General features: G+C 42.8%; 1 protein-coding gene and 2 long non-coding RNA genes across 4 annotated transcripts; 2 read left to right on the forward strand and 1 right to left on the reverse strand.

Annotated features, from left to right (window-relative positions):
- The first annotated feature begins 18,751 nt into the window (after positions 1 to 18,751).
- LOC309700526 lies at positions 18,752 to 35,385 on the forward strand. The gene is made up of 4 exons (XR_014274689.1): positions 18,752 to 18,893; positions 19,009 to 19,211; positions 21,407 to 21,482; positions 32,977 to 35,385. It is a non-coding gene; the product is annotated as an uncharacterized lncRNA (long non-coding RNA).
- Positions 35,386 to 44,578: 9,193 nt separating this feature from the next.
- Positions 44,579 to 74,504, forward strand: LOC309700524. 2 transcript variants are annotated; one of them, XR_014274686.1, is made up of 4 exons: positions 44,579 to 44,710; positions 71,512 to 72,461; positions 73,374 to 73,466; positions 73,597 to 74,504. It is a non-coding gene; the product is annotated as an uncharacterized lncRNA (long non-coding RNA). The 2 variants fall into 2 exon arrangements; XR_014274687.1 differs by lacking the exon at positions 44,579 to 44,710 and having other exon boundaries at positions 71,425 to 72,461; positions 73,597 to 74,500.
- A 4,311-nt stretch (positions 74,505 to 78,815) lies between these two features.
- LOC309701253 (uncharacterized protein) lies at positions 78,816 to 86,833 on the reverse strand (the record flags this gene model as incomplete). Its single annotated transcript, XM_082525347.1, has 3 exons — positions 84,437 to 86,833; positions 84,148 to 84,226; positions 78,816 to 78,828 (listed from the first exon to the last, which is right to left on the reverse strand). The coding sequence occupies exons 1-3, from the start codon at positions 86,130 to 86,132 to the stop codon at positions 78,816 to 78,818; spliced, it is 1,788 nt and encodes a 595-aa protein (XP_082381473.1). The 5' UTR covers positions 86,133 to 86,833.
- Between the last annotated feature and the right edge of the window lie 27,839 nt (positions 86,834 to 114,672).

The raw sequence follows: 114,672 nt of genomic DNA on the forward strand, positions 1-114,672 counted from the left end.
AGCTGTACCGGTTGGTCTTGGTGAAGAGAGATGTGAGCATGACAGTCAAGCTCTTGATTTACCGCTTTATCTATGTTCCTGACCGCACCTACAGTCAAGAAATTTTGGTAATGACTGAATGAATGAGGATATGGATATGAGTGGCGGAAATAAGCTTTCTCCGAAGGACGGCTGGACTCTCCCTTAGAGATAGGGTGAGTTCAGCCATTCAAGAGGAGCTCAGAGTAGAGCTCCTACTCTTCCACATCAAAAGGAAACAGTTCAGGTGGTTTGGGCATATGACAAGGATGAGGCACCCCCCTCATCCTTAGGGTTAAGATTACATCTCTCAGCTGGCCTGGGAATGGCTTAATGTCCCCCTGGATAAACTGAAGGAGGTTGGTAAGGGGAGCTAGGTCTGGATGGGCTGCTACCACCATCACAGTGGATGGATTGATGACAAAATCAGTACCAGCAAAATATTGTTTATTTGGTGGCTTTAAATAAAGAAAAAGTACAGGTGTATTCCCCCAAACCCAACATACCAGTAATGATTTGTGTTTAATCTAAGTGTAAAGAGCTCTGGAAGAAGTATAGGCATGCGGGGCAGGAATGAATTGTAATTTGCTGCTAATCAAACAGCAGCTGTGCCTACAGAGAAGAGTGATCTGTTTTGTTTGCGCCGTGCTGCTGAAGTTGTGGCATTTAGTTTTCTTTCCCCCACCCACAACAAGCCACTGATTCAGGTCAGGACTCAAAACAAATTTAAAACATTTTCTTTCTAAATCTGTTTGTTTTGTTGTAATCCCTGTGGAGGTTCCATTCTGAGAGGCAACACAAGGTCCAACACACAGGCTGTAAAAAAAGCGGAACATAACCACAATTCCATTACCCACTGTCCCGTTTAAAAAACCTGAGTTAAGCATTTTGCATTTTCTGTCTGATATTCATCATCATCAGAAACTTTATTGTCATTGTCATGAGAACAACGAAATTAAGAATGGTCCCCGATCATTGCATCATCCCTAGCAATATCAAAATATAAATAAAACAATAAAATTCAATAAATAAAATAGATAGAATACTTAAAATACTAATAAGATATAACAGTAAAACATTCACATACATTCCCACACACATGCTTCAGACCGTGCATAGATTAACACAAGAGTGGCGTGATGGACATTTTTTTGTAGTATTCAGATGTGTTATTGCAGTTGGATAACAGCTGTGTTTGAGTCTATTAGTCCTTGCTCTGATTGCCCTGATATTCATACACCAGGGGCAAATCTGACCCTTTAACGTCAGTTCTCCTGTCATGTATAATATGCATGGCATGCATTACTGAGTAAGACTTGAAAATAGTGACAGAGACCATAAACTTATGAGGAAGTTTATGATGTCCTTCCTAATGTAACCCCGAGAGATTTGTGCAATCAAACTTCAAGGAGACACAAATGTGTAAACCACATGACTAAATTCTAAAAACAACCAAAAATGAAGTCAGAACTAATAAAACAAACTCCCGTGATTTAAGTCTCATGTTGTTCTTCTTTCATCCGCCTTCATTTTATTCACCAAACATGAGCATTATACAAGTGCCAGTCCATTTACCATAGAGAAAGGAAAAAGTTCACCATAGTCTGTTTATCAGAGTTGGATATTTTCAGATTTCAAACTGGGACACAGCTAAACAAGCAGATGGCTGTTCTATGAAATCATTGTAATGACCCTCTGCTAGCCATCATGGTGCATTCACACCAAACCCAAACAAAGCCCAGCTTTACTCAGTTGCACTTGAAGCCCACGGATATCCGACAACAAGAGCACTCTTCCTTTTCTTTCACCTGTCTCTATCTAAAGAGAAAGTTTAACCAAGCATTTCCCCTTCAACGCTGTTGGTGTCAGGAGAATCCCAGCTGATGGTTTCCATTCACGGATTCACGTCATTTTGCTTTACATTTGGGTTTCAAAGAGTTCAGGTTTAAGCCACTTCTGCTCTGCCTTCTCTCTTTCCAACCACAGTTAACTTCTTTCTTTGTTCTATAGACAGTCTAAAGTCTCTGTTTTTAGGGTTTTGCATTAGGTGGTAGCAACTGATGCTTTTTTTTTAGTACCAAACTAACTGAGTTGAGCTGATAATGTGATGTCAACAGACTGCATTGATGTCACTGGACAAGGAGAGGGACTTCATCATAACAAGCAAACGCACCTTTGTTGAAGGGAAGTGGCTGCACACAAACCAACACCATGGTGATGAGGTGAGGACTTTTGCCATCGCTTTGATGTCCTCCACCGTTGTGTTGTGTTTGTGTCATGTACAAATGATGTTACAGCACTTTCGGGCCACCTTGCTATAACAACCCCAATCGCATTGAGGTGGTACTCAGTTGTAATGGAAAATGACTCATGGCAGATCTTACAGCTAGTTCTGTCATTACTTCATCTCACTAAAACTCCAGTATTGTTTCTCCTGGATAGCGCCCTGTGACCCGGTTGCTGCTTAATCATGATAAATTCTCTGATAAATCTCATTCTTACAGGGTGTCAATCAAGGCCTGTGTCTACACCCCCACACCGCCCAGAGAAAGGACTGTCCAGACTTTGCCTGAAAACACTTGTGGAAGCGATCCACAGCTGGGTCTGCTCTCAAACATCTCTCTGCATTATGAATCGCCATCATTAATAAGCCGATCCATTCCAATGTACATTAGATTATTCCCGAGGAGAAAGCGATGAGGCTTTGTGCCAACCCATGGGAGTGCTGAGTTTTATGTCTACATAACTGGCTCCTTCATGCTTCACCTGCTCTGCTAAGTATCTTTAAAAATCAATTGTCCAAAAATGAAAAGCATGGGCAATTACTTTATTGTCACAGTCATCATCGTCATCATGTCTGCTTTCCAAAAAAGCAGGCAGTGTGGAAGGTTTTAATGCCACGTAATGACAGATATTAGTGCAGCTCTGAAAATGGGCACCAACTTTCAAAGAGTTCAGAGAAGTTTCACTGCAAAAAACCCGCATGGCATCGAATGGTACAGTCATCACTGAAGTTTGTGTGAACTGCCGAAAGTACATTCATGCTTGTAGAAAGTTATCTTGTTACAAATGTCACTTTCTTGGTTGCACTCTTGATGCTACCCACAATGCTAATCTAGTCACTGTAGGGACAAGCAGACCAGTGATAGCAGAGTCGTCATTTGGTATTGCAACATGTCTAAAAGTTGCAACAGGCAGACAAAATCTGATTTTCCCAGTTTTGTTTTGGGGGGCTTTTTTTCTTTTTGAAATTCTCACCGAGATTTTTCTTCCTTTCTTTTTCCTTTTTTAAAAAAAAATGAAAAAAATTCTCAGTGAAATGCGTCACCCTCTGGGACTCGACATGGCGGGTCTGCTGTTGTTTCAGGGGGTCAGGGGCCAATCTGGGCATCAGAATGTCCTGGAAGCCAAACGTGGCAGCGCACCTGCCTTGCATTTCAATCCTCGCACCCCAAACCTCGCACCAGACCTCGCCATCAAAGAGCTCGGCCCGCGCTGACTCACACGCGGCAACAGCCAGGACATCTGTGGAGTTTTGGCAGCCCGAACGTGTGTGTGTGTGTGTGTGTGAGTGTGTGTGTGAGTGAGTGTGTGCGCCTTCGCGTCCAGACAGTGTGTGAGACCTCACGTTCCAGCCAACACCGACTCTTACTCAGGCTGTGTTTGGCCGTTGAACCACTGGGAGCTGCGCCGCGTGTTACAAGCGGTGGCCATGTCAGCAGCAGAGGCCTGTGGCTGCATCCTGGGAGTCTGCCGGGGAATCACTTTTGTGAGGAAGTGAAACCAAAAAAACACCTCACAAATATACAGTGCTCTCTCTCTCTGTCACACACACACGTTCTCACTCTTCTTTTTCTGCACTAAAACCAGGCGCACACGTAAATACTTTACACACAGACGCCCTCTACTGCATGAATATTCATCTGCAACTGTGATGAGCTGTGACATGCTTTTCTGGCAAGGCCTCGGGACCACATGGTCGGGGTGTTAGAGGAAGAGAAAGGCCGTGTCGGAGCGTGTTACTCAGGCCTGCCTCATTCAATTGGATCCAACCAACGATGGTTGGATTTCTCAATCTCAGATGGATTCCAGACTTTTTCCTTAAAGCTGCTCCTCCCCCGTTCCTTCGCTCTTTGATTTCAAAAGTGGGGCTGCGGGGATATCCGTGGTTGTGAGCACATGTGGATGCGAAAATGGAAACCATGTCGATGAAGAGCCTTGCTCTGCGTCTAATGCAGACCGGTATGCGTTGGACTCTTTTTACCCCTCCTGGGGTAAAAATTTAATCTGAGGTAGCCCAATTTAACGAGTTGTTGCTTTTGTGTCGCAGTCGGCACGGGGGAAGCTGGCATGGCTGATGATGGTGGAACAATGCCGCCGTTCCGCGGCCGCCCATTGTGCACAGATCTTTGCATTGTTCGCTCCCTCCTCGCCCCCTTTCGCCGCTTACACCCGGCCAGCTGGCACGGAGATGGCAGAGCCGTTGACAAGGTTCACAATACCCCCTCTAGTCCACACCACAATAGAGGGACATGGACACAGGCACCTCTATGGCACACAAGAGGCTGAGGAGGGGATACTGGGGCCTCACAGGCAGGTGGTGCTGCCAACGTCTCGGCGACGTGTTGGTAGCTTTCATTGCTGACAAGGGGCTGGCAGAGAGGTTTCTTCTTTTAAAATCCACATTGTTCAAGGGGGACTCTAGAGGATGAGTGTTTGTGTGCTGTTTTTCTCTCTGAGAGATGGGGAGCTTAGTCTCCTCTCATTCTCACACACACACAAATTCAGGAAAGAGAGGTAAGAGCAAGAGAGTGAGGGAGAGAGGTGCACGCACACACATCCTCGAAATCCAGCACTTCCCCCTCTCTGTCTTCCTGCTCTCTGTTTGCCTCAGCTTATTGCATTATTGCACTGACTTTAGACTTTTGTCAAAGCTTATCAATAAGAAAGAAGTGGCAGATTCACATGTTTTGGCAAACTGCAGGGGAAGAAATAGGGGGCTTTAGTTTCTGAATGCTGAGGAATTTCAAGTCTGACTGACAGCTGGATGCCAGCGTGCCATTTCTCAAGTCATGATACGGTGTTTGCAGAGGGATGTCGTATTTGACTGGGTGCTCTTGCCGCTGCCTGAGCTGCCGGTTTGTCATTTTGCAAGGAGCTTTAGTGTCTCCTGGAAGCTCTGACTTGGTTACACAAAGATGAAGCGTGTGTGACAGCACCATCAAGGTCGCTGAAGGTCATGTTAGAAACAGTTTCTGAAAATAGACTGTAGAGCTGCAACATTAGGGTTAAGAAAAGGCAGAAAAGGCCGCTGCTATTTACCTTTTTTCCTCCCCAAGTTTCACTTTTTTTCCATTTATTGCAGAAGTTCCTTTAAGTCTGCATTCTCACTTATGACAAGCAGGGGGAAACAAAAAGAAGTCCTATCATATAGAAGTCTATTAGGAAAGGAACACACTCCTCACTTTGTTTGTCACCTCAATAAACCTTTTCTCAATGTGTTTATTGTCCTGAGCACTAGTTTGCAGTTTTATTCAGTGCTACACAATGATTGTTTTTATAAATGACGGTCTAATTAAGAGTAAAATAGACAATAAAAAAGGTGGATGCCTTGTAACTCACAAGTCTGCTTCTTGGTCAAATCCACAAGTAGATTATCAGATCACTCAAATATGGTGATGTACAAAATGTTCCAGTAAAAGCTACCAAACCAGGGCTTGACATCATGGTGGCTGTATACATTGTTTATATGATGAGATGAGATGACATGAAAAATACTTTATTTATTCCACATTTGGGAAAATTATGTGGTAGATCCCTCTCTGCCTGACAGATATATTGAATTGATAGCATGCTGTACGAAAGGTTTCTCATATGTGTCCTTGTGGTAGCTTAGCTGAATCAGTCTGTTAGAGAAGGTGCACCATGCACTAAGCAACATACATGTCTGAAAAGTATCTCAACAGACTGGCTGACCTCTTTTTTTTTGCTTTGCATTGCTTTGCTTTTCAGTTTACTGAAACACAATAGGGAGCGTGCACCACCCTCCTGCTGTTCAGCTTATAATTGTGCTTATATAATATAAGTTACATTCTCAAGAAGGCAAACCACTAAATAGGAAAAATAAAAGTTAAAAATTCAAGCTTCCCTCAGAGATGAAGCTATTAGTATCTAAAAGTGCTCAATACTCATCAAATCGCCCAGTCCTGGTCTCAGTGCACAGAATCTTTAGAAACATTTTAGCCATAGCAGCCTGTGATGGTACATTTTGTTGGTTCATCACTATTAGATTCTGCACAGAGGTCAGTGGAAGTCTGATTATGACTCCCCCTGACTTTGATGATCCACTGACTTTTTTGCTCTAGCGCTATTATCAGGTCAACTTTTCTGGTTTGAGTGAAATGTCTCAAATTATTGCATGAATTATTCACTTTCCTGTGCTATAAGGTTGTCAAATTCTCCAAAACAGTCTTTGTTTATAGCACAAAGCGTGCAGAGGGAAACGAGAGGATCGCTAACGTGTTAGCTCTTCCAACCATACCTCCTAAACAATGGTTGCCTTGGTCTGGTCCACTTTCAAGTTCTGCTTCAGGTTCAATTTATTTTCTAATCAGTCCATCCCTGTGGACCTTCCACCCAGCCCACATCTCGCCCTCCTCCTTCCTCCCCTGTTCCCCTTCAACCGTTCCTGCCCCACCCAAAAGGTTCTCCCCTCCTTTCCGCTGTCAGTACAGCACTTTTAAGGGAATTGGTGCTCTTTGAAATGCATATTCTGCAAGGCCCAACACTGGCATGTGTACACTGCTGAGTAATTGTGTAGGCCAAATGTTTAATTACACATGGCAGGCCAAGCAGCGGGAGGCCACACCGCAGCGGGGCTCAAAAACAACGGACTAGCTTCTCTTCTCTCGGTCAGACGCGCCAATAACAACCAGCCCCTCCACACCCCTCTCAAAAAAACATACTGAGAGTACAGACGGCGGGCCTAGGGGAGGTGAAGGGAAGGGAGGGAGGGAAATTTGTTTTCATGTTTATGTGCAACAGCAGATTTAACTATTAAAGTCCTGCACAGTTGATGTTTGATCAGTTGCAAAGTGCAGATATCCTTGCAGGCAGACGCTTTATGCAACAGCACAGCTCAGTGAGCTGTGCATACCTACAGCCACAAGGTGTGCAAACGCTTAGCCTAAATGTGCTCTTCTGCTGAATGTGCTTAAGCTTTGCATTAGCCCCGCGGTGGTCTTTGGTCTTCTCAGCAGGCCTGGGCTTTGTCCTGGTTCTGCTAATGGATCCAGACTGGTCCTGGGGTGCAGCACGGGGGAGACGGGGAGACTGGGGCCCAATGTCTGTGACCTCTGGATGGCGGGGTCAGTGGTAGGAAGTGCAGAGCAGCGGGGGAAGTGGGAGCACCTGTGCAGGTCAGTGGCAGCCCGTCAAGCTTAACTAATTTTGAAATTGACCTTCAACCTCCATTCCCACGGTGCACCGGGGCGAAGGCTGAGAACGGTCTGCTCGGTCTCCTCCTCCAGCTTGACTCCTGTTTCTAATTACCGGCTAGAACAAAGTTGTTATCTGATTAAGCCTCCTTATAAAACCATATCATTGATTGTATCCTTTGCTCAGTGTCGGTACAAATTAGCCCATTAACACACAACAGGGACGTGGTGAGTGATTTAATAAAATGAAGCTAAAGCCGATAATGGCTGCAGTTCTTTGAGTGGTTGACCTACTGTGAGGGATTAAGGAGGCCCGCTTTCAGCCTTACACCAATACTGGCGTTGTCTACACACACGCGTACAGGCCAGACTAACTTTACACTGAAGATATATGTTTGAAAAACTTGGTTCACACAAACCAATAAAAGGTCTGCGTGTATTTTTGTATCTCTACCACATGGCTACTGTTGATGGTTTTACAGCTTGCTGATCGGTTAATCCTGCATGTCAAAATCAATGACGCGGTGAATCACTCTAATTGGCCTGCAAGGCCTGTTAAAACTTTCTCCCCCCGTGCAGCCACACTCGCGTACAGTATGTCGCACCTGTGAGCATGCATGCATGCGTGTTTGCATGTGTACATTAGACCCGTTTCGGTCCGCCGGTGTGGTCTGCAACCATGTGCCTACAAGCTGGAACATGCTCAAACAATCACATAACAGTTAAACTGCTATGGCCCCTCAATTTTCAGCCACACTCGGTGTCACGGGGAAAGCCGTCTGGCAGAAGGAGCGCTGCCAGATGTCTGGATGCTGGAGTCTGTACATAAGAAAGGGATGTTGGGGGAAAAAGCATTTATTCATGTAGTTATCTGATTGTATGATCCTATCATGTAATGTAACTTAAGTGCAAAAAAAATTATTTCTATACAACAATAATTATGTGCTTTTGAAATTTGAGAAATTTGAGAACAGAATTTTTTTAGTGTATCTCAGAAAGGAAATCTACTGAGCAGATGGCACATTTCACTCATTCATATGGGTGCTTTCAGGCTCCTGTTAGATTTCATACTGATACATTTTTAGTTTTTAGATGGGCTTATTCATTTTATTTAGTTTTATGTGGATGTATTGCTACAGTGTTAGAGTTGGGGACCATTTATGCCACTAAATTAACCCTTTATGTTCAAACAGCTCGGCTGCGGCTCTTTACATAACCACAACTCTGTTACCGTTTGTGCTAGATACAAAATTTCAATGGTTTCAGAAAGAAGAGAAGATGAGCTTTATGGGGATATTTGGTGGATGACAATAGCACAAAGCATTTACCAGGTACTGCTGTTTGAACACAGACAGAAAAATCAGCTCAACCTAGATTTAACCATGTGCGCTTCACATTACAGAGCTAAAGAGAAAGTTCCTAAAATTTTACACCCAAAATGAGAACAAATAGGTCCAGACAGCCTGTCTGAGAGTCATTGCATTGAAGGTTTTTGTGTTTGGTGATCAACTGGTTCCTCAGTGGTTTAGATCAGCGCCTTCAACCTCTGGACAACCACTATCAACATGCCAGGCATTTGCACAGGATTCCTGGTAGGATGTAACCTGTCTCCGAACAATCACGGTGCAACTTGGACTGCCTGCAACTCTCTCACTCTCTCAGACAGACCGGTGAGGATTTGTAAGTCATCTAATTTATCAAAGCAGACAGAATCCCAACATGGTGCAATTAACTGAGTGTTGTCTGCCTTGTGTTTCTGTGCAATATGGGACTTGACCCAACTGGTTGCCAATTGGTTGTATTCTGGGTGTATTTGTATATACATGAGAGGATATATATATGCTATAATTTGAGTCTCAGTGGCTACACTGACACCCAACAAGTGAAAGATCCAAGATTGGATGCTGGGAGAAGACACAAATAAGATCAGTCTGAATCTCGTTGGCCAATAGTTTTTTTCAATGACCTTGTTTTGGACAAAAATAAGACAATAACCAAATAAAAACTATTGCACAAGGACAAAAACTGTTATGAAATGCATTGGCGCTTTTGTCAATGATTAAAAATGAGAAACGAGATCCAATCAGAACTAATTAAGTTGCGTAGAAAGGTTGTACTAGTTTTGAAATTATGCTATCAGGAGTAATCTCCTCCCGTAGTAAGGCTAGACGTGCACATTTGATCACCCCCGTACAACAAGCTCCCATGCTCCCTGTTTCTCATGAAAACACGGCACAATGTCCACACTTAGGAGGAAGAGAAGAGCAGACATGTGCGCACATTGAGACGACAAACTTTTACGTTTTAGCCACTGAACCAATGTTAGTCTACTTTTATCTCATCATATGTAGTTGACTAAAACTAAAATTTGATGTCAAAGGAAGCACTCAAGAGCAGCTAGTCTCTAAGTTGAATCTCAAGCCAATGATAAAGAATTGCAAAAAACCACATTTCTGTGTAAATCTGCCAAAATCTTAACTACGAAGGTTAATCAACCAGCCAATGACGCTCACTCCTCTGCTGTGGAAAAGACAAGGATTCAATTCAAGATGTGTTTTAAGGTGCGCTGAGAGGAGAGTTCTGGTGGAGGGTATGTGAAGGATGACAACCAACAGACAACAACATCCGACAGCGGGCTTATTTTTCACCCTAATTGCCAGCGCCCTTTGTCAGGTTGGGTGGGGGGCAGCCAGAACGCTTGGCATTCTTGACTTCCTGCCAACTCTCTCTCTTTCTCTCTCTCAGTATCTATCTTCCTCACTCGTTTTGTGCCGCGCTAATGGATTTTTTCCTTGTTTGTCGTTGCCATGGTGAAGGGATCATTGCCAAATGTGTTGTGTGTGTTTACACATCTTCTGCTATGCGATTTAAACGTCATGAAGAAGGTGGTGGTGGTCGAGGAGGGGTTGGCTCTGGCAGATGGGTAGTGACAACCTCTTTAAGGAGGATGGGGAACGCCATGTGCTGATGACTTCTGAACTCTTAAGTGCACGTGCAGAAACAAAACACTGCCATAGAGCAAGTTTTAGGACACCTGAAGTTAGATAATTGAAAATATAATAAATTAAAAAGGATAAAAGTCAAACTTGTTTCTTTTTTATCAGTAGACATTATGGAGATTTGAGCTTTTCCTCAAAAAAACAAACAAAAACGAAACAAAAACCAGACCCTCATCTCCTCTGTTTCCCACAAGCATAGACCCTGAATCCCAGCATTCTCCTGGCATTGTTCCTGCACTGCTAGTCATTACCATCATAAAAGCTGTGAGGATATGCATGGCTTCATTCACAAAATCATCTCCCAGCGTATTGGTGATGAAATCTCTGGGAGGAGTAGGAAGAGAGACAAAACTGCCCCGGGAGCAACAACTAAATGAAAACAGCAGTCTCAGCCCAAAGCGTGTTCACTCAAGCAGGAACCCCCCAGAACAAAGGGGCTGTTGTGTGTTTTCAGCAACCCTGGTGTTGTACGGGGGCCTTGACCTTAGCCGGTCTTGACCTCAACCTGCAAGAGAAGTGGCTGTTTGTTTGGAAATGACACATTACACCTCATGTGTTGGACAACAAAGCTGCTGTCAGTCACAGCGGTGTGACTCCAGGCGTGATCGATTATCGTAAGCTGGTAAATTCAACCTAGACACTACGTTAGGATGTTTTACTTTCAGGCAGAATTTAATAAAGACCTCATTCATTCGTGTAGATGATTTTATTCTTTTTTTGTTATGTAGTCGCCTCACAACCTATTTTTTTCCTGTTTATATAGAGCTGGAAAACTATTCTCTTATTACAAAGCCACTGACATCTATCAGTCTGGAAAGGGTTACACAGCCATCTCTGAGTCTGTGGGACTTCAGTGAACCACAGTGGGAAACATTATCCACACTTAAGAAACCTGGAACAGTGGTGAAGATTCCCAGGAGTGACCAGCCTGAAAACATTTCTCCAAGAGCTTCGATGGCTCATCCAGGAGGTCACACAAGAACCCAGAGCAACATCTAAAGAACTGCAGGCCTCACTTGCCACATGATTCAACAGTAAAACAGAGACTGGGCAAAAATGGCATCCACGTGAGAGATCAAGGAGAAAACCACTGCTGACCAACAAGATCACAAAGGCTCGTCTCACATTTACCAAAAACATTTCGATGAACACCAAGAAAATATTCTCTGCACTGAAGAGACAAAAATGGAACTTTGTGGAAGGTTTGAGTCTCGTTACATCTGACATAAAACTAACAGCATTTCATAAAAACGACATAACAGCAACAGTGTGATGGTCTGGGGCTGCTTTGTTGCTTCAGGATGACTTGCTGTAATTGATGGAGCCATGAATTCTGCTCTCTACCAGAAAATCCTGAAGGAGAATGCTTTGCATGGGCCATTCATGCTGGAAGATATGGCTGAATTAAGACGATTCTGCAAAGAAACGTGGACTCCAGCACAATTCCTCCACAGCAATGTGAAAGACTCTGACCTAACTTTGCTTTCTTAATTAAACAGTACTGGCAACTTTTTACAGACTGGATAAGACCATTCTCTGTAAACCATAGAGATAGTTGTGTGGGAAAATCCCAGCAGATCAGCAGTTTCTGACCAGGCATCAGATATATGGCACAAAATATCTCCCACACCGTTACATCAGCAGCCTAAATTCTTCATACAGGGAGTGCAGAATTATTAGGCAAGTTGTATTTTTGAGGAATAATGTTATTATTGAACAACAACCATGTTCTCAATGAACCCAAAAAACTCATTAATATCAAAGCTGAATGTTTTTGGAAGTAGTTTTTAGTTTGTTTTTAGTTTTAGCTATTTTAGGGGGGTATCTGTGTGTGCAGGTGACTATTACTGTGCATAATTATTAGGCAACTTAACAAAAAACAAATATATACCCATTTCAATTATTTATTTTTACCAGTGACACCAATATAACATCTCCACATTCACAAATATACATTTCTGACATTCAAAAACAAAACAAAAACAAATCAGCGACCAATATAGCCACCTTTCTTTGCAATGACACTCAAAAGCCTGCCATCCATGGATTCTGTCAGTGTTTTGATCTGTTCACCATCAACATTGCGTGCAGCAGCAACCACAGCCTCCCAGACACTGTTCAGAGAGGTGTACTGTTTTCCCTCCTTGTAAATCTCACATTGGATGATGGACCACAGGTTCTCAATGGGGTTCAGATCAGGTGAACAAGGAGGCCATGTCATTAGTTTTTCTTCTTTTATACCCTTTCTTGCCAGCCACGCTGTGGAGTACTTGGACGCGTGTGATGGAGCATTGTCCTGCATGAAAATCATGTTTTTCTTGAAGGATGCAGACTTCTTCCTGTACCACTGCTTGAAGAAGGTGTCTTCCAGAAACTGGCAGTAGGACTGGGAGTTGAGCTTGACTCCATCCTCAACCCGAAAAGGCCCCACAAGCTCATCTTTGATGATACCAGCCCAAACCAGTACTCCACCTCCACCTTGCTGGCGTCTGAGTCGGACTGGAGCTCTCTGCCCTTTACCAATCCAGCCACGGGCCCATCCATCTGGCCCATCAAGACTCACTCTCATTACATCAGTCCATAAAACCTTAGAAAAACCAGTCTTGAGATATTTCTTGGCCCAGTCTTGACGTTTCAGCTTGTGTGTCTTGTTCAGTGGTGGTCGTCTTTCAGCCTTTCTTACCTTGGCCATGTCTCTGAGTATTGCACACCTTGTGCTTTTGGGCACTCCAGTGATGTTGCAGCTCTGAAATATGGCCAAACTGGTGGCAAGTGGCATCTTGGCAGCTGCACGCTTGACTTTTCTCAGTTCATGGGCAGTTATTTTGCGCCTTGGTTTTTCCACACGCTTCTTGTGACCCTGTTGACTATTTTGAATGAAACGCTTGATTGTTCGATGATCACGCTTCAGAAGCTTTGCAGTTTTGAGACTGCTGCATCCCTCTGCAAGATATCTCACTATTTTTGACTTTTCTGAACCTGTCAAGTCCTTCTTTTGACCCATTTTGCCAAAGGAAAGGATGTTGCCTAATAATTATGCACACCTGATATAGGGTGTTGATGTCATTAGACCACACCCCTTCTCATTACAGAGATGCACATCACCTAATATGCTTAATTGGTAGTAGGCTTTCGAGCCTATACAGCTTGGAGTAAGACAACATGCATGAAGAGGATGATGTGGACAAAATACTCATTTGCCTAATAATTCTGCACTCCCTGTATAATACAGAATGGATGGATGTTTTTAAATGTTGTTTACACCAAATCCAGAATTACCAAACCAGGCAACATTTTTACAGCCTGCTATTGTAACATGTCTCAGAGTCTTTGTGACCTGTGCCCTCAGCTTTCTGCTCTATCAGCTAGCTGATAAGAGTGGCATCTGGTGTGGTCTTCTGCTGCTGTTAAGATGCTCTTCTGCATACTTTGGTTGTAACGAGAGATTATTTGATTTGCAGTTTCCCTTTATTAGCTCAAAGAAGCATTCTCCTCTGACACCAATGGGGCATTTTAACCCAGAGAACTGCTGCTCACTTGTCATTTTCTGTCTTGAGACCATTTTATGTACCTCAGAGATGGTTGTGTAAGAAAATCTAAGAAGATCAGCAGTTTCTGAAATGGCAACAACCATGCCATATTCAAAGTCACTCAAATCACCTTTCTTTCCCATTCTGATGATCAGTTCGATCTTCAGCCGACTGTCTTGACCATGTCTACATGTGTAAATACAATGCTTTGTCCTGATTGGCTGGTTAGATAATTGTGTTAATGAAAAGTTTAGCAGGTGCACCTAACAAGGTGGCTGGTGAGTGTTAACTGATGTTGTATATGCCAGTTGCTAGACTGAAATGGCATCTAGCATCTGGCAATTCAAAAGCAGCCATTACTTCACTGTAATTTAGCAGGAAAAGTTTTTACAGTGTCGTTTTTATTAAATGCTGCTCATACCTGAGGAAATATACGCATTACATCCCAGTGGTGTTCTAGCAGGTATTTACGCCGTGTGTTTGTGTGTGTGTGTGTGTGTGTGTGTGTGTGTGTGTGTGTGTGTGTGTGTCATTGAAATAAACCACAATGTGTGTTTTTGGTAATTAATGAACACTGATATCTGTCAGGTTTATCTATCATCTCTCAAAAGCAGTCCAATTTTGTGAGTAGACTCAATAGATTGCCATTTTTAGTCTTTATTACCACCTTTACCTTGCAAAAACTCTAACCTCACCTCTGTGACTGACATCCCGGCTGAACTGTAAATACATTGTGAGTGTTCTTTAGCCATTGCCCTGCTCTATGCCGGTAAGCAAAGCTCCCCCACTGTCCTGAAAGACCTGAACATGAGGCGGCACTCAATGCATGCTGGGTCTTCCGATCTGCTGGGAAACATGGTAAATTCTTCACCCCAGAGAGGAGGCAGGCACACAAAAGGCCTGACCTTCTCACTTTAGCAGGGGAATAAAAGTGCAAACAGCTAAAGGTGGAGAAACAAAAAATATAACCAACAAAAAAAAAAGGTGGTAAATCCAGTCCATAATGAGAGAACAGCTGTGAAAAAGTCTGTACTTACAAAAACGATACCCCCTGATTGTTCAACTTCCACCTTAAGACATTTCCACTTCTAGTCGTCACATGGACCGGCTCCTGCAAGCACTTAGACAAATGCAATTTCACTTTATCAGCTAGAACATACTTTAGCAATCATCTCATTTTCCACTCGGTCTCCCTCTCACGTTACTAATCTATATTATTTTCACATGCCGATATGGTGATCATACAGCTCATCCACAGGCAGGGGGAGGGATTTGCATCCAGGATGTCGTGGTGAATGATGAGACTGTACTGTAATCAGTGCAGGGGTTGAAAACACAATGCAGGGACATAATGTGTATTCAGTGTTTGTTTTTTCAACTGTTTTATGATGATACATACAGTTTGCTTGCACAGGCTTATAAACAAAACATACTGCTTATGCAGATGCAAGAAATAAGTAACACAGTATACTGAAATGTAGAAATCTAGCTCTCATCCGACTTTCGTTTTAAAGTAAAGGTACATTCCAACGATTTTACATTTAAATGTCATAGAGATGTCATCAGGTTTATCTAGGATAGGGTCCTAGATATTCCTAATGTTAAGTCATAATAGCAGGCAGTGCAGGTCATTTACACAAGTGGGACACTGAAAACCAATATATCAGATTATTGACATGTTATAATATAAAAAAAGCACACCAACCCTCTTCATGTCCTTCTTCCATTCATCCATGAATATATCTACCTTCCTTTTCGTCCTCAAATCAGGGATTTCCCTCCCTTTAACACTCATACTACCTCAATTTAAAGTTCCTGCTCTCACATCTACACTCCTACCTTTCCTTTTCTCTTGTTTGCTTCTGAATAGCAACAGCTTCCACCAGCACATGGAGACGGTCATTGTTAACCTCAAATTAACCTTAATTGTTGCATTGCAGCTTCCTTCAATATGGAAGTCAGATTTTTGATGATCCACATGACTGATTTGCCAAGATTTTATGCCACAACCCTCCCCATTTATCCAGGCTGTTGACCGGCACTAGGAGTATGCTGGCTTATAAGGTCACTTGCAGCACCAAAAATCCAACATGGCAGCAAACAAATTGTTAATATGCGAAACTTCAAAATGCCTCATAAATCAATGCGAGGTTTCACGTCTTTCTTTTACAGTGTGAATGGTAACATGAATTAGAATGTATACAGCTTTATTATGAACTCATGCAGAATATAGATGTCACTTACTAACTAAGACCTCACAGAGGCCAATTGGTGGCTTTTGGCTACCAACGGTTGTTATTCCCTAAACAGTGGCTAGCAGTTGCTGTGAAATCTGTTTGTAAGCCCCATTTACACAGACCATAAGACTGTGAGCACCGATTACAAGGAAAAAAAATTGTATTCCCCAAACAAGTGGTCAGTGGTTGCTAGAGGCTGCTGGCATTGGATTTTTTGCGAAGACGTATATGATGCTGCATTGTGATGGTGACTTTGTGACTCTGGTCAGAAACAAGTTGCCACTGTCAGTTTGCATAGTGGATGCTGACTTGTTTGCAAACACTCGCCAACTACTTGCTAAGTGGTCGTGAAGCTATAACACAAACTGGAATCAGACACTCATTAGCTTCAAAGTAAAAGCTGGACCTTTTGAAACCTGTCTTACCAAACATGCAACATTTTACCTTTTTATTTCCAGATCAGTCACACTTCTTTAAGTTTCACTATCTGTTAGCGAGTCGTTGACAAGTGTTTGTAAACAAGTCGGCATCCTTGAATCTTGTTGGTAACTGTAGCAATCTGTTTTCCAACCAGAGCAATAATAAGGAGAATTTTTACGATGGAATGTTAGGGGCACGTTAAGAAAAAACTACATAGTTGATCATTTTGAGAAAAAAGCTGAAATGTTGAGATTACCGTTGTTGTTTCAAGACAAACGGTCACAGTTACTGTACCCTCGACAATATATCTTGTTTAGATTTAATGAGGTAGTGAAACAGATTGGTCAGCTGTCTTATGAGACAACATAATCCTCTTTATTGTGCGAGGGTGTAACCATTGATAACCTCACATCTGTCCATTACCAGCCAGTTCCTTTTGTACAAATCCACGGTCTGTGTCTTTGTCGATGTTTATGTTTATGTGCTAAAATAGAAATTATTTCCTTTGCAGATTTTAGTCCAGTAGACTCTTCATGATGGATTTCACCTGCAACCAGCCAGAAACCTCAGCATCTGCTTGGCCAGTCAGAGATATTTTCCCCTATCCAAGAGATCAAGGGGGTTGCCAATGGGTCTCTAGCCTTAGCTAACATACATATACATATGCATTGATCCTTACTCCCCAAAAAATCAAGGTGGCTGCGACTAAAATGTTAAACATGCACTGCATCCACTTTTTATATGGCCTTTAGGGGAAGACAGGGAAGCTAGGGGAGGGTGGGGGCTGGAGGGCTCGGTACTTTATGACACAGGTGAAGGAGTGAAGCATAAAATCGAGCTCAAAAAGTGAAAGCCTTACGTTGCACATACTGACACAACAACATTTGCCTGTTCCCAATTAAATATCCATATATGTTAACACCAGCTATAATACAAATGATAACTCATGCTACATGAGCTCACTTGTATATTTTACATTGACAGAACATTAAAAGTCTCATCTCATATTTAATGGAAAAATGCAGATAATTGCCCTCTTCTTCTTCTTCTTCTTCTTCTTCTTCTTCTCTCCCAGCAGAGCTACTCTCCACTATCAAAGCAGGCTGTTCATTTCAATATATATGCATGTTTAAATTTTTCACTTGCGATATGTAATATGTGGGGGAGGGGGGTGTAGAGCAGTGAAACAGCCCTCAGATAGTGAGCTTGATAATCAGAGGCTGTAGTTTCCTTTCCCCTCTCCTCTCTTGGTTTTGCACACCTTGCAGACCTGCGTTTACTGCCTTTGTTAAACAGCCATTTGCACCCGTGTCCCGTGAATACATTTCCTCGGGGTGAATTCCATAATTTTTCATGTGTCAACGTGATGGATCGTCCCCGATTTTAGATCCCAACTTTGACAAGCATCCGAGGAGGGACCACACCGCCGCTGTGGAGTGGCCTTTGTTTTGCATTGCAGCCCATTTAGTGATAGACAATAAATCTTCCCCATGCAAATTTTTATCTCCCCTTAAGTGCATGATGCTTCCTGAAGGTTAACATGGATTGCGATGGGATTCAACATTTTTGTGGCCGCAAAACGGCGTCCGCGCTCGTCCTCGTGAGGAAATAAGCCGTGCAGATAAACCGGCAATCCAGGCGGGGATTAGTGACGATGAGTGATTTTATGTTGGTTGTTACAATTTGATGGCTCTTCTGCTGTAAACGCTTGAAATAAAACCCATTAAAGTTTTTTCTTTTTTGTGTGTGTAGCCTGTCCCCCTATTCTCCCGCACTTTTACCAAACCATCTAAAATTGCCCCCTTCAGGATTTCTGTCAGCCAATACTCGAGGTGTGCGCTACGTTCGTGCTCGCGTGATTAAAATGAACCCGCCGGCTTGAGTACCTGCAACTGGCGAATCTGTGCGCCGAAGGAGGCACAACAAAAGCGGGCGGGCCATTCTCCCTCTGATAAACAGACATAATTCAAATGTCAGCATTTGAATGTCATCCTCAAAGAGCCCTCTCCATCAACGCGCGAGTCATTACAGACGATAGGGAGAGGGAAGAAAGGAGGGGGACATTGTTTCATCTGTTTGAGCTTTCTACCCCTCTAATTATTAAAGCAGCTTTCTTCCCCCCCTCCTTCTCCCCTCCATCTTTTGAAAATGCACAGAGGGAGAAAGAGATTAGAAGTATTGTTGCCTTTTGACAATTCTATCCCATCACCAGCACCACCTCTCCTCCTCCTCTGCCTCATCCTCTTCATACAGGTTTGAGTTTTAATTTGTGGCCGTTGAAGAAACAGAGCCCAGATGGCGAGGCACACAACACGTCATCTCTCTGTCTGTCTTCTTCCTCTCTCTCTCTACCTTTTCTCTCCCTCAGAACCAGCACCGGATAACAAAGATATGCAGATGAGGCCGAGGCGGCGAGCTCTGGATCGGCGCCAGGAAGATCGTCTCTCACAATAGCGGGGGACAAATTGATGTGTCCTGCAAACTGTGCCACAGTAGCAGTGGGGTTACTCCGCCGGCCCTGCCAAAACCGTCACTCCACTGGTGCCAGGCAGGCGTGCCCCCGGTGGCAAAGTGAGGACATCAGCTGCTGAGCGATTGCCAGAGGCCCGTGACACAATATGTAGCATCAGTGTCAATGATGTCATTAGACAGAGAGCGACGCTGCCAGCAAACTCATTAGCCCGAGTGGAAGTGCCCCAACTCTTCATATAGCCACAATACGAGCAACAAATGCACTTCTAGAGGATGCGTTGATAGTTTTCGAGTGCTGTGATTCCTCTCAGGTTGGGGGTTATTGGGTCAGATTGATAAGATGAAGCATGCATTACAGGACTACAGTGAGCTGCATATTATGCCAAGTGGTAGCCTGCCATTCGGCGTGGAAAGGTTCAGAAAAAGCCCGACAATACAGATGGTGCGCTGCGCAGAAGATCCAGTGAAGTGGGGCTTTTTATAGGGATAATCATCAGTAGTTTCTGGCTTTTGTCAAACTGAAACATCAAGATGTTGGAAACTTTGTGCATTTGCAAGCCTGCCAACACAACACTCCCATTGTTCCATCTACCCATGTTCTCCTGTTTTGATGTTTCCTCCATCCTTTGCACAAATTTACATTTGCATAAATTCTTCAGCCGCTCCTCACACCTTTAAATTTTGCTTCCAAGGAGCCTGCCTTTGTTGTCATTTTTAAAGTGCTCATGAACAATAGTTCCCCAGACTGTCTGAGGGTCTTTCAAATGGTTTCTTTGGACACTGGCTGCTTTTTCACTCGTTTTCCTGTCCTTGTACCTGACCATTGTCAGAGGAATGTTGTTGTTTGTCAACCAACTTAACTCTGACCTATGAATGAACCCACTGAAACATAAAAAAAGTCTCTTAACTCAAAGGATGAACCGGTGTTGTGTCTACATATAACAGATAACTTAGCAAAGAACCTATTTTAAATTGTTACTTTAGGCTCTTTGTTACTAGCAGTCTGTCACAAAAACACATAATTTGTTTCCATTTCTTTAGTTGAATCTATGAAAAATGCCGAAGATAACACAGTTTGACAGACAAACAATAGTATTTTTGCACCAACAGGGGGATTCCCAAAAAGCTATTAACTGTAAAGTTGGTATATCTCAATATGATGTACAGTGTGTTGTTAAAACCTAAAAAACGATCTACATTAGATTAACAGTATCTGAAACTTGTGCACAGTACTGTGCATGCCTCTGTGTGTTTAACATCAGCCAAGTTTCAAGATCTTCTATGAAATACCATCTTCAGACAGCCCACTACATATATTTTAGCCCCACATGTGACCACAACCTGGCAGCCTACAGTGTAATTCATGTATAACCAACAAATCCCTGCACAGGCACACATATTATCCACCCATCCATTCTCTTCCATCATGGAGCCTATCTCATTTACCACAGGGCAATAGGCAGGATACATGGACTGTCCGGCAGCCTGTTAGTAGGTTACACTCACATTCACATGTATGGACAACAACCCAGTACAACCAATCAACTAAATACATGTCTGTGGAAGGAAGCCTAAGTACCCGGAGAACCAAAGCAGACACAGTTAGAACACGAAAACATACTCCCTTAGCCTCGTTGTTGCTTCACCACTTTGTTCCCATTTATTTCTATGGTCTAAAGTCAAGAGTTAAAAAATATGAAACTAATGTGCAACTAATCCAGACTAAAGTTGGAAAGATATTTATTGATCAACCTTCTTTAATCAATAACTCATAAGTGAGCCATTGTAAAAAAAAAAAAAAAAAACACACAAACAGCACTTCTTTTCAACCATATCAAAGTAGATAATAAAATGAAACTTTAAAATTCCATCAAAAAAGAGCAAACCTCAGGTTTTTCAAAGCAACAGGGACCGTCTACAAAGTGCAACCCTGAAACAAAAACAAAGATACTTCAGTACTACTACTTATTCAGTCTACACAATGGGGTGTCACCAAAATCACTTCACATGTGTTTTTTAACACAGTTAAAAACAATTCACTAACTTCACAGATCTCCCGACATCTTTTGGTTAGGCAGCGACAGTCAGTTTGGAAAACCTCCCATACTCTCAAACCTAAATGTTGGCAGGTGTGTACATGTGTTCCTGTTATCCTAACTACACCTACGCAAGTCAGTTTGGCTGTGTAGGCTGGCTTCTCACAAGCACTACAACCATGAAGTGCAATGCTAATGTAAGATGCTAAATTCTCTTTTTCTTTTCTAATGTTTGTTTTTTTTTGCTACCAACTATAGATTTTCTTTGGATTAGCAGAAAGAGGTCACAACTTGCTGAGTGGGATCTTCCTGCTGAGCGAACAGCATCAGTTTGGTAAGACTCTCCCATTCTTGACTTTTTTGGACCTGTGCTCTTTATATTACTATGTTTTTACCCTCATTGAGATGTGCATACCACTGTCAGCAAACAGCGTATAACCTGAAAATACAGCCTGCTTTCATTCTCAGCAGTAATCTAATGTAACCCTGCTTGGCTTTAATTTTCACAATGACAAATAATTCAGAGCTCCTGATTTTTCTGTTTCTGCTCTTCTTGATTAATACAAATAACATAAAAAAAAAATTCACAATGGTTTTCCTGCATTTCACCAGTGCTTGCTCCAACAAAGTACACATAATAGCACCTAGACCACAAATTGAAAAACCAAAACTCTTCTTATAATCTTGACATATGACCCGGTAGTAAATACTTTAGAAGGTTAGCGAGGCAACTGGAGCCTAGCATGGTTCCAAGAGCCTGGGAATGAGGTTTTAATGAGGCGATCAAGCTGGTTTGGGCTCAGTCAAAGAAGCCTAAAGACTGGTTGGTGACCATTTGGCAACCAACCAACCAACCTCAAAAGCACAGTCACCATTTGTCTTTAAACTGGATCAAGATACAGCCAACCTGCTTTGTTCAGTGGAGGTCAGAGATCTAGACGTTATATGTAGCTACAGTAGTTCATCTATATATGGAGGCATCTGAGCATGGAGAGAGATAAAAATCAATAATAGCCCAAATGCTCCAAAAGACCAACAACAGTTCAGCGACTCTAGGCAATGAAAGTAAAGCATATCAGAAGTGACAACATTTGCTTGTGTCAGGACACCTGTTAACAAAACATGCTGGAATTATGTTCATTTAACCTGTAAAGTTGGACATTTTAACATGGCAGGGTATGAGCACTGGCCTGGTTCTGGAGCCAGTGTCAATCTTTCACTTCCTTTAACAGAAATTTTCAACCCCGATTCTTGTTTGAAAGTGACATGAGCCTGATAGCTTCTAAAATAAAGACGTTATGAAGAACTACAGCTTTCTGAAGAACAATGGTTTTGAAAAGTTTTTGAGCTTTGGGGTAAAGTCAGTTTTGGAGCATAGCGACACTGAAACAAATGGTGAAACTTGCTTCTCCACTTTGCACCAGCTCCTTAAATGTGAAAGCTGAAAATTGCAGCAACCTTGGAGAGAAAAAAACAACCACTTTATAGGATATTATTCCAAATCTTCTGAGAGCTGATCCTTCATGTTAGAGGAAGTCCCACTGAATCAGCTAAGCTGGAGAGCATGCAGGCCTGCAGAGACACCACCGGGCCCCCAGTAGGCTCTCTCTGCCTGTGCCTCCATCTTTGATGAGTCTCCCTGCTTCTTTTTTTTTACAATCAGCACAAATCAATATACATGCAACAAACATGCCTTATCCGCCTCTGATGAATGGCCGGGGACTGGAGAGAGTAAGAGAATGTGGAAGAGGGAGGCAAAGGCATAGAGGAGAGATAATCATATCTCCACCCTCAGTCAATAAGCCTACGCCTCATTACCGATGCATGAGGGAGGGCTGTGGGGGGAGAAAGTGATGGAGACAGTATGCACTCACATACTCATACTGTCATTACCTTAAATTAGCGGCAGAACATGATTATCCCTAACTTAATGCCACTCTATTCATATATGAAAACTGTCTGGTGTCATCCACACTTTGCCTGAGGAGAGGAGAACATATTTGAACAAATCTGCAGCAACATTAGAGTGCATATTGAAAAAAATTAAATCACAGATTATTTATCTTGGGGCAGAAATATTCCTGAATATTGTTTGAAATGAAACATCATCATCTATATCTTAACAGACACAGGCAGAGTGTGCGGTGGAAATGAAAGCAATCACTGCTCACAAAGGGGAAAATACTCTAAAAATGGTTAAACCACGGAGATCATATCTATTAAACTGTGTGGGTGGGACAGAAATAATGCTTCTTTTTATTTTACTTGCAATTGAAAAACTGACATACTGGAAAAAAAAAAAGTGTGTGGTACAGCTCTCTCCATGCGCTTTCATATGATATGTTACTCAATATGGTTTCTTGAAAAAATAATTTCAAGGTCAGCTTTGACCTTGGGCGCCAACAATGAAGGTCAAGGTCACCCAGTGAAGGTACCCGTGTCCTCCAAGACCTTGCATATTGTTGTGAAGTTAGTAGAACATCCATAAAAAAAACTGTGGGCAATATAACGTTTTACTGATTTCCACATTTGGTGTGACAATGACCAATTTTTCACCAAAATGAAATCAGCTCCAGCTGTTATTGGTTTCTACCATCACACAAAATTTAAAAGTGATATCTTGAAAACTGAATGCTAGACTGCTGACAAACAGACAGACAAACCAACAGAGATGAGAACATTCTCTCTCCCTTTGGGGAAAAATGAAACAGCTTCTCACCGATGGACATGAGGACCCACTGCATTTGAATGTACTGTAATGTGTAGCTGTAACCACAAATTTTTCAGTTTGCAGGTTTAACTTTTAGTCGGGGGTGTTTTAACCTAACCAAACTGAGAGTCATTAGTGACAAAAACCAAGTGAAGCAAAGTGCAAAACATCAACATCCCAAATAAAACACATTCTCCTGGCTGATAAACTTAGAACATCTGCTACCATGACCCTTTAAACTTTCTACAAAACACCAATGTAGAGACACCACCTCTATTTCACTAAACAGCAGTATTTAACACCCAGATGTGAGAACTCATTGGTTAATGCTGTGATTTGACCCAAGCTGTGATCTTTTACTAAACATAGCCAAGTAATTTTTGGGGCCTGAACCAACAAGTGAGTACAAATCAGTGAGTAAAGCCTACAAACCATGGTCTAGTGCAGGGGTGATCAATTAGGGCCACAGTTAGGGCTAACTGTAGCATCTACTTTTAGCAGTAACAGTTTATAAAGAGATTAAATTAACTGTGAGCAGAGTTACACTTATTGGTGCCCCCCCCCCCCCCCCCCCCCCCCCCTTAGAACAGTCACAGGTTCTCATGTGGCCCCTTGGGGCAATTATTGCCCACCCCTGGTCTAATGACAGACTCAGGGATTAATTCACCCAGGGCCATTATCTCCTGGCAACCAATATCATTTAAAGGTGACAATGCTAAACAGCAACCAAAGACATTTAAAAGATGGATGTAGCTACCACTGTGTCAGTTACTGGTTTCTGAAGCTTAGAGAGAAACATTTTCCCTCAATGAGGATCAGTGGGTCTGACTGTGAAACCACACTCTCATTAGCTAATGACTTGTGATTGGCAGCTTGTTAGCTAATAAATGTGTGACTGAGAACCTTCACAGACATAATAAATGTGTGGTTTTATAGTACAGATAATGGTCAGTTTTACGTTTGATTTACAAAAGTTGTTTTCCAGACAGAGGCAGAGTCATTTCATTTCAATAGCCGTGCAATTTGGCCCAAGTTCGCAAACTAAGGTGGTGTTCAGCTACAAGTAGTTTAATACCAGCGAAAACACGTGTACGTTAAATGTAGGCCTAGCTTTGCAGTCTGGCAGACACAGTTGGTATGATGGAAACAGGCTTTAGTAACTGACACCAGTGCAGGAATGTATGCGATGATATTTCGACACTAGCTGTAGCGTTTTTTATCCCTAGGGACGTTTCCCTAGAGGGACTAACCTGGGGGATGTGGCCATGACCTGGTTAGGAGCTCTGGGGCTCTTGGATGGTGTTTTCCTTGTGGCTGCATACAGCGGAGATGGGGGAGGGTCTGTGCTGGCGGACGTTGGTTACTGGCCTGGTAGCCTGGATGCCCCTGGGAGGGTCCGGGACGGGCGTGGAGGCTTGGGGGTCTGGGGGTGCTCCGCCCCCCGGTCTGGGGTGCTGGCCGGGCCTTGGGGGCTTGGGTCCTGGCTGTTGTGTCGCCGGAGCAGTGGGCGGGTGGGTGCAGGGGGGCTCAGCCCCAGTGCAGGGGACCTCTGATGCATCGGCCCTACTAGGGGGCTCTCTAACTGGTGGGGAGGTTGTTATATCTTTGCAGGTGGTCTCCTCACTACAGGAGCTCACTCTGCAGGTGGGGGGAGAGATATAGGAGAGGTGGAGAATGAACTCAACCTGGGCGTCTATTGTCTTGTGTAGTTTGGGAGTTGATTGGATGATGGGGTGGGTGCAGTTTTCTCTGGGGTGGAGTCGGGTGGGTGCAGTTTTCTCTGGGGTGGAGTCGGGTGGGCTGCCCCGGACTCTGTGGGGCTGGGCGGTGCTGCAGCTGCGGGCCCCGGTCCGGATGGGCCTGGGCCCCCTTGCCCTGGTGAGTTCCAGAGTGTGGGGGTGCCTACTGGGGTCAGCGGGGGAGCTGGCCCCAGGGAGGGGCCGCTTGCCCCTCCCTTTCTTCCGTCCCCATCCTCAGCTGCCTCCCTATTCCCGCTCTACCACACCCACCCACACACGCAGGGCTTGGGGTGCAGGTATGTCACCAGGGTGCAGGGGAGGCACTCCCCCTCTGTCCCCTTCTGGCCGCCTGTGCCTGAATTTTATTCTGCAACCTAGACATCCACATTACTCACACTCTCACATAACACATACATATAGGGCCTTGGGGGTGGGCACGTTTTACAGCATCCAGAGGATGGTCGGTGTACTCCAACCCACCTCTGGCGCTGGTACCCTACCCTCAATTTTAAATGCATTTAGACACTAAGGGTTTTCGGGAAGAGCCGTGCTGCTCTCTCAGAGGAAGCTAGTACCATGCTCTCCTGAGTTTTAAATGCACTTTAGAACAGCACACAGCAACACTACATATGAGCGGGCGTAGGGAGGTTTGAGGTCTTCACTCACCCCGGTTCTGTTAGCCGTCAGGGCTGGGGGGTTGGGAGAAGGTGCTGGCCGTCAGACTGGGGTCTGGGATGCGGGGCCTCCCTGCTACTGCAGATAAGGAGGTGGTCCGCTTGCCTCCACCCCAGAGAGAAGGGTTACATCTCCTGGGTCTAGGTGCGGCTTGCCCCTCTGAGGGCGGGGGTACCTGGACCTGGGATATAGAGTATGTTTGGGGAGTGCGACTGTCTGTGCAGTGTCTATTTGTGTCTGTCTACACGTTGGGTGAGTGCCGAGTATTTGGTTGTGCATATGGGGTGGGAATGCACGTCTGTGTCCACGTGTGCCTGTTCGTCTGTGTCTATATGTCAGGTTGGGTCTTAGACTCAACCTCTCAGGGTACATCTCAGGCCCTCTAAAGTATGGAGGCCTATCTCCCCTCACCACACTCCCTGCCGGTGGCTGATGCCCTCAAACGTTGGTGTGTTGGTGGTCCTTGTCGTCTGGGGCTGGGCGCTCATGTATGTACCGGCTCGGCTCACTCCTGGTGGCCGATTGGCGGGGCCGGGCGCCTGTGGCCCGGCTGGGCTCCTTCCGGGGGGTGGGATGCCCTCAGGCCTCTGGCCTCTGGGCCTCAAGCTCGGTCCTCTCTGGCACAGCTGGCTGCCGGCAGAGCCCGCGGGCACGCCACTGCAACCCCCTCTGGCCTCTACTCCGTAGCTGCGGGGTGACCTCTCCTTTGAGGCTCTACTCAGCTCTTCCCAGGAGGCTGGCACGGTTCCCCCCCCTTTGGTGGTCCTCCTCGGGTCCTTGTACTCTGGGGCCTCTGGATATCTGGGACCTGGATTTCCTCCATACCTGCTTCATACCCTGGTGGACGGGGCAATGGCTCCCCACACTCCCTAGCAGATCGTTACATGGAGAAACCTTTGGAATACAAGCATGCTGATCCACACAGGTATGCACACAGGTGTGCACACAGGTGTACACACGGGTATTCACAGACGCGGACTACACCTTTCTTGGCTGCTGCCTCAAAGCACATTGTGCGCTGTCTATCTTGCGTGCTGCACAATATCGTTTATTATCTAGTATTTACTGCTAGCTAGTTTATTGTGATGGTGCTGTTTTTTTATTATGTTGCTCTTTGTTGTTTGCTTTCTCTTCTGTTTTTTTTCTCCATACAGGTGATCCAGGTGTTTTGTTTTTTTTCTGTTTTTTTTTTTCCTCTCTTTTCCCCCCCTTCTCACCGTCTCTTCTCCCCTTTGGTTTTCTTTCTCTCCCTCTCTTTCTTTAATTCTTTCTCCCTGTCCTATCCCCCAGTCATGTCTGTCCCGTTTGTAGCAACTGAAAATAAAATAAATACATAATTATAATAAAGGTCAATCAAATGGACCAATATGGCAAGGCCATGATGATCCACTTGGTAAAATAAATCCGCTTGGCATCTTTCTTGGCCTTAAGACAACAATTCTGATGGCTAAAGATCCAAACGGGACACAAAAAAAAAAAGAAAAAAGAAAGAAAGAAATGAATTATTAAAATACCCGACTGAAAAAACTTTTTATCTGTAACAGCAACTGGTGGTTTTAAGAGTAACACTACAATTTTTCTTTGCCGGATTTGTTTAGTCTTAAAAAAAATGCAGTTTCATTTCAACTCTTCATAGTTTTCCTGTTTTTTCTTTCAATAAAAAGATGATAAGTAATTAAAAACTAATGCGCAAGGACACAAACTATGATTAAATTTAGTGATGACTTCGTTAAGGAAGAAAAAAAGAGATTAAAATATTCCTGGGAGATGAGATCCAATCAGAATTAATTAAGTTGTGTAGAAAGACAACAAAAGTTTGGAAGTGCAAATTGTGCAGCAAGGTGAGACACGTACACGAAATAGCACAACTAACTCTCTGTTTCTTCTGAAAACTTTAGATGTAGTCCACTATAAAATATTTAGTTAACTAAAAGAATTTAGTTGCCTTAATTATCTGTGTGCTTTTATCTGTGATCTATTGAAATACCTGAATTTGTGTAGATCCGCCATTAAAAACAGTTTAAAACCTTGCACGCTGTCCATGGTCCTGAAATTATAACAGTTTAATTAATTTAACATTTCACTGTTTATTTGAGTCAGACTTCTATAAGACTGGAAGTCTTTTTCCAACCACAGTAATCGCCACCAGCACAATCAGGAAGAACAGCTGTATTCAGCTCCTTGGTGAAAATGTTAAGGTTAAGTTTTTGAAGGAGTGAATTTAACCTAAAATATGATCTTGTCCTGACCCGATTCGAGTAGCTTTTAGTGCCTAAACCTGTGACCAGCACCTCTTCAGCCTCCCAATTTAGACTTTCTTGCTTTTTAAAAGAGCGACATTATGATCCCAGATCATGTCACTGTACCAGCGCCAAAGGACACTTTGTGCATATCCCCGTGACTCCAGCAGTGTCTGACAGAGCAGCAGTATTTGACGCCCTGGTAAGAAAATGGGTTTCATAAAAAGTATGGTTTTCATTTCCCTTGAGACTTCTCAGAAATCACACGTGCAAAGATCAGTTTCACCTGTAATTTTACATGTGCATAAATTCCAAAATTCAAATGGGATTTTTTCACATGAAGTAGAATTCCAGATGTCTCGGATGGGCTTTTATTCTTTGATCTGGAGTTTTGTCCACCATCAGTCCAAATTCAGCTAAGAAGCTTTTTATGGGGAAATTTTAACATCAGTATTTAATTTATCTGTAAACCTGACTTCACCTATATTATGTGTATTACCCACACACTGGATTCAAGTTCCCAAATTTTGAAACATTTGAATCCTTTGAATTAGAAAAGATGCACAGGCTTTTTCTTTTCAGTGTGTTTGTTGTTGAAAGGAATCAGCAGAGGTTCATTAGGAGCATTCTTGTCAGTATCCTCGCCAGCCTCCATCCTTTCTTGCCTTGCTTCTTCTCTTCTCTACGTCTTGAACCCCAGATCCTCCAAGATTAGAGTTTTAGGTTTTACAGCTTCTAGGGGCCATCCCTCCTGTGGCTTAAGAAGGGATGCCAAGTCCCCCCAAGAGGGCCACTGATCCAGAAGGTCCCCAGAGTTCGGCTCTTTCAGCCAGATTGACAGATACTAATAGCGTGGATGCCTCTCATCCCATAGAGACGGCCTATTAGGGCACAGAGCCGAGGGGAGACCAGGAAAGTGGCCAACTAGTGGCTGACTTATTAGTGAGATTGGCGAGTTGGCGCCACTGCGGGGTGCTGTGCTGATATTCATATGTCACGCCTTCCTCTTCTCCCTTCACCCATTCCAGTCCTGCAACCCTCATCTTCTCCGTTCTCTTCTCCCTCCCTTTGCCCCTCCTCTTCCCTCCCTTTGTGACCTCTCCTGCTCCTCTGCCTCACTCGTACTCTCGTCATTTACTCCTTCTCCCTGCCCCTCCCTCGCTCTGAAGGGCAGGTCCCTTTTCCTAATTGATCTGTGGAGATTTCGGCTAACCTTCTTCCTCTTGCAAAGAGAGATGAGAGAGCACAGATTAGAGGTGAGAAAAGAGGAGGAGACGTGAAAGATGGATGGGTACTCTTTATGCCACTGCTGATATAGTAAGCACCTAACGCAACAGATCCAGTATGTAAACACGGGAAAAATGTTTTTTAATAAGTGTCCACTGTGCTCTTGGGTTTTATTAATTTGTTTATAATATGAATTGGACTCTGTAGCACTAATGATGACGACATTGATGACAATAATCCTGAATGCACTAATCTTAATAAGCAAAACAGGAAGAGAAAAAAAAATAGAAAAATAGCGAGGATGTCCCTGAATAGTTCTGGCTTTTGCCCCTTTAGAAACCAGTGAGGTGATAAGCGGAACCATTATCAAGGCAATCGATAAAGTGGGGACCGTGATTAATGTCACCCCAAGCTTGAGCATCCCAGGGCCAGGCCACAGGGACTACCTACCATCCCCTTTCAATACACTGCCCACAGCGGCTCATAACAAGCTTTGTGGACAAGCCAATTACGGTTGTTCTATGGTAGCGATTTACATCGAGACTCTTTTTGGATCTCTTCATAATGGCTGTGTAATATTTCTTTGAGTATTCATTTATGCTCTTATTGTAACTGCAGTTCTTTTGGGAACTATTGCACTTTAAATTAATTTGAGAAATGAGTTTAATTATGTGTGCTTGACCTATGCTGTGGAAATGGGCTAAATTGGTGTACACTGCAATAAAGTCAAGAAAAATTGGTCTTAGCAGCAGTAACAGACCTCAGGAATCGGATAAAAAAAATATAAACAACAAAAGGCACACTTTGCTTTGTCAAGAAAAATGTAAATTGCTTTTATGTCACAAAAAATAAGAGACAATAATGTTCAAGGATGTTGAGGTCCAGGCTCTGTGGAGGCCAATCCATGACTGATAGTGTTCCACTTTATGTTTTTCTATCCAGGTATGATTTTACTGCATTGGGCAGTGTGTGTGGGATCATTGTCATGCTGGAAAATGAATCACATGCTTTCCAGATGGTATTGTGTGTTGGATCAAAATCTAACGATACTTTGATAATTTCATCACTTTTCATCAGTTTTTACTAAAAAAATAAAGTATATATCACACATTACTCATTAATTTTCCTAAAAGCAATTAATAACATCACTAGCCACTAAAATAAGGAATTTGTGACACGACTCGTTACATTGCTTTTAACCTGAAATGCATTGTGACTTAATTACAAGTCCATATTGTAAACAGTCCCACACATGAACAAAAATCGCTGTCCTAGTGAGGACACACATACGATCTTTCATGTTTAAATATTAATAAAAATCCAACAGCACAAAGTAGTTGAAAACCAGCCCAAAAAGACTTCAAAGTGGTTTCCACACTTCACTGCTACAAGCCTGACTGCTCATCACTGGGGTTGTTACCTGTTGAAGCTCAGCAGCCATAGCTGCTGAGATGGGGTCGGCATTCGCTCAGCTTTAACGTCTGTCTGGGCTCTTCATTAGAGCCGTGTTAGCACGCTGTCTGTGCAGATGCTTGCAAAAGAGCCAAAGTTGTGTTAGCAGCATAATACAGTTGTTTCTTTGCAGGACACAGTCTTGCTCCTTTCATGAAAATAAAAATAAAAGTCATGTGTCTGGCTCCTTGAAAACAAAATACAAACAGATGATTGATGGCTCAAGATTTTTGCACAGTACTGTAATTCCTGTACTAAACAGAGTTAAAAATATCTGGTAATATTCTAAATTTCTTTACAACACTAAACATAAAGAGTTAGCTGTTGTTTGAGAACTGCTGAAACTAAATCTTCATCTTTTAATCCTCACCATCAAAGCAGGCAGATCTGTTCTTGGTGCCACAGAGCAGCAGGGCATCAAAAACTTGGATACAGTTTCGCAAAATATTTTGTATAATTGAATTCACTTTGTACAAACTGTGGCTATTAGACAACATGCCCGGCTCAGTGCCAGAGCAGCGCAGTGGGCATTGTGTAAACAAGGCAGAGTAAAGAAGTCAGGCTTGTGGAGGTGCACGAACGGATTGACTTTGTGTCCAGAAATGTTTTGGTAATTAGTAAATGCATAACTCAACAGATCCATAACTTCCACCATGGTTTCAAAGGGGTGTCAAACATAAGGCCTGGGGACCAGTATCGGCCGGCAAAGACTCCAGTCTGGGCCACTGGACAGTTTTGTAAAATGTGAAGGATGGGCAATGACCAACCACATTTATTCCTTCCAATTTAAGCCCAAAGAGTCGTGCTCACAGATTTCTTTCATTTACTACGGCAGGATTTCTTTATCACGTAGAAAAACTGAGACAAACTGTTAAAATGACTTTTTTTTTCTACATTAAGATATCTCAGGGATTAAATATGTGGTTAAACTTCTTTACAGTGACTGAAAGGAAAGTCTCACTGGTCCCAATGAATTTGACATCCCTCCTCTAGAATGAAAGAGTGCAAACAGATAGTTAGCAAGTAAAAGTGATTCCGGGTTTTACAGAGTGGTCTAATATGACTATTTTCTCTATATTGAAAGGATGTTTTCTGGGATTCTTATCAGAACACGTGCTGAATCAAATGTGGGAATCACGTCCAACATGCTCAGCTTCTTCAGTCAATGAAAACAGTGAAGAACTTTGCATTCGGTGCTTGAAGGCAACGAAGTTTCTGCAGAATGCGAATGCCGAAACACGAGCTTTCTTATTCCAAGCAATTAGCCCATGTTGTCACAGTTATTTTATCATTGTGCTCATGTCTGGAGATACTACTTTTAACTGTGCACATTTGCCACGAACCCATCCTTCTAACCTTCCACTCAGCTATCTTCAGTGTCACTCAGCGATCAGAGACCTGCTCTCCCCTCTCGCTTCCATGCAGCTATTATTTACAGGATTAGAGTGGTAGAGATCTTAGCATGAACACTCCTCTGCTGAGAGTGGAGAAAAAAGACAGGCAAATTACCAGCTAATGGACCACCGGGCACTAATATCTAAATCCCCAATCTGTCTGTAATTGCTGCAAAATGCTCCGGCTTGTGCTTTATGGGCGACTTCTAAGTGACTCTCCCCCCCTTCTCACTCTCTCATTCCTTTCCTTGCTTTATTAAAGCAACAAGGAACGGGGAAAGAAAAAAAAAAAGAAACGAGTAGTGCTCTCATTTTCCCTCAGAGTCCTTTCACTTTCCCTGGTGGAATCCCCAAGACATTAATGTCTCTCCTCTCTTTCATATCTCGACAGAAAGGGAGTGAAGTGACCGTCCCGCAGCTGGCTGCCTTGCTTCATCGTCTTCGCCTCCGTCGAGGAGCAAGTGATTAATTTCCTTGTAAGGAGAGATACAGCGGGGGGAGAGCGAGAGGGAGAACTCCGTTTGAAAGGTGCTTTATTTGCATTAGCATTCATAATTACTTAATGACGAATCAGATATGGTTCATTGCGAGTAAGTGCAGAAACAAGCTGTCTGAATCATGTATTTCAATTAGAATACCACTAAAACATGGTCCTCCATGACCGTCCAGTATAAGGAGGACTTTATTTATTTAGCTGGGGAATTATTATTGGGGGACGACGAGGCCTCGTTTCATCCTTTGTCATCACACTAGAAGGCAATGTTCTAATTAAAGAAAGCCTGTAAAACACTGAAGGCCTATTAGAAACGTCGAGATAATTATAGATGAAGAGCATACATTCCACACGCATTAGGCCTTTGGCAGCTTAGGATATAGGGCAACACCTTCTGTAAGGGTATATTTATATTTTAAAATGCCCAGTTTGAATACATTTATAGATATTGTCAATCAACTCTTGATATGGAATGAAAAAATCCCTCCGTTCTTTATGTAAAGCTAATAGCTGTCTAATATGAGTGAAGAGTTGGACCTTTTCAACTTGTTTGTGGTATTAGCGCCTTTGGGATGTGCTCTAGTTCTGGTAAAGGAAATTATAGTGCTTTCTTTTTAGCAACTATCCGTGCCCATACAGTTTATAGATGCACTTTGTAAACCAAGGTAGCTAACATTAGCCAACAGCATAGCGCCATCTTGTCTAAACATGATCACTTCTGGCTGCAGAAAAACAAGCTAGCACTGAGTATTAAGGCCCAGAAATAGGCCCAAAACAATGGATCAATTCACATTAAGTGTGTTCTTCCTTTATATTCAGGTTAGAGGTCACTCTTAAGAAGCCAATACCTAGTTATGTTCTTTGGGCTAACATCAGTTTTCTATTTAGGGTGTTTTTTGGCTAACTGGCGCAAGCAAACCAAATACATGTTTATTTCATGTCATGTCATTTTAACCTGAAATAGGGGAATCTTGCCTTACCTCAGGTATGATTTCTATCTTGAAGATTGATTCTTTCTGAAATAGAGAGCTATAGAGATCTCTATTAAGACCTGGAAGTGCTCATTTCTAATACAAGAGTCCATTTCAGATCCTCTTTAGTCTAATCTGAGGAGCCCACAAAACCTGCAGTACTTAAAAAAAAAAGAACAAAAAGAACAAAGAAAAGTCCTTCATAACAAAGTAACTTCTCTTTCTCCTATCAGAGTGTGCAAAAAGTGCCTCCTTAGCAATATCCCTTTTAATCAAGCCAAGCCACAATAGGAGACAGCGGGAAGCATGTGTAAATAATGCATTAATAACCATCCCAACCACACTCCCGGAGGCAGCGCCGGCACGTAGGGAGTTTAAATATCTCTAAGGGATACCTTCATCTGAAATGTGCTCAGCTCGCTGCTCAGAGCCTCTGCTGGAAAGAAAGAGAAAATATTGAAACTAATTGTGAGGAGTTCAATGGCAGTTCAACGTGGAGTGCACTTCCCAAGGCCTCGGCACGGAGCGATGGACAATCATGTCCGCAGAGCAGTCATTGACAGTTGCTTTAGAGGGTTGTGACTTTTGATGATGAGCTATTGACAAAATTTCCATTTCCACTGATATTAACAGAAAACACGTTACAGAGCTTCCTTTTATTACTAAGACATACTTGTTAAAGCTTTATGTGCAGAAGTGCACAAGCATGTAAACCGGCGTATTGGTAAGCCAGACTTTCAATTTGTTTTTTAATTGCTTAGTAATATTTATTTACAGTGTACGTTTAAATTTAGTTTGGATGTTAAGTTTTTAAGTTATGCGTCATTCTGTCCATAAACACGATAGCTCAAAAAGTTTTAAATGAATTCTAATAAAACTTTGTAGGGGTGCAGAGTGGGGTCATGTTAACAATCTGTTAAAATTTGGGTCACATCCACAGAGGTCTTCAAGGTGAACTTAATGATTTATTGGTCAAAAAGTGTCCGATAACTTAAAAACTGTGATTCTTACAAGGGTGATGTCCCATATGAAGGTTTAAAATATTATACTACATTTCACTGATTGATCGATAGCGCCATTTAAATACATGTTTCTCACTGCGACTGTTTCTGCTGGCAGCTTATTTTTAAAAGAATGCTTAAAATTCTACTGCCTTTGGTTATTATTATTTGCAACATTTAGTGAATGACACATTGGTTTATGTGGATTCTAAATGTCACGTCATAGTTTGCATCCATATATCGTGTCATGCTTGACCTCTGACCTCACTTTTAAATTTCACATCTGGATTCTGCATCTGTTTTTTATTTCAAAGAAAGTGCTGTAAAGAGAAAAAGAATGAGTTGCCTATCTACTTAAAAATATACTGTAGTATAATATTATATAATAAACTCAAGTTATTCATGTCCAGTTAGTTACAATTACTTAATACCTACTCCTACGTAAAGTTTTTGTAATCAAAGTAAACATCTGTCATGCTAACCTTATCTGACTCTTACTGCATTTAAAGAAAAATAAATGAATGTAAACATAATACAATATTATTCCCTTAAAAGTAAATAAAAAGACATTGAGCTGCCTGGTGAAGGTTTGTACTCTCGCATTGCTTCTTGTTTCCTCTTTGAACTTTGAATCTTATTAAGCACCATACAGAATACAAACTTCTCGTCTTATCTTTTAAGGTCAACCAGATGTGTCATTATAAACCAACATATATTAATCAACATATAATTTGACAAATTTTAATCGTTGGCTGTAAATTCAGGGGATGCATACTTTTGTGGCTGTCAGTGTTAAAAAAGAACAAGTTCATTATTAAGGTGGATGAGATTCAGCTGTGTAAACTCAACTGATTTCCCTCTGTTATCTGAAGGCCTAAAGTTTCTGAAAGTTTAATGTTCCTTGTTAGCAATGTGGGAAATAAATTGGGCTGCAAGCAGCCATGGCTGCCAGATTTGGCTTGAGATGAAATGCTGCAATATTGTCAATTGGACAAAAGATAGAGAATATGGATGGATATATTTTCAATATGCAGGAACAGCTGTCAGGGCTCTAAATAATATGCAAATCAGCTTTGTGAAAAATATATATGCAGTGCTTTATTGGTTTAACTAATTAATATTTCACTGAATACTGTACATTCGCCATACTATGCATACCAAACATGCTTGTCTGGTGCCAAACCACAGTATGCTGGCCTTGCCTTTGGTCCAGAAGCCTTGATGAAAAGCCAAATCAATGTGTTGAAACTTCAACCAGTGCCTCTAATCCAATGCTGTTTATGTCTGCTGCAGTCGATAGCCTGTAACCTTGGTCATGGATGCTGTGCTTGCCTTCACATCACCACTGTCGTAGTGCAACAACCTCACAGCTGCAATTCTGTCAAGTTTTTATGTTCTCACCTCGGCTGAAAAGCTTTGCTGTGGGTTGAGAAACGTCTCTAACAGTCTCTGGCTTATGAAACGGCTTCAAAGCCAATCAGGGAACGTGGAAAACACACTGTCATCACGCTAAAACTGAGGCTGCTTCTCAGAGTTGCTGAAAAGTTGACATTTTAGAAGTACAAGGCTTTTACCCTAAAGCAATGACATAGTATCCTGCTGTGGAAGCCTGCTCTATGAATGAGAACATCTGGCCTAAGATGCAGAGACTGTGTGTTTGTGAACAGATGCGTGTTCATGTACACAATGACACAAACCCAGTCAGTCCCTGCCAAATCTTTGGTATATGAAACCCCCACCTCCCCCCTTACAAGTCCCCCCCACACCCAGTGGTCCCATTCAGCACGGGGAGCAGCGGGCGCTTCGGCTCGCCACCAACGAGACCCTCTGCCAGTGTTAAGCCCTTTTAATGACTGGATTTCCTCCCGATTGCCAAGTTCCCGTGTAATTGCTTGATGGTCAGCCCGTTGCGGTGCCAAAGCTGGGGGGGGGGGGGGGGGGGGGGGGGGGACGCTTGGCAGTCGCTTTGGTGTTGGCTTGGACAAGGGCGAGCAGAAATAGCTGCAGCGGAAGCTTTCGGAGTCGCCGATCGGACAGTCACAGCCCGGGGTTTTCACACTGAGAGGGATCAGAATGAAAAAGAGCCTTGTTGTCAGAGAAAAGACAGCATAATGGACAGATTGTTTCTGTTTGCTGAACCCGCGAAGGATTGTGTTACCCCAAAAGCATCACTTCACGCTCACACACATCCAAATCTCTCGCTGTGTTCCTCTTGGTTTCTTTCTGTCTTATTTGCTATTACATACCTCCTGTTTTTTTCTCCTCAGAATCATTAGAATCACCAGGCTTTTATCTTGGCTGAGCTAATTTCTGAAAATAGAAAGCATAGGTTAGCAAAAAATCAGATCACTAAATAAAACACAGCAGGAAAGAGATTTTGGAGCGGCGCTCCAATACCTACCATACATAGCTGCAGGTTGTCAGTTGCCTTTGTCAGCTCCAAATGGGAATCACTGCCCTTTACGCACTTATCAGTGACCTTAAACCCATATTTAGCCGCCTTTTGTCTCAGCACACAAAGATATCCAGGAGGCTGTAGTTTTTAAAAGACGGAAGAGGAGGGGGAAAAAAGCCAAGATGTATGGTAATGCCATGTTCGGCTGCACTGGCGCTGCCACTGTGGCAAACAAAACACTCTTTAAAAGACCCATAGAGCGAGAGAGGTAAGGAGATACATCAATCAATTAACAATTACCCCTGCTGCTAATCAGCTGTCCCCGGCCTGTGCCGGCCGGCCCTTTTGTAATCCCGTTGGCAGCATCAATTAAATTCTTAAGGTTAGTCTATTGAATTTTCCAGATAGGGGAAGATGGGGGTGGGGGAGTGTGAGGGAGAAGGACAAACTGTAGCCCAAACCTTCACCAGCTTCTCTTCTCTCATACACTATATCAGGCTTTCATAGCACCTAACTGAAAATTGGCTAGAATTAGTAGAAAACTGACGAAAAGACTATAAGCAGAGACGATAAGACACCCCGGGTTAGGACAGTCCTACAACACAGCGTAATACAGCGAGACAGCTGAGAGCAGCAGAATGGGAGAGGCGAATTGTAACGTGTACGAGGGCTGCAGTTTGAAATAAAAGTGAACAAGGTGATGGTCTTGTACGCTGAAGGGTAAGAGGGTGTGAATTATAAAGTGAAGTGGAGAAATGAGACCAAGAAGTCGCTCAGCGCCGTACGTGTGTGACTGTGTGGGTGTGTTTGTGTCTTTGTGAGAGCCAGTTAGAGTTAGAACCTGAAAAGTGAGGACATTTTTTTTTTCGGAAAGCAAGGCAAGTTTAGGCTGTTCTACTTTCTCATCTTCTGATCTTTACACTCTGAAAAAGTTAGCTAGAAACTTGGAGAAACCTGAATTCATTGGACATGTAGGAACAACGTCACTCATTGCTTTCTTTTCTGTTGGCTATTTACTTTTGTAATTTCATGTGTGGCATACAGAAAATTTTTGGCATGCTTTACATGCAATTATAATTCAGTTACTAACTGGACTGAGTCCCAGTTTTGTCCTACTTATTAGCAGAAAACTCGCTGGGTTAAAGCAGTCAGCTGTATCGCCTCAGTGTCCTTTATAAAATGCACCAAAACTGTCCGTCAAATGCATTTACACCACTTTTAATACACGTAACAGCTTAAGGTTAAAATTAACTTCAGCTTAAGCCATCAGTAAGTAAGTAAGTCTACATCTCAGACACCAGTTTATGTAACTCATCTGTGTACTGAATCTGAAGGCAAGTGATGAGATTTTTGGTACCAAGAGGTTACATGTTTTAAAGATAAGCTTGCTGTATAACCCAAGTGCTCTTGAGCTTCAGGCCATGAACTGATGTTCGGACATCCTCCTTCAGGTTTTTCTGCTAGAGAGCAGAATTCGTGGTTCCATCAGTTACAGCAAGTCGTCCTGAAATAGCAAAGCAGCCCCATCACACTACCACCACCATGTTTGACTGTTGCTGTGATGTTCTTTTTATGAAATGCTGTTAGTTTTATGTCAGATGTAACGGGACTTAAACCTTCCAGAAAGTTCAGCTTTTGTCTCGTCAGTCCACAGAATATTTTCTTGGGGATCATCTAAATCACATGTGTCAAACTCAAGGTGAGTGGTTAATGTGTCTTATAATAGGTCTATATGTCAATATGTCGATTGTGTTACCAGTGCAGTGACAGTATTCCGCCACTATTCCATATCTGTGTTTAATTAATGCGACAAGTGATAAGAGCTATCCACAAATGATCCCAAAATGTCCAGGAAGAGAAAGATTGATGCAGACGGAAGGATGTTTCAAGAAAGATGGGAAGGTGAATACATGTTTATGCTTCAAGGAGAAAAACCAGTATGTCTTTTGTGTCATGAGGCATTGTCGGTAGTCAAAGAGTACAATATACGTTGGCATTTTGACACCAAACACGGAGCCAAGTATGGTAAAATAAGCCAAAAAATCAAAGAATTAAAAGACAAACTGTGATGGCAGCAGAATGTTTTCACAAAAGCCAAAGCCAAAAATGATATGGCAGTGAGAGCTAGCTTTATTGTGGCTGAAGAAATCGCCCGCGCTTCAAAATGTTTTTCGGAGGGAACGTTTTTGAAGCAGTGCATGCTGAAGGTGTGTGTGCAGGTGTGCCCCGACCAGATACAGACTTTTCAAACTGTCAGTTTGTCAAGAAACACCATCGCCGACCGAGTCACAGAGCTAGCAGGGAACCTTTCAACACAGCTAACTGAAGAGTCTCGCAGTTACACAGCTTTCTCATTAGCTGTTGATGAAAGCACAGACAACACGGATACGGCGCAGCTATCCATTTTTATTAGAGGCGTTAAGCCGGACCTCTCTGTCACCGAGGAGCTCTCGGATGTAGCTGCCATGCATGGGACCACAACGGGACGGGACATTTATAATGCGGTGGAGAAATCCATAAGTAAAACTGGATTGCCCTGGGAAAAGTTGGTGTCGTTAACTACAGATGGCGCTCCTGCTATGTGTGGGGGAAAAGCAGGACTGGTTGCTAAAAAGTAACTGTCACACACCACTGATAATGTATCACTGCATTACCCATCAAGAAGCTTTGTGCGGAAAGGTGCTGGAGATGAATCATGTAATGAACACGGTCATGAAAACTGTAAATTTCATTCAGAAGTGAGGTGGCTGAGTAGGAGCAAAGTCCTCGAACAACTTTTTTGAGCTTAAGGAGGACATTGCTCTTTTCAAGCAGAATAAAGGAAAACTCCTGTCTGAACTGTCAGATCCAAACTGGCTGTGTGATTTTGCCATCTTATGTGACATAACTGAGCATCTCACGCAACTGAATCAGAAGCTGCAGGGACGCAAACAAGTCATCACACAGATGTCCGATATGATCACATGTTTCCAGCATAAAGTGGATCTATGGAAGAGCCAAGTGGAACAGGGCAATCTTGTCCACTTTTCTGTTTGTCAGAGGATCTCAGCCTCATTTCCGGGTGTTTTTTCATGTGCTCGTTTGGCTACAAAACTCAGCCGATTAATGAATGAGTTTGATCGGTGCTTCTCGGACTTCAGAGCACAACACTCGGGCTTTGCCATCTTTACCAGTCCTTTCACCACTGATGTCAGCAAAGCCCCCCCATCACCTTCAGCTCGAGTTAATCGAGCTTCAAGGCGACAGCGGCCTGAAAGCAAAGTTCCAGGATGCTGCAGTCGTGGACTTTTACCGTCTACTGTCCCCTGCTGTAATGCCACAGCTTCGACTTCATGCTGCCCGTGTTTTGTCCATGTTTGGGAGCACCTATTTGTGCGAACAGATGATTTCAACAATGAATCTGAACAAAACCAAGCACAGGTCACGCATCACTGGTGACAACCTCCACGCTGTTTTGCGGATTGCAACAGCACAAGAACTAAAACCAGACATTGACACGCTGACCAAAGGAAAACAGTGTCAGACATCAGGCCAGAAAACACATAGGTAAGTAACTTTAAAAACCTATTTAAAATATAATAAAATGTATTGCAACCAAGTGCAATTTAATGACAGCACTTACATGTTGTTTTGTGTTTGTTGTTTTCAGAACATGATCAATGGATAAGGTTGGTGGAGAGCAGATCCACTTGATGTTTTCAAGGACAGGCAGCGTGTCATTTTGAACTCTTAGTTGTGAGCTGAGACAATGTTTATTTGTTATTTTGAGACATATTATACTACTTTATGTGCAATAATGTTTTTGTTGTTTACAGGTTTATGCAGACAAATGTTTACTCCTGAAGGCTATGGGCAGTCTTTGCTTTTGTAAAATTCTACATCTGTCACATTTTCTTGGTAGCTCGCTATTTATGGTCGTATGTTATTCTGACCCTCTCAAACGAGACCAAAGTTATTATCATAACTTGTTTAAATATTTTTCTTTATTTGCTTAAATAGTTTGATTGTTGAGTAGTGGAGTAATGTGGGTTTCTTAACTTGACAAATTAGATTAGATGTATGTTACAGTAACAGAACAACAAGCAAACTCTTTTTAAATGCACAGTAATATTTGTAACTTGAATGAGTAATAAATACATTTGTCAATATGTTATGAAGTAGTTACATTTATTTTATGTTATATTTGGTTACATTGAATTACATTTATACTATTTTACAGTTACATCTGGCCTTTTGAGGTCAACCATTATGCTCATGTGGCCCTCAGTGAAAATGAGTTTGACACCCCTGATCTAGATGTTTTTGGTAAATGTCAGATGAGCCTTTGTGATCCTTTTGGTCAGCAGTGGTTTTCTCCTTGAGCTCTCCAAAGGATGACATTTTTGCCCAGTCTCTGTCTTATTGTTGAATCATGAACTGTGACCTTAACTGAGGCAAGTGAGGCCTGCAGTTCTTTAGATGTTGTGGTTCTTTCGTGACTTCCTGGATGAGTCGTCGATGTCCTCTCGCTTCACCACTGATCCAAGTTTTCTCCATGTGTGGCTAATGTCTCTCACTGTGGTCCACTGTAGTCTCCAAAGACTCTGAAATGGTTTTGTAACCCTTTCCAGACCCCTTTCCACACTGTTTCTCAGCTGTTTCCTTAGATTGTGGCATGACGTGTTGCTTTTTGAGATCTTTAAGCCTGCTTCACAGGTTCTATTTATGTGATTTGTTGATTCAGCAGGTCTGGCAGTTGTCAGGTCTGGATGTGGTTCATGAAACTGAACTCAGCTTTCAAAAAATGTCCTTAATTACAATTAATTTGTGATGTAACACAGGGGTTCAATTACTTTCACCACAGGGCCAGATAGGTTTGGATAACGTTCTTCCCATAATAAATGAAATCTTCATCTATGAAAAACTGAATTTTGTATTAACTTGGATTTTCTATTTTGTACTATTAATATTTTTTTAAAGATCTGAATCATGTAAGTGCAACAAATATGGAAAGTTTTTCCAAAAATAGCTAACCAGTTATCTAATAACTATTCTACTTTTTAGCATATAGAACAACACAAATGCCTTTGAAAACAGACTGAACAACTATTGTATCTCACCTTTAGCAGTATTTTTTAACAACATCTAGCCAGATAGAAGCACCTATCTACACTCAAATAAGAAAACAAACTCCACTGTATTATCTTTTAAATAATACCCTGTGATAGATTATTGACGTGTCCAGTGTGTACCCTGCCTTTAACTCTGTCACCACTGTGATTGGCTTCAGTCTGCATGCTTCTTTTCCTTCCACTGATGCGGTGCTGGTACTTGAGTCAGTTCTGACTTGATGCCTTTTGAGGATCAGCCCACAATTTCAAAGGTTAGAAAACCTGGTTTCACATACAGTAGGCTGGGAAAATTTCATTGGAAAGAAAACTGTGGACAGAATCTGCAGGCTGCACCTACCAATCAATGGTTCCATGATTTATTTTTATGGTGAAAATGAGCCAAACAGTTTTGAGCATTTAAACCCTTGGTTTGGATGCTTCTGCTTAGGGTTTGCAAGAAACCTTTGCATTTGTTTCCCACTGTCCTCACAAGTGTAGAAATTCCATGTGTTGAATTGCATGTGTGTCCCCTTTGGCAAAGTCAGCACAAATATGCACAAACATGATGAGAGGCAGCCATACCGCGCATGACCAAGACAAAAGGTGGAGCCTTTGATCTGTCCATAATGACCTCAGGAAACCAAGAATCACATCATTATGTTAAAACAATCCACCCTCCACACACATTTGCTGACCATACTAATTACACATTGCCTAATCAATACATTATTTAATCAAACCAAACGAGCCCTTTTTGTCCCTCGCTGTTCTTTTATGGCTTGCTGTTTATTGTTCGCTTCCTCCAAAGCCTATTTGTAATTTAAACCAGGAAGCATGTGAACCTGATAGGAGCACCGCTGCAGCCTGCTGGAGGATGAGAGTGGAGAATGCTGACAGCGCTCCTATTTCCTCAAGTGAAACTCTAACTGGCTGACCCTCGGAGGCCTCTGGCGTCTCGCTGAACTCCTGCTGCCTGCGATTGATTCAGATGCCGAACTTATCATCGAGGGAGATGTGGCAGAAGAAATGAAGAATTCTGTCTCAGCATTAGACGGGGGGCACCAACAGGGACCAAATATTCAAATACTGAGAAAAGATTAAGAAAACATAGATGACTTGAGTGCTGACTAAGAGCTAGAAAACACAGAGGAGCTAAAAATTAACTGTCAGTGCTTTGAGCAAACACCCAATACATGAATATACTTTAATATGGATATAGTCAGATAAATATTATCTACTTTTTAGTGTGACATAATGGCCATTTCTAGGTCCAGATGCTCCTTCTGTTCCCCAAACAATGTAACAAGCATATAATCACTATTGGGAACGTGAAAAATTCCAAATTCTTTCAACTGTTAAAAAAATAGTTGAGTGTAGCCGTTTTCCCAGGTGTCATAATTAAGTGTAGACCACACATCAGACTTGTAACATTGATTGGCATTAGAGGTTAGTGGTAAGCTCATCAGTTGACCTTTACAGATGATAATCCGTGTTCTGGTTAAGCATTTCAAAAATAAAAAAAATATACAGGGCTTCTTAAATTACAAATGTAAAAATAAAAAAAGCAGCAAGGTTTTGAAGGTTAGTGAATATCTATAGTGAATTATAAACAGGTCCATAATGTTTGGACAAAAACATATTTGTTGTTTTTAGTTTTCCCTCTCTACACTACCACAGTGTATTTTAAATCAAACAATCAATATGGGACTTAAAATCAGACTTTCATTTTAAGTTGCCAAAGTATTGTGTCAACTGTTTATGAATTGCATAAAATAAAAAATTTATAAATTCTAAATATGCAAAAAAAAAATTGTACAACCTCGTGAAATAAAGCTCAAAGGCTGCACTTCAGTCATACAATGATAGATACACCATAAAAATGTGCCTATGAAACTGTGTACCTGTAACGGTATGGCTAGCTACAGATGTATTGTTATGCTAATATACTCTAAAGACAGTGGTCCAGTTAATGTGTTTAGGTTTTAGGATGAGAGTCAAATTTTTGTAAAGTGTATGTTTTGGCGATTGTCAACATATTTGGATGATGGGGCCATGTAGGGAAGTCATCTGCTAATGCTAGCCCTGGTTAGCTTACATATTGACAATCAGTTGCAGTATCTGCACAATATTATGTCACAAAGAAGACAAGGGGAAATGGAAGAAACTGCAGCCACAGTGAGTTTGAGATTACAGTGTTAGAGGTTAGTAATTGACATGTTGCTGTCAGATAGCCTGAATCAAGTCTTAGTTAGCTAAACAGCAAAAATGCTAGCATAAGCCTGACAAGTGGAGTATACACTTATTTCCTTGTAAATTACTATCTTATTTTGCCTCTTTGGGTTGAAAACCTTTACATGGTTAGCACACTCTGTAATAAATCCAGAACGACTGTTTAGGCTCAACACTGGGTAAAAAAATGCTCTTTGACAAGACAGAAACTACAGGTCAGTTTGGGTGGAAATGCTAACTGTGTTCATACACCTTAACTGTGCTGGAGCTACTGTAAAGAAAGTGTCAACCTAAACAATAGCAGAGGCTATGTGCTCCTTCTGCAACATCTCCCCATCACACGGCCTCCATCAGCACGTCTGGCTGCGCGGCAGAGCGTGAACGGGTAGATTTTCCGGTAGCACAAGCCTGAGATGTGCTCCTGCGTCTCGGTGAGCTCGTTTCGCCGGGCCTCCTGCCGAGTCTTCCTACTGCCACTGCAGGGAGACGAGACTTTGCAGCCCCAGGACACAGTCACTACGGGGGGAAAGAAGGGGGTAGGAATAGAGGGAGGGGAAGGAAGAGCGATGGAGAAAAGAAGAGAGGAAAAAGATGCATGAAGGGTTGGGGGGTGATAATGAGAGGTAGAGAAGATGAAGGGACAGACATGAGACAGAGGGGAGCGAGGGGAGGGGAAGCAGAAAGAGGTAAACAGAAAGCAAGGAGAAGTCGACAAACACAGAGAGACAGGGGGGGGAAGAAAGAGAAGGAGAGAATGATTGCTCGCGGCTCATTTCTCCACACATGAGCCCATCTGTACAGCGCCCAGGGTGGGACGGCACCACTGCTCTGTCTGAAATGACTGAGCGAGCCAAAGACACCCCAGCACCACAGGAAGCCAAATGCAATCCCATGAATCCCGGGCTCGCCTATTATTCTGCAGAAAGCCCTTTTAAAGTGCCATTTTTTCTCGCTGATGGTGCCTTGTTGATTTACTTTCTTTTCCATCATGATTTAAGTTGTTCGTAATGTGTCAGAAAGACACTCACAGTTGAATTTCATGTTTGAATATCTGGCCTTGTACACTCTTATGCCACAGACAAAGATATATATGTATATATATATATATATATATATATATATATATATATATATATATATATATATATATATATATATATATATATATATGAGTGTGTGTATTTGTATATACTGACGCTCACACAGACTGAATTTCTCTCAGACTTGGTTCCATCAGCAGAGCAGCACCACAGGGGTAAAAAGGAGAAATTGACTGGCAGAGAGCAAGAAATGGTGTTTGCAGTGAGCATCTTGTGGTATTGTAATATTTACTGTTAGCACCTCAGGCTACATGATACGCTCCACTGTCACCATCAAACAAGCAGCTCTCTGAAGGAGGGAGCACATCTGTTGTCACCCCTCCAATCCCCTCCCTCCCTCTCCCTTATTTTTGCCATCTCTGGATTGAGAAAAAAATTCCAAGTAAGAAGAGAGAGTAGCTGAGGAAGTGAACCCTGGAGTAACAGAAAAAACGCACAACTTTCTGACCCTCTTTTCTCCTCACCTTTCCTCTCCCTCTGACCGTGGCTTAGGATGCAGCCGATTCAAATTGATCATTCCTCTGACCAATAATTCATTGTGATGGAGCAGACGTGGTCTGTGCGTGGCGAGCGCCCACCGCACAATGGCACCTGCATACTAAATAGCCTCGCCAACCAATCACGCCATTGCATTCCTGGTCAGGTGACCCGCTGTTTATCCTCTGATAAATGGCAGGTCAAGTCGGGTGGCGCTCAGCACCACATCTCTCAGCACCATGTCACCCGTACTCCCGACCGCTCATCAAACCCCCTCGCTCCCTTTACTCAAACCCCTCTCAGCCCCCTCCACCCCTTAAGCCCATTCTGCAATCACAGACCCCCCTCCCACCACCACTAACACCACCACCGCCACAACCCCCCCGGCATTTGCCCCGCATGCATCCATTATTCTCCATGCTGGCTGCACCGTCAGCACAGTCATGATTGCTGACTTCTCCTTCCACTGCCAGCCTCCACTTTGAACACAATTAACTTAGTAATTGCATTTGTTTTAGGAGTATGTGAGTGATTATCAAAGCCACCTATGATCCTCCAAGCATACACACTCGCTGCCTTGCTTCTCTGTTGATGGACGCTTGTGCAGGCAAGACCACCGGGGGGTACAGAGATAGGGCTGGGAGCACTTCAAAGCAAAGCTCGCTTCCTTGCTCAACCTCATATACCTTATTAGAATCCCCTGATTGCCAAACCCCTCTGTTGCTATTGTTTATCTGTTTGTTTCTTGGGCCGCCAACGAGCAGAGGCTTTTCAAATGCAGGGGGTCATTTTCAGCACAGCTGCCACTAACAATGCAAAACACAAGGAGAAACTGAATGGTGGAAATGGCACACACCTACACTGCAGACTCGGGCTTTTGATTTGCAATTGAGGAGGCTGATGTGAAAATGTGTGTTTAGGTTGAAGTGTTTTGCTTTTCAGTGGCTTTTCCACCGCAATCAAAGGAGGGAATGGCCTGTATGCAGCTTTAGATATAACTTTAAGTTGTAGTCAGTGCAATTCAGGGGTTATGAATGAAAAAGACTCTTTCCAAGCTTTTCTTGTGATTTCTGTGTTTTCTTCAGCAATGTCATACAAATGAGTGTTGTTGTATTTCTAAGCATGTTTCATGCTGGTTTGAGTTCTTTCTTCATGAATTTCAGAAGTTTAAAGTTTATTTACTTCCTGTCTTTATTCTTTTCCCCACCATTGTCATTTCCTGATTGAGCTCACTAGTGCCTTATTATCCTTTTCCTTGGTTCATATTCAGCCTTTGTGTCTTCACTCAGTCCTTGTGTGTTACCTTTTCATGCTTTCCACATGAACTATACACGTCCATAGCACTATAAATGTTTGAATGTAGGTGTTTTCAGCCCGGTTCCCACAGGTGTATAAAATCAAGCAGCTAGCCATACAAACTGCCTTTGAAATCACTGATGTTGTAATAGGACTTCTTTTATCTTAGATCATCGACAATCAAGGTTTAAGTGGTTAGTGAGCTGGGAGCTTCGTAGCATGGGTTTCCATGGCTCAGCAGGTGATGTAGGTGTAATCTAAATGGAGCCTAGGACTTTTGCCCATCTTTTGCCAGCCTGGTTTGGATTTCTGATTCAGGTTTTGGCCTTTTCATTTAATTAAACTAAAGCGTTTACTGTGCATAATAAAATCAGACCAATAGATATTATTGAAACTTCCTCACAGGGAGGAACAAACCCCTCTGAATATCAACATGAGTAAGACTGGAAAGCAGTGAAGTAGAGATTTCTGTAAAAATCCCAGTTTAATATAAATAACCATTAATAGGTAAAATTATTAACTGCTGTTGTAGTTAATAATTAGTTGTAGTTAGTGTAGTTATAGTTGTAGCTGTGAAACTTGAAATCTTGTGTTTGAGTATGCATTTATATAAATACATAATATAAATGTCTAAATGTATATTTTCTTTTGTGTCTTTTAATTGTTCGTCTAAAATAAAACGCGACAGGAGAGAAAAATGTATTTCGTAAATCTCAAAATTAACCGTTGCACAAAAAAATTAGTTTTTGCCTGTAAGGCTTCACTATTTGAGACAAACAATAGAGCCAAATTCAGCTGTAATTTCTCCAGAAAATTAGCAAAATTTACCAACACCCCCATGCTTTTACAGAACAATCCCAATGTAACACGGGGCCATGAACTCCTCGTCAAAATCTCAAACTCGGCATCATCAGCCTCTTCCACAATTCCTACGTTCAGTCGCATACATCCCTTTTGCACTTGAATACTGCACCTCTGCTTCTTTGTGATTCCAAACACCAGCTTGTGTGATGTTCCTGCATTATTACACATACATACACAAAATACTCTATTCTGGCCGCATTTTGTGGATCCCTCTTACGACAATGACTTTGAATAAAAGACCAGTATTGCAGCCTTTTTTTAATTGAAATGCAAACTACATCAACGGCTAGGCGGCGGAATTGGCAATACTCTCCTGGCGGCGTGATAAAGGCTTTTTTGCTGTTTCTGTGGCTATCGACTTGGTCATGTGTGTAATTGCCTAAAGCGTTTCTGAAGCCTCCGATGCGCCAATGTAAATATTAAAGAGAGCGCTCGGCTTAATAAAATGCTGTTCAAACAATATGGGGGCCCGAGTTATCTCCTGTCCGTTTTTCAGCGGGGCCCGTGCGTCTAGGGGTTGTGCGAGGGGAGACGGGGGGTCAGTATCAAGATTGGACCTGCTCCTCCATAAGTGACGGCGCAAACGAAGGGGAGCGAGGCGGCAGCTGATTAAATGAATCCGCTGTAAAAGAAAGAAAGAAAGAAAGAAAGAAAGAAAGAAAGAAAGAAAGAAAGAAAGAAAGAAAGAAAGAAAGAAAGAAAGAAAGAAAGAAAGAAAGAAAGAAAGAAAGAAAGAAAAGAGAAAGAAGCAAAGAGGGCAAGAAAAAGGAAGTGAAAACAGGAGATATTTTAGAAAGTGAGAACTGTACGGGGAGAAGTAAAGGAGGAGGAGTGAGACTGAAAACAGCAGGAGGGAGGGGAGTGGTGGATCAGACAGAATCTTTAATGGTATTGATCCTGTCCAAGGCCACGGTGGAGATGAAGGCCTCCCTGCACTCATATCCTGCTGTTGTCACCTTGACCTTGGGCCAATCTCTGACCTCTGATCCTTTTGATCCCTCCAGCCTCGCTCCTGCTGACCCTCTGGTCGCCACCACCCCCTCACCTACTGGTCCCCACAGCTGCTGCACCACCTTCCTAAATGAGAATTGACTTTGCTGCTGTGTGCAGGGTGGAAATGTGAGTTAAAGGGTGTCAATAATGTTTCAGAAGAACAATTTCTGTGGCTGTTTCTCCTTTTTTGTCTGGCACGGCGTAACATTTTGACATTTGCCCGCTGCCTGATGCCGTAGCGCTCCCAGTTGAAGGGAGTGCTGCAAGGCCACTAACTGCCTTTAGCTATTGATCCGCCGGTTAAATTGCATGCACACAGAGTTAGTGGAGAGGGAGCATTGAGAGTCAGCTGCTAGGCCGATGCACACTTGGCTCACGATAGCCGCCATCTAATGGTAATTGCTTTCGATCTCTCCCCGCAGACATGCGATTTACAGCGCCTCTTCCCCTGAATAGGTGACACCAAATATTTTGTGTGCATAGCATGTGTGTATGTGGAAGAGGAGGGACAAGGAAGGAAAAATGTATTAGAGTTTGTTGTCATGCTCAAGCAGCTGAAGAAATAAAAAAAAAAAGCCAGAAGAGCCATCGACATCAATGGGGGGGGGGAGGGGGGGGGGCAGTGGTTGTAAAAACATGATAGTTGATCATCTCTAAAAGGGACACTTGGCTTTCTCCTCACCCTGCACTTCATCACCGTGTCGCTGCTGAATGGTGTTTAGGGAGCGGAGGGAGGGGTGGGTGAGGCTTCTCCAGCAAGCCCCCCAGGTGATTACACTGAATGGATTACAGCGGGAAACGGCTGTCCTTCTTTCAAACTGCCAGGTGGCGTCCATTTTTCTCCAGGCCTCATTGTTCGGCTCTGCGTACAGGACAGATTTAGACGGCCCAATAAAGTCCCGTCTTTAGAAGAGACAGCTTGATGCAGCACCTTCTGATCCGAATGGGGGATACAGTAGATCAGCCTCCTCGACGTTAACTTGGGACGAGCTAAAACAAAGGTAGAGTCTGAGGTAGAGGATGATATGCGGCGCTTGAGCACGCTTGGAAATCCACCATAAGCTATTAAAAACTGACCCGCTGGCCATTTTCCAAACTAATCAATCTTGTGCCCATTCACTCGTCCTCAACTTTTTTTTTTTGCCCCCCCCCCCCCCCCCACCACCGCTCATCTCTTTGCCTTGTTACAAACAGCAGCCGAGTTCATTAGCTGGTATTTGCATCAGTCCATTCCCTACGGAGTGCCAAGCTGTTTGTATCCCTCGTAGCCCGATACCTGCCAATGCTAATCCTGTTTACAGTAGCACTAAAACACAACTTAGTGGGCCATCCATCCCAAACCTTTGTGCCTGTCAATAGGCTTAGCACGTCGACCAAATTTATGTCAGAGTTGTCACACAGGATTATGTAAGCCATTTGTACCACTTGTCTCTGCGTTTGCTGGCTGTTAACCAACAAATCATGGTTGCCGATTTAAAAGTTCGAATGCCTTTTCAGAAAATATCTAAACAGCATCAAAATGTTTCTCTTTGGATTGCTTACAAGTAGTCCAAAATGTGGCTGCGAGGCTACACCTATTTTGTCATCTTCGTATTGGCCCCCCATATGGTTCAGACTTTAAGAACTTTTGGAGATCACTCTCAGAGCTCTGCATGGTCACACATCTGCATAAACAGACTCTTGCATTTGTGTACAACCGGAAGGCTGTTCACCTTGTGATGGTTCCTCGTTCCAGACCGAAAACTAAAGAAGACAGTGAATTTGAGGTTGCCGCTCCTTAACTGTAATACAGTGCCGTTACAACTGAGATCTGTGGACTCTACATTAACTTTTTAAGAGCAGGTCAAGACAATATTTTTACTGTTGTTATGAAGCACTTGGCCAAAGCTTCAATGCGAGCAAAAAGGACCAAAAAGTCATGCTTCACCCTGCTGAAAACTCTGTTTCTGGCTGTTTTTCTACTTGAGTTCACAAAGCAGTTTGTGATAATGTCATGACCTATAATCCATTGATTCGTGTTCCTCAACATGTCTTTCTTGGCATTATTTAGTATTTCTGAATATGATTTTATTCATTAAAAAAAAAAAAAAAACTATGAGAAATGCAAGTTGAGTCCTACCTCTTACAATTTTTCACACACGGTTTTTAAATACGTTGTTAATTACCAATATGCTGTTTGGTTAGCGTTATACACCAATCCAAACCCTACTGTGTTAGGGTTAAGGAATTAAAAAGTACTGATTTAGGGTAAGAACTCAAACACTACTTGATTAGCTTTACAAAAACATCATTGTTTGTTTGAAATAACAGCTAGCTGGCACGAAATCTATGTCCCATTCAGATCCATTACTTGCAAGTTAATGCTTAATAATATGAAAAAAAAACCCGTAATGAACACGAAAACATAGATTACTTTTCCTGTGACTATTTCACAAACGTCCGTGAGTCCAGGCTGAAGAGACGGTCTGACATCTGTTCATTGTATCAAAGTAGTTACGACCAATAAGATGACGCCATTTCAACCATTTGCTGGGAAGTCTTTTTACAACCACGAGAGTCGCCCCCTGCTGGCTCTGAAAAAGTAATGCAGGCTTAAGCTTTTCTGCATTGCTTTCACTTTTCACATCAAGAAGCTTGTCCTTCATACTGTTCGTACTCTACATGATGGCACACCAAGTGTATAATGGTGTTCATTCATTTAAGGACACAAAAGCCCTGTCCACATGTGGTTCAAACTTGTTTACGAGGGGCAGCCAGCCAATCATCTCCAACCTATAGTAGTGCAAAGGGAACTAAAACAACTTGCTTTGGACAGAAATTCACCTGAAGGATTGCATCGAAGCCCGGTATAAGATAATTCTATTATTCTGAAGTGTGCATCATGCAAAGTCTGACAGTGAAGATAAGAGACTAGAAATAAGCACACGAGGTCCCCTTTAAAAGATTTCTTCGTTCTCCTCCATAGAGGTGCTTCTGATGCAATAATGAATGAATATTTGATGCCAGATTCGCAGAAGCGTCAACAAATCAACAGAGCTGGAGTTGTGAGGATTTTACCCAGCAACAACAAAATAATGAGGCTGACAATTAGTCATCTGCTCCAAGGGGGAGCTTGTTATTCATCGTCTCTTAAACTTGGATTTGCGGCTGCTTGGGAACAATATTATTAAAAATAAATAAATAACTAAACAAACCTCGATATGAGATCTTATTTGAATCCATATCGACTCTATGGGCTTTTTGTTGTTGTTGTTGGGGTTTTTTTTGCTTTTCCTTTCAGCGACTGGAAAGGTTGCGTGCTAGTTTCACGAGCACCTGATGTGTCCTACTCTAAAGTGTTTGATTCACCCAGAGCTGATGTTAAAATGGATTCCTGGAAGTTTTCCAGCACTGTTTTGTTCTCGCTTTTGTTACCTTTCGAGTATTGTGTATGATAGAGGGACCGCTGGGACTGTTTGTCACACTGATCCTCTTATACTGCCTCAATCCCTTTGTTTAAAGCAACAATTAAAACTGTTAAGCCAGCCACTGTTGTATTTTTTCCCTCTAAGAGCATTTTTTATCACTTCAAAGAGTTTAAGAGCCTTGATAAAAATACCATATTTCAACAGCACTCGTTTTTATGTGAGCAAATAATGTCACTTTATATTATGAGCAGGGGAAGGGGAGTGCTGTAAGTAGCAAGGTGCAACTGAGCTGTGTGGTTCTGCCTTTATTTTAGCCTCACGCAGACCGCGCACCTCAACGTCTCACTCCGTCTACACCAAAAGAGCCTAATTCATTCATTTACAGCATAAATATAAAGTTTCCTGCAGCGGTTTATAATCACCCCACTCAGCTTGTGAGATAGTTCCAGCTATTCAGTCACTATCCAGTGATAATTCCCTCATAATGAAGTCATTTTCATTTTTTGGAGTATCCTTGGCCTTGCTCCAGGTTCCCTCAGATGGCGACCAGATGTCGAGATGTATCTCTAAAGACTCCCAACACTTAATTTTTAGGGGATTCTTCTCTCAACATGTGAATCTGTCATTCAAACACGAGGGGGAGAAAAGCATGGAATCAGTTTTAAGCTCCATCTTATGTTGTTTTTCTTTTTTTTCCTCCGCCTTCGTCTCTTCAGCGAAGGACCCTTTAGACTCGAAAAATATTGATCGGTATCCATGAATCCTTTTGAGCGAGAGGGTCTGATTGTTGGCAAAACATTTAAACATGCAATATGGTAGTATCTGCCTCTCTCATTAAGCCACTGCACAAGGCTGAATTTAAAGTGATGACAAGTTAGTGGCGAATGTAAACAGGCAGAATTTGCTTGCCAACAGAGGCAAGTGTGTTAGTAAGAGGTCTAGGAAGCAAGAAATAGTCTTGAAATATTTATAGGGTTTGACTTGGATCCCTCCCTGAGGATCAAGCATTGAAAACTTGCAATCCGTGGATTGCCAAAGGCAAACTGACGCGGAGGTCAAGCCTATAGGTTTTTCTTTACATGAAAACAACTCGTAAAAGGGACAGAGACAGAGCAAGGAAGAGGATAATATATTCCGCGCCCAGGAGCGGGGTTTTAGCTTGAGAGGGTTATGGATTTTTTTTACTCCTTCCCACTTTTTGTTGTTACAGACATCTCCCCTCATTTTCCCCGGATCAAAAATCCATTTTGGATCATCCATTCGATATTAAATCTGGCAGGTACTTGTATACACAACAAACTCAATTTGCCGAGGCGATTTTGAGATCTTTCGCGGGATGTGTCGACGACAGACAACAAAAAGATCCTTTTCTTTCATTTGTAATGCCACGGCAACGGTCGAGTCACATCGAGTCGTCCTTCTGAGGCGCCGAGGGGAGAGGACCGCGCTTTCATTTACATCATTGTTTCAGGGTCGCCTGCCTCGTCGCAATTCAAATATTCTAAATGTTTTTTTGTTTCTTTTTTAAAGAAGCTGCTCATGTCATATCATGTATGAAATGGGGTGCAAGATCTTTATTGTGAATTTATCTGAAAGACACTCAAATCCATTTCATACCAAAACAGGCGCCCCTCCTCTGAAATGCCACCCGTGACTCTGCAAACCCAGAGAGGGGCTGGCTTCTCATTTCCTCATGGTTACGCACGCAATGAGGCCAGGAAATTGGACAGTAGGAGGCAGCCCCTCAGTGTACCACATGACATGCCTCAGACCCTTCTCCTTTAGAGAAGCCAGAAATGTCCCTGATTACTTTTCTTTATTTCAGCCTCACCCTTCAATCTGAAACATTACAGTTTTTTGTATGGAAAGCAATTATTTTTCATTGAAGCCACAAGAACTCTGTCAGCAATTGTCTGTCCAGTGTGCGGTGTAATCTCCTGAAATGAGGCGAGACTTGTGTCCCGCGGTCTCGAGTGCTCTCGTGCAATATTCACACGGCTAAATCGCCGTTATGCAGACCCCAACACAACATGTGAAGTAATTGTGAGGCAACAATTACCCAAGCGAGGCCAGACGTAATCAATAGGCCATCAGACAGACGGGTCAAGGGTCAAATGTCAGGGGTCAAGGTTCAGCTTCTCTTGGAGACTGTGTTTATATGCATGTGTGTAGACACTGCTTTCTTGTCCTCTGGAGGGAGAGGATGCTGATTCATAACCAGCAGGGGGATGGACAGTGAGGTGGAGTCCAGCTGTAGCTCCGTGATCTATTCTTCTTCAGGCGCTGAGTATTGATTAGAATCTACCACATTATTGCAGCTCCGAGGAGAGGCAATCCAAACAGCTGGGACAACACTCGAGGTCCCTACTCCAGCACACCTGGGGAATGATACAGTGGAACTGATAATCTCACATGCATAAAATGGGCTGTTTAATGGCTGCGCGGGAGTGCAGAGTGCATCCATTTCCATCAGGTGTCCCGATTTTGTGCTTCAGAAAATCTTCTCCGAGTCAGGTTTAGCTACGAGGATTGGACACGTGTTTTTCTTTTTTTCTTAAAAAAAGGATAAACCCTGAAAACGACATGGGAATGTTTCATGATTTAAGCTTGGAAAAACATCATTGCCTCATAAATGCTCAAAATAAAAGCTAATACAAGCCAGGCTTGCCAGTTCATCACTCAGTAACATCAATTACATTAATAAAGCTAAAAAAACAGGATGATTTAGGAACAATATACAGAGTAGCAACCAAAACATCCCAGTGACCCAGTGTTAAAACAAACATTTGCCTTTTTTTTAACCATAATCTTGATTCTAAAATGTTCACAAGTTTAACTACATTTGCAAATGTTACAATTTGATTAATATGTTGATATTTCTTCCAATCACCTGTGTCTGAGTCTATGGCACCATTATCCTAATTCATGTTACTAAGCAACCAGCTGGCACACCTGGTGAGTATTAGCTGCTGAAACAAAAACAGTGGTGTTGGGAATAGATTTACTCTTACTTGGATATTGGGGGGAAAAAAAGTTTTTGTGTAATCTCCATAAGATCATTTAATTGTTGTTGTTAATCATAAATGAGCTGGACTCGTGCCACTGATGTTTAGTTTTCTCTCATGTTAAGTGTCTTTTGTCACGTGTCATCTGATCTTTTACATCTTTCTTTTCTTATGTATCCATATTTCATGTCCGCTTTTATTTTGAAGGGTATTTTCTAATGTGACTGCTGTTTTCACTTCCTGCCTTTGTTCTTTTCCCACACTTTTTATTGTCCGATTGAGTTAAACTGTGCCTTGTTACCATTCTCTCCCTGGAACATACGTATTTAGCGATTGCCAGTAGTTGTGGCAACACAACAACCTCAACTTCTGCACAACCGTTTTTGGTCACAATGTGATCGCACAGATTGCCTAATAGGAAGCAACCTGTTGCCAACCTATCATGGTCCAAGAAGGTTAGCAAACAGTGTCTCATTTATAAACACAAACAGATTGCCAACACGTTGTGATTCAATCTGTCCAATGAGCATAAACTTGTCTGTGACGTATTGCAATACAACCGGCTGCCAACTGGCTGTTTTCTGGCTATATGCAAATATAGTAGAAGTATATCTGAGTTTCAGTTTTCAAGTATATTCAGCAGCAGATTTGAAATTTTTGACCATTTATCACAAACAGATTACATTAAAAGATCAAATTATCTCTGCAGTCCTGCTTTATTGTTTCAATGAAGTGAAGTGTAGTCGCCCTGTCTTTGAAAGTTTATTTATTTATTCCACACAGTTGCAATAAGTTTGGTCATGCTACAGTCTCCAACCATTATTTCCCTACTGTGACTGTAGCATGAATCTTTGCTGACTTTTTGTTGTTTTTCTCTGGATCTTTGTAGCTGATTTCGCCATTTTTGCTTTGTACACTGCAGTCTCCTTGGTGCCCTGGATTTAGACATTTAGTTAGTACCACAACACACTAAATCCGTGTTAAATATCCGTTCAGTTCTTTTATTTTAAACCTTTTGATCAGAATTATTTGATTTGCATTTCAGAAAGTGCATGTTGAAGTGATTGCTGCAAAAACATCCCTTTTGGGAAGCGTTCGGTTTGTGTTTCTGTTCTTTTTTAAAATATCTATCTGCTCACTGATTAGAGATGTTGTTGGTCAGTGTTGTACTCTATGACATTCAGTACATTTGTAGTGCCTCTCGAACTCATTATTTCACTGTTTGGCTGGACTCACATATTAAAGTTTCAGGCTTCAGCTGCCTCCCTCCTCAGTCATATTGCACAGGGTCACACGTTGCATTGCCTAACTCAGAGATTCTGACACATTTTGAGGCCAAGGACACTTTACATAGGAGGAAAGGTTTTCCCCTGATATTTTGAAATGCTTACCAGTTATCTAAGTGGCTAATAAGCCAAGCTATGCAAAAGCTGGATGGAGTTGTTGCACTGAGAAGTGAATGGTGGCAGCTGATGGCAGACTGCTGTGATTTGTCACAATTATCTGCCAAAAATACGATTGCAGGGACAAACTAATGTGTTATTCAAATAGCCACCATCTGTAAATATACACTTTCTAATGATACAGCCAATTGTTTGAAGGACTATTTCAGACTTCTAGCATCCCCACACCCCCTTTTTGAGAACTAACAACTGAGTAAAATTGTATGTTCTACTTCTGGCGGAGAGGTGAGAAAAGTTTGGCTTTTCAAGCATCAGCACAGACTCAAGCCATTTAAATCACATTGAAAAGGATCTTTAGGGAGCAGGGTGTGTGCAAGGCAAGCCTGTCATGTAACCTTACAATGGAGAAGCGGTTAACATCCAGTTTACAGCTAGGTAAACTTAACTACTAAACGAAGGTCCACTGGTATGCTAATAAGGTGGGTGTTGCTCGAAAATACATCGCCAAAGACGTCATGTGTACATTTGAGTCCTGGAATAACAGATGTGAAAGTTATTATGAACATACTTATGCTTTTAAAAGAAAACCAAAGTAGCTGCATATTTATTTGAACAGAGTTGTGAACCCAGCACCTTACCAGAGCTGCTCACTTTGAAGGATATAAGTTGTGAATTTTACAGGGAGAAATAGTGACTATGTGTCATCCACATTCTGAACAGCCTGAATCCCACACTGAGCTTTCTTACCCTTCATCCAATCAAACAGTCAGGTGATCTCAAACTGTGTGAGCTGTAGAGCAGCCAGCGGCTGGACCAAATGATCCAGAACCTTCTGTTGTAAAGTGGATGGCCTGCAATGCACAGGAGGAAGAGGCACAGTCCATCATCAGCCTCCTCCTGTGCGAGACCAACCCGCTACTCTTATCCATCCCTCCCTCCTCGTCTTCTTCTGTAGCAGGGATGTGTCCATGAAATATGTGCAACTTCCCACTGAAATTAGGGGGCCCTGAACCATGAAAGGCACCACAGGTATTGGGGTGTATGGTGCGCAGCAGCAACGGCGGCAGTCCCCGCTACATGCCTGGCCTCTATGTAGTAAAGCTCTGATGGCAGAAAGACACACGAGCACTCGTCTGTAACATATTAAAACCAAGGGAAATAAATTACCCCAGTGCGCTGATGAATTATGAGTTGTGTCTCAGGAGCTCGCAATGCTTCATAACTTGGAAATCTTCTTTGGAATATGGTGAGCATCACCTGATTTTTCTTCCTCCCTACGGACTCCTCAGATTTGTGGGTAATAATTGCATTTTCTACTAATCTTTGGGTCTAAATCCCCCCAAAAAACCCCAAAAAATAATATATATCTGCATTCAAATCAAACAGAGAGAGCTCCAAACGCACACACAGCTGGAGCTGAAAAGTTCATGGAAAAACCTCGATAGTTACAGGTGCTAGTGCGCAAGAGCTTTTTGTTTCATAAATGGAGTGCCACATTACTATAAAACCTGGCACTACAAAGAGTTTCGAGGAGCTAGAACCACTCCTGAGCTCGCACTGCTCCCAGAAGAGTAAACAGAGGAACTAACTATCGAAGTAGCAGGTTTAAATTAACACAAAATGAGAGTTTCTTCTCACCAAGGCTGTTGATTAAACCCGAGATGAATGCTCAGTCATAGCTAGCGCCACAGATAGATATTTAGATATTTACATCTCAAAGAAGCTTGAAATGTGACTTTGACCCTATTTATAGCGACAGGAATTATATTGACATTTTGGGGGTAATTTGGGCGTGCAGCACAAATACCGTTTGGCAGTAGCTTAGTCACACATCCATGTTTACACATCTGTACCCAGTCTATATGTTTCTGTTGGCAAATCAATAGAAGCATGCGGTGCTTGTGCCATATATGAGGCCTTTTCCTCATGCATCGTTAAGAGGTCTTCCTTTGGCTTGTGGATATGATTCGGAGCGATGCAAGTTACAACAGTAAATGTGTAGGAGGAGAAATCCATAGGAGAGTAATAAGTTTAGGCCGCTGGCAACAAAGTAAATATTTGTGGAGTTAATAAATCCAATCCATTGTCCAATTCAATTAAAGGGAAACCTTATTGCAGGCTTAGCCCTCCAGCTGGTTCGTCCGGCTGCTTATTGACTTGTATAGTGCAGCTCAAGGTGGTTGCTTGAAACGTCTTCATCAAGAAGATTGTGTACGTGAATGCGGGAGATTGGTGCAGGTTTTTGTCAATGATTCATCTTTTTTTTGAGGGCACCCCTGACGAGCCGGGCATCAATCTACGCAGCATTAAAAAGTGAACAACTTTATTTAGAGCATCACCTCTGTGCAATCTCGGAAGATTGACAATGTCAGAAGTGAAACATTGTTGAGCCACATGACTGATGGGCCGTTTGGAGGAAAAGTGGAGCGCTTGATGAGATATTAATCAGGCGGCGGCGGCGGGAGGGGTGGAGCAGCGCTGTTGCGCGTGGATCCTAAATGCGAAATGTGATGGAGATGTTGGAGATCTGAGGTGTCTTCTGCGAGGCGGAGCTTGTTGGAGGGGAATAATGAATCGACCCATTAGCATATTGTCACTGGTTGTCTTGTTTACTCCGAGGTGTTTGCCAAGCAGCTCTCCCCAAGGAGAAACGGGCGCTTCACAGTAACTTCTGGAGTAAACACTGATATGCTAATGTGTGTGCAAATACACACAAATACCCGCACACACATAGTGTATGCTCGCAGACAGCAAACACACAATAAACTTTGCTTTTAACAACCTGTGACGGGGCGATGGCTCACGTTCTTTGTCAATATTTATTGCAAAGAGGGAGGATGGGAGGGCTCAACATGGAAATGCAGGGCCTCATACTTCTCACCTAATACTGCCTGTTGTAGGGAATCAAAGGGTATAAAACAGCCGAGTTTACCCACAGCAAACAACCGAGATGTGCTTTCAGATGCTTATATCAACCAAACAGGCAAAACAATCAGGCACAACAGTGTTCCCGAAGGTATTTTCATTGACGTTCTCATGACCCATATGTGCTTGTATCATCATTTACAGCTGATTGCAGTTGTATCTGCAAAAAAGGGCTGGGACGTTCAGCTCTGTCAGTCCAGTCTGTCACTTTTTTCCCTCCTCTGTCTCTTTTACCACATTTCTATTTATCCCCTCATCCCTTTGTCTGGCTACATCTCCATCCTAAACTCTCCATCGGCACTTGCTCAGGCTCTCATAATTGCTGGTAGTCTGCTTAACAGTCACAATGCCTTACTGTAATCAAAGAACTGACAAAAGACCTCTTTCATTTCACTGTCTGCCTCTGTGTACAGTATAATAAGCTTCCATCTTGCTCACATGTCGAGAAGCCAAGGACCCCACCGCAGTAATTTTGCACTGAATGAGATGCAGGTGATCAAAGTCCGCATAGTCTTTTTGATTATCTAGAATAGCCAGGCCCTCCCTCTGCTATGCCTTTTGAACATCTTAAGATTCCTCAGACAAAAAAGGAGGACAAAAAAATGCTATTCCTGCATTCTTCTTGTAGATATTCCCACTACACGCTTGCCTGGGAAGCTGGTTGTCCAGCATTTTTTGGTGAAACTTTGAAGGAAAGTAAAGGACAAGCAGCTTCTGGAGGAATGAAACCTGTGCTTTGCCTATATATTTGTTCAAGTGCAATATGTACAGCAGTGGTGAGAGGAACAGAATCTAGTCTGAGTATAAAATCATCTCTGATTGCCTACAGTTAAACTCTGAATGCTATTTTAATACTAACAATAATATACTAAATATATTTGCATTGCTTTAAAAAGTTTCATATGGGATGCTCTAGTGAACTCAATAACCCTTTCTTCACACCACAGTTTTATTTATATAGCATCAAATCACAACAGCAGTTGCCTCAAGGCTTTACCTTATATTGTAAGGTAAAGACCCAGACAATCAAACTATCCCCCTCTGAGCAAACTTGGCGACAGTGGGATGAATAAAGTGCCTTTTAGCAGGAAGAAACCTCTGGCAGCGAGACCAGTTGGGTGTAACGCAATGTCATGTTTTGTTGTACTAACTTGGAACTGGACTTTGGGCTATAGAGACCTGATGGCGAAATGTATATCCCCGACCGGTTGAGAGTGGTTGCTGGCAGTCGCTGATTTAAAACTGGTCGCAAAGGGGTACAACTTTACAACTTTTTGATTTGCTTTAGTTGTTAGCATTTTGGACTACTCCCAAGTGTTTGTGTGAAAGACGCTGACTTGTCTACAGCCATTCGCAAACTACTTACCAAGCTGTAGCGAAACTGTGAAAACTAGAAAACAAGAAAGAAGAAAGTTTGCTTTTCAAATTAAGAAATGATAACATGTATCAGTTTTAGATGTTACCCTAATTAATAACTATTTCTTATATTTACTGATTACTTTCAGCTGTTTATTTAGCATTTTTGTTTAACTACTGTATTAGTTAAAGATAAAAGATAAACTGCTGAAAAAGCAAGCTAAAAATAAACATTGAAATTATTAGCTAAAACTGTCGCTAGCATCTAGCTAGCAAGTTAGCACCTTTCTAACTTTTTAGCTTAAATATTTGCTTTTTGTTGAAATTAGTTTCCAATTGAGTTTAAATAATTAAATTATTTTGTTCATCCTTGGCCTTTTTTGTGTTAGCTATCTAGTTTATCCATTCTGTTTATCTAAGCATGCCTTTAGGTATTTATCTATTTTTAAATAATGGTTTAATTGCTTTAGCCATCCTGTTAGCTAGCCATGTCTTTTTAGTTTTAGCTGTCCATTTAGCTGTTTATGCATTTTCTTTAGCTATTTCATCTGCAAGCAATAATTTTAGCTAGTAAATTTCAGTTGATTTTTGATTACCCAATAATGTCCAGTATGATCCAACAGTTTTAATTGTTAGCCAAACATTTACCAAGCAGATTTAATGATTTCTGTTAATGCCTCTGCTTTAATTATTTGTGCACGTGACACAAATAATTAAATAATTATTCTGTACGTGACATCTGTTAACATTTACTGTTTAGTTAACTATTAACCTTTTGGTCAAAGTCAAATTAGTTGAGGTAATTTGTCCATGTATCTACTGGCTGCTGCAGATTTACCCCCTGGGCCACTTGTAACTCTGATTTAGAAGCAGAAAAATAAGAGGTCTGGAATTTCTCTATATTCCCCCTGTCAGTTTCTTGGATTGTTTTCCGGTGTCTTTCTCCTTCTTGTTTCCTTTTTGCCTATGATCAGTTTTCACAGGAAATGTCAGATCCATGCAGCTCATGTGTGTTTTGGCAGTCGCCAGTGTCTGACAAGCAAGGAGGCTGAACCAAGTTTAGGAATACCTGCAGGGCTGTGCGGCACACTCCAACATTCAATTAGGGGATTTCTCAGGTGATAAGAGACAACCAGCGGGGCAGTATCCTGGGGATCCCTGCCGTCCCCTTTCCTCCTGTCCCTCTATCCGTTAGGGGCTCCAAATCCATTGTCAGAATTATGGCAAGCAGTTCAATAATTCAGATTAGAGCTCATGTTTATTAATGTCCTACATCTGTGCAAACAACGTGTCAAGCCGAGAGTTTATTGTAATTGCCTGAGCAAACAAAACCTGAAAGAAGCAATTTCCAGTTACAATGTGCTATGACAAGTAATGAGGCCATTGGCATTCCACTCCCATCGTCACCGCTGCTTCTTTTCATCGCCCCTGTATTGTGTGTGATAGATATTTTTATAAGGAGTGAAGGTGCTGGATAATGCGGTGGTGCCACTAGAGGCAGGTTAGTGATTAAAGATAATCATCATTTTCCCCCCCCTGCAAGATCTTATTAGGTTTCCCTTAGCATTACTTACTTTGACTTCCACGTGGGACCGAATGGCGGCACGGACGTCGCCGCAACAACCACAACTAGATGGCAACTATTAATTTGCATTCTTGGATGGAGGAAAAAATAATAACATTGCCTTGTGCCACCTGAGGGACACACGCTGCCTCGCAGTCACACTGTTTTGAAAATAGGCATTGCGTAATCTGCCAAAGCAGCTTTAAAAGGAGAGCTCCAAATAATTGGAATTGACACAGGATATCAACCTGGAGTTTCCTATCTGTGTCTAACATATTAGCCATCTCTGGAAATTAGCTATTATTGCCTAATTGAATTTTGGCTGCCAAATGTTTAATTAAATGGCAGTTGTAGGTTTATTGAATTTGCCCTGTGTTTGTATAATGGCTGAGACCTGTGAGCAGATTATGGAAAGTGCTGCAGTTTGATACATTTTTCCTCTTCCCTCCATGGTGTTTTAATGTGATCACAGTCTTTGTTTTCAGTCACAGATGGTTGAGAGCAACCAGGGGCTTGTTCTGCAATAGACAGCCATGCTGTTACACTGGAGCTGATAGACCCATGAGGACTTCGGATGCCGATTGATGTCTCTACTTAGCATTGTGCAGTGTACCTAAACTCCTCTCTTTTGGCTCAAATAGACTTATAAAGTGCCAAAATGTCAGCTGGAGATGTTTTTCTAGCCTACGCTTTCTTAAACATTCTCACCATGAAGGACATTGTGGAAATGTTCCATAACATACATCTTTTAAGGGTGAGGTTGCCTTTTTATGGCCAAAACTTGCAATATAAGTGAAATATTTGCAGTTTTTTCCACCATTCTTGAATTTCAGAAATCCCTCATTGAGGGGTTTCTTGCTGAATCATGCTAAATATGAAAATGCTTCCATACATAGCGACCTGGAGGCTGCTGTGTCGCTCAAAGCGCTGTGTTCGCTGTATAAGCGCATGTTTACAGTGAGCGGAGGGCAGCTCGCTCGGTGACAAAGTGTTTAGGCTGCAACTCTGTCTGATGGCTCGGGGATTAGAAAATCCCTCTTATGATTGATAGATTTATTTGTCACTGCTGTCTGGACGCGAGCGGCTTACACCCCGCTGAAGCTGGGACCATTAATCAGTGTAAATAACGCTCTTCTTATACACATATCAGGAGTCTGTACGTGGAGACATTTGACATGGAAGGGGGTGGGAGGATATTTACCGCAAATAGGCGTGTGAGCGGATGATCAGAAAAGTGACGCGGGGACGTACGGTGGCGAGGAGCTCGAGGACTTTTGCTGCTGATGCTAAACAAGAGGAAATTGGTATTTTATTTTGCCGCTCAGATTGTGGAGTTCGGGACAGTGGGGCGTGATTTTGATTAATGGCTCTATCGGATTTCGCCCACGTTAAGGACGGCATCTTACTTTCAAAAATATGGATGGGTTTAATATTTAACTTTTGGTACAGGAGTGTAGCCAAAGTAGTTGCAGAAAGTTCAGTCAGCACTGAAAATGCACTTCCAGCACAGCCCCCCCACCCCCACCCCCACCCCCCACCCGGTAGCATGTTCAATAATAGCCTGGTGATTATTGCTCTATTAATTATAATTCTAAATACATTCAGGGCAAATAGACATTGCGATGATTATCGGACGTGTATAATGCACTGCATAACAATGGTCAAACATGTCTGCTTGATGCATTTAATCTCACCCCATTGTTGTCCAAAGAAATGATCTGATTGGGCAACTTCTCCGGGGTATCACTTCACCCAGGGTTTGCTATTATCTTTGCATAAATGCGCACCTTGTCATTATTTATTGCTTAATTAGCACGCCGCTTAATTAAATCGGCATTAATCAAGGAGACAGAGGTGGCGCTTGGGGAACACTTTACACATGTTAGTGATACTGTACTTTATTATCCAAGGAAGCATAAATCAAGCATCCCTCGCTGGAATTAACTGATAACAGTTGGCTGTTTGTGAAATGGAGGGAAAAAATGGTTCCCGAGTTCTCCCGCGCTCAGGTACCATCCCGGTGTAATAGAGGCTGGACGTGGACGGGTAAAAAGTGGACAACAAAGGTGATTTTATCACCTTCCTCTTGTACGATATAGATTAAGAAGTCTTTTGCTTCTTCTTGGGGCCAAAGGACGGAGATAACATTGCAATCTTTACTTTCTAATCATCCCTGGGACGGCGAGAACCACAGTTGGTGCTACGTTTTTGACATCTGAGCTCCCGATTCAATCTGTCCAACTTTGTTGAAAGCACACCCACTTTCCCACATGCATTTCTTTTTCATACACTATCACACGCACCCCAAGTACGCTCAAACACATGAATCATTTTTAATTTGCTTCATAGATCAAAAAAAAAAATCTATGGAGAAAAATAATAAAATAAATGAATAAACCCAATCTGTGAAAAGACATTTGAAGCTGAAAATGGTATTTGCTCCCCGCTGAATGTGTGGAAGTGGTAGGCTCTGCGGGCTCCTCTCCCCTTCACTCTCTCAATCTTAATGGAGAGGAGACAAGGAGTGCTCCCCTGTGGAGAGGGAGAGATAGGCGTGGGGTGTGGTGGGGAGGGTGGAGGGGTGTTAGTTGGAGGAGCAGAGGAAGTGGAGGAATCATCTCTGTAATTAAAGCTGCTTTAATAGGAGGTACCAGGCAGTGGAAGGGAGGTCAGTCCCGATGGAGATGAAGCCCCCAGAACGGCCAGCCTCGCGCTACACCCACCCCCACAAAAAAAAGCCATCCCAGGAGGCAAGGTGGGTGCAAACTCCTCTTTTAGCCTACTGCCACTAAGAGGATTTCACCGGCGGGCCCTCGTGGGGAAGGGTGCTTCGGTTAGAAGGGAAAGAGTGGTGGTGGTGGGTGATGGCAGCAGTGGTGGTGGGGGTAGAGAGCCCCTGCTATGGCACAGTGGAAAGCCCTGATTAACTCTCACCACCAGTCCAAAACCCCGTCATGCAAATGAAGGCAGCCCGGCTCTTTTATGGAGGGGGGGAAGCGCTTGTCAGTCAGGCTTGGCCGTCCCTTGATGTGCTTCCATTGTAATTCTAGGTGTGCTGGTTGTACCGTCTTAGATAGGAGCGCAAGGTTGATTCATCCCCATAGGATTGTTAAAAGGTGGATCTGCTAAGTTTTCAAAGTGACTCAGATGGAGGGGGTGGCGGGGAGGAGGGGGGCGGCTAGCGCTCTCTTGTCAGCTCTTTCTTAGCCCATCACAGACACTGGTTTTGAAGATTTTGCTGTCTGACTTTGTGATAATGCATAATGGGAATTCTTTGACAGTACAGTCGTCCCCCTGAGGACAGGCGGTACACTTGGGCCCCTGAAGGTATGGTGTTGCCAGGGCGTCATTCGCAGCTGTTTGAGCGCTTCATCGAGCGCTTTTTTCAGTACTTTTTTTTATTGTTTCCACTTCTATTCCTAGGCAGAGGTCACTTCAATCTGCACACCTCTTAGCAGTAAATGGAATTTAAATCAATTATATGAATGTTGCCGAAGAAATATTTGGGGTCACAGGCTCACATTTCAACTGTTTCTCGGTTCTGTGTTATCTTTGGTCCTACTGTAGCTCAGCTCCGATCCTCGTGAAACCTTTAGATGCTGCCTGAGAGCTAATTTGGAGTTAAATGTAACCTTCTGAGTAGCCTGAAAAACCAGTGTGGGAGAGAAAGGCCACGTACAGCTCTCCCTTTTTTTCTTTTTTAAAGACAGCTCACTGTAAATTAAGACCTGGAGGTAAAGTGTGTTGTAGTTTCTTGAGTCACACACACATTCAGGTTTCTCTGCCTGTCACAGATTGTAGCTTAGCAACCTTTATCACGAGCCCTCTTTGACCTTGACAGGGCTTTTCCTCCTGCTTCGGCCTCCTCTTAATCACTGCCAATTCCTCAGGAATTGGACCATCGTTAGGAATCTTGGAGCCAAATTTGAACTCTGTATTTACCCAATCATGCCATTAAACTCATGACCTCTCTGGCCTTGTTGAACTTAACATTTCTGACATCTTTTCTGCCTGAGCTACAAGAAAATGTGAACATTATCACACATTTAGACGAATAATCACCAGAAGTGTTTTATGTTTGCGTTTGGTGCTTGTTTTTCCATTCTGTGCATGAGCTAGCGGGGTCCAAAACGTCCTGTACTGTAACGTTGAACATATGCAAGTACAGCGACTGGGAAACCAGTGCACTGTATATCGCTTTTATACTGTAGGTATACCTGAGTGACAGTATAGGGCTCAGTCATGGAGGCCTACACAGCAAATTCAAAAGTGTTAAATGTTTTGGTGTTAATAGTCTTCTTGCAAAAGTAGAGTTAATTTTACTCTAAGCAGAGTCACATTCTTTTAATGTAACTCTGAGGTGTAAAATGATAGTAGTTAAAATCGAGTGTTAAAAATGAGTGTTTCTCTGTCAAATCTGGAGGTGTTACAATGGAAACATTAACTCTTGACCTCTTAACTCTGAACTCCTAGAGGGGCTATGACACCAACAGAGTAAATTCACAGACTCCGCCCCCAGCACGGCTCCAATTGAAGCTGAAGTGAAGCCGTTTCAGAACATTTTGCTCTACATATTTGAGTTGTTTGCCATGCTTGGTAAGTCATTTTTTCAAAGATTGTTTCAATTATTATTATGAGCTTTTACTTCTGTGGCTCTTTGGAGTTGAGACAAAGCTGTGTGAAAGGCATTAGCCATGTTGCTCGCTGATAGCATAATATTCTGTTTTAGCTAGCTGAAAGGTATTGTTTGCGGGCAAATACCACAGCACTGAAAAAAAGCTTGCATGTGAATTTTCAGTCAAACTTTTGGTCAAATACACCTAAAACAATGTCTAGAATGTGAAATGTTGGTATAATGGTGCTACTTGAAGCCTGAAAACGATCGCCCATAAAAAAAAAACGAGCAAACAGCAGTAGCAGACGTCCTGACTGGATTCTACGTTAGCATTTAGATCCCTCCAGAGTTTTGTGCACACGGTTTAGGTAAAAATGAAAAAGGTTGAGGTTTTACATTTAGTTCAGTATTACCTATTGCCTGTGTCCTTGTCTTTTGGGAAAATACTTTACACAAGTAATGGCTCAAAGAGGATTCCTTTTTTTTTTTTTTTACTGTGCTGCAATTGTTTACTGGATTATTTGTGCCATTAATTAGTGTCAACTAATTTTTATTCAATCTCCGCACAGGATATGCTTGTGAAGATGGAATATGGGGGAGAGCAGAAGTCCGTTGAAGTTCCACAAAGTGATGAATGAAGGACATGCATATTGTATTGAAGAAATAAGTGATGAGAATGCTGTTATTTGCATTTACCATGTCAGACCTTTTGATAAACAAAACTCTAATGAAAGTGAGAACATGTATACTGTTACGTCTTTCAGAAAATGTTTTGAAATTGTGGTGCACAGTTCAGAATAAATGTTTTTCAAAAACCATTGCATCTTTTTAGTAAATGTTTATTTCCAAAAGAAATTTCTGGAAGTTCAGAACAGTAAAATTCCCGCTTTTTAGAATGAATTAGAAGATAACTCTTACGTAGTTAAACTAAAATACTCTTTGAGAGTTAATATATAAACTCTTAACACCAAGTGTTAAATTATCAACTCCAGACAGATTTGGTGTTTAACACTAAATCAGAGTTAACGTACCAACTCTCCAAAAAGAGTTAAATTAACACTCTCTGGTGTGGACCCATATAGACACTTTAATAGTGTTGAAATCAAATCCGACAGTGTTAATTTGGACATGCTGGATTTGCTGTGTAGAGACTGGGTGGTGACCCCCTGGAAACCTTCAGTTGCTTGGTTAAAGTGTGTATCCCCCAAACACCAGTTGGAGGTTGATGGATGTCATCAAAAATCTCCATGCAAAGAAAATAAAATATTGTTATTATTATAATAATATAATATAATAATATTATATTAGGGTCTTTACCTTACAATATAAAGGGGGAGACTGTTGTTGTGTAAAGTAAAATATGCTTGGATTAAATAACTTCATGCCAGATGCATTAATTTCATTTGATCAGTTAAGTTTTACATTATAATCAAAATAACAAAAGAATTTACATGTAAACGAATTAAAGTCAGAATTCTGGGGAAACATTTGTTTTTCAGTGCGACTAATTTGGTTAAATGTAGTGCGCACATACTCTCCTTTTATTCTTTAGCTGTAGTAAATGCTGAAAAAGTGAAATGTTTGCCTTCAAAGTAAACGCTGTGTCTTACCAATTTAACCAGTGTGTTTCAAAGGTGCAACTTTTACTCTGAAAGTGAACATTCTCTGTTTATCTGCACAGCATTAATTTTAAGCACATTGGAAAAATGCTCGACTTTAAAAGGACCATCGCTGTGAAATAATTAGTAAAAACTGCAGTAAAAGATTTCTGGAGGTTCTGTCCATGAACAGCATCAACATGCTGGTCCAGATGTTTCTGCTCCTGGTGGAAACACTCACTTTCCTTCCTGGATTAAAATACTTTAATGTCAGTTTTAATTCAAAATAAGATGGTAAAACAAGGATGACAGATCTGGACATCAGGAGATAGAGATGCGTGAATGACTCAGTTCAAAACACACCGACAGCATTCCAGTAAGGTTGAATAAAATTATTCAGTTTTGAAGCTTAACTTTAATCTCAGCCAAAACCGGTTAGCTATGGACCCAAATTTAACCAGTTCAAAGCAACGTAAGCAAATTGTGTTGAACTTCCATCACTGTGCGAAGGCCAGCAGGGGTTTTTAAAGAGCAACGGGCTGAGAAGCAGGACATCACGGGTTCAAACAGATGATAGCTGACGAGGCGTTCTGGCTGTTACACTAGCAGGAGTGGACACCTTGGAAAACAACCTGACAAATCGGCCACAGATTTGAAGTTTACGCCATTACATTCTCACCTAAAACATCTTAATGCATTAACACCTAAGATGCAAGCACACACACAAGCTAGTACTCGGTTGTAGTCGATCGATCTGAGTAGGTACTAATGAAAAAGGTGCTTTAGAGAAGTAGCCGAGGTTTGGATTTTTGTCCTAATGTGGAGTCGGTGTTGTGGTCCAGAATTTCAGGAGGAGGTCGTCTGTTGCGATCAGCGAGCTACATATCCAGGCTAAAGTTAGCTGTTGCTTGCTGTTAGCATTGTGCGAGAATGTAAGAAGGATACTGAGACTAGATCCTCTGGATCGCGGGGTTCTCATTTTTACAGTTAGGTTACGGTCTAACCAGGCGTTGGCAATAAAGCATCTTTTAAAACATGAAAAATGCTACATATGCTGCAGTTTAAAGAGTCAAACTGTTCAATATGCTTTATACCACAAAAACAACCCAAAGGCATCGACTATCAGGCTTTCTTGTTTCTTCTGCTACTGATTAGACTTTAGTTTCCACAGCTTGATATGTTAGAGTGAATTATTTCTGCAAAGAGAAACCTGCAATCTGCCTCACCCCTGGCAGAGCAGCAGTCTTAATTTTAGGAGAGGAAAAAGAAGTGACTCGAAGCGAACGGATGGCAACTCTCCCATCTCTCGCATTTGTCATTTGTTAACGCACTTGACCTCATAATCAGACTGCCAGCGCAACAAGGCAGCAAACAAGTTATGTCATGTTATCAATTTATCCAACATGACAAAGTAATAACAGCAATAAATGAACATGTACTTTGGAGAGGCGGCGTTGCAAATTGAAATGCCGGAGTGTGAGATGTGCTTCTCGGCAAAAGACGGAGCAATGAAGATGATGGAAAATCTAATATGAAGGAAGACAAGTGTTTACATTGCGGCTTTGTGCGTTTTACATCCTAAGTACTCTCCGTCTCTTTGTTAGCATCCCCAGGGCTGCTCTCACTGGTGGCAGAGCAGCAGAGTGGAGGCACAGTCGCAGTTCCAGCATGGCAAATAAAACAGCCTGATCTGATGGAGAAAAAACTGCAACTTTATAAGCCTCACTGTTCTCGTTTTGACTGTGTCTGGTTGATTTTGCACAGGGATGGCCTGCTGGGTGTGGCTTTCCTCCCGGGGCAGTACAGTTGGTTCCAGTTTGAGAGTCTAAATCAATCCATCAATCACCCGAGGAAAGGAAGACATTCTCGCTGAAGCTGGAATACACCTCGATACATATTTCATGCACCTGACCAACCTCTCAAGTCACTCTCATTTGACATCAATTCTCCAGGCAGCCCTCAAAGGCCCTGGGCAGTTCACCTGCACACAGGACAGGCTGGCTGGTTCATATACTGCCAGGTCCTTCTTTATTCTCAACGCCCCCGGCACTTCACAGTTCAGCAGCTCTGCACACCAAACAGCACATCAGCCTGACAAATACAGAAGAGTGATAAAACAGCATGTTCTCCTCTGTGTCTCCTAGCACGCTGCAAGTGAGCAACAGAGCTGCAAGACCGCATGGAGGAGTTACCTGGAATCATGAAAGGAGGCGTCTGGGGAGCTCGGAGGTAGCTGAAATCCCCTGCAGGTCTGGGATCAGCTCAGGCCAGAGATCTCTCTGCGTTTCTTTGTTGAAGAAAAGAGAAGTGGAGCAGACTGATGGAAGAAATCAAAGGAGAATGTGTTATAGTCATTTTCTTATAACTGTATACATGTGGCTGTGGACATGTTCAGTGAAGCCATGAACGCTTATCTATGGCTTTTTTGTGGCAGCTGCTGCCACAGACATTTGTGTTAATGGAGCTGATTCACAAAATGACAAAAGCTACTTGACAGCGAAAAAAAGTGATTAATATGGATTGATGCAACGCCTTTAATCGTGAAGACTATCAGCACTGAAAGAAACAAAATGGATTCTTTGTCAAAGCATGAAAATAGTCTTTTAAAACACCCAGCATTTTTACAATGAACTAACTTTTCCAGTTATGAAAATACACATTGTCTCATTTTAATTCCCTCTAATAGTTTTCCTACACTTTAACCAAACAGATGAACAGCTAACCCTTTACCCACAAACACTCACATCCAACACTCTAAGAAATGACACACTGATGTTGGTAGCATTATGTAAATGCTTCATGTTAAAACTAATGCCACCAATTGATTTTTAACTTTAAACACAAGTATGTTGTTTTGAATTTAATTAACAACATAATATTTCAATACAACAAAATGCAGTAAATTAAATCCAATGTAAAAAGTTCATTTAAAATGAAGAGCACTTTAATTTAAAGAGGATTGTCCTAATAGGCTCTCCGTACTTCTGAGTTTGCACATGTGCAGTGTGGAAGTTTGATCATCCGCCATTTTCAACTGAGACTTGCATATGCTTAGCATCCTGGATAGAATCCATCGCCATCTGAGGATTATTTGGTAAGTTCAACAATTTAAGGATGACAAATTTGATTAATGTATACTAACTGATACACATCTGACACTTTCGGGAATACTTTTGCATTTTTTTTAAACAAATGATGCCTGGCAAATTTTTTAACACTCTAGCTTGTATACCTCTCTCACATGTTAGAAGTATGAAAACATTTAACAAATATTGTTGAACCTGCTTCGGTGTAATTTTCCAAAATCTTTTGCGATTCTTGTTAAGATGAGACTTGCCTACTAAGACCGACAGTTTTAAAATTACTCCCATCTACTGCACCTGCTCCCTGACATCAGTAATGACCACTGGGAGCGCCAGCGATCCTGTAGTTTGAAGAATGAAATGAATGTGTAGTGTATTTTAGAAATGTGCATCAATTAAGTTGCTACATTGTTTGAAAGAATTCGACTCCATGTTGATTTCTGGTTTAGTGTCAGAAATCTTCACTGAAGAAGCTTCACTTTTCTTTCCAAGCTCCTTAGACTACGATGACCTGGATGACTGTGAACCTTCACAGACTTATTGTTATCCACAAAATGTCATGATAGGATTTTAAGTCCATATTGCCCAGTTCTAATCTTCTATTTAATTTTAATATTTTTAGGGGCACAATTATTAAATATATTGTTGAACAATCTAGAATTGATTAAAGCAAAAATGAAAGCTTTCACGTAATGTCAAAATTGAAAAGCTTCGATTTTTGGGTTCATATATTTGTTAATCTGACACAGAGGAGTCAGTGCCTTACCAATCATGAACCTCACTGCACATCACTGATGTGAGTTATGAAACATTGCTTAATCACATATCTGCTATGTGTTAATATTTTTGACTTTGTTTTGTAAAGAGGTTGAAAGGAACCAAAATAGGAAACTTCTCTCATATTGAGTTCTTATCTCCACCAGAATCCCAGCGTTGATGTTTGACAGGAATGCATTCTGAAAGCTGTCTGTGTCTACTTAAATGAAAAGCCAGATGACCTGTTAAAGGAATTCTTGGTAAGTTAAAAAAGGAAAACGATCAGTTATTTTCCTTTTTTAAATTTGGGATTGGAAATGGAAGGTGGACTTACTTGTCCATATGTATATGTACGCAATTAACTTATCTTTTTTTAATTTTTATTTAAAGGATGTGGATCTTGGTGCAAGCAGAGAAACAGAGCAGCTGACGTTGGGAGTCTATGTTGTCAGACATGAGAGCAAACTCTGCAGATACACCTGAGGACATTGGTGTCATCATAGAAGGATGCACTGTGCTGCAAGCTCTTAGTGATGTGGCAAAGGGTTGTGCCCTCCTGCTTGGACTAATCTATAGTCTAAATCTGAGCTACCCAAAGCACCTGAAATACACATTTGAATTTCTTCAGAAGGTGCTGATGGAGTTGGATGGGAACAACCTATCCATGAAGGTGCAGGTTCTGAAAAACAAACTGCTTGAGTGAAACAGCCTGCAGTGAACTATAGAGGACACTGAACTTTAAGGTTCTCGAACCCTTCTCCTTGCACTTCATAAACTGTTCAGTTTGAATTGCCACAAGAACTTCTGCAAGGCCTTTCACTTTTCTGCGTTCTTTGTTCTTGAACCTTTACCAACATCCAACTACACTGAAAAAGACTGCTCCTAACTTTGGACTTCAGTTTAAGTTTTGAAGCAAAGGTTATTTTTCTAAATATGGACAAAAATGACACAAAAGTAATTTCTACCTGCTGTTTGCAGGGCTGTATTGTGGGCTTTTCATTGTAGCCCAATCAAGTTTAAATTAAGTCATGTTAATGTTAAAAATGTTGGAATCACAACACTTTCCAGTTTTAATCATTTCAGTTTAACATGACATTCTGTATCTTGTCTTCCTGCACCTAAAATGCACTTGAATATATGTAAAGATTGTTTGGGGAAAAAGATCTAGAAGCATTTGAATTGCTCAAAGTGTGCTTCAACAAGTTTTACACAAAGTGTTATTAAAGTTAGGTTAACTGAATAAACTTGTGTTCGATTTATTTAATTTACAAACTTAAATAGACTAAGTTGCAATTCTGTTAAAGTGATTTAATCCTATAGTTTCAGTAGAGCGTGTTTTGGGTGAGTAGATTTATCAGATTTACTTAAAATTTGTTGTTCAAATTAAATATATCATACATTTTATATTTCACTAACCCAGTTGTGTGGAACCGGTTGACATAACCGAGTGGAGTAAATACAACATTTTATTTCTTAGAGTGAAGGTCTAGCTCGATGGCTGTGTAAGCAAACAGTTAAAGGAAGTAGGGGATCGACGGTCCTTTGCATGGACACAGATACCAGCTAATATTTGCTATCATACGAATAAAATACTAGAAATACTAACCCTAACCCTTTCCAAACAACTGCATTCAAAATGCTCCAAAAACACCACAAACATAAAGGGGCGATCAGTCCAGCAATTAGATGTGGTGACCAGTGGCATTCAGGTTAATATGATTTTTAACACCCAGAGAGTTCTATTGACCAAACCAGGCTTGGTATCAGGTGGTAAACACATTTATTTGTGCTATTAAATCAGGCATTAACATGGGTGCCTATGGGGGTTAACTCACTTTTGAAGCCCTTTTTTCATTTTTAACCTGGTTTATAAGTTTCTGCTTGGTCTAAACTTATTTGAACCTTAATCAAAGATGTGTAAAATCCTGTGTATTTCTATATCTAAATGAATAAAAAGAATAAAAGTCATGACTGGAGGGTATGTCTATCCTTTTCACTTGTAAAAGTCATTTAAGGTCATTTATAGATTTTTAGAAATGCACTGGCAAGCAGTGACTTCCTGAATCTCCTGAAAAGGATCATTCTGGTTACACAGGCTTACATACAGACTTTTATGAAGGCAAACATAAATACACAATTAAAACAAGTGTAAGAGTCTCACTATCCATTTGTAATAAATACATATTACTGGTTATGAAGATGCCTGTGCTGCTAATGTAAAGAAATATTGTATTTGTGGATGTGTATGATGAGCTATGTGGGTTTTTTGCAATCTCTGTCTCTCTCTCTCTGTGTAATTAGATTTTTAAACGTGTAAAGGATTCTCTAAATATGCTCTGAGATTTGTGGATGTGTACAAAAAGTGCGTAAATATGTATTCAGAATGTGCGCGATTACAACCCAAACCGCCAAAAAGTTGGGACACTGTGTAAAATGTAAATAAAAAAAGAAAACAATTTGCTAATCTCATAAAACCAGATTTTATTCAGAGTAGAAAAAAACATATCAAACATGTAAACTGAGAAAGTTTTAAAGAAAGGTCTTCTAGAGCATCCGCTCTACTTTTAACAACAGTCTGTGAACATCTGGGAACTGAGGCGAGCAGCTGATGGACTTTTGGGAGAGGAATTTTGTCCCATTCTTTTCTGGTAGAGGATCCTAGCTCGACATTCCTGGATCTTCTAGGTCGTATTTTTGGTTTCATGATGCTCCAAATGTCCTCAACTGGTGAAAGGTCTGGACACCAGGCAAGCCAGTTCACCAACTAGAGTTTCCTACTATGAAGCCACGCTATTGTAAACAACTTAGTATTCAGTTTAACATCATCTTCCTCAGGGCTGTACAGTGCAATATATACATTGCATATGTGATGAAAAAAACTGTCTGTGCCATAAATGGTCTTGCATACGCTCGCGCAACAGCTTTGCTACCCACTTAGTTTTATTGTGAAGCCATGGTACGTCACAATGCTACAGAGTAGTAGCAATGTAGTGTGTTGTGGTAGTAAATTGTTATCATGTCAGTGTTATTAGCCTTGACTTCTAAAAAAATTCCCACAATTCCTTTTATGTTTATCTCCAATCCACTGGTAGATAGGTTAGGGTAGGGTAGCCGCTCAGAGAATCTAATGGAATTTAAAAGCTGTACTTTGACTGTTTCAAGTGATGTTTTAAACCTTTAAAGGAAAACAGGCTCATCAGGATGAAACTAAAACACAACCTTCCAGTTGAGGGTATGTGTGACAAGAAAGTAAAAGTTGGCTGATTAAGAAGCAACTTTAATTTTTTTCAATACTGCTCAGAAGCAGCAAAAAAGAGTAAATTAGACGATCCTTACGTTGTGGGAAGCAAGATATTTAAAAGAGAGAATATTATGCTTGTGTTACGTTTTGGTAGCACAAGCATAAAGCATAAGACTTTTTGGTCTGTGCTACAAAGCTAGCAACTTTTGTACCATTAGTGGTACAAGCTAACAAAGTTATTTTACAGCCCTGGTCTTCCCTAAAAAAAGACAGCATCTGCATGGGAGCCCTAAAACCTGTAAATACCTTTCCATATTGCTGGTGTCTTTCCACATGTGCAAGGTGCCAGTTCCATAGGTTGTCATACCATTAGAAAGGCAGGCTTTTGACCTCAGAGATAATAAGAAGCTGGATGGTCCCTCTCCACTTGAGACCTGAGGACACGGTAGCCATGTTTTCCAAAAACAATTTCATATTTTATTTGTCTAACCACAGAAGAGTTTTCCACTTTGAAGCATTCCCAAAAGATCGGAGGCATCAGGTGTAGATTTTTGGCATTGTCTCTTGCACACAGAGATTTCTCCAGATATTCAGACTCTTTTGATGCTATTTTGTACTGTAGATGATGAGAATGTCTCCACAACTTACTAGACAAAGTTTCTGCAGTGATTTGGAAATCACTGCAGAAACTTTGTTAGTTACTTTTCATACTGGTTCCCATTTTTTTTTTGAATTGGGATCGTAAATCTATAAAAGAAGATGTTCAAATTTGGGTGTGCTGTGATTCATAAATGTGTGGAGAAAAATGGAAACTGTGTAAAATTTCTGACACTAATTAATACCTGTATGCACATTTATATTTTTTTTACATATGCACAATTATATTTTGTAAGTGTGTACGCATGGATTCTAAATATACGTTAGCACATTCCTATAGACAGGTTTACAAACATGACTGCACACACACAGTGAGATCCAGGAACACACCTCTCCATGTAGATTTGCTGGTAATTCTGCCACAACAATACCAGCAAAAAGCTGCTTACCTGGGAACAAATTCCTGAAAATAAATACTCATCATCTGATGGGTTGTCAGTAAAAAGTAAAACCAAAAACATTAATTAGCCAGCAGATTTTAGGAAAAGAGGTGTTTTTTTTCTCCTTCTGTTAAACACAACTAAAAGTACCCAGCAATCACAATAACCATGACAACAGTGATGACCAGCTACGTTGACCAGCACGTATTTGCATTTCATTTGTTAAACACCTGCTCTCTCCCACTCGTGCCACCTAACAGACCTTTCTGACGCCATCTCCTCCCAACTTTCACTCCCAGTTTCAAATGGGATCTGAAGCTAAAAGTATACCCTGTCATCTTTAGCTTGTAATTGCTCGACTTGCCGTTGGCCCTTCGTTCTCCCGGGCTCCAGCAATTACAGAAATACAATGAGGCTTGGCTTTTCTCGCGGGGTGTAGAATGTATATACTAATTCGCAATAAAGTGCTACAGCTGTCAGTGCATTTTCTGCTCGGTTACTTCAATAAATTGGAACTCCGAGTAGGGAAAAAAAACGGGAATATCGTATTATGTGCTCCCCATTCCCCGCTACACGTGCGCAGCCCTCTCTTGCAAACACAATTTGAACAATTCCATTTTCCTCCGATGAGGAAATGTGACTTTTTCATTTCAGAGGCAGACAAACGCTGATGCCCCAGCACCCTAATAATGGATTTCACTTCTCAAGAAACAATTATGAGGGGTCTAGAAGTAAAACAGCACAGTGGTGATATGTTTTATTTTCAAATTATGTAAATTGACAGGAACAAAAGGGTTTGATTACAGTTGGTGACCTTTTTCTTTGTCTTGTAGAAGGGCCCATACTGAACGCGTTGTGCTCCTGCTCATGGTGCTTTGAACAACTATTGTTAAGTATCAGTGATGGCCAAGGCCAGCTGGAGGGTCAGAGTCATTTGCAGATGATTAGTTTCCCCCCAAATCCTGCCTGATTTGCTGCAATCTCTTCACCCTTTCTCCGCATTTCCAATTTCTATCACTCACATCCGTTCCCAACAGCTCGTCTTGGAATCCGAGCCGACCAGAACCCATGAAGAAGAAGAAGAAGAAGAAGAAGAAGAAGAAGAAGGAGCCAGGTCACAATCCAGCAATGGTGCCGGAAGCGTCTGAAATCGAGGCTCTAATGATGGCACTGCATAATGCAGGATCTGCAGGGGTGATGGTGACGATGATGATGATGATAATACAGGATGGGGGAGCGAGGGTACCCAGCAGCCAAATGAAAGCAGACGGCCTGAGAAGGAAGTGGAGCCAGAGTCGGTGTTAGCAGTGTTGTTCTGTAACTGCATGGCGTTAACAGCTGCCCCTGCCATTAACACAATGGGAGAGAGAAAGAGAGCGCTCCTTGTTAGGGATCATTTATTAACTGAGATCATCTTTTCGTTAGCCTTGGGGTAATGACTAATGTCAATGGCAAATTTCACAGTTGTCTAGAGAAATGAATTAGATTTGCAATAAAAGGCCCCTTGGCTTGTTGTACACACTCATTTGCTGGAGTTGGTGAACTTGGAGAACTGTAAAGAAACCAAGGATCCTGTCTTAATACCCTCCCCCTCCTCCCTCTCACCAGACACTGACCTTTTTCTCTCATTATGAGGTGAAAAAAAAAGCAAGAAGGGATCTATAAAAAGAAGCCTTACAGTATGAGCCGTGGCGTGGGTAACATCATTACGGTGTATTCGGCGATGCAAATGAGACCTATGGATTGTGGCGTAACCATCGATGTGGACGTTTAGAGAAACCGCACACACACACATGCACACACACGCTGCGTGGGATCCAACCTTCGCGGACTCGGTTCAGCTGCGTGTGTGAGTGTTTGTGCATCTGTGTCTGCGCAGTTCAAAGATTAAGACTCAGGCGTATTATTTAATCCGCCCATTGAGCAGTGGCAGAGTGTGGAGACAGAATGGAGTGGGTACAATGACCCCCCGTCGGTGGCGACTCACGCCATCTCCAACGCTCCTGACGGCACCACAAAACATGCCCTCACCTACGCACCCCCTCGCCCTCCTTCCTCCCTCTCTTTTCTGACCCAAAGACACCCCCCCCCCCCCCCACACACACACACACACACACACACACACCATCCCCAACCCCTTACAAAAGAACCTGTCAGGATGGGACCCTCCCTCCCTCACTGCACGCACACGCACACACAGACGCAGAAACAAACCCTCCACCCTCCACTGCTGTCATCGCCCCCGGGGGTATCCTTCCAAGAATAGCGGACCCCCAAAAAACAGCACTCTTTCTCCCTCTCTGTGTCTCATTCTCCTTTCTCCCCAGTCCTTTCTTTTGCAGGACAGATGACACAATGCAGTGATTCACACCGGGCTGGGCACTCACATACTGTAGGTTAGCCTCTATTGGCCCATGTGTGGCTGGCTCGCAGCGTGGGGTTAATTGCGAGCGAGGTTAACAAAATAGGAGACAAAAATCAGTTTCAGAAGAGGCCGGGGACCCAGGAGGCTGAACTGACATGAAGTGGGACCTGGAACACAATGCGTGTGTGTGTGTGTGTGTATGTGTGTGTGTGTGTGTGTGTGTGTGTGTGTGTGTGTGTGTGTGTGTGTGTGTGTGTGTGTACATGTCTGCATGGGTGCACGGAGCTGGGTCAGATGTTGTTTCCCCTTAATGAGTGGTGCTAACAGAAAGGGCAGGGTTTACAGGATGGCCAAAGTTCTAAACAACTGACACAAAATCAGCTTTGAGCCACGTCAACTGTGATCGACAGTCACACCATCTACTTACTACCAAATCAGTCAGTTAGTTGGAAAATAAAATGTTGAGAAACTCAAGTTGTTACTGCTTTTTCAGCAATGTTAAGCTGCTTGATTCTCCACTAGGCACCAACCACAATAACTGTATTCATAGTTTAGTGTGAGTACATTTTCACTGAAAACAGATATTAGCTGGATCTAGAAATGTAGCTGATATATGATATATGGGTGATAAAGGGTTACATTATCACCCATATACAGCCTGCCTGCTTTCTTGGTGCTAAATAACATGCAAATAAAACCCTAAAATGTCCCTCACCAAAGTTGGAGTGTAGACTTCTTGGATGGTGTCTCAGTATAAATAACCATATACATAGATAATAACAAAGGAGCAGTTTTTAGCACATGTAGTTGACCTTTTTTTTTTTTTACCCCCTGGAGATCGCCATGTGAAAATGAGTTTATAGATGCTGAAATGCTAAAAATGCAAAGACCTCAGGCTCTTGGTGATTCTTCTTTGTGGGTTTGAGCCGTTAAAGTCATGTAACTCATGTGAGAAGTTGATCAATTGTAATGTAGAACTATCGTTTACAGGAGCCCTTAGAGATGGAGAGAAACGTTCAGTCATTTATCTCATCCTAATCTTCCACATCAAGAAGCCAGAGTGGTTCGGGCATCTGACTATGATGCTTGTGATTAGGTGTCCTGGGCATATGTCCTGAGAGGAGGTCCTGGGGTAGACCAAGCATACATTTTTTGGCTGCCTTGGATCACCTAAAGGCGGTGGTAGGGTAGAGATAGGTCAGGGCTTCTTTGCTTAGGCTGCTGCAACATTTTGCTTTATCTCATCACCATGTGCCTGGCTTCCTGTTTTATTTTGAAAATCTCATGTGGCTTGCTGTATTTTCTTATATTTGTTGTTTTCCTGCCCAGTTCGTTGTCTGTATTCTGCTGTGTCTTATCTAAATCGAGTGTGTCGGATGTGTTCAGCTGCTTCTCTTGTGTATCCTAATGGTTTTATTTCTTTGATTTATCTTGTTAGACTTGTGTTGCTTCCACACTGCACTATTTATGATATTCCATAGGTACTTAGGTACTCCAATTCATATTTTCATTTTCATTTCCTGCTGACTTGTGTGCCATTCCATTTGGGTAAGTTTAAGAACTTTACCTTAAAATTACACACAAAAAATGACCAAATAAGCCCTGATTTCAGCTTCTTGAATGTGTTTTTCTCTGATATCCAAAGCGGTGCAACAACCTTCTTGGTTCCTGAAAATCCCTGCCACATTTCACTGTTTTGTACCAATTCATTGAAAACTCAATCATGGTTTTTTACAAATGCAGACAATAAATAGTTGCTGTATAAACAGAATCAGAAACTATTTTTCACCTTTATTAATCAGGTTTCTGGCTTTACATTGAGTCTGCATTGGGCTGAATGGCAGCACAGTCAGCAGTAAAACATCTGCATTCACTATCGCACAAATACTTTAACAAAGCAGAGCACAAAGGCTATAAAAAGCAGCATCTGGAGTATTTGTATTTGTAACATCAACATACCATGTGGGATTGGTGCAGTACAGTGCTATAAAGCCTCAGCTGTGTTATTAGAAAGCACTATAGCAGTCAGTCACTTACTGTACAGTTTCTCCACAATCACATTTTTGAAAATGGATGTAACATTTAGCTGTTAATACCAGCTGCTGGAGTGTTCGTCTTTAGATGATTTAATTGCCCAGCAATTTTCTCCTGTCAAAAAAGCAATGTGCACCTCAGATGAAAACGAGCGAGCGCAAGTGGGAGAGTTAATTAGCGACCTCGTTAGGGACCTGGAAGTGTCTGGTGGGGCCTCTGTGTGTGCTTGTGCGTGCCTCTTTCTATCTTTGTGTGTGCCGTCTTTGTCTCTGTGTCTGTGTGTATGTGTGTGTTACTTGATGACAAGGATATACAGAAAGGCACGTAGTAATGACCTAATCTCTTATTGTATGTATACATGACCAGCTTATTCTGTGTGACTGACAGGAAGTACTGAATGTAAGCCAACTGATACACATGTGTGACGGAAGATCATTTTATATTTGCTTTAGAATTATTGAATAGTTTAACATATATGTGTGTATGTTTGTTTCTGTATCATATCAGTCTTACAGTCTTGAACCCCCCAAAATTCTCAGCATTGGCCTTTTTTACATGATACGTCATAAAACTCAACCGAGGTCCTCTTTCTGCTTTGCTTCGTTTAATTTTTTCTTTTGCTTTATTTCACAATAAACCTTACTATGTTAAACATGCTTATATGGCTACTGTAAGTTTCTTCCTTTGAAACAGGGAGGAGCATGATGGATTGGGGGTTTGTCCAGAATAACAGTTAAAATCTTGAGGAGTTCTCCTTAGACATTTCCAATGCTTTTTGCAATGCTATGTCAGGGCTTGTGACCTCAAATGAAAACAACAAAAGTTGTTAGGGCTAAAAGCAGTGTACACGCCTGACAGGTTGCCAGTCTGTCGCAGAGCTAACTTAAAGAGACAGACATTCATTGTCACATTCAGACCTATGAGTAATTTGCCAATTAACCAAACATGCATTGTCATGTTTCGGCCGTGTGGCAGGCAGGATGAGGACCCAAATTGCAAACTCACACACACGGGGGATAAACTCAAAATGCAGCTTTAATGCTGATAAGTGATAAACAATAACGATGATACAAAAAGCAATACAAAACTACACTAAACTGGGAAAAGCTAAAGTAACATATACTGGAAGACACGGGGAGAACCACACACGGCATGAGGGAGAACGCGACGCCGAACAGAGGAAGACGCAGACAGAAATACACAGAGGGTTAACGAGGAAAGTGGGAACACACGGGGAACACAGGTGACACAGATAACCATAACGAGACACTGACGGGAGACGGGCAGAGTCAAACAGGAAGTACAGAGGTTCAGACAGGAGGAGAGAGAGCACGGGGAAAAACACAGACATAACGGGCTGGGGAAACATGGAACAACCACAAAGGGAGACGAGGGCTCATAAATACAGAGAGGGCACACAGGGGGGAGAGAGAGCACGGGGAAAACTTAGACATAACGGGCAGGGGAAACATGGAATAAAACATAAGGAGAGACGAAGGCTCACAGATACACAGAGGGGCACACAGGGGGTGAGAGTCACAAAGGGAACGCACATAAGGAACACCACAACAGGGCAACTCAGAAAACATGGTCTAAATAAGGAACGAAATACAAAAATACATGGAAACTAAGAATACTGGGCCAACACGGCCCAGGACCATGACATCACCCCCCCCTTAAGGGCTGGCTCCCGACAGCCCAAACCCGAGAAACAAAAACAAAAACAGAAAACAACCCACCCAGGGCGGGAGGCGGGGGACCAGGACGGAGGGACCAGAACGGGAAACAAAACAAACAACAGAAAACACAGGAGCACATGACCATAGTCAAAATAAAGTTCAGGGGGCCGACCCAGAGCCCACAGGCACAAGAGTTCACGGGTCACACGGTCGGGGGGCCGACCAGGCGGGTAGCACAGGTGGCAGAGCTGGTCCGGAGGCCGGCCGTGCGGAAGGCAGCGGCGGCGGCGAAGGAGACGACGGAGCAGTTCAGGGGGCCGGCCGCGCGGAAGGCAGCGGCGGCGGCGGAGGAGACGACGGAGCAGTTCAGGGGGCCGGCCGCGCGGAAGGCAGCGGCGGCGGCTCTCCAGTGTCAGGCGTGCTGGCCATGGCCCGGTGGGCACAGGACCAGACGAAGCACAGGCTGAAGGCTCTGAGGCTGCTGCTGCAGCTGACGAAGGCTCTGAGGCTGCTGCTGCAGCTGACGAAGGCTCTGAGGCTGCTGCTGCAGCTGACGAAGGCTCTGAGGCTGCTGCTGCAGCTGACGAAGGCTCTGAGGCTGCTGCTGCAGCTGACGAAGGCTCTGAGGCTGCTGCTGCAGCTGACGAAGGCTCTGAGGCTGCTGCTGCAGCTGACGAAGGCTCTGAGGCTGGACCAGGCGAAGGCTCTGAGGCTGGACCAGGCGAAGGCTCTGAGGCTGGACCAGGCGAAGGCTCTGAGGCTGGACCTGGCGAAGGCTCGGAGGCGGCTGGACCTGGCGAAGGCTCGGAGGCGGCTGGACCTGGCGAAGGCTCGGAGGCGGCTGGACCTGGCGAAGGCTCGGAGGCGGCTGGACCTGGCGAAGGCTCGGAGGCTGCAGCTGACGAAGCACAGGCTGGACCAGGCGTAGCAGAAGGTGGCTGGATGGGCTCCTCGGGCCCTCCAGCTGATGTGGCATGAGGCTGGTGCGGTTCTCCCGAACCCCCAGCTGACGAGGAAGGTTGCTGAACGGGCCCCTCGGACCCTCCAGCGGAGACAGGAGGCTGAACGGGCCCCTCGGACCCTCCAGCGGAGACAGGAGGCTGAACGGGCCCCTCGGACCCTCCAGCTGACGAGGTAGATGGCGGCGTGGGAGCCGCGGAGTCCTGGATGAGCTCGTCCAAGCTCCCAGCAGGAGCCGATGCAGAGCCAGAGAGACCTGAGACCCCTGGCTGAATGTTGAGCTGACCAGCGGACCGTACTGCTATCGGGGACTGGGCTACAGGAGCTACTGGAGCCTGCGCTACAGGCGGCACTGGAGCTACTGGGGCCTGAACTGAAACAGGCGGCTCTGGAGCTACTGGGGCCTGAACTGAAACAGGCGGCTCTGGAGCTACTGGGGCCTGAACTGAAACAGGCGGCTCTGGAGCTACTGGGGCCTGAACTGAAACAGGCGGCTCTGGAGCTACTGGGGCCTGAACTGAAACAGGCGGCTCTGGAGCTACTGGGGCCTGAACTGAAACAGGCGGCACTGGAGCTACTGGGGCCTGAACTGAAACAGGCGGCACTGGAGCTACTGGGGACTGAACTGGGGGTGACACTGGAGCTACTGGAGACTGAACTGGGGGTGACACTGGAGACCCAGGTGACACTGGTGTACTGGGGTGAAGGCAGCGAGGATGCAGTCTCTCTCTTAAGGGAGGATCGAATGATTTAGCGATAAATCTTGACGGGAAAAGATGCCGATGCTGAGAATACCAGGCAGCGGGGGCTAACTGAACTGAGGGTGGCTGCGAGGGAGCTAACTGAACTGAGGGTGGCTGCGAGGGAGCTAACTGAACTGAGGGTGGCTGCGAGGGAGCTAACTGAACTGCTGGCGGCTGCACCGGCGATAAGCAGCTCGCGTCGACATCTGCCACACAAAACACAGCCCCTGAGCGAACAGTCACTATGTCTGGAAAAGACACAGAGTCCTCACTCACCACAGCAGGTGAATTGGAAGTCCGAGTGTCCGGCTGTGGGGTGGTGCGTCGTTGTACAGTGTCTCCGGAGTCCAAACAAAAGGGGACAGAATTATCCGAGCCCGGTGTTAAAAAAACAGAGCCACTCACAGTTGTGCACGGGTTAAGAAGTCCGGGATCCGAAGGCTCGGGCTGAGAGTGTGACACACGGTCACTCTCTCCCAGGGGTGAAAACTGCTCCGCTGCTCGGGAACGGCGATGACGTGAACGCCGTTTTCTCCGGGAAGGGGGAGGAGACGAGCCGGGCCGCGAATCCGTCAGCGGGCCGGGCTGAACATCCTCCGGCTCTTCGTACAGGAGCGACCGCTCCGGGAGGACGCCTACAGTGGAGACGAGGAAGTCCTGGATGTGGGGGTGGAGCGCGCCGAATAGCCACGGGAGTCCGGACACCATCCGCTGTAGGCGGACGGCTACGGTCTCCCGGTACTCACCCTCGGGCAGCACCACCCACTCCTGACAGTGATACTCCACTGTATAAATCAGATCCTCCCGGAGGTCAGCGGAGGGGTTGTGAATTGCTGGGTCCATATCGTGGTCGCGTTCTTCTGTCATGTTTCGGCCGTGTGGCAGGCAGGATGAGGACCCAAATTGCAAACTCACACACACGGGGGATAAACTCAAAATGCAGCTTTAATGCTGATAAGTGATAAACAATAACGATGATACAAAAAGCAATACAAAACTACACTAAACTGGGAAAAGCTAAAGTAACATATACTGGAAGACACGGGGAGAACCACACACGGCATGAGGGAGAACGCGACGCCGAACAGAGGAAGACGCAGACAGAAATACACAGAGGGTTAACGAGGAAAGTGGGAACACACGGGGAACACAGGTGACACAGATAACCATAACGAGACACTGACGGGAGACGGGCAGAGTCAAACAGGAAGTACAGAGGTTCAGACAGGAGGAGAGAGAGCACGGGGAAAAACACAGACATAACGGGCTGGGGAAACATGGAACAACCACAAAGGGAGACGAGGGCTCATAAATACAGAGAGGGCACACAGGGGGGAGAGAGAGCACGGGGAAAACTTAGACATAACGGGCAGGGGAAACATGGAATAAAACATAAGGAGAGACGAAGGCTCACAGATACACAGAGGGGCACACAGGGGGTGAGAGTCACAAAGGGAACGCACATAAGGAACACCACAACAGGGCAACTCAGAAAACATGGTCTAAATAAGGAACGAAATACAAAAATACATGGAAACTAAGAATACTGGGCCAACACGGCCCAGGACCATGACATGCATGTCTTTGAACTGTGGGAGAAACCAGGAGAGACCATGCAAACGCCACACAGAACTCTGGATCTTCATGTGAGATTGGGCAGCAGTATCTATCAGGTTACCCGTGTTTAGAAATTGTTGAAGTGTTCCGGGAACATGGAAAGCTTTCAGGAAAGTGTCCATTTTCTTAGATCCATGTGTAGAGCTACAGTTAAAAGTAGCTCTGTTAAAAGTGTTTGCAACTGTCAACAGTTAAAAAACAACCTCCTGGTACCAAGTACAGTCAAAAAGAAACCTGCACTAACCTGAACATTGATCATTTTAATTCAACTTCAATGTTCTTCTCCTCAACCTTGGGTCACCACCATCTAAAGATTGTTGATGACTAATGAAACGCTTGTTATGTCAGTGGCACTCTCCAGTGGCACAAACTTCCCACAGCAGAACAACATAGTGCGCTACACTGCAAAACCTTTTTGTGTTTGGAAGAGTAACAAGGCATTATCCTCCAAGAACCCCATTTCATGACCCCTTTTAGCGTCTGTGGGATGCTAAAAGGGCATACAGGCTTCACTTTACAGTCTCGAAGGGTCTGCTGCCAACGTCATGGTTCCAAACAATACAGGACGCCTATCCTGTACTTATATCCTGTACTTTGTAGTCTTGTATAATAACAGGAAGAAGGTTTTAATTACACAATTGTTGGGTGATACAAAACTCACAAAATCAGCATATGAATGCTGGAGTTTTACAGATGCAAAATTGTCTGAAAACAAAACCTTCTCAGATCCTTACGATCAGTCAAACGTAAGCATAAGCAGTTTAGCCTTAATGCGTGCGTTGGTGAGAGGTCACAGTGGACATGTTTTCCGAGACCGATTTGCTGAGACATGTCTCGGCTTTCAGAATTATCGAATTACTCCAGAGATTTAGTGCCTCGCAAAAATGTCACCACCATGTTCCAAGGGCGTGTTGGAGGGTGGATGAACGGGCCGCGTGCGGTGAGGGGCGGAGCGGCACTCTGGCTGAGTGAACTCTGTTGGTTTGGGGAGCAGTGCTGTAATTTGTTAAGACTCAGGGCCCCCCTGAATTATTAAAGGCATATGAGTGTAAATAATTCACTGATCACCAAACAGCATGACAGGCCATTCATCAGCATGTGCGGTGTGTCGTGTACGCGTGTGTGTTTACGGCGCTTAATGTGGGTGGCAGACAGGCACGGGGGAGGTTAGAGTGGAGGGTTTGGGGTGGAAGGTGGACTCCAAACAAGTGTCTCTTTGCAACTCGTGCATTTTTTTCCCCTTTTTTTTTTTTTACTTTCCCAGTTTTGCTGCTGAGATGAATTTCTGCACCAGTGTTCCTTAATTGCGCTTCCAGAAGTTAACACGATACTAACAGGGAGAGGCTAAGCATGAGGAGAACTCACAGCATTGTGGAATTATCTGAATGAAAGTGCTTCATCATAACCTGCTTTAAATTTTCATTCCTGGGATTCTAGCCTTGCACTTTTTTTTTGTTTTTGTTTAACCGTGTCTTCTCAATGGCAAAGCGACTATGGTGACAAATTGCCATAAACGGGCGGAAAGCATGCAAATGCAGCAAGGAGACAAATGTCCAACCTTGTGTTTAGTCGGAAGCTAAGGTCATCCACCCTCCCATCTATCACTGTTCTAATCAGCTCCACGCAGCCCCAATGCATAGCTCAGTACCTGCTGCATAGATAACACAGACAGAGAGGTGGTGGTGGTGGTGGTGGTTGGGGGAGAGATAAAAACAAAACTGATAAAAGATTCAACAAGTAAACATTCATATTACTGCAGAAGCAGCAGCTCGGGTTTTTGGTCGGAGTTTTGTTCCCGTTCCATTATTTTTTGTGCTTGTCCTCTAGTTCCCGTTGTTTGTCTGTTCTTAAACTGCGGGGTGTTTGGTTTTTGCTCGCCAGGTACAGACAGTAGGAGTTTGACCTGGGATTACCTCGTCATATTTGAAGGTGATTGCAGATGAGTTGTATTGAAATGTTTTTTTTTTCCCCTGTCAGAGGTTTCAGGGAGGGGAGATGAGGCGAAACCAGATGTCTGGCTCAGTTGTAATTGCGGTTGCGCTTGTCTTTTCAGATTGCAACACCCAGGTGCATAATTGAAAAGATAGAGACTGTCTACTGTTTTGATTTTAGTCTATATCACTGACTTTTTGTTCTTCCGTTGGTTCATTTTCACATAAATTGAAACCCAAAGTCTCTCTCTCTCCCTTTCTTTCATTCCTTCTTTCCTTTTCTCTCTGTGAGTGCTTCATTTGCCCCCGTCAAGCGATCCAGAGATAGTTGAATTAGAGTCTTGCCCCACGCAATTAAAATCGTATTATTGCTCGAGTGTGACCCGGCCTAATTTAATTGCTGTACATGCTCAAAAATGATTAATAGATACAGTTTGTAAATAGCCTGGGCAATGATGATAACACCAAAGATATGGTTAGTTGGGTGCATTATTTCTTGCTAAAATAAACATTTGGAAACTGCTTTCTGCTCGCCACATTGGATTCTTGAAGTGTTCGCCGCAGCGTTGTCTGATTGTAATAACTCTAAATGAAAGATCAAAGGACACGGCAGCCTCCCGAAGGAGAAAGTTTACCCAAACTAGGAGAAAGGAAATGTTGTGTCTCGTGCATATAACCTATTAATCATTCAGCTTGCCTACCGTCATTACTCGTGCTCTTGTTTCTCTCTGTCTTTGTGTCGTTTTGCCTCGACACCGGTGCGGTTGATATTTGTGACGAGACATTTTTATCCTTCAGACGGAATAAAGGCTTGCGTGAGCCTCGCTAGACCTGAGAAAGTGTTTGGGTGTACCTGTGTTGTCAGGATGTGATTACGTGCCCAGAAAGATGTGGAAAAAGAAATTATTTGTGCCCCTTCTCGCTGTCAGGGTTTTAGGTTTCGGAGAATAATAACAGTCAATATAAAAGTCCTCATAAGTATTGTCATATAAATCTAAGTGTGTTTTGTCCACTTGCATGTGTGTGTGAGTGTGTCTGCCTTTGTGTATCTGGCTGTCCACTGGTACAAGGTAAATGGGTGTGTGCTCATTAATCTCAGAGTGTGTGATGGAGCAGAGTGGTCGGCCAAGCTGCTGAATGTCTAAGCAGGGCGCTGTGCATGTGATTTATTGGTAGAAGCATGCATTAGAGCCCATTCGTAGCCATTAGCCTGGACAGCTAAGGACGCCTCCACCTCCTACTACAGCCACAGTGGCAGTGGGCAGGGCCTATGGTTTACAGCAGCAGGCTGGTACATTTTGTTCAGGATGTAATAAAAGCCAAAAATCATATCATTGCATGGGTCCTTTTTTTGGGATGCACTTCCCAGGAATCATCAGTCCATAAAGCATCTACATGCTTGTGCCTTTTCCCCCCTCCTGAATTGTGGCAATTGGCACAAGTTGAAGATCCTAGTTTCTTCTGTTTACTACCTAAAAAAAGGAGAAATCTGTCCTCAAGCATCATATGCAACATTAGTTCTGTACATACACTGCTCAAACAATTAAAGGAACATTTTCAAAACACATCAGATGGGGAAAAATCATTCTAGATCTCTATACTGATATGGACTGTTAGCAACAAAGGACGCCACATCGTTTGACAGAAATGAAAACTATCAACCTACAGAAGCGTGGATTTAAAGACACCCCAAAAATCAAAGTGAAAAAATGATGCAGCAGGCTAGTCCCTTTTCCCGAAATTTCATTGGACCAACTCAAAATGGTACTACTAATGGAAGTTTATTTTGCTCCTACGTGCTTGTATGCATGCCTGACAACATCGGGTACTGATCCTAATGATGAACTCCCAGGTCTGGATCAGTCATCACTGAGTTCCTGGGCGGCATCAGATGGGCTGAAATAGAATGTGTCAGAGGTGTTTTGTTGGATTTAGGTGAGGCGAGCCTGGGGGCCAGGGGCCAGGTATCAGTCCCTTCAATCTCCAGGGACTGCCTGCATACTCTCACCATACAAGGCCGGGCATTGTAGTGTACCAGGAGGAACCCAGGACTCACTGCACCATGATAGGATCTGACAATGACTCCAAAGATTTCATCTTGATATTTAAATGGTAAATGGTAAATGGCCTGCATTTGTATAGTGCTTTTCTAGTCCCTAAGGACCCCAAAACGCTTCACACTACATTCAGTCATTCACCCATTCACACACAGGCGATGGCAAGCTACATTGTGGCCACAGCTGCCCTGGGGCGCACTAACAGAGGCGAGGCTGCCGGACACTAGCGCCACAGGCCCTCTGACCACCACCAGGAAGCAAACATGGGGTTAGTATCTTGGCAGCCAGGAGGCAGCCTGGGATCGAACCACCGACCTTCTGATTAGTGGTAGCCACCCTTAACAGCTGTCAGGGTGCTGTTACCTAACCTGTAGAGGTCTATCCAACAAGGTCTATCCAGGTATGGTCTCACGCAACCAGTAGTGACATTGACCCTAGCCAAATGCAACACTAGCGAAAACAATCAGTCAGAAAAGATGATGAGTGGAAAAATGTCAGTGACCTCCACCTGTAAAATCATTCCCATTTCAAGTTGTCTCATTGTCATGCCTCTAGTGCACCTGTTGTTAATTTCATTAAAACTAAAGCAACTGAAACTAATTTACAACCCCCTCTGCTACTTAAAAGACCAGTTAAGAATGGAAAACAATTATGTTTTCTTTTACAGACCTCATATCTAACAGGTGTCTTGATAGCATCACCCAAAACACTGGCTCAGCTGGAGCCCATTATGTCCTATAGGGAAATTTAAAATAGGCTTTGTTATTCGAGTTGCTTCAGCCTTTCCACAGTTTTTGAGAGGTGCAAGCCTCTTGCAACCCACCCTCACAGCAGCTTTTCCTTTTATGTTGTTTCTATCCTGGATACCTGCTCTGTTCTGTGCTTCTGAGGCCTTGCTGCTCCTCACACCATCTCTGGCTTTCTATGTAGGCATATGAAAGACTTCATTTGACTATAAAGACTCAACACAAGTTCATGAGCTGGTTCAATATTGAATGACTATTGGAGAAAGTGAACATAGATCAAAAATCTTCGAGATTTCTTTTATGGAAGTTATGCTTGTGGAGGATTGTTGGGACGACCTGACACCATCGATAACGAATTTAGAGTATTGATTTTTACGTAGATGTTTTGAATACTGAAAGATGTGGTGCCCCTAAATGGCATGCAGGAAATTAGGTGGTCATTGTGCAGGAGAGGTCATGCAAGACTATCATCAGAGGACAAAAAAAGTTATTTTTGACATTTTTCATTGCAGATTTGCAACTATATTCTTTTCTACCCTCGGACACTGACTTTCCATTGGAAGAGGCCAAAATAATGCAATAAAAATGGGTTCAAGATGAAGAAAATCTTTTGACCTGTGTTCAGCATTCATCTGCTGCAAAACTGGGACACTGAGCTCAGATATTAAAAAAAAAAGAAAGAAACTCAAATTCATGGTGTTACAGAAGTTGGTAGTAACCTGGCACTGTCACTTTCTGATATCTAAAGTATAAGTAGTCCCTCATTTCTTTTTTTACTGTCCGTCCTCGAAAAGCCTTTTCTTAGAAAAAAAAGAAAATGTGTGTACATGTCTGCGTCTGTGCGAGTCTATATCATTCAGTGTTAGTCCGTGTCAGTGGCTGTGTGAATAGACGAGGTGGGGCAGGTGGGGGGTTACAAGGGGACTGCTGGGAGGGAGGTGGTGGGTCACGGGTGGGGCGGCACAAGGAGGGGAGTGGCGGGGGTCACTCTATTTTGGCTGAGGTAATCCATCCATTGTGTTGAACTTCTTCATCTGTATAAATTCATTGAAAACACGCCGGCCCTGTGGAGTGAAACTGAGCCTGCCCCGCTCCTTTCTTGACAGGGCATCGAGAAAGAGAGCGAGGCAGATAGAGAGAGCTCGGGGGGGAAGGGGGAGCGGGGCGGGGGCCGCCGGTTTTTGGGGGTTTGGGTGGGAGACTTCAGAGGGAGGGAGGGGGAAAAAAAGGGAGTAGTGGACCATGGGAAAAACACAATCCCTGGCCCCTCTATAGCACTTGTTCCACCCCACTTCACCCGCACACCCACCCTGTGTGTGCCACTTGCCACTGACCCTTGCAACCCCCTTCTCATTCTCCCCGAGCCTTTGAGCCCATCTCTCTCTCTCTCTCTCTCTCCCTGCAGATGTGTGTCAGCCTCCAACCCCCTTCCCTACAACAACCCCACCCTCCTCTAGAAGACCTGTGGACCCTCCACACTCTCGGGCCCCGTTACCTGTGCCTCTCACGCCCAGGGACGGTGAAGCATGGTGGGGCAGAGGCTGTGCGTGGACCCCGTGAATCCATCCAGACTGAAGCAAAGAAATGAAAAATACCAGAAGGGTATACGCTTGCTTTTGTGTTTGCACAAAGGGGAAGCAGGTTCGGGCAAAGAAATACAAAAGCAAAAACAAAAACAAAAAAAAAAAGAGCATGTGTGGTTATGGTGCACATGCTCAGACTGTGGGTGTGCTGCTGTGTATATACGTCTCGTCTGGAGGCTGTAGGATGAGGAGGGAGGATTACTGCTGCAGCACGCGCCCTCGGTGACAGTGCAGTAATTGGTCTGAGGCATCCGCTCCCTTTTGCCACTAGTGACGGCGTTAGCTTTCATTAAAACATACAGCAGAAATACTTATGAAATAAATCATTACCACGGCCCATTAGCCTGTCGTCTTTCAATAATTGAATTTGTCAGCAGTATCCTTTTCAACCACGAAAGCCACCCTCGTGTTCTGATGATGAAGGCGAGCGCCAACAGCAGTCACAGGAATATCTGTGTTCCTTAATTATTCTCCTCCTTCTTCTCTAGCTTGTCAATCACTGCCGTTGATGAACCCAAGTCAGACGATTAAGCATCGGCGCTGACATTACCGGGATTGATTTAATCTCTGATGAGGTGTTATCGATATCTTTGATTAATTGCTAACGACGTAGCGTTCGTCTGGGTGCTTAAATCTGAAGCGATTACAGTGGTACAAGTGGCGCGCTTACGGCCTGGACGGGCCCCGGGGCGGCGGCGGTGGTAGCCCGAACACATTTTCCCATATGCGAGCTGTTAAGTAGCATTTGATGCTCCTTTTTTTTGCCACATGAAATGTAAAAAATAATGGTAATTGCAGCAGCAGCTGAGGGATTTCTGCAAACTCATGACGCAGCACTTGGGGAGGAAAAAAAAATGCAAATCTGCATTAAAAGCAACGCCCGCTTTTTCCTTATGTTGAGCTCTTCTCAAGCTAAAGCAAACCCCTGAGATTCTTCAGAGGGAGGTGGGGGAAAAAGAAAGAAAAAAGAGGCAGCCAGCAGGGGGAGGTAAGACAAAAGGAAAAGTAAGTGAGAGCAAAGAGAGGGAGAGGACAGGGGAGGGTAAACACAGGCAGGCTGGGAGAGGAGGAGGAGAGAGGCTCTCTGCCGGGGCGCCTATCGATCCCGTTAGTTTTTTGTCATACATCAAGCGCACCCCAAGCTGAGTGGCAGCCATGCCGGACCTCCCCCTGCCCAGGCGAGGGGAGGGCGGTGTGGCAGTGGCGCTCTGGCCTCTTCCTGCGTCCAGCTGCACGCTCAGCAGGGAGTACGATACTGTATGCTGGTAGCTGACCAGCAGGGGAAAAAGCATCTAGTGTACTTTTACACCAGTGACCTTTGTGAAGGTGGAAGTAGGAAGTGTCTAGAATCACATCTATTTCCTGTAGAGCCTCGCCTTTAGAGGAGATCGGTGCTGTTTTGGGTTGCTTGTGTAGCGCTTCATTTAAAAAAAACAAAACACTTTATAATCAGGAGGTTTTTTTTGTTGGGGTGAGGATACAGTCAATATTTCAAAACACAGGCAATTGCTTCTGCTTAAAGTGACAACATTTTCTTAGCCTGAGGATGCCCGATTGACTTCAATAAAATTACACCCAGAGACACTTTCAAGTCATTTTTTTCCAAATGGTGCCTAAAGTGCGTTTCGGTTTGTATTAGTCAGCCAGAAACGAGCAAGAAGTGTTTGCTCTCCCTCCGAATTTGTAATATTGGTTGGTGAATGTGTGCAACTCCATGTAGAATCCGTAACAGCCTTTCTTCTTTTTTTTTAAGAGTGGTGGAAGTTAAGTTCAATTTCTCACACTAGGCGGCCAACGGCAGCTCACTATAGGCGAGTGCCACCTGAATACTTTCTAGACAGCGTTTAAGGACAAAGCTCGCCTGAGCCTGAGCGCGTCAAAGCGCCGCCTCGGCTGTTATAAATAATATATCGCTTAGTTCATTTTCAGTATCTAAGAGTTTTAAGTTCACAGTCTATTTCCAGGGTGTGACACCCGCAAGGGCTGTGAAGTTTTCCCTTTTACAAGAGTCTCGCTCAGCTGCTGCTGAACTGACGCGCTGCTCAGCTACAGTTTCCCCTAAAAGAACAGGAGGAGAGGGAACAGAGAGTGCAGTCAACACACTGTTAGTATAATCCTACTTTTACTGTATCACACTACCACAGCATTTTCTGTTGCATAAAGGAGGCTTTAGCTGTGTAGTAACTGAGCTAATTCCACAACACGGGCATTTCCAGCTCCATATTTATTATTCTTGAAATCTGTTAGAGTGGCTTGGCATGATTAACTGTTCAAAATAATCTCTTTTTAAAAATCTTATAGCTGAACAAACTCCTTTAGCTCCTCTCCCTTATTTAGAGCCAACTTTTTTCTAATTAGCTGCCCCTCGTAAAACAAAGATTTTAAACAGGCTTTTCTACTAATAGCTAAAGTTGACACTACCATATTAGGGATATTTGCTCTCTCTGACATCACACAAAGGCAAGAGTTAAACGAAGTGTTTAGAGCTGTTGGTTTCTGAGGGATTACCAAACTCATTATTTAAAACGTTGGCCATGACTAACATGAGCATCCACAACTGTGAAAAAATATAACAGATCCCTTTTAAAATCTAAATTTTGTTATTTAGTTTAGTTATCCTTCTTCCTATATTATATTCATCTTGTATTTATTCTTATTATTTGATTGGTTATTCATTTATGGTGTTCAGATACTCTAATTGGCTGCCCCTCCTAAACAAAGATTTTGAACAGAAGGTGGGTGGGGCTTTTCTGCTAATAGTCAAAGCTTACATGACCATATTATGGACATGCTCCTTCTATGACATCACACAGAAATAAGTATGGCAAAAAAAAGGAAAAGTATAATCAGTCCTATTTACGTAAATTCAGATTTTTGCTAGTCATTCTTAAATTTTTTCTTCTCCGTCTTCTTCATGTTAATACTTTTGTTGTTAAAAGAAAAAGTATGTCAACAGTGTTTTGATTTAGAATCTGCAGACACTCAAAATGCTTTTCTCTACATTAACCTTTAAAAAAATAATCTTTCAGCTAAACAACTTTGCAGCTTTGCCGCCCCCCCCCCCCCCGTCAAAGCCAACTTTTTTTCTAATTGGTTGCCCCTTGTAAACAAATATTTCAAATGGATGGTGGGTGGGGCTTTTCGATTTAACTTAATTAATTTTTATTTACATAGCACCAAATCACAACAACACCTCAAGGCACTTTATAGCGACCCCAATTCAGAGAAAAGAATTGGCTTTTCTGCTGACAGCCAGAGCTGACAGGACCATATTAGGGATAGCTGCTCTCTATGACATCACACAGAATCAAGAGTTGGAAAAACTGTCTGAAATGAAGTGTTTAGAGTTGTATGAAGCCTGAGCTGTTCGCCTCAGGATTACTGAGTTGCATTGTAACAGTATGGCAGTAAAAAGGAAAAGCATAATAGGCCTACTTTAAATACCAGTTAGTCATAGTTATTCTTATTCTTCTTAATATTATTATTATCATTACTATTATTGTTATAAGTGAAGATATGTCAGTGCTATTTTGATTTATGGCCTGCAAACACTCAAAACGACAATTCAAGTTTCTCTTATGCTTTTCTCTGCGTTAACACGAGCCGTGTCCTATTATTCATTTTACAGCATCACTCATTACAACAAACGTGACACTTCATTTTGGCTTTGTAAAACTTTCTGTTTTCATCACATCTCCACTGTACTGACTTTGGATGTGTGTGTGTGGTTTTTTTTTTATTGTTCACATCAGCGTGAGTATTACTTTACATTTTGCTTGCTGTCAATCACCTGACACCCACAGGAAGAAAACTGAAGTCTCTTGCAGGAAACGATCCTTCAGAAACATGCTGCTTTTACAAAGTGTACTGTCACATCCAGGTCCTTTTTATTTAGAAAGTCTTTGTTAGCCAGGACAGCAGTTTACTTTTTACGCTAGATTTCAAGCTGGAGAAAAAAAAAGAACTTAAATTCAAAACAGGATTAGACTGGTCATGTTTTTAACAATGCGTGCGGAGGTGAGTCACGCCTGGTTGCTTGAGTGAAAAGGTGTTGGCGTTGATGGTGGAGGACAGATCGGGGGAAAATGTCCAAGGGCCCTCCAGTTTGCTCTGGCGCCCCGAGCTGCCTCTGTGCGTGCATGAGTCTCATTTCTCTGAGAGGCGAAGGAGGGGATAAAAAACAGAAAAATAAAGGATGTGGGGTTTCATGGGGGATTGAGGGAAGGAGACGAGAGGTTGGAGAGGGCGGGAGAGAGTTGAAGGAGGGTGGAGGTTGGGGGTGGATGGGGTGGGGTGTTGCTGTCCGGTGAGATCCGCTCGCAGCTGACTCCCCACCCCCACACCCCTTCTCAACGGCTCCTCTGGTGAAAAGGGCCCTGAGTGGCGAGCGGATCCATTTCAGCGTGGAAACCCCACACACACAAAGCTCTGAAAGCTGCTCTTATGCCACGTCTTGGTATCTCTTACCTGTTAGGCCGATTAATTATTCCCCCAAGTACAGGAGCCAGGGAAAGGAGACACCACGGATGGGCCGGCAAGATAGGGCTGCACTCTCTCAACTGAACGAGAGAAGCCAGATAAAGAGAGTGGGGGGAGGAAGACGAAGAAGGGGAGAGCTCTGTTGTCTCCTCTTTTTTTAGCCCCCCACCCCTCTCAGCCTACAGTAGCCTTCAATCTCCAGTGGCTAATGTACTAGAAAGTTGCACCCACACTTTCTTAGTCACAGTAGAGTGGGTTGAAAGAGCCGGTAGTGTAGTTAATCACTACTTCTTTGCTTTTTCCCCACAACTATCAGCTCGGCTGTTCTGTACTATGGGAGCGTACAGAACAGCCGCCTCATCCTTTTAGAAAAGGGGGAAAAAAGTTGTGTTGTTTCCGCTGCTGGGGTTCTGCACCCTGGAGCATGTCGTGTGGATGGCGCTTTTGGTGGAAAAACCACTGACGCAGTGACCGGGAACTCCATTAAACGCGGCACTCGCTGCACATGCCCCGATTGCTCCGGCCACCACGCCGTGCTGTGGGGGTTTTTGTGTGTGTGCCTGTGTGCACAGTTTTGCTTAGAGGCCCCGAATATTTGCTGGTGCCATGTTTGGTCGCTGTAGTATTCAAAATTCAAAGGCATGACTCTGTCCCAGCAGTGCTCTGAGCATCCAGCCGCTCTCATGAACAAGCACTTCCTGGTTATGTAGAACAAGGGGTTTCCATGGATATCAATCAGCCAATAGCGGCGTGGCTCCTCAGAGCAGCGTGTTGAGAGCGAGGGTCTCTGGGGCAGCCTGTCTTTTTAAACAAGGCCAGACACTTCACAGACAGGGAGAGGGCCAATTAATTCTGCCGGGGGCAACGCTCCTAGGTTAGCATTTGCTTATAGTGATAAATTGGCGCTTTGTATCCACAGTAAACTACCTATGCTCCCCCCTGTTTGGGCTGGCTTGGCAGGTCCAGGAGTGATGTCATGGGGTTCAGGCTGATTAGTCGGGTGTGCCTTGTCCTTTTTTCACGGGGTCGCTGCACTACAGTCTGTGTAAAATTAATTAAAAGCTGGCTGGGGTTAGTGTCCATGCTAATTCCAGCTCATCGCTGACATCTGCAGCAAAAAGCCTCGTCTAACCTGCCTGGCAATCTTATATCTGGCTTAATTGGTCTTTTTTTTGGAGAATAATACGCCATTCAAGATTTTCTCCTCTTTAAAATTTCTAAAGAAAACACCTATATGCCTCTTTAACCTAATTTTTTATAGATAATTCAGCGAGTCCAAGTCCAACGTGCACAGCAGGAAAATTGTATTCCCTCATGATCTGTCAAAGCCTAATACATATTTCTAGCTCTAATACTGGAAGCTGGAAGTTTACCCAGTATTGCTCTATAGGTCAAAACGTACCCGTGCCATTGTGCTTTTCTTAAAGTTACTCATATTACATGCACATCAAGCCAAATTGCTGTCACAGGCATTGCAGCACCATGCATTTTAATACTGTTTTAGCTGTCAGGAGTCTGAATTAATCACTCTTAGAATTGGTAAAGTCACCGAGCAGTTGTGCTGAACAATCAACAGAAACAGATCACAGGTATCATCATCCTGCCTCATGCTTCCCAAACCTCCACCTGCACAATTATTAATTTCTATTACAGTCATCGACTTCAACACTGGTCATTGGTCAAAGCATCCACGTAGGATGGATGACAAATCAGGTTTACGGCATCTACCAACTCTGCCATTCTGATTAAGGCAGCATTGTATGCTAAAAGATCTCTATTCAAAATAGGAGTCCACCACATACATGTGATTATCAGCTACCTGGTACGTAGGTGTTGGGTCTGTGTTTCCTCAAGCCCTGCTAATTCTAGAGACTTATTCATCATGAAGAAAACAAGACAGTCGATCGATCAATCACTCGCGCAAGGGAGGCCCGTGTCCACCACGAAAATGACCTCGACGACCTCCCTTGTTGCCTTTTTTATTGAGAGACAGTTCACACAAAACACGTCAGAACAAAGCCACACCCAGACAAGGCATTGTATGTATATTTGTGAACTTCTGTATCTAAGTAAGAATGTGTGTGTGTGTGTGTGTGTGTGTGTGTGTGTGTGTGTTATGTGAGAATGTGTGTGTCAGGCCTCCTGCTGACCAAAAGGTCGTAAACGCAGGAAGCTTACATTAAAAGAAGCACAAGGATGTGTCTGTAATAAAAGACTACAGCCCCCCACCTAGAACCTCAAGAATCTGGGGGGGAAGGACAGTGGAATTTCTTTCATCAGAGTTAAAACAATGTACAAATGTTAAACATAAAAATGACAAACATTTAACAATTCACTCTAACAGTAGGTAGGTAGAGTTTATTTATAAAGTGCTTTTCACTAACAAGCAGTCAAAAGTGTTCTGCAAAAAACAGAGTGAATTAGGAGGAATTGCAATAAAATATAACAGAAGATTATTGGGATGTTAATCCATCCATCCATTATTTTCCACACATCCAAAGCCAGGTCGTGATGACAGCAGGCTAAGCAGAGTATTCCAGACAGCCTTCTCAACGGCTACACTTTCCTGTTCCCGATGGGGTGTTCCAAGATGTTCCCAGGAGACATTAGAAATATAATCTTCCCATTGGGTTCTGGGTCTATCCTGAGGTTTCATCCCAGTTGGTCGTGGCAGGAATACCGCCAAAAGGACGCCAGATACCCAAACCACCTAAACTGGTTTTTTTTAGACTCGGAGGAGGAATGACTCTCCACTGAGATTCCTCTACATGTCTAAACTTCTCAAGTTATCTCTAAGGTCTCGATAAATTCACAGATTTATTGTTTCAGTAATTACCCAGATTTCAGGACCACAAGTGTAGGTGAGGACGTAGATGGACTGGTAAACTGAAAGCTTCGCCGCAATGGTCCAGTACTATACCCATGCCAATTTGCAGGCCCAACTCATGCATTCACCCGAATTAGATTCCATGACACCCCAACTCCTTTGCTTGAGGCAGACTTCCCCATTTAAAAAAGAAAGTACAGCCTCTTTCACTTTTAAGGTTTTACATCTCGGTTCATAATTATAAAGAAAAAAAAATCTTCTGGTCTTTAAAAGGTTCTCAAAATAGGTAAATGCAACCAAGCAGCATGTAAAAAAACAAAGTACACTCCATAATCCCATAGCCAACACAGTATGGACTTTGGGCCACCGCAGCATTCTTTTCTTTTTAGATGTTTCATATGATTTGCAGTGCAGTAGCTCAGGTTTTTAAGAGCTTTTTACTCAAATAACAATAAAAACAAACTGTTAAAGTAGAACTTAGGAGCTAGTTTCATGAACATTTTGTCTCTCTTTTTTCTACATCTCTAACATTCATTCATTTATTTATATGTAGATTTGGTACATTTTTGCAGTGTGCCGAGGAGAAACATCAGCATGGATGCAAGGTGAAAGAGAGACGAGGAGAGAATTTTAAGCATTGGTTTAGCTGGTGGAAAAGTTTTTGAATGTTAATTATTCACATTTGCTGAAATAAGATTGACTAAGTTGGGGCTGGGACAGAAAAAAGTGCTTCTCGGCATAATACACTTTTATAAAGTAACAAAAAGTTTTCCCCTGATGATCCTCCCAGGCATGATAAACCAAGTATGGGAGAATATTGTGCAGATTCATCCATGGGCCTCTTCCCTCTCTTACCCCTGTTTCATAAAGCTACCGTGACTAGAAGTAGCCCCTGGTGACTCCATTTGTTCAGCCATGAGGCCATGTGGTCTGAATTTAGCCATCCTTTATCTTCCTCTCCCATCCGGCTTCCTTTCCTTACTCTCCGTGTTTGCTAAGTGGTTGCATGCATGCATACATGTGCCTTCAGAATCAAGTGAGCTCCAAAAAAAAAAAGCATCAATGCTGCAAAACCAAAGCAGAGGGAGAAAGAAGATGGGGCGGGGGGGGGGGGGGGGGGTGTCATCATGGATACTTTATTTACTCATTATTCCCAATACCTCATTATCTCTCATGTCAAACATCCTTGCAGCGTTCCCTTTAAAATCCCTCCCAAGGTGAGGGAGGTTGATCGTTTTTCTTTCTTTAAAGCGAGCGAGTCACGGCCAGTTTCCCCTTAAACACGGACACGGCAAAAACCAGAAGTAGAGCAACAAAACAACCTTCAGTCGGCAGGAGCAGGATCCTTGATTTGGCATATCAAAGGAGGGGAGCGCGATCCCCGGGTTGCGGTGTCTCTCAAGGTCGGAACACGCAGACCTACTTCGCCTGATTCTGATTGGCTGGGCTTTTCCAGTCGTGCCTGAGTTCAAGTATAGATAGAAAAATGTGTTTTCCACTAAACAAATGATCTAAGTTCTTAAATCAATGTTGTTGAGAAGGGGTTGGGGGGGTCTGCGACTGTAAAGTATGATGAAATGGTGTGCAATCCTTTTCATTTGTTTATCACAATGTCAACTGAACTTACACCAAGGACACTCGACAGAATCAGAAGAAAGTTGCCCAGTATTGATTAAATGGAAGTATATTTCCTTGCAACGTATTAAAACTAAATTCCTCGAACTGCTGCGCAAACACAGCCAAATTTACTAAATGACAAATATAACACACATCCAGCTGTTTTTTAAGAGCATCTCAGGCTGAAATAAATCCCATGCCTCACCGCCCGAGCCCACATTACTTTCAGCTGACTGGTTTATCAGAGCTGTTCAGTCTCATCTGGGCGAGAGCTGTGCAGGCGGAGGGAGCTGCTGATCCTCCGGCTGACTGAAAAGGGAAAGTTGATATCATTCCCGCTAGCTGCTGAGCAGGGACCAGAGGTTTCCCCTCATGGGGGGTCCTGAGAATGTCACTCTCACTGCCATAGTGGAAACCCCTCCTCCTCCTCCTCCTTCTCTACTTCCACCTCCTACTGCCATTATATTCACCTACATTATCTCCAAATGTCACTGAGAGTAAAACCAATAGCACTGGGAGAATTTATCAAGGAGGTATTATGCTCTTTAGGGTACAAGGTGCTTGATGGAAGCATGTAAACCAGCTGAAGAGATTTTCGCCTCATGCATGACTCGTTTATCGCTGCTGCAAACTGAGGATTTGACTTTTTGGGCTCAGACTCACCAGAACATGCCGCTAGCTATGTCCACTTTCTCTACTATATATTATACATACAGATATTAAATTATTAGGTTGAAAAAGGTTATAACTACTATATACTACGTAAATATGTTAAAATATATGGGGTGGACTGTATAATCTTAAGCTAACTCTATAGCCTCCTAAGACCCGAACTCTTCCACAGCATGCATTTTTAATTTCTCTTTGATATTTAGGCATATTGGGACCCGATGAATGTAAAATTAAAGAATTACCAGATTTTTTTTTTTTACCTGATTTTTGTTTCTAAGAAAAATGAGAGCCACATGTGAGGATATTCGTTTAAAATTTCGATAGAACAGTAGCTGTATAATGTCCTTGTAAGTGGATATCAGGCCCCTGTAGAGCAAAATTGAGTATTTTGGTCTAAATAACCCAAAATGCGATGTCCACATATGTGGACGGCAGGTCCTAGGAGGATAGTTTTCTTACTTTAGACAAGCAACAAGACATGGGCAAACACATTTGTTAAAAAGTATCAAATTCATACATTTTAAATCTTATCCTTTAATGTCTCTTCCTCTCAGCCTATTTGTCATCACTGTCCAGTATATTCACGTACTTCACTTGCGCTCTGTTTAATGCTAACATTCAACCAACGCTCTTGATTTTTTTTCTTCATCTTGAATCCTTCTGAAGAAATTACTACTTAGCAAACACTGGGATTGCTGTGAAGGGATGTTGCAGTCGCACCGTGTTAGCATGTGTGTACAAAGCAGGTCGGTGAGGGAGTATTTGTGTAGAAAAAGAACGTAGCGAAATGTCTACTGCATGTTTGGTAAGATGATGCTTACCCATCCAGTTTGTAGTATCTGACACATGGCAGCAGGGTTCCTTGCAAATTTAGAGCAATTATAAATCGTATGTATACGTCTTTCAGAGCTGGCTATCATGCTAGATAGCTATCCACCTAGCTTTGGGAAGATGATTGGCTAAGAGCACATTCACACAAGTCTAGAGACCTCTACACAGTCATCTGGCAACTACTGTAACTCAGCAAAGTGCATATTTCACAAGTGCTCGTGAGAGTTTGTGACTAATTTCACTCTAGCAACTGTCAGCAAAGATAAATATGATACTGCAACAAAAACATCCTTCCTTTTGTTGCTAGCAGGTTGCTGCGGTGACCTATAAGATTCAGACTTGTCTGCAAACTACTCTCTGAGTGGTAGTTAAACAACAACGTAACAATGCAAACTGGAAACAGAGAAAACTCGCTATTTAAGTGAAAGCTGAGTCTTTTCTAAAGTTCAGCAGGAAGCTAACAGCTTTTACTTTGAAGGTGGAACTTCTCATTTTTTTGGCTTGGGTCAGGTTTTACTACAGCTTGGAGAGTAAGTCACAAGTGGCTGCAGACAGGTCAGTGTCTTTCATGCTAATTACAGGAATCTGCTGGAGACCAGTGCAACCACAAAGATGCTTTTTTGCAACCGCTAGCTGTGAAGTGTCATGAACAAGTCTAAGAATACATGTTTTCCCAGCAAATGGAGGTTGCCAGGGGAGGGTCACCAACTGGACTCTAGGCGTCTTAAGAGGTCATCTGATCGAAAGGTTGGTGGTTCGATCCCTGGCTGCTCCCATCTGCATGCCAAATATACTTGGGCAAGATACTTACTCCAAGTTGCTTTCAGTACATTAATCGGAGTATGAGTGTTCAGGACTGTGTAAAATATAATTTTTTGTTAAAAAAAATATTTAAGGGTAACGCTTCAACTGTCCAGAAGAAGCCTGAAGCGTATTTATCCTGTTAGTTGTGTAGATGTGTACAGATGTGAAGGTCTTTGTCTCTGCTTTAAGTACAACTACTGTCAGCAAGTTTCCTCTGGTGGCTTAGCTCATTATAACTGTAGCTTTATAAAATGTGAGACTGTGACTAATAAAAAAAAAGGAAAAGTTTTTTATCAGTAGCCCTGAGTTCAGTTGGAACAGTTGGATATGACAGATCTTTCCTGAAAGGCTACAAACACCTGGCGGTTATGGGTTTGGACAGCAGACATGTCATACTGACGGCTTCCCCCTACTTCAGCAGCACCCCGAGCTCCGGCTTTTGTGGATTTTTTTTTCTTTTTTGAGCACTCTGAAATTGTCAATCGAGTCAGTGGCCTGGACAAGCTCTTTCTTTGTGACGGTGGGCTTTAAAATGGTGCCAACCAAGCAGCATGGACGAAGGATTTGAAAAAGGCACAATGAACTGGGAAAAAAAGGGAAAAAACCCTAGCTACCTGGGAAACAAAACCAAGGGCAGGCGAGAAAATGTCGAAGAAAGAGAAAAAAACAGGTGGGGGGATGGGGGGTGTCACAGGCTGACCCTCCCTCCTCTCTATTCCCCAGCCAATTCTGAGCCCTCGGACTGAGCGACAGGCATTTCTAGTCTTGAGGAGTGACAGAGAGAAAGGCAGGGATGAAAAAAAGAGGGAGAAAGAAAGTGAGAGCCTACCCACAAGAGAGAAGAGAGTGGCAAGGGGGAGGGATGGAGGGAGAACAACTTGAATCGTTGTCATCAGCTCCGTCACGTTGAATAGGCCTAATGAATGCAAGTGAGTGTTGAGGAGCCATGGCCAGCTCTATCAAGGCAGGTAATACCGCCCAGATTTAATTGGGAGCAGGTATTGGAAGGGCTGTATTACTTTAATTGGGTAGGGGTTCTCTAAATGGAAAAGACAAAGTATAATGGCCAAATTGTAGTGCACAATAGCACTTAGCCTGGGATTGTATGCATTCGCTAATCTGCCCTGGAATGAGGCAATTCTGAACAATTTTCTCAGTGAAACCAGCTGCAGAAAGCTTGTCCCCCCTTCTTTTTTGTTCTCTCTTGGGAAAATGTAAGATTGAAACAGAAAATACCTTTACCGGGGCAATCATTTGCCACGTGTTGGAAAGCGGATACAGCAGTGAGTGGTTGAAAAAAAAAAGAAAAAAGAAAGAAAGAAAAGGAGTGTGAGAGAGGGGGGGATCTTTGTAGCAGGGAGAATGGAAGGCAAAAGCAGATAAAGCGGGGCTCAAAGTAGGGCCTGTCACGGTCGCCAACGAGAGAATAAAGTGATGACATTTACAGTGACAGATGAGACTGCACGGGAGAACTGCCCACTGTTTAGAGGGAGGAATCTGATATTTAACAGACATGGCCTCTGATAATTAACAGTGGACATGTATTTAGTGGTGGGCCTTGTCATTATTAATGACAGGCTGGGGATACTGATATCCGGCTAATCTTAATGAAGCACCGGCAGCCAAGCCAGGATCACGGGATGCACGACTCCACATGGATGTTTAGCAAGAAGGTTGAGATGCGTTTTATCATCGGAGCCCTTGCTAGCTTTGACTTTAAAACTCTCTTCCCACTTCTCTTGGAGTTTATCTGAAAAAAGAGAGTGAAGAAAGACATCCCGATTGCTACAACTGCAACCCCCCCCCCCACCCCACCCCCACCCCCCAATGCACTTGCCGAGGACAGGAAGTGCCTAGCAGCACGCTGCCACATTATCCCAGCATGCACTGTGCTAGCGCGATCAGTCTTGTGCATCTTATCGCTGAGGGAAATGGAGGGAAGAGGAGCAAACACTGTCGTAGTCGACGCCATGTTCGCTCAGAAGAAAAGAAGTCCCTCTTGTTCTTAGACTTTTCTTCTCATCTCACTTTCTTGGGGGCGAGCGGGGACTCAAGGAGCTAAGTTGTGTAGTAATTGTGCCGGTGAAGTGAGAATGATTGCATCTTATTGTCCATTGTCCCCACAGGTTAGAGTGCAGAAGGTATTCTCATAGCAGAGAAGATAAAGGACAAAGCTGTAGTGAGGGCCTCTTCTTTTGCCCAGGTGGGTTTTGCGTTTAGCCTGAAAGGCGGTTGAATTGAGAGAAAGCAGCTGGACACCGCGCTCGCTAAAAGGACGCCCCGCTGGGCGATTGCCGCCTCACAATCCAGAACATTCATCCCACTCAAGGCACATATGCTTACCTTCACAAAGACTCAATGCAAAGTTGCTTAGGATGGCAGCATGCAGTTCTCTCCTCTTTTCATTTTGCCATCACCAAGTCCAAACTGTAATGACTACCCTGTAACATTCTGCATGGTAACAAGGGGGGAAGAAACCAAACGGCAGTATTGTCCCAGGAAGGCAAACCTTGGCATATTGTTTGAAGGCTAAATTGCTCCCCGCAAAATACACCCTCTGCTTTATTGCAGCCATCTCTCCCATTAAATGTGTGGGTATTGTGTATGGATTACAATAGCTAAGAGGAACCCAGGGACAGCTTAACCGCTAAGAGAGAGTGAGAGGAAGAGCCTACACAAAGCACTGAGAGTGGCTGAGGTTTTGTCAGGGAGACGCATGCTTGCTTTCCCACCTGGTGAGGAGAGGAGAGGGTTTTAGGGAAGAGCTCACCATCATGAATATTACATGTGGAGGAGAGGCGGCAGGAGGAAGTAGCCAACTCCAGAATAGAACATTCCTGTATATTAGATTACAGTACAATGATTCCTTGGAGGGAAACTCCTGATTAACTTGTACCAAGTGTGTCTAGCAATTAGTTACACTCTGCAGTGGGTAATCCATTGGTATCAGAATGACTAAGTAATGATATGCAATTAAAAGATGAATGAATATGTTACTCACGTGTAATACAAATTGGATCTAGAGCACACTTTCGGAAATACGCTTGACTCGAATGTTTTATTCAGATTTATTAGAGTATCACTACAATCTACTGAATCTTTCCTTTATTAATAAGAAATATTTAATTTCTATTTATTCATGTATTTTATGTCAGGCTATACCGAAACAATTGCCTAATTAGGGATTCTGTAGAAGGCTTAAAAAGAGAAGAATAAAGGTAGACTGCAATGGCATCCTTATTATAATGTGAAACACCACAGACGACGAACAAAGGCACTGTACCAGATAGTAGGAAAGTCCTGCTTTACCACTCCATTCACAATCCAACACACTTAAGGTTATAAGTTATAGGAATCACAGATACAAGCCAGTGAGTTTCCTTAATATGGTAGCTTGGCATTTTATAGTGTGAGAGGCTCTGACACCCAGAAGGATAAAATTAAGCCTCTTCAACAAGCTTCTTCTTCTTGAAAAGGGTTTGTAGTGACAACCCGCTACAAGGGGAAGTTTCGGCAGTTTACTGATCTGGTGCATTCAGGTGTGTATTAACACAGTCCCACAATCTTTCCAGGAGGGAACGTTCCAAGTTCAGACTTGGAACATTCCAAGTCTGAACTTGGAACAGAACAGAAGAAACTGGAATAAACTCAGTGTGCATTGGACAGACAAGACCAGGTGTCTCACCATGATTCAAAAAAACAAACTCAGCATATCAACACAAACATCCCGATACCAGCGGTCAGCACGGTGGTGGAGGGCTTGATTCGGGCTTGTTTTGCAGGCTGAGGATCTGAGCACCTTGCGGTAACTGAGTCGTTCGTGAACTCTTCTGTATACTAAAGTATTCTAGAGTCGAATGTGAGGACACATAAAGGGCAGATAAGGCTTGGACCAAATTGGGTCATGCAACAGGACAATGATTCCAACTGAGCAGCAAATTTATAACAAAATGGCCGAAACGGGAAAGAATCAAAGTCAAAAACCAGACTCAACCTAATTGAAATGCATAAAAGTTCATAAACTTCAATGAGCTGAATCAACATTTTAAAGAGGTGTACTTAGTTTTTCACAAACCACACAGAGCCCTGTGAAAGCTTTCTTTTTCACGTTGTATAGTAAATAACATCAGATCAATCAATTAGTGTAAAAGACAAATGAAATGCTGAGCGCCTGCTACCACACTGTGCTTTTTACACCACTGCTCTGTGGTGGAGAACCACCTGGATTTGCTTTATGGTGATTTTGTTTAATTATTTTTTATTTTGAACAGATTTAACAATATGCAACATATTAGGCCAAAACTGAAAAGAGCTTTATTTCTTTTATTTTACAGCAAGTGAGCAGATGTGGGGAAGAATCAGTGTGATTTCTCCCTCTCACTCGACTTCTTGGGTTTCAAAACAAAGCTTTTGCATTTTCACAAGTCTCTCTCTCACCATCCACATCCCACATGTCATTCTAGCACATGTTGCTTTCAATGCCTTCTTTACAAATCAGGTATTTGTCACTTTTAATGAAGATTATTTCACACTTGGCACGAGGACAATCTGCCGTACAGATGTACGTAATTTCAGCACTGCCGCAGCTTCTGTTTGGACCAAAGATTCAAAAAGGTGTTATTTTGTTAGAGGAGGATATATTTTTAACACCATCCAACCATCAAAAAGCTGAAGATGTAAGAGAAGTGGATAGAAGGAAACTGTTATTGTATCAGAATCATTGGGTGGAAATGTAATTAACTGCAAATGAACTGGCGCCTGGTACTTCAAAATGAAACCAAAGAAGCACTTTGAAATTCGTACTTTGTTTTCAGCTCTTTAAAAAAAAATAACAGCAATCTTTTTTTGTTGATTATCCGTTTAAAAACAACTTATTGAAATCATCTTTAAAAAGACAAAACATTCTCCTTTCAATACGTATTTTTAACTGATATCAGCATCTGATTGAAGCAATAGAAAAACATGTCAACAACAAAACAGGCTTTGCTTGGCCTACTTTATGGCTCATTTTTCCACTTAACGATAATGATTTGAGTCTATTTTTTGCATTTTTAGGAGGTTGGCGACCCTTTTAACCAGAATACTGGCAGGGCTCTCGCATTTCTAGTTGGATTTATTGGTCCATCATCTTGGTTAATGCTCAACTATTCCTTCAACAACTGAACTGATGTGGAATATTGTACGGAGATGTGATCCACAGAGGATGAATCTCAAGATCTCAATGTCTCATTTGATGTTTGCCACAATTATGTGACTCCTAACCTGGACTCATAGATCCCTGATGTTGTGAATTATGTCATCATCTAAGATAGACATTGACAGAGAATAAAACAAATAAATCTAATCTATCATTAATGGTACCATTAGCTTCATATTTGTGTATTTATAATAGATTTGCCAACAACTAAGCAATAGATTCCCTCGAAAATTGCTACCCGCCAGGTCAAAGATGGCATCAGTGTAAAGACCAATGCACAAGATCTGGACATTCATGCTTCTGGGCATAAATATCTGATATTTACAGTGGAAAGTCAGCAAAGCCTTTCATGACTGTGTGACCTAATGGCAAAGGTCTCTGGCTTTGCATGTCAAAAGATTTAGGGTGTAAGTTCTAGACCATATTGTGATCATTTAAGTGCTCCCTTTGGGTCAAAGAAACTCGACTTTGTCAGTGTTTTAATGAGTTTTTTTTTTTAATTCATAATAAGCATTTCAGCCTTTCAGGGCTACAAGTACAACATAGATGTGTGCATTGTTCCAGTTAAACATAAATCTTTGAGCTGTTGGTTAGCCTTCTTTTTAGCCAGTAAACTGCGAAACTGTCACCCAAAGCCAAGACACTGTGCGCTACTGCTCAAAGCATACTCTGTTTTGGGCATATGAGTTTCCTCTTCTGAAAACCAGAAGCAGAATATTGAGACAGTCCATCCATCAGTGTAGAGCACATGAACCGGCACAATTCTGTTCAAGGGTTTTAGAGCAGGAGGTGGCAAGAGTTGGGCCTGAGATCATATGATAAAGTATGGGTGGCACATGAAAACAAATCAGACCAAATGAGTAATCAGGCTTGTGCTTCCCCTCTATACATCTCTAGCAACAGAGGAACCATTGCCTTGAGAGTAGATGCAGACACTACAGTCTGGTTGAGAGGTAATGCGAGCTTGTTTTTCACATGGGGTGGTGGTGGGGCGGAGGGTGCAGGGAGTGTAATTTGTTCTGTCTGGCAGAGGCATGTTGTGTTGATGAGGATGGGGGCCTTCAGTACACTCGCTCCCTGTACGATTCCAGTCTGGAGTTGAAGAGCCCCAAGTGGTTGTAACATAGCCACATCCCAGTGCCATGTGAGCCCATAGAGGGCCTCCACCGGCAGTGCTGAGTGTGAGATGCATAGATAACCCACACACACTGCTGGCAAGCAATGTTTCCTTCACTCTCAGTTAAACATTTTCTGTGACAAGTCATAGAGGGTTTTTTTTCCTCTTCTGCACCCTGGGTTATTTTCTCAAATGGACCTTTCTGCAGTTGGTCTCGGGTGGTGTCAGTTATTTCATGGTGACAGCCAGAGTTAGGCCGACATATGTTGGCGCTGAACCCCTCCCTGCAGTCGAATCTGCCAGGGCTGCAGCTGATGAGAACAGACAGCCAGGTAGATCCAGAGACATGATAGAAGTCAACGAAGGATTTCTAGGCTTCTCGAAGGGTTTCATCAGTGGAGGATTTCTGGGTCCCTCAAGGTGTTACATCACTCCCACTGCAGTGATACAGAGTAACAGATTGTGTGCCGCTCTAGAGGTATGAGTTCTAAAAATATGAATGCTAAAGCCAGTTTTTTCCCTAGATATAATTCTATGCCCCTGTTAATAGTTCATAGCAACAGTTTATAAAGTTGTTTATGGCAAAATATGCCCTTATACTTACTACTACTGTGCCATATGTTGGATTACTGAACGGTATTAAACTTGTAAAACTTCTTGTTTACTTACATAAAACATTAGAATTCATAAAGAATTAACCTATAACTAAACATTTATTACATAATAGGAGTTTTTGAGGTGTTTTCAGTAACTCTTCTTCACTTTAAAATTGACACATATTGATACTGATACTCCATAAGTATTAAATTGCATATACAAATATCAATGTAACTACCATGACATTATCCACTGGCTAATGAGGTTGTGAGGCTTTGAAATCACTGCAGTCTTAGTGTTTTGAAATGGGACTTGATGATCTTACTAAGAAACTGGGAGAAACTATACAATTGGCCACACTGCAAAGTATACCCTGCTTTAGCCTCTAAGGTATACACTGCTTTAGCCACAAAATTAGCACCATGTTATATTCACTAAGGTGTGAAACTATTGGATGATAGTACAAATTCATCAGGAAAGTGTTTATTGGAGTCACCAATAACACGTGCTAAAAGGGGTTTTCCCAAAGGCTTCTATGCAATTTAAATTCTTTTTGCAATTGCTATATCCCTTCTGGCGATAAGATAGAATGCAGATTTAAGATATTTCCATGCTGCCTTCAGTGTCAGAGCTGGAAAACATGTTTGTCTTCTACATACAGTGTATGATTTGTACTCCTTTGCTATTATTTTTTTACTATCTGAGGAAGTAAAATAGTGTGTGTGAGTTTTAACATCTGAAACAGATGCCATGAGACTGAAGGAAAAAGTGGTGATGATGCCAGCACTTGGAAAATATGGAGAACCTCGTTGTATATGGGAGAATTAAATTTTGGAACATGAGGTTAACATTGTAACTTTAACCCAAACCATGATTTTTTTTTAAGAAACGAAATGAGTAGTTTTATTACCTATACATCTTGAAATAGTTTTGGTGCACAAACAGGCAAATGTGTGGCAGAAGAGGAACAAGTAAAACAATAAAGAAAAAATAGTGGTCTGTTTGGTGAGTTCAGGTGCAGCGTCTGAATCCCGGACAAGCCCCCACTTTATTACAGAGCTCCCATAGAGTCCCATAGGTCAAGCTTGGATAAATGAGAGGATTGCATTGAGAAGGGAATCTGGCATAAAACAAAAATTTCTGGATCCATCCAATGTGGCAATCCCATATAAAATTTCTTAGGCCATAGTAATTGAAAACCCGCCATAATGTATTTTTATATTTATATTCTCTGAGGATGACCTCAGAGAAGATTCATAGTTGTGGTTAAGGAGGACATGCAGAGAGTTGGCGTGACAGAGGAGGATGGGTTGTGGAAAGTTTTCTCATATCTATCACTCATAAAGTTTATGTCTTTTTTGATCTTACTCATTATACCAACAACCTAAAAAATAATGTTCCTTTTACACTGGCGGCAGTTTGCTGCACATTTATTTACTCACTCTCTCTTTGCCCCTCTTCTCTCTCAGCAAGGAATGAAATCATACGAGTTGTGTCCGCCGAGAATAATCAGACTCATGTTTGTATACATTTCAGTAAGCGTGTCTGAGCCGTGCATGTTTCATAGCTCGTTGGTTTTCCTTCCTGATGTCGTTATATGAGTCACCGCTGCTCGGCTGCGAGTGAGTGACTCAGGCTTTTCAAGCAGTTGCTCCGAGTTTGGAACAGGGATTTTAAGACTGGAGGACCATTGGTTGAAATTTGTTGAGCAGACCAATCTGAACGCCACAGCAGTCAGGATGGGAAGCCTGCAGATGTGAACTCAAACAAGGGGCTTTGCTGGAAAAAAGAAAAAGTTCAGTTTGACTTTCCCTGGATAAATAAAGGTTAAAAAGAAGCAGTACTATAATGTGTGTGTGTGTGTGCCTGTTTGAAGCGCTGCACCTTTGAAGGCGGCTTGCCTGTGAGCTGTCAGTGGGTCCCGGGCTGGGAGGAGGCAGCGTGGGGACGAGGTCAAGTGCAAGTCTTTACGTGCACGCATTGTGCATTAGGAAGAGGGCAGCGGTGGCGGTCTGGTGCCCTGGATGAACCAGCGCCTGAGTAAATGTGTGCATTTGTGGTGTGTTTCAGGTGGGGGTGAGGTCTCGGGTCGTAGCCAGCAGCAAGGTCAATACAGAGATCCTCTTAGCCGCCCTGCTTTGTCTTTGTCTTTCTGTCTCAAAGAGGTGGTTGTAAAGATATACAGACACACACATGCACACCATAGGTTCAAAGCAGACTCTTTTATTTGAAGTGAAGAGCATACACATCATTAGGTTGGACATTGAGCTCTCAGTGTAGCGTGAAGCCTCTGTTGCTTCAAAACTTTACGCCGACTGTGTAAAAATATAGTCTATATTTTGTCACATTTATTGCAAATATAAAAAGAAAACACTGCTAAGACGACAGTGCTTTAATGCTGAACGCATACTAAATATCTTGTTTCCACTGTCCAGTGTCCATGTCTTATTTTGCATTACCATACAACGCCGCGAAAACTGATCAAAACAGTCTCTCTTTGAGCTTTTCATCCCGCCGCAACTCAGCGTACATGACAGGAATCATATACTTATTATAACATCTCATCAACATGCAGCATTTTGTCATAAAGTAATAGGCGGGATAGATATTCTGTCTGATGGTGTACAACAGGAGATCCTTCAGGAAATGATTTCCATCATCTCTTCTTGTTGTTGTTGTTAACAGCCTGTTCGTCCACGGCTTGGAGATGACACCGTCTTGATTGTCCCTGTGATTTGTGATATCATCGCTCTCGATGTCTCATCCGGCACTCGCTCTTCTTTCCTCTCTCTCACTGTGTGACTGAGTGTGTGTGTATGGCAACTGTTTGCATGTGGGTGTGTCTGAGAGATGCTGAGGTTTATAAGAAAACACTAAACACAGCTGGTGGAAGTATGCCTTACATTTATGGGTTCAATTAGCGGGTTGTGCCTCTGTCTCACTGCTGCAGATACTGGCGCAGATTGTGTTTGTCGTGTGACATCGACTTTCCAATGGCACTATCAGGTTTCAGTTGCACTCACACACTCACCTCGTTGCTATCAGTGGATTTGCTCATACGCCAACTGTAACAATCTTGGCTCAACTGTGTCACAGCACTTCACAAAGAGAAGCAGCTTGGTTTTGGGGGACATTTTCCTTTTCTTGATTAAGTAGAGATACAGAATGAAGGCAAATTGCATGGGTGGAACCAACAGGGTGTCTTAGGGGAGGCCACTGCCCCTCTGGCCAAAAAAACCCCAACAGTTTTTCCCACGTGGACACATTTTAACACCAGCAAGTAATTCTGATCACAGTCATCGCTGCATAAGCAAAAAATAAGAGGGACTGAT

This window comes from Aulonocara stuartgranti (assembly GCF_965226115.1).
Source record: "Aulonocara stuartgranti genome assembly, chromosome: 23".
Taxonomy (NCBI): domain Eukaryota; kingdom Metazoa; phylum Chordata; class Actinopteri; order Cichliformes; family Cichlidae; genus Aulonocara; species Aulonocara stuartgranti.